Source organism: Scomber scombrus, chromosome 11, assembly GCF_963691925.1.
Source record: "Scomber scombrus chromosome 11, fScoSco1.1, whole genome shotgun sequence".
Taxonomy (NCBI): domain Eukaryota; kingdom Metazoa; phylum Chordata; class Actinopteri; order Scombriformes; family Scombridae; genus Scomber; species Scomber scombrus.
In genome coordinates, this window is record NC_084980.1 from 15572627 (window position 1) to 15716290 (window position 143664).

At 39.5% G+C, this 143664-nt stretch overlaps 9 protein-coding genes and 4 non-coding genes across 13 annotated transcripts; 7 read left to right on the forward strand and 6 right to left on the reverse strand.

Moving 5' to 3' along the window:
- Nucleotides 1–400: 400 nt before the first annotated feature.
- On the forward strand, nucleotides 401–33288 carry per2 (period circadian clock 2). The gene is made up of 25 exons (XM_062428447.1): nucleotides 401–519; nucleotides 11658–12188; nucleotides 19245–19337; nucleotides 19499–19653; nucleotides 20151–20272; nucleotides 20359–20560; nucleotides 21361–21412; nucleotides 22018–22160; nucleotides 22540–22618; nucleotides 22745–22851; nucleotides 22955–23108; nucleotides 23274–23388; nucleotides 23659–23811; nucleotides 24076–24163; nucleotides 24355–24526; nucleotides 24667–24782; nucleotides 24946–25152; nucleotides 26266–26490; nucleotides 26970–27886; nucleotides 28276–28392; nucleotides 29235–29457; nucleotides 29590–29716; nucleotides 30570–30720; nucleotides 31107–31580; nucleotides 31623–33288. The coding sequence occupies exons 2-24, from the start codon at nucleotides 11770–11772 to the stop codon at nucleotides 31284–31286; spliced, it is 4317 nt and encodes a 1438-aa protein (XP_062284431.1). The 5' UTR covers nucleotides 401–519; nucleotides 11658–11769; the 3' UTR covers nucleotides 31287–31580; nucleotides 31623–33288.
- A 1997-nt stretch (nucleotides 33289–35285) lies between these two features.
- hes6 (hes family bHLH transcription factor 6) lies at nucleotides 35286–37914 on the reverse strand. Its single transcript, XM_062428674.1, has 4 exons — nucleotides 37105–37914; nucleotides 36916–37002; nucleotides 36721–36802; nucleotides 35286–36140 (listed from the first exon to the last, which is right to left on the reverse strand). The coding sequence occupies exons 1-4, from the start codon at nucleotides 37177–37179 to the stop codon at nucleotides 35722–35724; spliced, it is 663 nt and encodes a 220-aa protein (XP_062284658.1). The 5' UTR covers nucleotides 37180–37914; the 3' UTR covers nucleotides 35286–35721.
- Nucleotides 37915–39382: 1468 nt separating this feature from the next.
- itm2cb (integral membrane protein 2Cb) lies at nucleotides 39383–44995 on the forward strand. Its single transcript, XM_062428673.1, has 6 exons — nucleotides 39383–40016; nucleotides 42199–42336; nucleotides 42439–42630; nucleotides 42747–42857; nucleotides 43027–43174; nucleotides 43834–44995. Exons 1-6 carry the CDS (start codon nucleotides 39930–39932, stop codon nucleotides 43923–43925), a joined length of 768 nt encoding a protein of 255 aa, XP_062284657.1. The 5' UTR covers nucleotides 39383–39929; the 3' UTR covers nucleotides 43926–44995.
- Nucleotides 44996–47588: 2593 nt separating this feature from the next.
- On the reverse strand, nucleotides 47589–50385 carry LOC133990024 (G-protein coupled receptor 55). Its single transcript, XM_062428203.1, has 3 exons — nucleotides 50267–50385; nucleotides 48589–49327; nucleotides 47589–47795 (listed from the first exon to the last, which is right to left on the reverse strand). Exons 1-3 carry the CDS (start codon nucleotides 50383–50385, stop codon nucleotides 47589–47591), a joined length of 1065 nt encoding a protein of 354 aa, XP_062284187.1.
- Nucleotides 50386–53877: 3492 nt separating this feature from the next.
- On the reverse strand, nucleotides 53878–58610 carry snorc (secondary ossification center associated regulator of chondrocyte maturation). Its single transcript, XM_062429762.1, has 3 exons — nucleotides 58535–58610; nucleotides 54095–54262; nucleotides 53878–53987 (listed from the first exon to the last, which is right to left on the reverse strand). Exons 1-3 carry the CDS (start codon nucleotides 58608–58610, stop codon nucleotides 53878–53880), a joined length of 354 nt encoding a protein of 117 aa, XP_062285746.1.
- Nucleotides 58611–60260: 1650 nt separating this feature from the next.
- Nucleotides 60261–78813, reverse strand: gigyf2 (GRB10 interacting GYF protein 2). The gene is made up of 29 exons (XM_062428663.1): nucleotides 78727–78813; nucleotides 76564–76615; nucleotides 76168–76351; nucleotides 75896–75991; nucleotides 75599–75707; nucleotides 71200–71305; nucleotides 70430–70470; nucleotides 70294–70332; nucleotides 70027–70128; nucleotides 69383–69594; nucleotides 69087–69234; nucleotides 68019–68258; nucleotides 67737–67909; nucleotides 67122–67278; nucleotides 66844–67010; nucleotides 65920–66008; nucleotides 65625–65753; nucleotides 65374–65504; nucleotides 65182–65282; nucleotides 64868–65008; nucleotides 64609–64767; nucleotides 64265–64516; nucleotides 64059–64181; nucleotides 63649–63912; nucleotides 62694–62896; nucleotides 62421–62572; nucleotides 62120–62313; nucleotides 60942–61083; nucleotides 60261–60847 (listed from the first exon to the last, which is right to left on the reverse strand). Exons 2-29 carry the CDS (start codon nucleotides 76599–76601, stop codon nucleotides 60780–60782), a joined length of 3960 nt encoding a protein of 1319 aa, XP_062284647.1. The 5' UTR covers nucleotides 76602–76615; nucleotides 78727–78813; the 3' UTR covers nucleotides 60261–60779.
- A 3277-nt stretch (nucleotides 78814–82090) lies between these two features.
- Nucleotides 82091–82162, forward strand: trnap-agg (transfer RNA proline (anticodon AGG)). Its single transcript has one exon. It is a non-coding gene; the product is annotated as a tRNA-Pro (tRNA).
- Nucleotides 82163–82917: 755 nt separating this feature from the next.
- trnaw-cca (transfer RNA tryptophan (anticodon CCA)) lies at nucleotides 82918–82989 on the reverse strand. The gene has a single exon. It is a non-coding gene; the product is annotated as a tRNA-Trp (tRNA).
- Nucleotides 82990–83316: 327 nt separating this feature from the next.
- On the forward strand, nucleotides 83317–83390 carry trnai-aau (transfer RNA isoleucine (anticodon AAU)). Its single transcript has one exon. It is a non-coding gene; the product is annotated as a tRNA-Ile (tRNA).
- Nucleotides 83391–84110: 720 nt separating this feature from the next.
- trnag-ucc (transfer RNA glycine (anticodon UCC)) lies at nucleotides 84111–84182 on the forward strand. The gene has a single exon. It is a non-coding gene; the product is annotated as a tRNA-Gly (tRNA).
- Nucleotides 84183–88939: 4757 nt separating this feature from the next.
- Nucleotides 88940–93599, forward strand: kncn (kinocilin). The gene is made up of 5 exons (XM_062429530.1): nucleotides 88940–89087; nucleotides 91088–91156; nucleotides 91325–91396; nucleotides 92026–92119; nucleotides 93303–93599. The coding sequence occupies exons 1-5, from the start codon at nucleotides 88940–88942 to the stop codon at nucleotides 93376–93378; spliced, it is 459 nt and encodes a 152-aa protein (XP_062285514.1). The 3' UTR covers nucleotides 93379–93599.
- A 5883-nt stretch (nucleotides 93600–99482) lies between these two features.
- Nucleotides 99483–100100, forward strand: tmem275a (transmembrane protein 275a). The gene has a single exon (XM_062429725.1). It carries the CDS (start codon nucleotides 99483–99485, stop codon nucleotides 100098–100100), a length of 618 nt encoding a protein of 205 aa, XP_062285709.1.
- A 36676-nt stretch (nucleotides 100101–136776) lies between these two features.
- Nucleotides 136777–140547, reverse strand: LOC133990422 (glutamine synthetase). Its single transcript, XM_062428736.1, has 7 exons — nucleotides 140421–140547; nucleotides 139566–139753; nucleotides 139309–139470; nucleotides 138403–138549; nucleotides 138182–138309; nucleotides 137876–138075; nucleotides 136777–137775 (listed from the first exon to the last, which is right to left on the reverse strand). Exons 2-7 carry the CDS (start codon nucleotides 139729–139731, stop codon nucleotides 137463–137465), a joined length of 1116 nt encoding a protein of 371 aa, XP_062284720.1. The 5' UTR covers nucleotides 139732–139753; nucleotides 140421–140547; the 3' UTR covers nucleotides 136777–137462.
- Nucleotides 140548–143664: the final 3117 nt, after the last annotated feature.

Sequence of the window (143664 nt, forward strand, 5' to 3'; positions counted from 1 at the left end):
GATAACACTGCACAGCCGTTCTGAGCCGCGGTGAGCCAACCACCGGCAGCGCTTCATTCACCAACAGCTGCGTCGTAGTGATTTGCTCTTGCCTTTATCACGCCGGCTGCAGGCGTGGGTTTCCACGTGAAAGCGGCGCCGTCCTTATGTAAAGGAACTGACAGCTCTACAGACCAGTCACAGCGCGGTGCGGCCGTAACAGTAGCGCCTATTGGTTCAGAGCTGCATGATGTAGAGACTGACAGCCCTCTGGACCAATGAGCGTAGAGCTAGAGGTGGAGCTTGGGGAGGAGCTCGAAATGAGCTCACTGCTTACTTTACTCTGGATATTCAGGGCAGAGTCTCTGTGTGTGGAAATCTGAACGCAAGAGAGACCTGTGTGTCAGACACAGGACCAACAGTACCTCACCACACGTTATTTAAAAAAAAGTTTTAATCTGGGATTCAGCCACAAAGAGCTTTTTAAAAACAACAAGGCTTTAAGACGTTGTCATCAGCAAAGGATCTATCTTTTGAAAGGTTAGTGGAGTTTTACTGTTTGTGTGCAAGCTGTAACATGCAAAAAAGGTGTTGCTGCGTTTTGAAGACGTTTTAAAAGGAGATAGAAGAAGGTTACTAACCAGGTAACTAAGGTTAAAGCGATGTGCTTTGTGTGAATATGTAAAATACGGTATGAGCATGGAACGTGAAAGTTGCATAACTGTGTCAGTGTGAGGGTCAGTCACGGTCAGTAGACTACAGTGTTTCGGTTTAACTGTGACTGTGTGAACTCATGACTTTGGGCAGGATGGTTGCCCGCGGTGACGGCAGCTGTTGAAAACACGAACAGAGAATATAAGTGTCCTCCTTAAAACCTTAAATTATACTTAAATCATATTTAAATTACTCATACTCATGTGTTTAATATCTACACGAACCATATACGTAACTTAAATTGAGCTCAGCAACTCATTCACCTGTCGTAGCGTTTCTTATAACGCAGGAAGCGAACGTAGTCTGTAAATTGGCAGTAGTAGGCTACAGCTATTTTATAGTCGGAAAGTGGCTCATTGTCAAACGTTAAATTCCTCATTAGACCCCAGCTACTCTGCTAGTCTATATTTTAATCCCGCATTAAGACAAAAGGGACCAGACGAATATATATATATACATACTGTATTGAACATTATTTTATTTTAGGCTTTTCAACAGCTGTCATCATCACCAGGACAACCGGGGCAGCATTGGGCTGAAAGTCTCCAGTTAACACGGTCATATTAAGTAACAGCAGCCCTACCCACATGAGAGAGGGGGCGGGACGTGCTGTAAACTGAAATAACCGGGATCTATGTTTAAAGAAACTTGCATTTACACGATGGTAGGATGGCTGATTACATGACATAGTGTATTTGATCCTGCAGTTTTGCAGTGATGCAGAGTGGTTTTACAGCGCATTTGACGGAGATGACTCTGTTGGAAAAAATGTCATATGGTAGCTACGTGGTAGACGCGCTTTATGGAGTCACTGGCTCATGAAAAACTCCGTCATGAAGCCTTATGTAAAGAGTCTACTGCAGCAGCACATGGCAGAGTTTCACATGCAGCCTAGAATTTGGATATGCGAGTTGCGGTTCTCCCGGATGACCAGTGGCGTGCACAGACATTCTGGGGGGCAGGTGCTCAGTGAAAAATAAGGGCACTTTGTGCGGCAGGTGGAACTGTCGGCTGCCTTATTATAGCAGTGTGAGATTTTTTTTTTTTTAAACAAAAAAACATTACAGTTACATGTTGAATGTAATTGCATATTTATTTATGTCAATATGTTAATAAAATTACTTGACCTTTCAATTGGAATATAGCACTGATCAGTCAATCACTGTTGTCTTATTTCTCTAGAATATACGCACATGAGGTTTTTAGCAAGTAAGGCAGCTACAATCAGTGGTGTAGTGGTCCCCGGAGAAGTGGGTATACTCTCAATTTTGCCCTTTTTTTAACGCAGACCAGAAAAACGCCCTGTTTTAGAAACAGTGACATGTAAGACTACTCTATTTAGTTTACCCAAAAATCTGTCAGTAGTATTTGCTCATTGTCACATAATTTCTGCTGCTTGATCTCAGGGAGGAAGGATTATGAAATTACTAAACCAATACTGGCCCACAGACTAGAGAGACAACTATGCATTTTGAGTGAACTTTTAGTCCATCTACACTGTGGATGGACTAAGGAATAAGGAATGACACCTATTCTCTCACTTGGCAAGTCAGTAGTTTCTTTTGTAAACTGTCTCTTTGAACAGCTGATTAGCAACAGATAGTGTGGGCCAGATGTGCCACTATTATAAAACTAACATGACTTGATCAGGAGCAGTTTGTAGGTATTAATGGTCACACAGGCAGCCTGCATGAATGTAAAATATAAATGAGGCAAACATGGTGTTTCAGTTATTTTTTGAATATTTATTTAAATAAAATACTTCAGATCTGAATTTGACAATGCATCCTTGTTCATATTTCACCTTAGATTAAAAAAAAAAACACATATCATTCTCTTCCACACATCAAAATCAATCAGATAAACTCAAAAGTGCTTTCTTCTTGAATTGATGCTTTAATAGAAACTGTCATGACAGCTTTGTGACTTAAAGAAGATGCCTCGTCAATTAGGACAGCTAATTTAAGGATAATGCACTAATGCTACTGATGATTTTGCTCTGCATCTCACTGGCAACATGTTGTATTATTTGTGTTGCACTGTTCTCTGTGTCCAATGTTTCAGAAGTTACCCAAACTAGCAATCTACCTAAACTTACCGGTTCATTGCATATCCTAAAGGCAAATCATTTAAAGTAAACTTGTAAAAGTAAATTCGTCGGTTAGCAATATTTACCTCGGCATGGCCCGCCCTTCCCTGACTCCGATTGGCTCATCAGTTTACTGATTAGATTGACAGCGTGTACAAGCCAATTAGAGGCAGAGTAGCGTGGGTCATGGCTTCGCCATCCTAGGAAAAAAATGGGCAATTTGGCTCGCGGATACTACTGAATGGTGCGCATCAGGGGGGATTTAGAAGTGGGTATACGCAATGCTGACTGAAAATTATTATTATCACACGCTTTTAATCGTCGAGCATTTATAGATTATCATGTCAACATGGGCCACATACAGTACACTGTTAAAAAAACAAAAAAACAACAAACTTTCAAAAGGGCACTTGCTTGGTCCAGAGGGCAACGGGCAGGTGCTATAGCACCACCTAGGGTCTATCTGTGCACGCCACTGCGGATGACTGTCATCATGCTGGGATGCTTGAGTCAGGCGGATTGAGCAGCTGGTTATGAGGAAATAATCGTTACATAAAGCGGGTGCAAAATTAACTTTTTTGTCCAACAGCCAAATGGCCACTGATTGTTTAAATCTTACCAGCCACTCAGTAGATAACATCTACCAGCGATATTTTACCTGCATTTGTCTGGTGGCTGGTGCTAGTTTTGTGCCCTGATAAAGGAAACGTTGCATCTTAGAAGCATTCGTTTATTCATTCATTCATTCATTCACTCATAGTGTGTTTTGAGAATGATGTGAACTTTGTTTATGGCAGAGCTGGGAAATAACTAAGTATTTTTACTCAATTACTATAGTACATTTTAGTGATACTGTAACTTAAAGGTGCAGTCTGTAGAATTTAGTGGCATCTAGAAGAACAGACTTGGCAGAAATAGAATATAATATTCATGTTTTCTGTGTATGTTTTTATCAGTTCATAATCATTTAATGCTATAAAATTGTTGTGTTTTCATTACCTTACAATGACCCCATCTACATCAAGCCCCCAGAAACAGTGCTAAATTGGAAGTTAGCCGTCTTCGCAGGCAGAAGTAACTGGTGTTCCTGCTCTATGGCCCAAATTATCCTGGAAGATCCGAGTAATTTTATACCCAGAAGTTGACCTTTTTTGTCTTCATGTGCCACTGAGTAACTTTCATTGGGATGAATGAACCCCGGCCTCCAACACTGTATCAGGTTCTCTTTATCCATCCTCTTTTATCTACATAGGAGCTGTTCTTCTTCTATGGAGGGTGATTTTCGCAGAGTTTCGTGTCCACCATAGGTTCTCCTGTTTGCTTTGAGCAGGAGGGTGAGTGTAGGGGTATTCAGGCAATCTACAACCTCTTCACTAGATGCCACCAAATCCTACACACTGGTCCTTTAAGAATGTCCTCATAGTGAAAGTGTAATTTGTACTTGTAATAAATACCATTTGTCACTGGTATTCAGTCATAGTTACAGTCCTACTGGCAAATCAGCAAGATAAGCAACTTCATGTAAAGCAATATGACATCATTCAATAAGCTGTTATCAGCTGAAAACTTTTGACATCATGTAAGGATTTTTAAAAATGGCAGTAGGTTATAAGAAAATACTCAACCTGTGCAGCAGCATAATCTGAAGTCATGAAGATCCCATCAAAACTGAAGTTACAAAGGTTTTACATGATTGTATAGAACATAAACTGGAGTTTAAAGTAACCAACATAATTTACAACATTAAACTGCTGTTTACTGGCCAATGTATCATAATTTAGCTCTCTAAGGGAGTATTTTTACTTTATATCTATGACTGAATTTTACTTCTATTATATTTTGCTTTTACTTAAAGTGAAGAAAATTAGAAAAGCTCCTGCACACAGTCTAAGTCACTGCCATATGTTTCGCAATGTTTCTGTCAATCTGACCGACCTTTTCATTTTGTGATTGCACTTTCCTCCTACACACCTGCCACTACTCAGGTGTGCAGAGATTTATTTTATAAGCCTTTACTTAAAATCAAAGATTGAATGGAAGACTTGTAATGGAGTATGGTTTCATGTTATTTTTTTGTGCAAACACTAGGGCAGTGGGTCCATTTTAATCTGGTCCAGCTGGTGCTAGCCTATAGCTGGTCTCATGTGTCGTTAGTCATATTCAGCTTTCTCCTTGAGAATCTAAAGGGCGGGGAAAGGATGGATGACGCACATTAAGCTATCAAGGGAGATTTCATTTAGGCTTGTCTATCTAACTGTTGCAATCAGAGGGAAGTTCTGGCATCTTGCCTGGTACAAATTTCCCCGCCCACAATTGTAGCACTTGAGGAGCAGCATTCAAATAGCTTCTTTCGCCTACTTATTGTGAAGCAAAGGACTGAATGGATGCTCCCGAAGCAGATCATGTTTCAGGGCCGGTTTCTCTAAAACAAACGTTTTTAACAGTTTAATTCAAGTGCCACAGTATCTGTGCAGGAGTTTGTGTATCCACTGTAGTCCTGAATATATATTTTCCTCCGTGAGGAGTTAACTAATTGAACTTGGAATTAAAGATAAGATCGCCAAACTTTATCTTTGCTCTGTAATGGGACAGTTCCCTCTTGATCTTAACACTAAGGCATTTAACTGCTCAGAAAATGGATAAAATCTTAGGTGGTCTAGGAACGTGCAGTATAGTGTGTGAAGTGCAGTGTGCATCTGATCCATTACAACTATTTAAGATGTAACTGAACATAGATGTAGGTCAGTGAAGTAAGAAACAACTTTGTGGAACAACCTCTATCATGTCTTCACATGAAGAGTTTCACAGCACTTGTTGTCTTAAGGTTTAGATATTAGCAACGAGGTAATGTTTGCATACGCACAAGGCAATAGATTACTGTGAGAAAACACAAGTAGAAAAGAGAATGACACATCAAACTGATACTTTAAAACACCAGATTACATGCAGATGGTCAGTAAATAGATGTGCACATTTCCATGCTTAAAGATCCTTTCAGAAATTTGATTAAGGGTTTAGTCATCAGTAGTTTCTCTGATAGAAGTCTACCTGTATTGCTGCAGAAAAGTAAAATGCTGTGTCAGCAACAGGTTATTTACGTTTACTTTGTTTCAATCAAAAGTAATAATGAAGCTATCATGTGAGGTGTCAGACTTAGAGCTTGATATTGTTGGAAAAGTTATATATCAGTTCTATAAACTCTCATATATCACATGAGAGTTTTGTATCAATAGCACAGTGATTCAGTACCTTACTGTCCTTTGCTAATGTAAACTTGGTTAGAAACTGAGCACAAAATTAAGCTATTATGAGTTGAATCAGGCAAAATCTGATAATACATTATTCATGTAATACTCTCAGAATATTAACTTTTAATATTTAAATTTTATACCCAGCCCTCATCAGATTTTTTACAGCCGTTGTTGCTGTTTTGGTGATCTCAACTCAAGGTTCACTCTCAAGTTTTTTCTTGCAGCTTTCAACTGATTTGAATGTCATCATGTGTTAGAGTAACAAACCCCTGTTATTCAGCTATCTAAACTATAAATATTTAGACTTGTCCATTTTCCTGCTGTTTTTTTCTATCTCAACCCACTTACTGTAACTTCCATAAGCACTCATGTAAATTGTGTCTGTTGTACAATATGTTGACTACACGCTGTAATTAAGAACATTGGTACGCGGTTACAAAACTGCAGCTACTCCTGCATGGTTGTATAATGTTTGAGATGACGCATTAGATAACATGATCATAAGATTGTGACGTGAATATTTTTACACAGGACAAAAGAGAAAGGGAACATTTCATGATTTTATACATTTTTATAAAGAAGAACGTTTTTTAAAAACTTTCTAACAAGCCAATTTTTGAAATGATTAAATTATAAAAACAGAATCCCTCCTTGTTTTAGATTAGAGATAAGGCTGGGTGATGAACATTTCAGTATTTATAAGAATATTTTCATTTTACATATCTCATATCACAATGCATAATATATATAATTTATCAGAACAATGGCACCATATCATCATATCCCAACAGAAATCTGCTATTTACACACTGAATTTGCAACATTGAAAGGTTAAAATGTCGGTTTCAGTTTATGCTCTGATGCCTGTTTCCTACATGACATGACATTTCCACACAGATTCGGGTGGGTTTTTTTTGTCATCGCTGGTAGCACTGATTGGGAAAAAGCAACAACTTGGAAAATAAGGACAAGATAGAAAAGGGTTGTACCCATATACAGACAGGGGCTGGGCATTAAAACATAATGAAACTTTAATTTCCCAACCTGATTACAGGCTTTAGCTTTAATGGGTATAATCTCTGTCTGAATAGAATGTTCCCTTTTTAAAAAAAAAAAAAAAAGGAGTTCTTTCGATTGTTTCAGAAAGACCAAGTGAGCAACATGTTCCCAAGCGGTCAAGAAGCCATTTCATCCCCTGTTAGCCCAGAACGACCCTTTAGATTGCATTTAAATGACTAAAAGGCACCAAGAAAGGTAACATGTAATTCTGTTATGTTTCTCATTTTGCCATATTAGCCATCTGTTCCTCTCTGTTCCCAAACCTGTGACCAGCCGTTATGCGCTCTGACAGGAAATCGTTACTAACCTTTATAGATCATGTTAAACTAATGAATGTCACATGTTAGAGAAGAATACGCATTTAGCTTCCCGTGACGTAGCTCACGCAAAGGACAGTTTCTTTTTTGGTAGGGACAGAGGAAATCAAATTCACAATACTCTTTTCGTCGTTTCCTTTCCTGCAGCAGTTCAACAGGATGGAATAGGTCTGGAGCACGGTCCTTCAGTTAATGACTGGAAATTAGGGAGTAATCACAGATGTTGAATTGGCCTCAGGTAACACCACTGCCTTGGATTGGGCTGCTCAGTAATACATGAATGTTACAGTATGCTCTCTATTGACTGTCATTTTTAATTAAAATTATTATTTTAAGCAGGTACACATTTTAATGAATGCACTCTTTTCAACAAGCTCTCTATTTTCTCTATTTCTGCAAACATAAAAATTAAATGGGTCTGTACAGTAATCTATCTCATACTTTTTCCATTGTTGCCAGAGCAAATATTTGATAATCCATTTTGAGTGCTGGAACAGTAAACACCTGTTGCCCTGCAGCTGCCAAAATTTTGTCCCATCATATCTTTTGTTATATTGTAAATATATTCACATCCTGATTCACTTTTTCTCTCTTAATTCAGTTCAAGTTCAATCCCATGCATTTTCACTGAGAGGAACGTTTCCTAAAATAAAGTATCTCAAAAACAGTATTTCACCAGACTAAACTTGAATATAAAATCTGTGTACAGTAGCTTTGAGTCAGTTGTGCAGAGCATCTACAGTGGTGTTGTAAGAGAAACTTCATGCAACAGTTGGAAATGTTGTTCTTTCAGCCAGGACAATTTTGGATTTTACTAATGTAGGTGCAGAAATACAGGTATTGGATGAAGGATGAAGATTTTCAAAGTGAAAAGTGTTTCCCAGAGCAGAGGAGGAAGTGTATTTCTATCTACCTACCCTGTCTAAGTTGTTAATTGAGCCTGTGTCTGACTGTCTGGTGTTAGCGAGCCAATAGATTATGGTTGCTTGAGCTAATAAAGGTGAATGCCCTGCAGGTTAGGTGGTAACTAGTGTGAACTCTTGGATTTCATAAATATTTGGCACGTTGACGGTCAGCTTTTTTTAACTTTGGACCACAGTTTTAGTAGCAGTTGCTGCTTCTGCAGCAGTGCCTGCCAAAGACCTTCTCTGTGCAACAAAAATCCCCGTCAGCGGTCTGTGCAGAATGTTCAGTATGTACAGTATGTTGGCTAAGTAAGATGCTCCGATATGTAACAAAGCTTTCTATGAAGGAGCCTTTTAATGAGAGTCCAACCACGACAGGATTGTTGGGGCCAATGCTGATGTTAGGGAGTAAAAAAAATCTTATATATACATAATCACACATTTTTTTGCAATGATCCTTCAAATGTGGTTAGCAAACACTTGTGACATAGCTAAGTAATAAAGACATGATATTTTACAGTTTAACAATAAACCTTGCTGTATAAAATGACATCAGTGCACTGAAAGAGTAAACTTCACTGGGAACTCTAAAGATTGGCGCATATGGGACAACATATAATCCAATAACCACCGCTTTATGTTATTGTGCAGAAAAAAGCTTAACCACAAATCAGATCTCAGGTGCTGCAATTTTCACAGAAGACAAGTCAAAATCATTACTCCATACAGTAGGACCCTGCTCATGTTGCTCACTTGTCTTTTCTTTATTGTCTCCGTCATTTTGCTGTATGCTGACCCAGTTTAAACTGTGGCAAAGACTTTGAGGAAACCGCCACTTTGTGAAAGGTCAATGATAAGCAGACTACTAAGTGTCAGTTCACTACTTTGAAAGGGGCACAGGGCCAGACTGGTCAATCATTAATATGTTTAATCATTTTCACTTGGCTGTAAAAGTTTGCCAAAATCATACCTATTATGTCATGTCACGTACTGTTGAGTTCAAGATAATACCAGTCTCAGATACAGCTGTGCAGGCCGTTGTCCCCTCAGCCTCCTTTCCGATAAATACATTATATATCAAAGAGACATAAACCTTTCAATTATGCCTGCATATAACTTACTCAGTATTTCTTGAATAGCCAATTTGAGTAATTTTTTTCTTCTGTAGTCTTCAATTTTTCACATTTTCAAACAAATTTTGAAATAACAAATCTGTCTATGCTTGTTCATTGCTTGCATAATTTGATACCTGTTCTTTTTTTTCTTATTTGTCTTATATGTAAATAAGAGAGACAGGGGGAAGTAGATGTATTTGATTATTTATATCAGTAATAGGAAAAGCACGGTTAACTGGATGAGTACTTTTTTTTATTATACTGTAAAATGTTTAACAAAAATGTTCCTAAGATTTAAAAAAAATAGTCCTGACAAACCAAATACTTTATTTCTGAGCAAGTACAAACACATGAATTTGGACTAATTTGGTAATACATTTGACGAAATTTTTGTGATTTTTGTTGAGGATTTTTGCATAACCACGAAGGCTCAGTGAACATTTAGTTACCTTTCTACTGTTATGCTTAAACAGTCTGACTCACAGCTTTTATGGGTCATTGGCAAACTAATAACATGTGTCAAATTCTAAAAGCCTACGTAAGAAAAATGCCTGCGCTTGCTTGGGCTTGCTCATCCCCAAAGAGCTCAGGTGAATTAAAGAGGGCAGAGCAAGGTGGAGTATAAAAGAGTATAAAAGAAGTATTTTTCCATTGCAGGGCAGAGAGGAAGGTATGCCAATGCCTTGTCAGCCAGACTAGAGGTTAGACACAGATACTGTCATGTTTGTCATGTGACTTTAACCTGCTGCCCAGAAACAGGATTATGCAAGTAATCCATGCTCCACATCTCAAATGTGACCATAATAAACAGGTAGAAGTAATGGTGCACAAAGTTAAATTGTAAACGTACAAGAAAACAACTTAGTGACTTGGAAAAACGGGTAGGCCGGAGAACAAAGTACGACATGGAGACAATAATTTCAGTCATTCATCACCACGGTATAATTAGCATAATTCTATATTATTATGGTCTTTAGCTGCGCCTACTACATTTTCATCAGCCTTTTCATCTTGCACATTTTAGAAACATCTAATCAGATATGATTGCTACAAAGATAATACTTTTAAAACATTTGTATAAGTCTTCAGTCTTCCTCTTAGGTCCTTGAACATGCAATCCGCAGTCAGTGTGGTATTTGCCTGTGATCACTTGTCAAACAGATGCTGTTACTGCTGTAATATACTTTTCCAAAGATGATTTTCTTTCTGTGATCATGGTAACCACCCACTTTTTCTTGTGTTTATGCCAAATATGACACCCAAAATTCCTGTACAAGAAATATCCCTGGAAACATCTGCGTATCATTGGGTGGTTAGAGTGGTGGTTTTCATATGCCTATGTTTTATTATTCTGGACTCTTGCATTCATTTAGCATCATTATCTGAGTTGAAATGGGTTTTGTACCATACTGGGCAGTGTTTTTAAAACCGTGCCTGCTGCTATGGTGGCCTTCAGATAAACACTTTCTAGTGTTTTATGTGTCCCAGGTTGGATTATCCTTTGAAAGGGTTGGAAGCCTCAGATGGGACAGACTCACGGCTCTAAAAGGCCACACTGTCTGTACTTGGTAGCATTTTCATTATACATCAGAGAAGCCCCTGTAGGGCTTTTCAGAGGTCAGGAGTTAAACCCTGCTATGTGCTCTGATATCACACCAGATAAAAGACAGAAGGACACCTTTTTGAAGGAGGACTGGTGAAGCATTGCCTTGATGATTTTTAACTGTGTGCTTGAATGCCTAGTGTGTGCGCGTGTGCGTGCGTGCGCAGTACATGTTTATGTGCAGGGTAATGATCGAATACATTCTTGTGTTAAGAATCATGATATTTTTTGCATGTTTTGACTCATTTAATACAATTAATCTGTACTTTTATATACTGCTGATTATTTTTAAAAGGATAATATAATGTCAAGATTGGGTTCCTCTCTTTTAGTTTGCCACTGGTATGGCATTGAAAATATTTGAAATGTACTCGACATAGAGAATACATTAATCTTTCTAAAAACCTATGGTATGCCTTCGTAAATGGCACATGCTAATACACATTTTATAGTTAATGTGCTCCAACATGAAAAAATACCAGTATGATTCATTGACTTCCAAAGGGGTCGAGAGGGTTTAGTGTTTAAGGAATGGCAACTAACCACATTTTATAATAATTTAAAACATGCATAACATTCAGAGCACAAGACTTCATTGCTGACATGCATATCCCTCTCTCAACAGATCAGACCAATTCCTCTCCCATTCCTTCTGGCATCACCTTTGTGAAAATGGGATGATGGTGTTCTGTTACTGTTAACTAACCTGGAACAAGCCCAGGATAGTACTCCTCCTGATGTCAGAAGATTCAGACTTCAAGTTCTACTGCTACCCAGTGCTGGAGGACCAGGATAGAGCCTCAGGATGCAGACCGTCCACCTCATGCAGCTCCATGGCACAGCTGCACCGGATGAGTGGCTACAGCCAAGGTAGGCCTGACCTAGGCCTGCACTCAGAGGGCAGCGACAGCAGCAGTCAGGACCCTGCCACTTCGCCGCACATCCATCGCAAGAACTCCCGCTCCCACTCGCTCCCTGAGGAGGACGTGGAGATGAAGAGCAGTGGGTCCAGCGGGAGCGGGAGTGAATCCAACGGCAATGAAAGCCACTGCAATGAGAGCCATGGCAACGAGAGCAACGGCCATGAGTCAGTTGGCAGCTCCAATGGCAACAGCAAAGACTCCGCACTGCTTGAATCTTCTGAAAGCAACAAGAGGTCAGTGGTGGTTGCGGTAGGAGCTAGGTGTTGTCTTTTAGTATATTTATTTGTTAGTGTAAGAGAGAGAGAGAACGAGAGAGACTAGACTAGAATAATTACCATTCCCTTGTTTACATAACAGCACCAATACAGTTCAGGAACATTCCTGTATCCACTGATGTTCGGTCCGTTCTGGTAGTAAATTAAACTGTCCCTTGTTCCTGTTCCTGATTCCTTTTTTTTTTAAGATGAAACAATTCCAAAATCCTGAAGAGTCAGCAGCAGGAGATATGGGGTGAAGACCAACTGTTACTCTTTCAAACAGTTTATATGGCTGACAGTACAACTGTGTTATAAGCTGGGTACTGTTCTCATTATGGTCAAACAGCTGCATGTAAAATGAGGTTTGTTGATTTAGCCACACAATCATAAATCACTGTTTAAACATTGGTGGTATAAAGCATTAAATAATCAGTTCATACATCAGTTTATTTTTTACATTTTACATCGACCAGCAGGTCAGCAGTAAAGTTAGAAATAACAAATAAATCTCAATTGTAGCAAAAAAGGGTAAGTGCTGATACATGTCAGTACAAAAAAATACTGATGATATCAGTGCTAAAACTAGACAACTAAACTGTTACAGGAACACCAGGGGTGGTAACAAACCCCAAGTTTCTGTATGTCTCAAAACTTGTATCGAAGCACATTCATTAGCAGAGGTTTACTGTCTGTCAGAATTGAAATCCTGGTCAGATATTAGTTTGTTATTCAAGGACTTTATAAAGTTGCCACTTTTTTGGACATCAGCCATGTCTTTGAACAGCGATTTTTGCCCTCACATTCACATATATACCAACATGAATTCACCCTCAGCTCAGACTAAAACCTCTGCATGCCCTTCTTTTAAAACACAGTGACTCTGTGCACACAACATAGCAGGAAACGTAAGTCTGGTAAATGATTACTGGTGAATCGTAGTATCGGAGCTCCATTAATGAAAGCTTTTTTCATTCACACACACGCTTAATATAGAGTGAACATACCCAGAGTTGATTGAACAAACTCTGATCAGCAGTTCTGGAGGAAAATTACTTTTCCATGTCAGGGTTAATCAACTCAGAGCTCAGGGTTTGTTGAACCTGCTTTCAGGAATAGACCCCAGGTCTTACTGGAAAAAATAATGCAGAATTTCCTTTGGCCCTGAAGTCAACCTTATTATTATATTCATGCGGAGCGACATCGGTTAGGCATAAAAGATGAAAATTCATGTCCGCTTTGCCATCTGGCGTCACAGTCTGGTTATAATGAATGCAGCTACCAGCATCAGATATGTGTGTCAACGCTGACTTGTGTCTATACTGGTCATGAATCAACCAAAGCTCCAGTGAAGGCCATCTGGCTCTTGACCAAACTGAGCCCGTTCTGTTGGTTTTTTCTCTGACCATGAGAGCTTTCCTGCAATACACAAATAGAGTGGATCTTGATTTGAATAATAGCTTTCAAATTATATTGCTCTTATTGATGCTGTTCCTGCCAGCTGAACAACTCCTTACCAGTGAGAATGATCTAAACTTGCACAACCACATACAGATATGCAATCTGTCAAAACATTTAGTTTCGGACTTACGTAGATCAAACATGAATTCAACATCGTTCCATCTCACCGCAACTATGTTATCACTCCCTAAATCTGAACGCATGACAGCTCACATTACGTACAAGTGGCTCTGGTCTTCATGAAAACCACATAATCTGATTTGTTTGTATGACAGAAAACATAGATTGATCTGACCCATATTATCTATCTATATAAATTCACATCACACCATAACTTGATGTCGAGATTAAAGCAGCCTCAACCTGCAGTCAGCCTCACAACTGAACATTTTGTTTTCCGGGCAGAGTTTGAACTTTTATCTATCAAAAAGTTTTTACTCTTTAGATAATGTTTTGTTTTCTTTGATTGCACAGATATTGGATATCACTTTGTTAAACTACTCTTACTTTAATTCTCAGTGTGACTATCTACATCAGTGTTTCCCAACCATTGTCAACTGGGGACCCTTTAAAATGTATCACTATCTACTATCTATATATACAGTATATAGTAGAGTATTTCTGTTTCTAGTCGTGGCCCCTCATTACAGATTACAGACATCAATTGTTAGCAAGTCAACTAAACAGTGGTTTCTCTTAATTGAAGGCTTTTACACATACATATAATATACAGTATTTCACAACAGAAAATAGAAACGAGAGAAAATTGAGATAAAAAATCACCAATTTTCTGTAAGAGATCTGGTGACATTTTAGATGTATCTTAGAGCACCCATGAAAGTCCAGGTGAAATATTCAGGAGTCACATATATTGATATCTGTGATTGGAAAGCCTTCAGGCCAGTAGTAGATAAATGTGACAGAGTTGTTTGTTTGGGGATTTTTTGGTTAAGATCTAAATTACAGTACAGAAGAAGGATATATTTGAGGTAAATTAAAATGAGCCATCATTACATTGTTTGCCCACGCGAGACTCCTGACTTTTTAAATGACAAAATTAAACGATTCCTATACAAATGTTTGTGTCTCACACAGAAAATCTGAAAAGTCAAAATTGGTAGCTGCTTCAAAAATCCAGTATTCCTTAGGTTCAACTTTTTTTTAGATAACTGACTACTGATATCACTGAATCTGGCACCAGTATAGTGCTACAGCACACCTGGAATCACCACTAGAAAAAGGTTATGTCATGTCTGTTATCATTGGCAAAATGATCAGAGACATATTATAGTGTTCAATTTCTCACCTCTCCTTTGAGTTTCTGTGACTGTAATGGTTGAGTGAGGATATAAGGTGCGCTTGAGTTATTGTTTGGATTTAGAGTTAACCAGGAAGACTGTTGCCAGATGTTAAAAGCTATGTTTTATTTTACTGAGCTGGGAATAAACCTCTGTCGCTATAACAGATGATGTTTTTTTGTTGAATCATCAGAATACTACATTTCCACAAGTCCTGAAAACTGCCCAGATGTGACCACAGTTTGCCCCAAAATAGCTTCAGACACAATGTAGTCTGACGCACGAAACAATCAGAGCCAATCTAGAGTTGTGGAAAAATTCAAGTCAATGGCTCCCTCAGTAGGAAGACTGGATTGATGTCATCCTAAGGGCTGAAAGCTGTAGGTTAAAGACTGGCCCGCTCCTAATGCCAGATGGGTTGGCTCATTCTCTCCAACTCCTTGCTAATGCTATGGTAACGCAGTGTTTGTCCCTGTTTATCATTGGGTGGAGCAACCAGTGTTGCGTGCTCTTACGTTCGTACTCTGTCACTTTTAGCCATGCCTCTCTTACCTCACTTGACCTATTGAATCCAGATCTTTTCCTTTTTTTTTTAAACACACCCTCTTCCTGTCACAGGAGGCTACTCCCTCGCTCACTTTTTTTCTCTATTTCCCTATTTCTCTTTCTCTCTCTCTCTCTCTCTCTCTCTCTCTCTCTCTCTCTCTCTCTCTCTCTCTCTCTCTCTCTCTCTCTCTCTCTCTCTCTCTCTCTCTCTCTCTCTCTCTCTCTCTCTCTCTCTCTTTCTTTCTCCTCCCTTTCCACTCCCAGTTAAACTTGTAACCTTTTGTACCCATTTTTTTTCAACTGCTCCTTTAACTCTAAATAGACTCATTATCTCCCTAATACTACTTGTCCAATTTCCATTTCCATCTTAACTTTTTCCTCCTCTTCTCTTCCTCCATTTCTTTACCTGAGATTGTAGCAGCTGTTTGTTTAAAAGGCAAATGACAATGATAACTAAATGAGAAACATGATACCTGACAGCCAAGCCATTTCCATACAAACATGTTGACTTTAAGATTTTTGATGGACCATGTGAAAATAAACACATAGCATACTCCACAAACGTTATTTCCTCCTGTCACAACAATCCTGCTTCACATGTCTGTGATCCTCAGCTGTGCATTTGTATAAGCGGGACAGAGAACGTGGTCATAGCAGTGTTACAACATTAAAAGCTGACATAACAGAAACTGTCACACATTGTGGACAATGCAGTTGATTGCCATTATATCCACACTCACATGAAAAGATGTGATTACAGTCCTTGTGACATGTTTACATTAGATTATCTCACAAGAAGAGAGATAAGTTAAAAACTGCTTAATGTTTTATTCTTTTTCAACGTTGAGTTGTACTGAGTGCTTGTAATAAAGGCTTTTGTGACAAAGAAGTGAGACAGTAGGGTCAAAATGAAAATCTCTACAAATAGCCTTTCTAAATTTAGCACACATTTAAAATGCAGTCAGATTTAACCTGTGCTTTTCCTACTCTGACTTGTTAAAATGCCTGCCATTAAAAAGTGTGTTTTTCAGGGCACATGCTGTAAGTTGAGTGGAGATCACAAAATATACCTGCATTTTCTAGCAAAAAGTACATTAAGAAGATATAAAGGAACATTCCAAATAAAAATGATGGCAAGGATCAGATGCCGTCCGTAAAACTGCTGCTTGGGTGCTTCACCAACAACTGCTTCATGGCAACCGTTGAGTGATAAAGTGGTAAAACCTTGGCTAGTGTGTGGAAGAGAGGGTTTTGTGCTCTGATAAGAGCTTTTCAGTCAATATACTAAATGTTATATGTGGCATCAGTAAACAGAAACAGCATCTTGAACCTTGGCTGTGGCACTTTAATGCTTTTAATGGGGAAACTTCTACAGGTCCTGAACAGCTTGTGAGGGCAGTGAACACGAATGCAGCATAACTGGGAGGAATACTGTTGTAAAAAAAGACCTGATACCTCAGTGTATCTGATAGAGTGTCCACACACACACACACACACACACACACACACACACACACACACACACACACACACACACACACACACACACACACACACACACACACACACACACACACACACACACACACACACACACACCTGATGAGGTCATATATTCACACAGCCTGTCAGTTGAAAGTTTCTGATCATTAAACAAAGCCACCTTGCCCTGATCTTCACCCTGGACAGAAAAAGACCACTCTCTCTTTTGGTAACATCTTTCCACGACACACAGACTTACTACCAGCTTGCCAATTAGCCTAGTGTCCAAGACACTAATACATGTTCAATCTGTCTAATCTAAAACCAGCTGTTGCATTCCTGAGTACTGAGGGCTATATTTGGTAGAATTAAAACTCTTTCTTGGGCTTGGAGAGGCTATTTGTAAAGGTGTTTTCTATTCTTAGCCAGATAAGCAGGTTATTCATAGAGTCCTGAGTTGAAGCTCAGGTGAGTCAGTATCTCAGATAGCTGTTAATAGTCTTTAAACCTGTAGCCTAATACAGCAGACTAAATACACACAGTGCAGTGGAGTGCCTATGTAGTATGACTACTATGTTGTGCCCAAAACATGACAATAATTTATACTAAAACATGTCCGTTCTTTCAGTTAGCGTACAAGAAATCAATGTAGCTTATTGTTACACTAACAAGAAATGAGAAATATGTGAACTGACAATCAAACTGCAATTTTGGGACGTCAGTGATAATTAAACTTTTTTTCCAAAGTAAATATTTAAAACTTTTTTATATTTATAATATACTATAGTAGTAGTGCTATATACGGTAGTGCACACTGAGTATACTTGTTTTTCTCATACATACTTAGAATTACAGTAGAGTTGGGTCTGCCTTTGTTTTGGCAACACATGTCCACAGAGATCGGCACACAGACTTACTAACACACTCAATTAGCCTACTGTGATAAACTCTTTCTAAGTCTTACTTAGGGCTATATTTGGTAGAATTAAAACTCTTTCTTGGGCTTGGAGAGGCTATTTGTAAAGGTGTCTTCCATTCTTAGTCAGGTAAGCCTATTATACACAGTAACCTATGTTGTGATGAGTCAGAGTCTCTGAGAGCTGTCGATTTTGTGTATTAGTTCATGTTGAGCTCGTAGGTTAATACAGTGGATCACACACATACACACTTGAGCAGACTGCCTGCCCTCTGCAGGAACTTTGTTGTGTTTCCAAGAAATACACAAAATTCCTTCTTTAAATACAAGAAGTAATTGTTACAGACCTGTAGATATAAACAGGCATGGAAAAGATAGGACATGTTAAAACCATACATGTTAAAAAAAGTCTTAATTCAAATCCGCTTTCCAGCTTTTTCACAAACTTTCAAATGCATTTCCTCGTGTTTCTCAGGAAATTAGAATTTGCTCAGTTTTAGTAGACTAAGTACAGCACTTCAGTTCTGTGACAACACGTAGTTATAATGACTACTGATGAAAATCCATCCAATGACGAAGGCCATGAGATGCTGTTAAAAGCCTTGGAAAAGGCTATTATGTGGACCGTGTCTACTGTTTTCGAGGTGTACAATGAACATTTGCTGTCCACATGTAAAATATTCACTTAAAGTTTTTATAGCAGTCATTATGTTGAAATTTACAGTTTCAGGCCTTGTATTTCTAGCAGTGCTCCTGCTGCCAGCTGTATTTAAGCCCTTTAATCTTGCTGTATTGGTGCCATCCTGCTGTGCACCCTTTGAGCTACAGAAGCGCTGAAAGTCCTCCAGAAGATGAGACTAACCTCAGACTTGGAGTGAGGTTTCTTTTGTAGCTTTACCCCCAAATGATAGGTGAAGCTGCATGCACACTGTTTCCTATTGTGTTCCACAAAGGCAAAAAATAGCTGATCCTTTTTTAGGCTCCTCTTAACCACACTCTACATTGTGAGACCGAGTATTAGGTAATTTTATAAGGTAATTTGAGCACCAAAGGCTGGGTGAGAAGGACAAGTTTGTATGAAAGGTGTGAAATTTGTACTTTTGAAATATCAGAATATTACGACCACCTTTCTGTGCCATTAGTACTCAGCCACTCTTAGATTAGGTTAGGGAACACTTTGCCAATGGCTGACATTATGAAAGGCAATGTTAAAAACTGTGTTTCTAAATGACAATCACTCCTCTCTCCTTGTCTCTCTCTTCAAAGTAGTTTAAGTTACAGTTTATTCTACTTTGTTGCAAAATGTTCAATTCTTCTCCCTCTCCCTCGCAGCTCCAACTCCCACAGTCCATCTCCTCCCAGCAGCTCAAACGCCTTCAGTCTTCTGAGCTCGGAGCAGGACAATCCTTCAACCAGTGGCTGCAGGTTAGTGCACTTACCACCACGGTATCACAGTGTCACAATGATATCCTAGAATATGGAAAGAATTTTAAATGACTTCATTTTATTTATTATGGCTTTGAGAGACTTTTCCATATCTGACTTGCCACTGTGCACGTGTTTGTGTGATTGTGTGCAAATTGCAGTAGTCAAGAATCCGCCAAAGCCAAAACCCAGAAGGAGGTGATTAAAACCCTGAAAGAGCTGAAACTCCATCTACCTCCCGAGAAGAAACACAATAACAAATCCTCTACATTGAACACCCTCAAGTATGCCCTGCGCTGTGTCAAACAGGTGGCAGGTAAAGTGCATTCACATCAACCTTTTCTATGCTTCTGTCTCTCCTGTGTTTTGGGGTCTGTTCCTCTGTCTTTTCTTTGGCTCTCAGGAAGAGTAGCAGCTAAGATTTTAAAAAATAAAATAAAAAATGAAATGACGACACAACTTGTGTGCAGAAGGGAACATTTTTGTGGGCGTAATGGTTTGTAAAGTCTACTCTGCCTAAGCATTTACAGATGGAAATGGGCGGGGGGCAGGGATTCAGAAATTAAAGTACACATATTTGTTCTAAATGACGCAATTGAGTGCAGCACAAAGACATTACTCATTATTAAACAATGCCTTCAGTCTGATGAGATCACCCTGTAATTGGATTAATTCAAACTAGTAGTCATGTAGAGAATATTACTAATAATTGTGAGAAATTGTCATTTTCCACCTTTTGTCTATTTAGTGTTGTTATTCATGCGTTATGTTTTGACCAGTGATTGACAGAATCACACTTCTCTTTTCTCGCAGCCAATGAGGAGTATTACCAGCTGCTGATGATCAATGACAGTCAACCTTCGGGCCTGGATGTGTCATCTTACACCATAGAGGAGATAGACAGCATTACTTCTGAATACACTCTCAAAAACAATGTAAGTCATTGAATTATGTCTAAACTAAACTATAATACTTCAACAACGAATTTGTCATTTTAACCTTCCGCTTGCCTCTTCAACAGGACATTTTCGCAGTCGCAGTGTCTCTCATCACGGGGAGGATAGTCTACATTTCTGATCAGGCTGCCTCCATCCTCAACTGCAAAAGGGAGGTGTTCAAGAACAGCAAGTTTGTGGAGTTCCTGACGCCGCAGGATGTTAGCGTGTTCTACAGTTTCACAACGCCCTATCGCCTGCCCTCCTGGAGCATGTGCACAGGAGCAGGTACATATTTACTACATGGCTCTTTTTAGTCACTTTTAATTGTAATAACTGAGAGGAGACCCTTCATCATGATTGTGGTTAGGAAAGATGACGGCGATATCGAGAGATGAGGAGGTGTAGATGAGGATAAAGAAGTCTAGTTACATAATTCAGATTGTCTTTTAAGTGTCGTACATAAGAAAATGTAAAGAAAAAAAGAAAAATGACTGTGAATGAGATCCTTTGACAAATGTCAGCACAGGCTGCCATGAACATAGTGCATTAAGATGACGTTGACCTGATCTTAGGTAAACATAAAACTGTTCATGTTTGCCACTTTTAGCTGGAGAGACTTTGCTGCCTCTGATGCAAAAGCAAAAGTTGGAGAAAGTGAGGAAAAGTGGGCCATTGAATAGGAATACCTTTCAGTCCACCTAGTAGCTCACAGAAGCTACTAGATGAATAGATTAGAATAGATTAGAAGAATAGATTAAAAACATTATGCACACAGAGACAGTTAGTCAAGAATATTGACATTTTCATATTTTCTGTGTGTAACTCATTATATCCTTTCCATATTAACTGATAATGACCAGGTTGCCCTTTAGGTCAGCAGTCCACCTTATTAATTTTATTCCGTTACCTTAAAGCTTCTCTACACCAGCCCACTAAATAAAGAACTCTCTGTTTAAATGCATTGCAAATTATGTTTTTTTGATGGAAATTAATCAAAGCTAGAGCACTTGAAGGAACCAAGTCTAGCATTTGGTGGGATCGTGTTGCTTTTGAATTGAAACACATCTTTTTTCTTCCTGTTTCAGAGTCATCCCCGCCTGACTGCATGCAGGAGAAGTCCTTCTTCTGTCGTATCAGGTGGGTGGGTGTTGGTTGAGCCACAGTGTCGGGCCATCTGCTGCTCGTACCTGTTTGTAGTTTTTATTCATGCATTCATTCCACACTACATGCTTTTCAATTAGTTTGTGACATCACATGCATGTAAACTGTAATCAGATGCTTTTTCCAAGGTAAGTCATACATATGAGCAGGAAGACACATACACATATACAACACACAAAGACCTTACTGTACTTGTTGGAACTTTCCATTGATTTCTTTTTTCACAAGTCCTGACAAATGTCGGACCTTGAACAACAGTTTAAGACTTTATTTAAACTTAGTTCTCGTTTTGATTTTAGTTGTCACCTTTTGTAGAAATAAATTTGCTTTGCAAAAAAAATCAGGATAATTGAAGTCTCAAACTCACAAGAGCAAAAACCAAAAAATAATGCACAGGAACATTTACATGTAGTCAGGAAAATAGCTAAACACTGCCCCCTTGTGTTCAGCATCTTGAAATCCTAAATTCATGAATGGAAGTGTGAATAGGTGATAATATTTATGGGTATTTGAATATAATCAACCCTTTGGCTCTTGTCTTGATTTGGCTTTATTTGACTCTTCTTTTAACTCATTTCCAGTGGTGGAAAGGAGTGTGAGGGCGACCTGCAGTACTATCCTTTCCGCATGACACCCTACCGGATGAAGGTCCAAGACACAGTGCATGCTGAGGACCAGTTCTGCTGCCTCCTCCTGGCTGAGAAGGTTCACTCTGGTTATGAAGGTGAGGCTCCACATACAGGTTTGGGAAGCCAGTTTTGATAGACTAAAAGACTAAAAGTACTGAAAAGCTTTCAGGAAAAATATTATTCCATATATATAATAATAATATTATTCCTTATACTGTAGCTGTATGTTTAATGTTTAATGTAAGTTCCCAGCCACTGTCACAGCCTGTAAATCGAAATAGTCAGCTGAGTAATTAAAGTGCAAGTAATATATTGAGATTTTAAAGTACAAATTATGTAGAGAAATTAGCACTAACATCTTTTTCCAGTTTTTGAGTCCTGCTTCAGAAAGATAGCATTTTAAACTAGTCCCAGTTCTGTTTGAGATGACATGGACTTCAATAATTCCATTTATTTGTTTTCTTTTCCTTAAAGCACCCAGAATTCCAACAGACAAACGCGTCTTCACCACCACACACACTCCAAGTTGTGTGTTTCAGGACGTAGATGAGCGGTAGGCCATAGTTATTTTATTACTGTGCAAAACATCATTAAACTGTGAGATTATTGGTGCTACAGCTTACTAGCTAACAAAGGAGAATTGAACATTTTGCAACAAAATATGTTTTATGTGTATTAGGGCGGTCCCTCTCCTTGGGTACCTCCCCCAGGACCTGATTGGCACCCCGATCCTCCTTCACATGCATCCAAATGATCGACCGATCATGCTGGCCATCCACAGTAAGAGTGAGTTTATGGATTCAAACAGATAAAGAAAGAATTTCCTGTGTCTGCACAGAAAATCTGTCCTCACCGTGATCTGACTGTTTTTGTTGGGCTTTCCCTGCAGTTCTCCAATACGCAGGGCAACCGTTTGACCACTCATCCATCCGGTTCTGTGCACGAAACGGAGAATACATCATTCTCGACACCAGCTGGTCCAGTTTCGTCAATCCCTGGAGCCGCAAGGTGTCCTTCATTATCGGGAGACACAAAGTGCGAATGTGAGTATTTACTAACTTGTAATATGTTTGTTGATTCACAGTTTGTCATAGATCTAATATATTCCAGTACTTGAATACACAGTAATGATGTTTATTGTGTATGTTATAGAAAGTTTATCTAGTTATAGTTTTTGACCTGCTGAAGTGTTTTTTCTTGTTCTCCAGGGGACCTGTGAATGAAGACGTTTTCGTGGCCCCGACTTCTGCTGTGGCCGAGACGAAGACCATGGACTCTGGTATCCAGGAGATAACTGAGCAGATCCATCGGCTCCTGCTGCAGGTGAGAGGGTATAAGGAATTAAAGGAATGGATTACAGAAGAAGTTTTTGTGTGATGACATTTATGAAAGAATAGATGCAAATGCCAGTATTTATAGGTGAGAACTTTGATAAATGTTTCACTTTTGGAGAAATTAACAAGCACAACAGATGCAGAAACACTACATGATGGAAATTGGAAGAATAAACTAAATAAATATTTAACAAGAAAAATAAGAGCATCACTTGGATTATTTTAGGCAGTTCCTCATTTCTTCCCTTTCTTTGACCAGCCGGTTCATAACAGAGGGTCCAGTGGCCATGGTAGTCTGAACAGCAATGACCACCTTCTGGCCTTGACATCTTCTAGTGAGAGCCTAAACAATAGCAGCGGGAGCAAGGTGCAACGAGAGAAGGAGGAGGAAGTGAGCAGAATAGCTAGACCGGTGAGTAAACCCAAAAACTTAGTTGGTCAAGCGTGTTCCAGCTCAGGTGGTCCGGCTTGTGACAACAGGGAATATTGGGAGGTTTGGCTTGATTCCCAGTGTTTTAATTGATTGAGCCATGCTAAATTTAGTGTTGCATAGTACTGAATTTATTAGAATAAATCTCCATATAATGTGCTACCAACATATTTGGAATCAGAGAATGAGTGTGTTTAGCAGAAGTGCTTGTGTTCTGACTCTTAAAGTCTTGTCTCTGTTTCACAGCGAACTTTTCAGGAAATCTGCAAGGGAATACAACTTCAGAAGAGCCAGGAGCAGCAAACAAGCAAACCAGACAAGAAAGGCAGTGGAAGTAAGTCTGATAACTACCTGCACGTCTGTGTGTTTGTGTGTGTGTAGTTGAGATTGTGTTTATGTGTGATAGAGGTAGTGAGGAAGGAAATGTGTCTGTCTGAGACTTGATCTGTTGTTGGGAAGATGTCATATTTGTTGTTACACTGACCCGATCTTGCACTCATCCCCTAACTCCTGGCCTCTCTTCAGTAGAGTCTCTACAGAAGAGCACAGCGGTGGTGCGACCCAAAGACTCGGCCACTCATCTCAACCTGAAGGAGACCACAGAGGAGAATAGGGCTTCTTTTCAGGAGGAGATGACATTAAATGATCAAACTGTGTGCTCCTACCAGCAGATCAGTTGTCTGGACAGTGTTATCAGGTACGAACATAAGGATTCACATGATGACTGATAGCCACATGCCATACTGTGGTATCAGCATTGGCATGGTGGAGTTAGTGTTTTCCTTGGTATCCCTGCAGATAACTGAATGACTATAATTGATGTTATGATCCTTGTAGGTACTTGGAGAACTGTAACGTTCCCATCACCATGAAGAGGAAGTGCCAATCTTCCTGTAACACTACATCCTCCAACTCGGATGAGAATGTATCTGACAGCATGCAGGTGCCTGGAGGTATGTTTCATTGCTTCATTTCCTCAGGAAAGGATAACTTAATATCATCTCATCATACAAAGCTATGGCCCATTAAGGGCTTCAAAGTCCATTTAAACTTCTCTCTCAGACTCAAAAGTACTGGTTCCAGTCAGTATCTCTTGTTCTCTGATCTCTTTGGCAGAACCAGCTTTGTTGAAGGATCAGTCTGCTCTCTCCGCTTTGGATGCACAAGACAAAAAGTCCAGTGACGCGGCCACAGCAGTAGTGGGCAATTCACTGCCCCTACCTGTTCCTAACAAACCAGAAAGTGTGGTGTCCATAACCAGCCAGTGTAGCTACAGTAGCACCATAGTGCATGTTGGGGACAAGAAACCTCAACCAGACTCAGGTACAGTGCCGTGAAAAAGTATTGCCCTCCCACCTGATTTTCTCTATTGTTGCATATTTGTCACACAAAGGTTTCAGGTCCTAAGACAAAGTGTAGTATTAGACAAGAGGAACCTGAGTAACATATTGTTTGGGGTTATTTTTTCACTAACTTATGGACTACTTTATGACATTTGTTCTTATATGCAATGAAGAACAATAATCCAATGTTGCATTTTGATGATCTGAAACTACTCTGTGAGAAATATGCAGTAACAGAGGATATCAGGGAAGTGGAAAATGTTTTTTCACAGCATTGTAAATGAAACTTTTATGTGTGTAAGCTTCGCTCTCGGTGTCTTTTTGTGTTCGTGCGTTTGCATGTGTGCTGTTTATCAGTGGATGCTTGGCAACCTCTAGCTCAAAAACAGAAATAATTAACTCTTCCTATTATGTAAAATAACTGCAGTGGTGGTAATAAGAGTTTTTTTTCTATATATTCTAAACGTCCAATACATTGCAATACATTAGCGGCAGCTCGAGTTTGTAGAGTTTCTCCATTGCAACAATTATTTGTTAGAGTTGTAATCTGCAGCATTCGGCCTGTTCAAACAGTGATGATCTTGTTAAAAAGAAGCCAGTGTTACCAACTGATCAGTTTAACATCAATGCAAAAATACAATATGAATTGCAGTTATAATTAATAAATTGGCATTGTCAAACATGTCACACAAACAGGCCCAACATAAATACTTCCCATAGGTGCTATAGTACTCATTGTAGCCAGTGAGTCAGCACAACTCCAGCACAAAAAAAAAACCCGGAAATGGAGTGATTTGTGTTTGGGACATATTAAGTTTACAGTAAGTAATGTTATACTACAATGTTTAACTCTGCAGTTGTTTCACAGTCCTGTCATTTGGCCATCAGCTCTGAAAGAGGGCCAAATGGTCAAAGGTTTCTTCTACTTTTATCGTTTTTTTAAAGTCAATTATTCTGTATGTGCCAACGCAAGCCAGTGCAATGTTTGATTAACACTACTTTTGTCGTCGTCACTGCAAATGCCTAACAGTTATACATTAACTCTTATTTCTTTGTGGTATGTTAAACCAGTTTCCACACTGTCTCCGTACAGCAGAATCCAGCAAGAACTCTGGCGTTCCTTCTGCTGTTTCACCTCCCAGTCAGGAGAGGGAGTCCTACAAGAAACTGGGGTTGACCAAGCAGGTTTTGGCAGCCCATACCCAGAAGGAGGAGCAGGCTTTTCTGTACCGCTTCAAGGAGCTTCGTGGACTCACAGCCCTCAAAGCAAACTGCTCTCAGTACCTGGAGCGCCAGAGAGAACAGATCGTCAGCGATGGTACCACTGCACACCACACTGACACACATGATATCAGAATCCTTTTAAAGGATAAGTCCGGTTTATTACAGTTTTGGTCTTGTTTTCATAGTTCGGCCATCATTTCTACGGGTAACTGTAACATTGTATTCACTAAGTCTCATGGGGCAGGAAATCATTGTCAGCCAAACTTATTTGAAAGAGAAAACACAAGTCTAATTATATGTCAGTTGTAAACACAGTCTGACTGCCCATGTTTTGGCCTCATTGGACTGTATTGTAGTGATGTCACTTCTCTGATCTTTGTTGGACTGTGTTATCATGACCAATAGAAAAGATGCCCAGAAATAAGACAAAAGTTTAAATAAACTAAAATTATCTTCATACGTATAACTCATACTCAACTTTGACTGACAAACTAAAATGTTTCTAACAATAATTGCTTTTATCAAATTCACAAACCGCTAAACTAATTCTGTTTTATATTCTTGGCCCCATAGCTGTACCCGCTGCTCAGTCCTGCAAGCCAAGAGGGCCGAGTGCAGGGCCCACCACACGCCAGAGTGTACGGAATAAGAAGACCAAGTCAAAGCGAGCAAAGCAGATCGAGTCTTCAGACAGCGCAGCGTCACATCACAGACAACAGCAGCTGCGGCCTCCTCTTAGAAACCATGGCCTTAACCCGACCTCTTGGTCTGCCTCTGACACCTCACAGTCCACTTTTCCCATGGCTTACCCTGCCATGATGCCAGGCTACCCCCTCCAGGTTTACCCCAGAACCAATTCAATAGATCCCCTCACAGACATGACTCTACAAGGCTTTGTGAACAACCAGGGCACCCAGGCCCCTCCCTGCCCACCACCCATCCATCCTGCTCCCTACACCGCCCCCATGGTCACCCCCATGGTCAACCCCATTGTGGCTCTAGTGCTGCCCAACTACGTGTTCCCTCCAATGGCCCCCGGCCCTCCACAACCACAGCCGGTGTACCAAGCAGAGACTGGTGGCTTCCCCACCCAAATGCAGCCTTTTTGTCAGGCTGCCTTTCCAGGCCAGGGTGCCTTCACATCTCCTGCTTTCAGTGTACAGAACCCATTTAACTCCCAGAACCCCTTCGCTCCCCAAGCAGGTTACCTGACCCAGTCACTCTACATCCCTCCATCCTCGGAAACCCCAAAGGCCCCCATGGAAGGCCAGTCTCGTTCCTCTACACCACAGTCTGGAGGAGGCGATGGCCACGCGTCCCCTCCAATGTTCCAGTCCCGCTGCAGCTCGCCTCTGAACCTGCTGGAACTGGAGCTTTCTGTGGACAGGCAGGACAGCACTGTGCTCTCCTCTGGAGGACCAGGGAACAGTACAGCTGAAAGAGAGAAAGGAGGAAGTGGCAGCCAGGCCAAAGAGAGGGAGCTGAAGCAGGTAAACAAGAAAAAAACCTCCTCTTCCTCTCCCTTTTCTTTCTCTTTCCTTTTTCCACCCAAAGTCTCCCAATGACTGATAGCCATATTCTTCACTCTGTAACCTTCTTACAGTAAATTGTCAGGATTTTATATCAGTGCCTCGCTGAACTCCTGTAGGTAGGCTGTGGCATGTTCCCCAGAGGCATTCATTCATATGTCGCTCAGCCTTTTGGGATTTAATGCCATTGTCACAGTGATTCCTCAAGATTATTCACAGTCGTAAAGTGCAGCGGTTCTTACTTTTGTAATGCTATGCCATGTGTAAAGTCAAGTCAGTCTAGAGACTCCTCAGATGAAATGTGGCCCAGGGTGTTAACACATGATGTTATTATCCCTTACACCCTTTAGCCATCTCTCAGTCTCCTTTGTCCACCTGGACCCTTGTATTACGAGGGCTCGCCCTGTGTCTGTCAGCGTTTGTCTTGGGATAAAGTGTTCTCTAGGCTGAGGGCTTGCAGCAAAGAGGTAGGCGAATCATCTGAAAACCTCCACACTACTCCAATCCCATTCCTCCCCCGATGCCATATGTCAATTACAACTATAACAGTTTCCTTTCGTGACTTATGATTTGTATATTTGATCTTGCACCGTTCTTGTCTATCCAGTAAAACATTTTCCCAGGAGTGACATTGATGTTTATGAACGCATGACACTGAGAAACTTTCAAAAAGATCTGACCAGCAAAACAAATGATGTATTGAGTTACTGAAAGCTGTTATTAAACACAGTTGTTTGTAAGCACCTCAGAACATACATACACTCTTGGATTTTGCATGTAAGACCTTTAAGCCTTGAACCACAATATTAGCAGCAGAACTGAACTGTAGCAGCAAAATCAAAATGTGGGAACATGTTACTGTTTTATCTTTGTTGTATTATGATATATATGATATACAGTACCAATCAAAAGTTTGGACACATTTTCTCATTTAAGTGAATAAGAAAGTGTGTCCAAACTTTTGACTGGTACTGTACGTGAATGTTGTTTCCCAAACTGTTAACTTTACTGCACAAGATTATAAATGTATCAGTGTATGCAAGAGAAAAACTCTCTGGTAAATTATGCTCAGCCTCACTGTGTAACTATGGTAATGGTAACACATTTTGTACCAAATAATTGTTGAGATGGTCCCTTCCATGCTCAAAATACTCCCACTTTAGTCTAAAAATGCAGAGGCAATGTGCAGCATGGCTGGTAATATTTGCACTGGCCTCTATTACAAAGACACAGAAGTAGTACAGTAGGTTGACCACAGGTATGATGTCACACTTCATATTTAATGGTATCGCTGATGTCTCTCTTGCAGGCAAGCTCTTGTGGTGACGGGAACAACAGCGACACAAACTCCTTGTCCAGCGACATGTTGGACATTATCCTGCATGAGGACTCCTGTTCCGGCACTGGCTCAGCCACCTCGGAGTCCATGGGATCTGGGTCCAACGGCTGTGGAACCTCGGCCAGCGGGACGTCCAACAGCGGGACATCGAAGAGCAGGACATCAGCCAGTGGGACCTCAGGTAGTGGAACAGGTGCGTACTATTCTCAAGAGTAAATGAGCGACAAAAACTGAATAGAAGTTCAAACACAGATACGTTATTTGTATTAACATGTATATTTGCATTTGTATACGATTAATATGAAGGTTCTGCATTTTCTTACAGGAAGCAACAACAGTAGTAAATACTTTGGCAGCGTGGACTCATCCCAGAACAGCCAGAAGGTCAAAGGTCACTTGAGCAGCAGTGACAGGAACCCCATGAAGATGGAGCAGAACGACCATTTCATCAAGTACGTATGCAGGACCTGATGTGGAAACACAAATGATAAAGTCATGACGACCTATCAGGAGGACACAGATGTAGGCAGTGAGGAGTAGGAGGAGTACCCTGACCACAGTATTGATTGATTAGATTAATATTTTATAAATATATAATCAGCCACAACAACTCATCCTCAACATAACTCCTCAGCTCTCTGCAGTACTGTTGTCAGTTTTTTGTCCCCTGGCTGCCCACATATATCTCAAAGTGACGTCACTCAGATATTTGATCTCAGTACTAATGTGACTCGTAGGTCTTACTGTTTTGCATTCTCTCTCTTCAGGCAGAACCACTAAAAATAAGTGATAAGCCCCATTTACTCTAAACATCTTAACAACTCATCTGTAAAACCACTTTTTACTGTCTTTCCTGTGTCTCTGTGAGCCAAAAAAAGTTCAACAGTTTGTTTGGTTCAGCTGCATTTCTTTGCAGCTATATTACTTCACTTGTGCACGAGAGACTGCACACATGATTTTGCTGTTGTGGTTAACTTCTGTAAATGGAAACAAGCGTCAGTGAACATTTTACACAGGAATTTAAAGCTTGATGAAGCAGTGACAGATTTTAACCACTAGATGGCAGATATATATCATCAGATAGGAGGGACTGACACTGAATGAGACAATCATCAGATGACAGTAGATCTTTATCAGTGCTTTAGATTTGTAGATTTGTAGATTAGTTTTGTGTTGTTGTTGTTTGTTTGTTTTTTAAAAGTACTATAAGATTTGCAAACACTCCAAATGACTACAAAAATCAACCTGATATGACTGTTGGGAAGTTGCAGTGGTGTGTTAATAAGCTTGTCTGTTTGTGTGCAGTGACATCCAGAGAGTGCTCAGAGAGGACAGAGAGAAGCTGCGGCTGCTGCAGAAGAGCCAGCCACGCTTCTCAGAGGAGCAGAAGAAGGAACTGAATGAAGTCCATCCCTGGATGAAGAAAGGAGGTCTACCCAAGGCGATAGACGTCAAGGTAGAGAGAAAAATCAATTAATTTATCAAACAGTGGCTTTGACTGAACATGTGACTTTTAGTTGTTTTATGGCTCTGTTAAGTTTTCAGGAAAAAGGGTTGTTATGTTACATTTGTCAGTTTATGGTAAGTAATATCAAACTTGTAAAGATATTTGAAGATGTTGTCATCCAAAGAAAATAATAGATTTTTTGTTTATATGGGTTGAGTCAAGTCTGCTACGTGAATCATATTTGAGGTTTTTTTGTCTTGAAACATATCTCACAAGAACATCAAAAGTTATGAAAGTTGTGCACCCACCGTGTCTGCGTCTGTGTTTCTTTGACACACTTACCACCCAACGCCCCCACCCCCCTCTCACTTTAATGCCTTATTTGTGGTTTGCAGGTGTGTTCCTGCTGTGACGGCACATCAGAGGCAGCAGCGGTAGCAGCAGAGGACCAGCATGACCTGGACATCGGTGACACAGACACAGACGAGATGAGCTGCGAGACGAGGCCCCGAGAGGAGCCCTCAAACAGTGTTGTCATCTCCTGCCGCGGCCCTTCACCAAGCTCCAGCTCTTAGACTCAACCAGAGAGACAATAAAGTGCTTCAGTGTGAGATTCACCACTCAGCAGCTGCTTGTTCTGCTCGACCACGACGATGAAGAGAGGCCTACTTCACGCAAAGCGTCAGACAGGCCCTTCTTTTAAAAATATCTGTTTGTGTCTTGCTGTTTTAAGAGTTTTATCTGTTTAGAAAAACGGTGGCTCAAACAGACTATTGTAGAATGTGAATATATATGTTGGTGGACATCAAAATACACTTTATTTTAATATATTTCTTTAAAGCTACACCGAAAGGCAGTTTTGTTTTTTTGTTGTTTTTTTTTTGTTAGGTTTTTTTGTTCTTACTGGTGAGTGCTGACTTTCTGTGTCCATTCATTAGTTTCTTTGTAGCATATATAAATGTGCAGCATTTAGGGGAAGTGTGGTATGCACTGATTAGGAGATGCAGAACCCCAGTAAGACAGGTACAATGTGCTCGTACGAGAGGCAGTTGGGTCGAGGTCAAACAAGCATGAACCAGACGGAGCAGTAATGCGCCAGGAAGTGGCTCAGTGGTGTTCTAACTGTTGCGGTTACTGATTAAATTCAGTGTTTTGTGACGCGATTTCCTCAGTTACAACAACACTGTGCTACGTCAGCTTGTGGGTTTCACAGTTTCACAAGCTCCAGTCGTGCATACCCATCATGCATTACATGAACGCACAAGTGCCCTTTTTGGACTGTACTGGAAGACGAGGGAAAACAAGAACAAGGTTGCTGCACTGTTCATCTATTTGGCTAAAACGTTTCACTACCTCCATCCACACCAGCTGTGGAAGAAGTATTCGCATCTTTTACTTGAGTAAAAATATTTAGTTACAAGTAAAGATCCTGCATTCAAGATGTGTCTTAATTAAAGTACTTATTATACATAAGGGCACCTTTCAGAGTGTTTAATATATATTATTTATTGGATTATTATCAAAGAATCCGCTATTTTTTTTAATATTTAATACTTTGAGCTGTTTAACCTGTAACATTGAGTCATATTTTATAAACTATTATGTTTACAATTATGTTGTTAGACATGACTGCTAACTGCAGCTGTCAGATAAATATAGTAGAATAGAAATATTTATTAAGTAGCATAAAATGTGACATACAAGTACTCAAGTATGTAGATGTCCCTTCCACCTCTGATGCTATGGAGACAGTGAAAACATGTGAGTCTGCAGACAATCAGGTGCTACACATACTGTAAGCTACATGTACTCACCTGCCCATCATCCTATGATTTCTGCAAAAATGGTACAATTTAAATTTCAACCCTCCTCCTCCTCTGGCCATTTCTCTCATCATCTTCATCACTTTCTTGCATTTTTTTCCTCCAGTATCAGCTGTGAAGCTTTTGTTCATCGGATGCCTTTCACTTGAAGAAACACTTAATTTAACTCATTTCAGCACTTGTGTGAATATTTGTAACAGTCATTGACTCTGAGTATATATATATATATATTTTTTTACATACAATGACTGTTTCTGTAGAAAGTAAATTACGTGTTTTTAAAATCCAGCTCAAAAAAGGCTGGCAGGACCAAGGTCATTATTATTTACTGTAAATAAAATGTGACAGCAGTTCCTCTAAAATGATATGTTGCTGTGGAAAAAGTTGATGTTTCCCCAGTTTAAATGTGTGTCACATGACACTTGAAGATGTCTGATGTTGCCCCTCATAAATATGGAGGAGGGCATCCTGTGGGAGCGGCTGAAGCTCATTACCGTTCACAACAAACGTGGTCGCTTCAGAAGTTACAGTTTAGGGTTATTGCACGGGTATAAAGCAGCTCAGACAGATGCCAAGTGACTGTGTGGAGACCATCTCTTCACTTTGAAGCTGTAACTTCAGCTCGATTTGAACATTTCCTGAATTTTGTCATTCGTCTTTCTGTTATCTGAACAGACACTGACAACCATGCACCTTTTTTATTATTATTTATTTTCTTATTTTTGATGGGGATCAGTTTGTTTAATAAAAAATGTTGCCTAATTTACAGTGAAGTTGTCTGAAATGTTTCTTGCGCCGTTTACACTGCGGCAGATGCGCATATTAAGTTAAATTGGACAAATACTCGAAACCGTTTGAGATCCGATGACCAATTAATGAGTGTAAACGACTTACTGTGCTTAAAGCCTGTTTACAGCTGATCCAGGTTTGACGACTGATAAGGACTGGTAGAATAATGTAGGCATGATATTGACTGTATGTGCCTTTTAAAATGGTTCAATTAGGGGAAAACGCAGGAGTCAAATTTGCTGCAAGTTTGCTGATGTCAAATAGAGCTGGTGGGGGGGTTAAGTTATCCTTTCCTCTTTTTAGGGTTTGTAAAATGAATTAAACTAAACCAGAATATAATAGCAGCTACTATAAATAGATTTGTATACGATACATTTAGATATAACGTTAAAAAGAAAACGAGATATTTGTGCCTCTCCGTCCCGAAGTCATGACATTCACATTCACCTTAATGCAAATGTCTGTCTGCCCCACAGTCCAGACAGATCCTGCAGTGGCCTGATCAAAGAGACCCCCCTTCAATACTCCCCCTCCTCCTCACTCTCTTCCTCCTCCTACTCGCTGTTCACACCTTCATACTTCTTCCAAGTTGAGGACGAGGTGCGAAATTTTACAAACTACCCTCCTGCTGCGGCCGTTTGCACCTCTCTCTGAGGAGCCGCAAATCCGGTCTGGTCGGTGACCACAGAGACACTGTTTTCAAGTTCATCATTATGGATTAAACCTTTTATTTCTCTCTTATTTGTTATTCTGTTTGGGGCTGAAAGCGTTAAAAGGGAGACTACACAGGGAGAGCAGTTGCCTGGTTGATTTAACAAAGTGAAAGTACGAGAATGTAAAAGTAGTTGTAGTAATGTGCTCTAAATTTGACTTAGGTATAAAAGAATGATCAGTAGTAAAGGTAAAAGCACTCATTTGCCTGGTTTCAGATATCATTGTAATTTTCCTGTAATATGATGGAAAAACTCAAGTACCCCAAAACTACTTAAGCATGGTGTATTTCAGTAAGGAGATGCACTGAAAACGTGCCAAACACGATAAATACTTGATCCATTAAATAATCCCAGACTCACTGTATTAATATTTTTTGTGTGTGTCATTTCAACACTAATCCCTCTAAGTAGGGGCTGTTTTGAGGCTGTGGACAGCGTTAGAAACGACACTTTGAGAGTGGACGTCACAGGATCACCGGAGGAGGCATCTGATTAGATTAGATCAAGACTGCCGTCTTTTATTATGCATTTGTAGTAGCGGGAGCTGATGGTGAAGGGACATAACAATGTCTGTGGCTCTCAACAGGACCACAGAGGTCGTGTCTGAGGGGACGCAGACTTTGTTTGAAAGGCGTCTCGAGTGAATCAGCAGGACTCTTGACCCCCTACTGCTGGTATAAGATGGTGTGTACAGATTTTACAGGTAGACAGTTGGTAAATATACATATTAATAATCATATGCACTGAACTATTTGGGGAAAAAGACCAGAGATTTTTCATGAAAGCCCCACATACAGTGTAATACACAATATAATGAAAATCTGATAGACCAGTGGCTTAAGAGCCGTTTCATGACTGAGCAAGTTATTTGCTCACACGTTATTTTAAAACTGTGACATCAAAAAAGCAAACTCAATTGAAGTTATAAAACCCATTTGTCGAGTCTTCAACTAGGCCTATATAAGGACTGTGTGGATTACTCATTTCACACCTCACAAATGCCTACGATGTGCTGAGGGATCTTGGAGAGACAGAGAGAGAGAGTGCACACAAATGGCCCACAATTGTAGAGTAATAACTAATATCTTTCAACAGCCGTGGGTGGGTGGGTGGGTGGTTAGTAGGATCCTCGTGTGTGAAATGTAGCTTATTTTAAAAGAGCTGTTGCACAAAATAGACTTTTAACACAAGTGATTTGTCCAAAAAAAAAGATTTATTGAAAAAGTATGTGAAGAGTTTTAAGCTCGGGCAAATCAGATGAGGTAGCCTAACTGTCATTTGACATTAAAGACATCCTAAATAAGAAATAATTTACACACAGCTATCAATGCATTTCTAACGTGACATCTATCTTCTATACAGCTCAGTCATATTCAACAGGTAAATATTTACATATGCATTTCCCCTTCATTGAAGGCAGGCCACCTCCACATGAACACCCTATAGGTCACTGACCTCTGTAAAACAGATTTAATTACATATTTTATTTATTAAATACATTTCAGTTTAATTGTTGATCCCCAATAATTACACAAAGAGCTTCTCATATGCCTTTCAACAAGTTGTCATTCCAGTAGTGTTTTTGTCTTGTACTGAGTGAGGCCTATGGCGCAAAACATCCTACCACAAAGCTTTAAATCATCTACTGTAGTTTATTAAAACATGCTTTTTCTTCTTAAAATGATCTACCACGGTCTCCACACTGACTTGGGGTATATTAAAGAAGGCAGGCTCGACACATCATGCTGCTCGGCCTCCTCTGAAGAAGAAACATGGCTTTGCTCTGAGTCGGTTTCATCCAGGTCAGAGCAGAGATCGTCGGTGGAGACGCTGGATGGGGCCGGGGACACCGGGGACACCGAGGCCGGGGACATGCTCTCAGGCAGGGACCAAGTGCTGTTGTTGCCGGGGCTATCCGGCAGCATCACCCGGAGGCGGTCCTCGTCGTTCAGGGGCATGCTCTCCAGGAGGTGGTTCAGCAGCTCCGCGGCGATGGTTGGGTCAATTCCCGGGCAGCTGGACACAAAAGTGTGGACGTCGTGCATACACTGGATGTAACCTGCCGCGAAACGCTCGCAGGCCTCCCGGTTCACAGCGCCCATCTCTGTGGAGACATCAACCGTTAACAAACCGTTAGGACAGACAGTTTAAGTCTAGTACTCGTCTCTGATTGGCTGGGCCGCGGCGGTCGAAGACGCACATACGCACCTGCGGCCGGTGTTTCGCTTTAACTGGTGACCGTGTTAACTTTTGACTTTCACGTAGGTGTTCTCCTAAAAGCCTTTTATTGTAGTTTAATCCTTTTTAAAATACATACTCAATTGTGCTTAATATCTAAGTTACGCTGACCATTTATGTAAGCTTAATTGTGATCAGAAGACTCATTCACCTCTCATAACGTACCTTATACTGTGAGAGAGTCACCAGTTAACACGGTCACCAGTTAAACCGAAACACCGGCCACAGTACAGTTGATTCAGAATATTAATGCGCTGACCGTTATGCATCGATTTATAGGTTAAGGTTTAAGTACTATATTACTTGGCGGAAGCTTGACATGTAGGTAAGAGGCATAATACACTAGATAACGTTTTCAATTTTACGCCAACATTTTAATATTAACTGAACTTTTATGCATACAGGCTATACTATGAAGTAAGTACATGTTGTTTATATTTGTTTACCTTGAGCCCGGTTATGCAGGATGCTCTCCACCCGTTTCACTGTCATCTCCAGTACTTCGGCATTCTCCATCTTTGATTGTAACTGCATTGGGTGACAAAAACAATCAGTGTTCCCGTCGGTAATAGTAGCTAACTATTTCAAAGATAAAAAAGTTTAATTCATTAAGGGGACAACAGTACAAACAACAATCTTACGTCTGCGTCTGCGATGAGTACTCTGAGTTCTTGTAAACTTTCATTGATGCGTGCTCTTCTTTTCTTCTCGACCAGAGGTTTCCTCATCTGCCAGAACAGTCAGGAAAAAAACGGGAGTTACTACGGGAGTCAGTTTTCAGCTGGTTAAAACAACTATAATGAACAATACATATCCACACAGGCCCTTACCTTTCTGTCAGGTTTGACTCCACTGCAGTTATCACCTCTATCCACTCCGTTTGTGTTGTTTCGGATGGGGGCCATGTTGTGAAAGTTTAACCCAGGCGCTGCCAGAAGCCCTCCGGATCCAAAGAGCCGTTACAGCCTCTCAGTGGGACAGATGGCCGAGCCCAGCGGCCAACAAAGCGTACAGACAGACTGGGCTCGATAATGCCGCTTCAAGAGGGCATGTGCTAAGTATATGTGTCGGTTCATTTACATATGAATAGGTGAACTGGCTACGAGAGCAAGACGCATCGGGGGCGTGCAAAGCTCGTACCCGTCGATCAACAGTGGTTTTGTTAGCTGTTAACTGAACCTACGTATGAATAAAAACCTGGATTATTGAGATAAATTATACCTAAGAGGGGCCAAAATAATGCCCAACAACATCTAGTGCTACAGCTGGAACAAATTAAACATTAATCAGTGGATATAAACCATTTATTTGGGATAGAAATGCATTACAGTCAACACTAGACTGCCCATAAAAATATAATATAGTTTAGGCTTCATGTGTACGTTATATTAGTATATCAACCAAACTACTCTTGAAACAAACTTCATTTACACTTCACTTCTTTGCACTATATGTATCTTGTTTACAGTTCACAGAAATGGTTTCACCATATTTCTTGATATTGTTGTGTTAATGTATGTAAATATATCAATAACCACTAAACAAGAGTCAAATTCCTTGTATTGGTAAACATACTTGGCCAATAAAGATTATTCTGATTTTATCATACTTCACCATTTTATTTTTAATAGTTATTAGTGGTTATTCTTAAGTATGACCTCTTAAAGAGTACTACTCACCAATATAGGCCATATATCTGCCAATTCTCACATTGCATCATTAGTCAGTTTGGCCTATTTCATGCTTGATTGTGAGCCATCAATGTACTCATGAGGACTAGGCTAGTGGTTCTCTAGTTCTATATAAAACTAATGTGAATTGGGAGCTATGAGCCATTTGTCAAGTACAGCACTCTCATGTGTAAAGAGTGCGAAAAGCCTGTAGTCGCTAGAGATGAACAAGCAGCTTGAAAACTGAAAAAGGCACGATCCCTGTATTTGGAGTGTGTATTCTAGTATAAATTATCAGAGGAGCTTTTGAGAAAATTTGACTGAATGAGCAACTCAAATTTCATGAAATGTCCAAATTCAACTGGAGAGCTGTGTGTAAGCCTGTGCCAATGTGTATTTCTATGAGAGATATGTACTGGTGAACTGACACTGATACTTTGCTGTGTGTTAAAGAAGGTTGTTAGGTTCTGTTTAAGTAAAAAAAAAAAAAAAAAAAAGTAATAAAATTAGACTATTTTTGCAAAAAAAATAAAAATCTTAAATCTGTAAATTATTTACACCATTACAACCTCACTCTATAGTTCTGTGACCAATTTAAGAAATAAAACATTTACTTTAATGTCTAATAACATTTTTACACCTTAACATTTTTTCAAATTGCATCACATGAAATGAGATATTCATACCAATGCACTTTACACAGTACGGCTGGGCGATATTAGACTCACAGGTCAGTCTCTAAACACTTTCCTCATAGAGACTGAGGACAATCCCTTTTATTGTTAAAAATGGTTGGAAACAATTAGAGAGTTTAAATAATAAAACTTACATTGCAGAGCCAATCTAAAGTCTTTAGGGAGGCCCTTCATATTGGGGCAGTGACATCCAGTTCACTACAGAAAAACGGGGGGAGAGTATCATCTCCAGTTAGGCAAAGTGTAAGGGGCATACATTTGTTAGTGGCCTTTCAAGCGCCTACTGTGCATTTAAACTTTGTTAAGCAGAAATCTTCGATGATATCGCAGGACTAAAATCAAATATCACAATTTTTTTTTATCAAATACCTCGATATCGATACTGTGACAATATTGTAGGGATAAATACTGGTGCTTTCACAAAACATGAACACAATGAGGCACTAAAGTGGATGTAATGACTTAATAGGACAGCTACAACAGTCTGATAAGTTAAGAAAATCACACAGCCTTTAGAACTTAAAAAATACGTATGCCATATCATTTTATTAAGATATCCGAAATATGAGATGATATTTAGTCTCTTATCATGAAATCACCATATTCAGAAACTGGTAATATATAATCTATGTTACCCAGCTCTAGTACACAGTGTTCTGTGTGCAACATGTCTTGAGGAGTCCATAAATAAGTTTTAAAAAATGACTATAAAAGTAAATTACGATTAGGCTCCTATCAGTAGTTGTAGTAGTGGTGGGGACCTTGTGCTAACTTTATTCCAGTGTAGTGGCTGGCTGAGAGTTTGAAGCATCCCTACATTTCCGGATGATAGTGTTGAGAAGCAGCTTGAAATAAAACACGGAAAGCACTACCATATCTGGCACTTGCCTTCAAAATAAAAGGACGCGGTAGTTTAATATTTAAAAAATGAGTCATACAATTTGATTCCTCCACCCAAAAACAGCTTTAAGTATTCAAGCATTGTTATTTATATGCCGCGACCACATTATAACCCTATATTGTTTCACAAAATGTCTTTTTTTAAGGTGTTACCCCGGCTCGGACTCTTATTTTGACAGCGGCGAGGCGGCTTTTCCTGCAGACCCACACAGTGCTCGTTCGTCAGAGAAGACGCTCTTGTGAGGTCACTGAGTCCCGGGGGCGACTCTCTGCCGCCGCTATATAATCTCCCCGGCTCCTTGGAAGAAACCAGCACCACAATCAGCTACGAGATAAAGCAAACACACACTGAGAGAAAAACAACAACAAACAAACAACAACCAAACAAACATGGTGAAGATCACTTTCCAGCCAGTTTCGGCGCAGAAGCCTGAAAAAGAGAGCGATGAAGACAAGATCATTATACCTCTGGCTCACGTGAGTTTGCACACTTTCTCCTCCTTTGTTTCGTGTTGTGGTATTTTGTCTCATGTAAACGTCTAAGTATGGCAGGAGCAGCCTATAATCCCTTTTGCACAGGCTATTCTGGATTAAATGCTCACTTTTAGCTGTGATATTTACTTGTATCTATTCATGCATCTTCATGTAAATTTAACTTTTTACACGGATAATCCATTATATGTTTAATTATGCAAATATAATGTCTGTAATCTACTTGTCTGTAACCTTATAGTGACACTGAATGATTTAAAACGAAATCATATGTTCTTCCTTTTGCCGGTGCATTTATAATAAGTAAGTATATCTGAATTATTAAAATGGTCGCAGTGTTGTAATAACAGGGGTATAGACCCTGACAGTGCAGGCCACCCCAGCCTGGGGATGTTGACATTACGTCACCTTGTTTGGCCAGCTCGAGGACACACTGCAGATGGTTGCCTCGTTCGCGCCTCCAGCCTTTACTCTCTATTTTATAACATGTTAATATCTTATTTTAAAGAAGCAACTCTAATTTTATCACTATAGGCACGATGGGTTTGAACATAGCCTCATTTTTTTGTCTTTTTCTTTTTTTTGTCGGGCTGAGAAAACAAACCTGTCAGATGCGTCACTGCACCAGTCAGTGACGTCACCAGGTGTTATACCTGGTGGTCCCTGCAGGCAGCGCCGATGAGCTCATGAGCCTGAGAGTGAGGGTGATGTGTACAAACACCAGGTTTATTCTTCTTTTTCATAATTAGCAGTAAAGGGAAAAAGGACAGGAGCTGGAAAGAGCAAAACAAATATGAACACAAACTCTAAACTAGTCTTATTAAAGTTTTAGGCGTTCCTGTATCCAGCTGATTAGATTTGGAGAGACTTCTCCTTTAGATTTAAGTTAATTTGAAGATACAAAAGGTTTCCGAAAGGATCTGAACACCTCTTTGTGTTAAAAATAGCAACTGATGCTATCCAACTCTGACATACAATAATCAGTCTACAATCCTCATAACCAGGGTGCAAAATTAACTTTTTTTGTCCACTTACCAGATGACTACTGAGGGTTCAGATTTTACCAGCCTCTCAGTAGATTATTATCATTGTGTGGTTTTTGGCCACTGACTGAAGCAGATCTATCAGCCACTTGTATATTTTACCAGCTTTCAGTCAGAGGCTGGTGATAAATTTGTGCCCTGCTCAACAGAGTGAAACAGTTTTTTAAAGTTCATATATGAGTAGATTGATTACCATATTGTGCTCATGTTGTTTTCTTGATAGTTTAAATAATTAGGTTTCAGCCCTGAGTTGGGCTGAAACCTGAATCATCAGCTGTTTAGGGAGTCAGGCTCGTTACAGTGAGTCCAGCTTTCCTGAGCCTCCTTTCTGAAGAACACGCTGCACGCAACTAATCCCACTTCATGACGCATCCATCACTTGTGCAAACACTTATTTTTTCACCTGACTGTTACGTATAACACATGATCTCAAAGGCTGTTCAGTTTCTGATTGGCTGACGTCGTCGGCAAGGCGTCAGAGCCAATGTGTGTAGATCTATTAATAAGTACGCCTCTGCCGAGGGACTCCGGCTCCATGCAATTGTTCTCGATTTGACTCCCACTGAGGGCGCGAGGGAACTAACTGCAAATATGGAGCGTGGAAGTAGGACCTCTAAGAATAGACCCAGACGGCCATGTGCCAGCATCTTCGTCAGAGACTGGCACAGTCTATTCTCCTTGCTTCCGCTCTCCATAGCAACAGTAGTAGAGAGAGGCAGCAGATTGCTTGAGAGACTGTGGGTGGGCATCTGGCGTGCCTCATCCCAGTCCGTCCTACGTCTACCAGATCTCCTCGTCTGACTAACGACTTGGCAGCCACATCCTGTCAAAATTAACTCTGTTACAATTTAGATTTTGTACGAGGAAGCACAGTGATGTGAGAGGACATGATGTCCGCTTGTATTTCATCATAGTACAATATAATAATATCAAAGACATTTCCACAATATCTGTAGCTTCAGAATCAGATAATGTCCACACTGTTATCTATCAGCTACAGTGCTTCATTAAAGCTACATCACACGTGAAATATTTTAAATCTAGTGCATATTTTCCTCAATCTGTGAGCTAAATGATTGTGGACTGTCACCTCTCCTCACACCAAACTCTTCTTCTCTTTACAGGAGAAGCTGGTTCTTCCTGTCAAGTCCAAGAAGCCTTTCCCAGCTGGCCTGTGCTGCCTCACCTTTGGTCTGGTGGTCTTCATGTCAGGGCTGGTGCTGGCCTCTATCTACGTCTATCGTTACTACTTCATACCTCAGGTCAGTTGTCTCTGCTTTCCTCGGATCCGATGGCACTGAATGTAGAACGCTGTTAAAAGATGATGTGCCACATGCTAACTCAGCTCTGTTGCGTCATTGTAGCAGATCCCAGAGGACAGCTTGTTCCACTGTCGGGTTATCTACGAGGACTCGGTGTATGCTCCTCTAAGGGGCCGACAAGAACTCGAGGAGAATGTCGGTATCTACCTTGACGACAACTATGAACAGATCAGCGTACCTGTGCCACACTTTGGAGGCAGCGACCCCGCAGATATCATCCATGATTTTCAGAGGGTAAGTCGTTCTTAACTCCAATAAAGTTGATAATGTTCATTAGTTTCCTGCCAGTGACTTTTCTTTTTAAGTGTTTCATGATGGCTGATGTTTGAACATGTATTCATTTATTTCAGGGCCTCACAGCTTATCATGACATCGCCTTGGACAAATGCTACATCACCGAGCTGAACACGACCTTGGTGATGCCTCCACGCAACCTGTGGGAGCTGCTTGTTAATGTCAAGGTGAGACACTCGCCCCTGGTCTCTTTCGATGTCACAGATAAAGCCGCTGTAAAAGCGTTGTTAGAGTTAAATGGAAGAGTGAAGGACGGAGCGTTCCCATCTTCCTGTCTGCATTGCTCCTCCTACAGATCGACTGATTGAATGATTCATCCTTGTCTCTTTGTCACAGAGAGGGACATACCTTCCTCAGACTTACATCATCCAGGAGGAAATGGTGGTGACAGGGAGGGTGAGGAACATGAGGCAGCTGGGCCCGTTCATCCACAGGCTGTGCTACGGAAAAGAAACCTACCGCCTCAGACGCAACCAGCGCAGACGTAAGTGCAGACGTACACTTCCTTTTTCAATCTCCCTGCCAACAAGAGATGCTAAATAATCAGTGACGAGTGGGTTACTTCCACCGATTTATTACCCGCTGTCACACCAACATTTGTGAGATGCTGAGTCATGTGACATGTGCTGGGTCACCGTGGAAGGAAAGTACTCACAAGGAGTCCGGTGTTTGGTTTAGTGTGTAGGAGCAAAATCAGAGGGAGGAGCCATGCAGGAGACAAATACAACCAGAACCAAATAGGGACTTCCTTGTGAAGATTTCAGACTGTGTATGTGTGTAAAAAAAATCCACTTCTAACAATCTGGCAGCGTGATTTTCATTTCAGTGTGTGTGTGTGGGCGCAGGCTGGGAACTTCCTGCTATGTGAGTCACTCATAGTGCAGTGGACACATCCACACACTGTGGAGGAGTTAGTGATGCACATGACGATATCATTGTCGTTGCAGCCTTTGATTGGCGTCAGGTCTTTAGAAATGATGCAACAAACTTCCCCTGGGGTACATATATGGATGTGATTATTCGAGTATAACCACTGCTGATTCAATAAGTGTCCTGTAGGCATGATGGCAGTAATACAAATCTGCATCCTCCGTTTTCAGTATCGAACTGATTTTCTGAATGTGTCTTCTGTTCTTTTTCCAGGTATTGACAGGCGTGAAACAAAGAAATGCCACAGCATTCGTCACTTCGAAAACACTTTTGTGGTGGAGACCGTGATCTGCAGCAGTGTCTAAATCGGAGGCGGAAATCTCAGCCACTGAAGCCAATTTCAAACCATACCTCTTGAATTCTTTAGGCTTTTAACTGCACTTTAAGAGCAACTATTTGTCAGTTTCGGTTTCTTTTTTTTGTCTCAAGTTGGAAATGCTCTTTTATTGTCCATGTACTATGTTAATGTCTTTTCTTCTCTTTTTAAAAAAAATTCTGATGGTCTGTATATTTGAATGACGTTATATGTGTTTGAATATATACGTAGCTTGTCCTGTGCAAAAGATGTTACTGTGTGTCAGTTTGTGACATTTTCATCAGAGGATTTAATTTTATTTCAGACTTGTCTTTGTGTTTTTTATTTAGAGACTCAGTGCACTGTGGGTGATGTAAAGGATACTTGGAGGCTGCTTGCGCAGTGCACTCGTGTGAATATTTGTTTCTTGGCTGTTATTTTATTTCATTTTGAATGTCAGGAAATGGCAAAACATACCTCATGTAGTTTAGACATTACTTTGCTGATTTTTATCATTAATGAATGGTGTACATAACTTTGATTGTTCCTAAGCAATATATACTGTAAATTGTTTTCATATTGTTACATGCATAGATTTTTATCTGAACTCAACCTTGTTTTGTGAACGATCATTTCTTTATGGTTTGTCTCTTATTTCCTTTTGTATCACACTTTCCTACTCCTTGGATATAAATGGCTTTAGACTGTAATCAGTAGCAGTGCTTTAGAGTGACAGAAGGAACCAAAGTCTTCAGTCAGTGATGCTATGCTTAGTGTTAAGGACATATGAGTTATTTAGAAAGAACGCTCGATAGTTAAGATCACTTACTGTTGATTATATCAAAGGCTAAAACTCATTATGTCTGCTCTTCCTTCCTTCCTACTCACTTGGTCCTTCATATCTTGGCATTATTATCTCTATGATTTGTGGCATCTCTACATTCAAACTGGAGCAAATCAGTCTCTGTCGAGGGAGACCTGTGAAATGTACTCATATTTCATAGTGTCCGATACCTTATTTAGCTGTACAGTCGATTCTCGTAATATCTTGCTGCTTTAAGAATAAATAATCAAACTCTATTTTGTCTTTGGATTGTTTATCATCCCAAATGATGGGTTGGAGATTCTGCCAACATGTAAACACTTTTTAAAAAGCAGTGAATCTTTAGAAAGGGAAATAAAGAGTATATTTTTGCTCTTTGTGAACTTCCTCTCTGCCTTCACAGACTGACAAACAGCCACAACTGACCAGTTCAGTTTCTGGGACGTGCTCAACATATATTAAGTTGTCGCTCAGGATATAGAAAACTGCTGCTTCATTGTGGTAAACTAGTCACAAGATGAATCCAATGTGGGTAGTTATATTTCACCTTGAAGCAGATTAAAGGAAATTTAGTTTCAGAATTGCTGCCATGCAAAAAGCTGAGAAAACTGGACCAAAGTTACTGTTTCTGTACTTTCTGTGAAGGCAAACCTGATCTATGAGTCAACATATTGTGTCATAATGTATGTTTTGACTTCATGTTTCAGAACAGACGTCAGCCGCAGACGTAAAGATTTTGTTTCATTATATTATTATTATGATAAGCATTCATGGGTTTACATAATCCACAGTATCGTCTTCTAAATGGCTTTGCTCTGATACATTTTTACATTGTTGTGTTTTACATTGTGGCTCGGCTTATTTTATTGCTACATACAAAATATCAGAAAAGATCAGACCTGACAAAAAAAAAATCTCTATATGTCCAATAACAATGAAAAAAATCATATCATATCAAAAGAAAGAAACAGAATCAAAATGGAATTGGGGCACAAATGAATAACATTAAAATTCAACAAAGAAGAGGCTGCACTGCAAAATGAGAATATCGAGACACAATTAATGCAAGTTCATTCAACCAGAACAAGATTCTTGTTTCTGGATTAAGAAGGGAGGTTTTCAAGAGATATATTATTATATACAAAATAAACAGCATTCATTTACAGTCATACACCCAATTAAGAGCCATTCAGACTTACAGACGATGGCACTGTTCAACTTGGACCAAAAAAAGGTAGAAAGTGGTTCAATATGCTGCATGTACAACCTTAAGTTTTAGCTTTCACATAAATCAAAACAGTCCTGTACAGGCCGACTACAGGATCAGATTATTACTATTATTATTATTATTATTATTGCACATTATTATTGCAAGTTACATAATAAAAATCTAATAAAAATAAGTAGAAAAATGATATAAACATATCATAATCAATGGCATGTTATATTTACTGTACACAAACTGTAAATACTGTGGTGAGTGCATCAGTATAAATCTATAATAAATTCAGACTTCTTTTCAGGACTTTGCTTTTCATTCATATGAATTATTATACATGTGTAATCTAACTGAATGCTATATGAGTTTTCTTTAATTATACCAAAGACACATTTTGGCATTTCTAGTGGAAAATTCTCAGTGAAATACTTTTGGCACTTTTTTACATAGTGATTTACACTATATATACATATATATACATATATATATATATATATATATATATATATATATATATATATATATATATATATATATATATATATATATATATATATATATATATATATATATATATATATATATATATATATATATATATATATATATATATATAATCTCCACAACCAATTCTTACATAAACAACATGTCAAAAAGCCTGCAGCTCAGGGGTTAAATATATTTTTGAGAAAATATTTATAGTTTATTCTTATATAATGATAGTTCCTGATAAGCAAGTAATTTCTTGCTTAAAAACCAAACTATAAAATATCAACAATCAAGATATTAATTAAACATCAATTAAAACTTAAAAAAAAAAAGATTGATAATTGATATGACTTAATTAAATGTATGTGTTTTGGAAATTAATATTTGAATAGATAAACAGATTTAATTCACTTCCTTTAGTTTTATTCACTTAATTGTTTGAGTGCTGCTACATGAATAAAATATATAATTATTATTATTATTATCTTTATTATCATTATATATCTTTTTACGACTTACTGCTGGTATCTGTCTGAAATGTATCTGCTCTGACCTTGAATGTTTGATGTCGTCTTTTTTGACGGCTGCGCCGTAGCAGTAAAAGCACCTTTTACGCTCTGTGTCTCTGACATCACTTCTTAAACATGACAAAATGGCAAAACTTTGCACTGAGCTGCTGTTTCACTGACAGTTTCTCAGTCAATGTCAGTGTGTACAGTATGACTGGACAACCTGAGTGAGCCTTCAATACCCCAGAAGCTCGACAACTGAATAATTCTAGAAATAAGTCAAATTTTACCTTGTTAGATTTGTTGTTAGCAACCTGCATTTTGGGTGTCAGAGCTCTTGGAAAGTGTCTGAGGTTAAAGAGGTGTTAACTGGTTTCCTGTTATTTGACCAAATAATACTTCAGTGCGAGCGACTCTTTTCCTATTGCACTTTTTGGGCCTTCTCTCACTTCAGTGATTAATTAAGATCTCCTGCTGCCTGTCCAACCATTAATACTCTCACACATGCTACATCAGCTACTGAAACTAACCACTGGCTCTTCTTCAGTGTCCAACTAAAACTCAAGAAGCCAGATCTAGTTGTCCTCTGAGGACAAATTACATCATAACCCAAAATGTCCGTGTCCCCTTTCTTCAGACCTCTGAAGTGCTAAAGGTGGCTCTTCTCTGGCTGATCATTGACAACCTGAAGGTGTGTTTGGTGCTCCTCACCTCGTGGGCGATGAAGTAGTAACACGCAGCGTCCAGACAGCAGCTGATGTTAGACAGACACATAGCGATCTGTATGAACAGGCTGATGTTGGTCTTGGCACCGCAGTCCTGAATCACACCCTGGTGCACCTGTGTGATATTGTGAGGGAAAGAAAATTGTTACACATGCCATATTTTAAATACTAAATTAAAAAATCTAATTAGGAAAGCATACTTCACAATCTACTTGTGTCACAATGGCTGCTTTCTTTGCTTCCATGGACATAGTTTTTTGTAAGATGTGAATTTAAATTGTAAAACCCTGAGTCACTTAAGAAATGTGTCTGAAACAATCAACCTACAGTGTAACCCCATTGCTGTATCCAAAACAAGCAAAGACACCATATTATACACAAAAAGACGTCAGTATTTCTAAAACCATGGTAACAGCCTTGACCTACATAATGATTGCTGTTGTGCATAAATGAAGCACAATTTAATCTAAGTCTAAAAAAAAAAAACAAGTGTGGGGGTGCTGCTCAGACCTGATAGCAATGTACCACAAAGCAGGTGCTCTTGATGTGAGTTTGATTTTGCACTTTGATGAAGTAGTGCACCTTCCCTCTTTTGGTATATAGATTTGAAGTCATTTTTTAAAATTATTTGCAATTTGTGGACAAAGCGTGTAGCATTTCACATTAGGTTTAATGGATATGTTGCATTTTGGAATGAAACTGTTTACTTTTTGAGGCAAAATGGATGATAAATCCTCAAAGTAGTCATAAAAAAATGGAAATTTAAACATGGGCAAACGTGGACAAACTGTATCTGTTAATGAAGATTGTGTGATATAAAATAAGATTATTTTGTCACTTTCACTTGTTTATTTTAGTCTGTTTAACTATTTCCACTCAAGAATTCATGAACCTGCTGTTTATCTCACCAGGAACTGCAGAAGGATGCCCAGGTGGCTCGGGGTGAAAGGCACCAGGAAAGCACACAGACTACTGTAGATGATCTTCACGCAGGCACGGCTTTTGGGGCTGCGCTGGCCTGACTGCTTAAGCACCCAGATGGTCTTGAAGGAGCAGTAAACCACCACCAGCGCAGGAAGCAGGAATCCAAACACCTGCAGACAGCTGATGACCTGCGGGCTCCAGCCTTTCTTTGAAAAACTGTGGAAGCAGTGGAAGGCCGTGTGCCCGGCCTCCCTGAAGCGAAAGATGGTTGAGGACATTGCAGCCAGCACCAGCATCCAGACCCCTACACAGGTCCAAAAAGCTGCTTTGGGTGAACGCAGCTGCTTGGCTCTGAATGGGTGACAGATAGCCACCCATCTGTCCACAGCTATACACATGATGGTGTAAATGCTGCCATAGATCCCAACAAAATACAGGCTTTCCAACACTGAGCAGAGAGGTTGAAGGTGGGCAGGCCAGAGGTGATTAGTGGCGTGCATTTTGAAGGGAAGAGGGAAGATGAGAAGCAGGTCCATCAGGGCCAAGCTTGTCATGTAGATAGTTGACTCAGTCCATTTGCGCAGAAACAGGCAGAACACTACCAGCGCTGCAACATTGAGAAGCAGACCAAAGAGGAAGATGGGCATGTAGATGACCAACTCCAAATATCTCATCACCTGGTCCACCGCTTCAAATGAGCAGTTGCTGTTCATGGTTGTGTTCCTACAGCAGGGGGAAACACATAGATTTTGTTTGATTTAAACAGCTTTTCACTTCAAGTTTTCTGTGAAATTAATCTCTTTCCTGTCATTACTCTTTGTTCCCACAGAGAAACAGTCTATATAAGAAACACCACTTTACCAAGCTGAAACCTCTCAGTACTTTGGGTTCAGTAGCTGTGAATGTGGTTTTTGTTTTTGCTAAAGACACAAAGAGAGCATATTTTGTACATGTAAGTCTGAACATCATCCTCTGTATGCTCAGTGTCAGTGGCTTAGTAAGAAGTCATAGGAAAGTATATTTGAATTGAAAATTAGTGATATTAAAAAGATGAATCAAACACCTGCTGCAGGAAATCTAGCAATGTGTTTTCATCATCTAAAAGATTTACAGAAACATGGCTTTTGGGGTTTTAGTGCACCTGTCTCCAATGAAACATTAATAAAGAATCAGAGTGCATACTGATTTATGCACAACTACATTCAAAGGTCTTGGTGGAGCATGGAGTTACTGCACAGCCACTACACTTGCAAATGTCAGCTTGTGATAATGAAACACAAAGTTTCTAAAAAGATATCTCTGAGTTATGTGGCTTACAAAAACAGCGTTATCAATAAGATCAAAAATAGTCCGCCTTACACACTGCATATTAGAAATCATGCAGACAGCTGGCAGACTAATATACTGTCTGTTGTGGGCTTATTAGAGTGATCAAAGTAGAGATCCCTCCAATTACATCAAGGTTATTTACAATATTCCAATTAAAAGATATTTTGTATTTCCCTTAAACTTGGCTCACGCTCAAACGATTTAAGCAAAATTGCTACATCTTCATACTATATTAGCATTTCACTATAATACACTCTGAAAATCTAACTTGCACTGTTTTAATATTAGGTATCTTGTACGGTAGAAAAGAGTTCAGTGTAGTTAAGTCCTTACCTCACGGATGCCATTCTCTCAGTCGAAAGTTCAGGGTGCCTGTCTGACTGTCTGAGCTGTGCCAGACACACTTCTGCTTTCTCTACCTTTGTTGTTTCATCACCCACTTCCTGAGTCATGCCACATTTAATGCATGTGTTTTCCAGCGTGCATTACAACCGTTAAAATTTAAGCAAAGGTAAACACGACTAACAGGTTTTACTCTTTAAACACATTTGCATGCATGACCACGGCAAACTGCTGGAACAGTAGATTTGATTTGTTTTTGATATGTAATGAACAGCATGTATAATATGGATTGTGCTTTGTTTTATAAATGTTGAGAAACATTGTATAACATAAAATATCTTCTTAGTCTCTCAGAAATTGTGTAATATATTCTTATTTCACAATATATTTTCACATTGTGAATACTAAATGGTTATTCTGTTTATCAACAAAGCAATCTGCCACAGTCATGCAAGCAGCTCTGTGAGGCACAGCAGTGCTCTTAGCTAACATGCTCAAAAGGACAGTACGAACATGCTGATGATCAGCAGATATATTATATTGACCATATTAACATTAAGTTGTTATGACTAAACACAAAGTGCAGCTGAGGCCGATGGGTAAAGTCATTCATTTTGCTGGTATTTGGTCATAAACCAAGTGTTAAAACTTTGATCTAATGCTAGTGCCAGATGAAAAGATGCTGAGACATTTCACTCAAAACAACTGGCAGCCTCATGGTGGTGCAAGAAGGAAAAGACAGTAGGTCACTAAAGTCAGTCTTAATCCTCTGGGAACCATGAAAGTTTGTTTAAAATTTCATCAGAATCCAACATACAGTTGTAGATATATTTCAATCTACAGTAACTGACGTCATGCCATCTTTACAGCCATGCTGCTAGAGGATATGCTGCTAGCATGGCTGCAAATTTGCTGAAAAAAAGATACAAACCAAATATCAAAAACATAGATAAACATGACAAAATTAAATGAAATTGAGGAAGCAACAGTATTGGCTTATACCACAGGTGTCTCCTGTGAGTGTTTCTGTACGACTGTGGTACATGTTTCCTCGGATAGGAATTTACGTCAGTGTATAAAAATTAAAGGACCAGTGTGAAGCATTTAGTGGCATTCATTGGCAGCTAGTGATGAAGCTGCAGATTGCGTCGAACTGAATATCCCTCACCCTCCCAACCCAAGCATGTAGGAGAACATACCGTGGCTGTGAAACTCACAAAAAATGTCAAAGACCCTCTCTAGAACCCGTATTTGATTTCTCTGTTCTGGGCTACTTTAGAAACATGGTGGTACAACATGGCTGACTTCCTGGGAGAGGACACGCTCTCTCTGTAGATATAAAGGACTCATTCAAAGGCAACAAAAACACAACAATTCCTACTTTCAGGTGATTATACACTTATTAAAACATACTTATGAATATCATATTCCAAGACTGTTCTTTTAGATGCCACTAAATTCTTCACGCTGCACCTTTAAGTCTTCACTTAACTTAGAGTTGAGATGATGGGAGGATGTTGATGGTGGCATTTGACACCACAGTCAAGACAGATGCAAATATTCAACATGTCTCTTGATGTTAAATCATAATGACAAAAGGCCTGAACCGGGTGACTTATTTGTCAACTTTTTAGGTCAAGTCCTAGTTTGTTTATAGTTAGTTTCGGTATGTTTTGTTCTATATATCAAAGTATAAATGTAGCACTGATCATTCAAACCCAACCACTCCATACTGTGATTTCTGGACCGGTATTGTTATTAGTTTGTCTTTCTATCTAATGGGGATGGAAGCAGGATAACTCAAAGCATACAGTGGTTGAAGCCTGTGAGAACCTGCAGAGACAGATTTAAACTGTGATTGTGTCTGAGACTACTGGTTTCGGGTACAGAGATGACTCAACTGTATTCAAAGTGTGAAACTAAAGATGTTTTTTGCTGGTTTATCAGAATTAAAATCTGCAACAACTTGTTAATGGATAGCTTTTTAAACAATAGTGTGATCTTACCCTCAACAGTCAGCAGTGATATTTAATTATTTAAAGTAAATGAGAAAGGTTACTTTTAGTTTTGGGAAAACCTGTTTTTTCTCTGTAAATGGATGTGGAGCTGCTAGCAGCCACACTGCCACCTACTGTTGTGAATCAGTGGGACACATTTTGGCTTGTGATCATCACCAATCTCTCCCCTGTGTTTTTGGACCATAAGGACTTGGATGTGCGTTTGTAAAGGATCACTCTTTTATAATTATTTGAGACAATTTCAATTAACATACCCTGCAGCATTTTCTACATGAATTAATTTATTAAAAAGTACATTTTAACAAAAAACAAACTGCAAAAGTGACAAGGGAATACAGTTCTATGGTAATAATGTGTTATGATTTGTTATAATTAGAGCAAAGATTTTGCACGCTTAGAAAAAATATATAAATATTAATTCCTGGGTGATTAACAGACCCCCCAAAATAGTTACATTCTTCTCCACAAACATTGTGCTGTTCACGGTGAGGACTCAGTAACAATGTGTTTGAAAAAATAGTCAAGAGTCACAGACCTTTGGCAACTCTTTTATTTTTAACTGTAAATCTCAAACAAAATAATTGGGCAGTGTCATTACCATGGCAACTTCCAGCTGTATGACTGAGTACTGTGGACTCTGGGGCATATAAAAAAAGACAAAATAATTTTACCAAGTCCCCTCGCCACCACCCTCGTACCTTTTCCAGCTGCAAGTTAAACAAAAACTACAAACACTCACTTGAGTGCAAACTCACATTCATCCACACTCTCACTTCATATTTGCTCTGCAGGTAAAACAAATACACCAAGTACCCTTTTTACATTTATTGAAGCTTTTAAAAAATGTTTTCTTCTTATTTTGAGTCTACAAATGTTTGTAAATGGTGCAATACAAACTTTAAAGCTTGTACACAGGTAACACCAGTGTAATATTTTTGAAATTATTTTGGCACAATGTAAAATCACTGTGAAAGACTGGTAGCAATACATGCGTAGGCAAATGAAACTAAAAATATCTTTCATGTTGGGTGTAGAAATGTGAGAAAAAATCTAACAAAACGGATATGTAGGGCAACACTTTCACAAAGAGAAACACTCTCTCAAGCACACACACACACTTCATGTAGAAATAAAGGCAAACACATGCAGGATACTTCACAATAAACTCTCAAGACAAGAAAATCAAACTACAAGAAAACAAACAGCCCACAAACATGAAAAACACTTTTGAACACATGTGTAAGATCTTGAAAGGACAAAGTACAAAAGCGGAACAAAATTAAAATGACACTGGAAGAGCCAGCCAGTTTCTAACGTTACACCTTTAGTAATAAGTGGACATGTGAGTGTCTTGTAAATATCGTGCGGAGCAGCGTATCGTTTCTCAGTCAAGGGACCTGCCACATTTTCCAGCATCTACAGCAAAAGCTAAAGAAACACCCAAGTTGTCTTTGTATGAAAGACAAAGAGTGAGAGTTAAGAGTCGAGAGAAAAAAGCGAAAGACAGACACACTAACTAGCAGCCACACACTCACGCCGTGCAAACACATTCAGGACACACACACGAGGTGGGATGTTTTCACTCTAGGAAGCGGTGAACTTTCTGAGTGTGATGACGATGAGGGCGAGCAGGACAGATGCTCCCAGGAAGACTGCTATAACGATGGCTGTGATGGCCCCAGGTCCCAGGACCCCTGCACACACACACACACACACACAAACATAGATATCATTTTAATCATGTGGGAATACATAAATAAAATAGGGGCTGTGAAAACTAGATCAAATATTTCAGTTTTACCTTCCTCCTCATCAATGCCTTGGGAGTGTGTGGTGTCCTCGTAGTCGTACGTAAAGGACTGCTCCGTCATATCCTGGAAAGGGTCTTTGGTGGTAACGTCGCTGGGTGGCTCCCCGGACATGGTGTCCTGGTTGTCCCTGGTGGTTGAGGCAGGGTCTGCGACCGTCTCTGTAAAGGAAGAAAATAATTTTACTCACCATTTCAGCTTCTTTGAACACGACTGATCCAGAACCAGACATCTAATCACTTGATCCCTGTATTGACAATGACTGCCTGCTGTGCAGCCAGTATTGAATCACTGTGTGTTTTTATAAGGCGGTAATTTCACTGACGAGGCACACGGCTTTGCTAATGGCTCTGTTTGTCTTTTCTCTGGACACGGAGGCCTTGGGGATTCAGAGCGGCAAACATGGCTCCATCTGTAATGACTCCAACAGCCTCTCTCTGTCTCACTGGGTTAACGGCTCAGGCAAGAGTATAAGGATGTCTTTGTAGAGGATGGACATGTTGTCCATTTGAGCTACAGGTAGCCTCGATATGTTTCTGTTTTCCAAGGCATCACGTCTACTGTCTGAAAAGCTCCTTTAATCAGAGCTTGGGTGGTTATTTCAGTGGAGTGCAGGTAGATATTTCATGTTTTAGTGTACTATGTAGTACAAAGGGGACTGCTGACTGGATGAAGTCTTCTGCCCATTGTTTGTCTGTTCCTCTTTCATCCCAAATTGTCCTCCTTTGACATTCCTCCCATCTGAGCATGAAGTTCCCCTGAGACTTTTCACACCTCTACAGTAGCCAGAGGAACAAAGTCTCTTTCTAGGCCACATAATTCTGTTTCCTAACACGACTCTCTGAGCCCGGCTTCAACTGAAGAGCGTAAACTGCCAGAAAGACTCCACGATTGTGGTTGCTGCCGTCTCTCCAGTAGTTGAACAGCTGTACAGCTTTTCTTTTGAAATGCAGAGGAACAGAGGAAAATCTGATCTTCATCTCGCCTGAGAAAATAAACTCTTCACACACAAGCCCACCCATTCAAACACTCACTGATTCACTTATCCTACCCTCAGCTCTACGCATACCAACAAAACCATACACCAAATATGTTTACGCTCAGCTTATTTAACGCTACATATTTACTTTGTAGGCTCTGACACCCTCAGTAAACTCCTTCACCGTGTTTGACATGTTTTCGCTATTCAACAGTTTCATTTTATTGGTGCTAATGCCGTGTTGAACCTCAAAAATGGTTATGGACGATTAGGAAATTAAAAAATTTGGATATAATTTAATCGGTGTGTTATCTGATTCTGATATGCACTTCTGATGTGAGTATTTTGATGTTGCTGTGTTGACTCAGAGTCATATGCAGCTTCCTGTCCCGTAGCTGGCTGGAGGTTTGGAGGTCCGGGCCACTGGCCAGCTCAGCCATCAATGAGGCCTTCAGCCGAGGGCACAAAAGCCAGCTTGTGCAGTCACAGAGAGCGGCGGGCTGCAACCAGTAACAACCGGCCAGGCCCAAACCAGGCACCGGCTGGGCACTGCATGTCAAACAAACTTGTTTATTAAATAGTCCCTGTGTGTAAAAGGCTGTGCCTTCTGGACAGCTTGATTTAATGAGAAGGCACAAAAATAATAACATGATGTTTTCCGTTGGTATTTGTTTCCATTAGGAGGGGTTTACTTGCACTTTTAATTTCTGTTTGATGGAATTAACATAACTTGAAGCCTGTAAAAAAAAAAAAAAAAAAAAAAAAAAAAACATAATTCTGTGACCCGCTAGGTCAGTGGTTTCCAACCTTTACTGTCTCATGTACAGCACAGTCCTATCCTATCCATCCATACTGCAAATATGTTCAAATATATAATATACCAGATGTTATTTAACATAAATCATTTAAGAGGCTAGTTGCTTTGGTCAAGTTATTTGTGCTAATTATCCATTACTTTTAGCAAATTATTTAAACTGTTCTACTATTCTTTTTAGCTAACTGTTTGTTTATTAGTTTTATTTAACCATTTCAAATATTTACCCATTACTTTAAGTTAGCTATTTCAACTGTTTATCTATTATTTTTAGCTAACTTTTTTGACTGTTTGTCCATTATTTTTTAGCTGTTTGTTCATTAGTTTAAGTTCACAAGTTAAGATATTTATTAATTACTGTAAGCTAGTTATTTCAACTGTTTATTGCTTTTAGCTATTTCCATTATTTTTTAGCTGTTTGTTCATTAGTTTTAGTAAACTATTTCAAATAGTTACTCATTACCTTTAGCTGCTATTTCAACTGTTGATCCATTATGTTTCATATTCCCCCGGGTGTACTAGTACACCTTGTTGGAAATCACTGTACAACACGCTTCAGATGTCAATCAAGAACCCTCCTTCTTTTATACAATAAAAAGCCCATAAGCCAGAAAAGTCTGTCACAGACTTTAAGGAAGGATGATTTCAGACACTAAAAATACAGAAGGCCATTTGTTGGTACCTCAGGATTTCACACCACCAAGAGAGATGACAAAGCATGCAAACAGCCGAGTGTGAAAATTAACCTAGCCAAGTATTGAAACCGTGAGCGTCGCAGCTCAAACATGACATCAATGATGTCCTTGCTTCACCTTCTTTCACTTTCGTGGATGGAGGTCAGATTTTCTATGTACAATATTTGACCAGTGTGGTTTGGATTGTATTCTTAAATATAGAAAGTAGGAAAAGGGTTTGGTTGCTACAACTGGTCTCCATGTCCAGGAACAAAACTAGTGATGGATCCCTTTCTGTGTTTGAGGGCAGTCTCTCAAAATATCAGATCAGCCATTTTGTGGAAGATCAAGGAAAGAGAGAATGTTTAATAGTCACACTGTTTAATCGTCTTATTAACACAGCTCTGCTTGTTTCCCATGCTAAGTCACAGGCTGCCTGTGGTGCTTGTTCAGTCACTGGGTTGGTGTTGTGGTCAAGATTGGTGGCACTTAAAAACATCACGTACACCACATTTCCAACAGCAATACGCACAACAGATGTGTCTGTGATAGGAAGTGGCTGCAGAGTACAGTTTCACATTAGAGTACAGAAAGTAAGGAACTCACTCATAAAAACTTATCTTAAGTATGTTTAAGTTATCTGTAATCGTGAAGTGATTTTTTTCCCCCTTTTCTCTAGAAAAACACTAAGGTGGAATATACACAACTCAATAACTTCTAATCTCTATCTAGTTTGGATATGTCAAATCTGGGTTTCCCTGAGTGTTCAAAGTAATTTAACTCATGTTTCAACCTTAAAATTGTACAGTCAAAAGATTAAAAGACACGAATTGTAGACATCAGTGTTAGAAACCCTGACATGGTCAAAACCTGATTCTATCACAGAAGGTTTTGTCCCACATGTAAAAGGAGACAGTGAGTCTTCTTTTCCACAGGACAAGGAGGATATCTATAGACTTGTTATATTCCCGTCGTCCAACAACCTTTTTGACCTCACGTCTGACCTTTGGGCCTGAGATCTGGTTGACTGTGTGTTGTTGGGGAATTCTTTACCACAGCTTTTCTTGAGCTCATTATAGAGGCATCAGAGAAAAAGGGACAGAGAAGTAAAGAACAGGAATTGACGAAAGTGAAAGAAAGACCATGAGTATGCTGATCTGACGAATTTAAAATAGTTCAGATGCTGAGAAGCTGCTGATGTTAGTTAACACTTCCTGCGTCACACGAGAATGTTCACAGAATAACTTCATTTGTGCTCACTTCCCCAAGCTTTTCACACGTATGAAAAGAAATCAATACCCACGTCTGTTTCAGTACCTCAAAGCCAAACCAATACTACAAGCATGATCACTTAAACTTTATAGCTAGAGTGAAGAGGGCACCAAGTATTCAGTTTCAAACACACTTCTAACATCGGACATCACTGAAGCAACTGAGTCTTCCTGTTTGTCAAAGAGCAGCTTTCACAGCTCTGAGAGCTTCAACAACTGAATCATTTACATCAGGCTTCACACTCGCACATCAACGCCCGAGTGTGTGTGGGAAGGGGGGGAAAGGGGAAAATGACACATAAACACACCTTTGATACCTAGAGAGGACCAAACATCAACCTATTAGTGACTTATAGCATATAAGCAGGCAACTATAAGCATTTTTGGATATAAAACCTCACACCTACCATTTGAATATTAAGTCATTGCACTGTTTTAAGGACAACAATTTAAATTTTTTTTCTTATTTTTGTCTGACAAGAAGCCACCGATTTCAGACCCTAATTTTAACCTATAACAGCATGCCTACATTTCAATTCAAGTCAGCTATACTGTTTAACTTAGACTGTGTTCTTGTATGCTCTTTCATTTTATGAGGATTACTAGCAGAACAAACAAGTGAAATTGCATACTTATTGTCACCCAAACACAATATTTAAATGTAAATATGAAATCAGACTCAACAGGAGGTTTACCTGTGTGTACAAATGCTACCAAGAGGCCTAGGAACACCAGGAGGAGGAATCTGCAGATACTGCTGCTGTGAACCATGGTGGCTGCGAGGGATGAGCAACAAGAAAGAGCGAAGCGTCTCCAAAACTCCGCGAGCAGTGATTTCAAACCGGTAAGTGACCCTGGGAGATGAAGCAGGAGAAGAGTTCAGGGGAGCGCAGGAGGCAGAAAGGTAGGCAGCCGAGGGGTGAGAGAAGGGGTGGGACTAGGTGTGCCAAGACTGTCTGGACAGTGTGGACTTTGTGAGCACATCATCGCAGGGCCCACCCACTCCAAACTCCTCTGGCCACATAGTTGGGCGTCTGTGTGTGTGTGTGTAACATTTGGTAGCCGCTGACCTTGCCAGGTTACATCACGAAGGTCTCGGCTGGATGTTTTACTCCTTTTTTCTTCAACGGAATATCTGACAACGTAGTACCAGTAAACTCACAGTAAAAATACTTAATTGAAAGTAAAAGTCGTGAGTCAACATACTGGCTCCTTTCAGAGTTAAATCATCATTGGATTAATGCATTAATATATGCATCTTAATGGAGCACTGCAGGGAACTGCACTTCAAAACACTGGAGGCCTTCTGTATCCTACATTTCCCATAATGCAACCAGCATCTTTTGAATTAGAAATGCATAGCTGGCAAGCCCAACACCATCTGGGATATCATCTTTCTTTACAAGGCCATCAAATAAAGGTGAAAATGCCCTTTAAAAACCCCCCAAAATAATACATACAGTGGAGTAAAAAGTGCAATGTTGTGGAGTTTAAGAAGCCACAATTAAAAATACATAAAAAAAGTGCAATGATCTTAATATTGTACAAAAGTACAGTGCTTGTGTAAAGTTACATTAAGTAGGCCTCAGAATCAGGTCAGTGTTTAGGTTTATGTGTATCTGAATGTGGTAGGGTTTGGTGTACTGCTAAAGAGCACCTATTTTTTTTCTTTGCAAAGGTTTTTGGTTCAGTCTGATGACGATCTGCATACGTACTTTCAAATTTGGCATGTTTTCAATAGGAACAAATTGTTGGGTTTCATTTCCTCCTTGCAGATTTGAAACCACAACTGCTTCATTGTCAAATATGCACTACAACTGAGCAGCAACAGGATAACCTTTTACTTCCTGAAAGGATTCATAGTTCCCATTCGAACATACTGAAGACAGTGATTATTCACTTTCAATTTCATAATTTGTCACGCTTTAAAGGATTGCACATCTATTAAAATATTTTATGAATCCTGATAACTTGCAACACTTTCAGCTGGCAATTTCTACTTTTCACTTTTACACTCTCAGCTCTTAACAGGATAAATGTGATTTAATTTAAGTGTGACCATGTGAATGCATGTGGATTAAATGAATGCTATCTGAATTGTTCAGACACAGGTGTCAACAGCCCACACATCAGACTGTTTTATTTCATACTGCAATAAAAAAGTATGACTCCAGCAGATCATTTTCATATATTATAATACAGATGCAGAATTGAAAGTTTATTCTTTAAACAGCCTAGTATTTTACAAGAAATAGATAACTACTTGGAACTTTTGAATATGTCCTTAAAACAGGACATAAGTGGGCACGAATCCTTGGGCTCTACTTTGCCATCATTATCCATGAACACCCAGCAGAAAACAGGGAGGGGAAAGAGAAAAGGAGGGGGGATTAAAGTGTGGGGGTTAAATTTCAATAAATAAAACAAAATCAATGGATATAATCTCTATAACCTTTCCCATAATACCCCAACCACCCCACCCATTTATCCACACTCGGAAAAAAATCCCATAGGATGTAGGCCAAATTTGAATTTGGTCATAACTGTGAATTTCTACAACAGGACATGATTCAGGACTGAGCAGCTGATGCCAAACAGACATCAATGCCTCTGCAGGCTTTCTCCAGAAACTTAAGTTCATTTGGCGATTGCTTGTACGGTTGGATGTTTCAATGACCCGTTTCCATTTCTCTCTCTCAAAGAATTTAATAGGATTATCGCTCTGTTAGCAAAGGGGTAACAAACCCTGCCTCAGAGATGACTGTTTGTTTACAATTTAGAATTCATGAGAGATTACCAGGGAATGCCTGATAAGTGGGAAACCGAAAAAATAAAGATGAAAAGACGTGGAAGCAGTCAGGGGGCCGGGCAGGGGTTTGGGTAAAACAGCTGCTGTTCAAATTGGATACAGTCAGTTGGGGTTTGCTTGGCTGCAGTCCCTTAAAAGTCCTCCAAAGTCTCAATCTCTCCCATATTCAATCTCTCAGATGCCGCGTTCACAGAAAAACCTGAAAAAAAGAAAAGAAAATGAATTTAATGGATGAGATATGAGTGTTGGGTGGATACGTTTTTTAGATTTGGCAGATGGATGTTTGCTCTCACCAAGAAGGCTCGGGTCTGCGCGGACCATCTTCTGCTTCTTTTTCTTCTTCCCTGAGGTGACAGTTTCAAAGCGCTGCTGCTGGCCACCTGTATGGTTGGACTGGTAGAGCGATGAAGATCCTGTTCCACCCCATACAGAATCCTTGGAAAGAGAAAAATGTGAATTTAAAAGACTGATTCAACTTTGAAGCTTTGATCTCTGACACCAAAAAAATTCAGATACTTGATATAACGTGGCCCCACTATACTTGGATTTTGACTTAAACCAGATTGGTTTTGTCAAAGGACATAAAAGTCTTTTAAGTTGTCTCATATTGGCCGATTGTGTTTTTTCTAATGGGGGTCCCTTTCTATTCAGTTAATCAGCACTCTGTATGTTAAATAAATCACATGCATTTGTATATAAACTACTCTCAAAACCCACAACACCGGCTGCATTTTTGGGTCAAAATCTAAAGATGGCTGATTTGTCATACTAAATTACATCTAAAATCTTTAAAATAATACAAATTAAAATTAATGTATTGCTGCCTCAATTTTTAAAACAGTAGCTTGGACAATTAAATCCATAGCAAGTAAGCTATAATTTATAATTTAAGATTTTATAGATTTAAGTGTTGTAATTGAACACCCTGCACTGTTGTACATTGTGAAAAACGTTCAAACTTCCCTTTATTGGAAGGGAAATTCTGGTTTGATGTTTAACAATATGTTCTGACAATATTTGAGGGAAGAAAATGTCCTCAATTCTTTAAAATTCAGTATATCAAAGTACAGCTTGGGTCAAGCTTAACGGCTGCAGTGTTGATGGTTTAAGAGACAAAGCAGCTGACTCAGTCCAGACAGTCATAATATCTCAAAAAGTTAAATTTTTGGTATGTTTAATAGAAAGTGTTGAGATATATTGACACAAGCATTAAGAAGGAAAGTCAGCAGTCCACAGACAGTTTTAGGGGCTGAGCCAGATGGTGACGAGGAAGATTCAACAAGCCAGAAATGTAAACAACGACAGCACCCGCAGAGCGTGACAGCACTGGCTTCGTCAGAGGACGTGTTCTTATTGGTTTAAACATGTCAGGCAATAAACTATTTCTGGTGAGAAGAAGAGCAACATGTTGTGTCAAATAAGACCTGACACACAGGACCACGGCTGACTGGTACCACGTCATTTCGCTCACCTGCGGCTGTTTGAGGGCTTGCTGTTGGTTCTGCGGGGCCGGTTTCTGTTGGTTAGCGTTCTGTTTGGCACGACGTTCCAGGAACTGCTTGGCAAAGTCCTTGGCCTCGGGAGTGTCCCCCAGATAGGCCCTGACATAATCGTGCACCTCGTATGGAGAGTCCACTTCTTTCAGGAAGGATGCAAACGTCGGAACTGGCAGGGAAGCAGATGAAGAATATTTGTGAGTAGTTTGGCTTGCGGAGATGGTCAACTGATAGTGGTGGGTGGGTGCATCTGCAGCACATTTTTTAAAGACCTACCATCCAGGTTGTTGGCTGTGTTGAGCGTGTGCAGAGTTTGCTCACACCACTGCATGAAGGTGTCCTGCTGGCTCTTATTGACCCCTTGGAACAACTTCAGCAGCTTCTCCTCCTCTTCTACCTTCTTGTTGGCTCGCCCACTCAAAGAGTTACTTCATGTGCACAAACAAATGCAGAAAGCAGGTTAAAAAAAAAAAGTTAGTGGGATCCATGTATTACTAATATTGTCTGTGTGGTAAATTACAGTAGGATAATTTGATATTTTGGCAGTACCTGAGGTTGGCATTGCCCTTGTTGTTTTTCTGAGCGTTGCTTTTCTTCGGTTGGGGAGGCTGCTGGACGGCCTCCTTCACAGCCTCATCCCAGAAACCCATATTAGAGTTGTGGGTGTCACCCCAGATGCTGCTGGGGTCCGAGCCCCAATTAGAGCAGGTGCTGGTGTTAACAGACCCCCACACGGAGCTGCTCAGAGTTGTCTGTGAAGAGAGAGAGATGTTAATTACATGACACATGATTCTAGGGCTGCAAGTGACAATATTTTGATACTTGTTTAAATTTCATTTAATCTATTACTTCCATTGTTGTTTGGTCTATAACATGTTGGAGAAAAATCAGTTTCCAATAGCCCAAGGTGATGTCTTTAAATATCTCTTGCTTTGTCCCACTAACAGTTCGAAAGATATTCAAATTACCATCACATGACAATAAGAAAAGCAGCAAATCTGTACAAGTGGTAAGCTACAAGTTGTAACTAGGGGATGTTTTGCTTGTGATTGAAAAATGACTTAAATGACTAATCGATTATCTAAATTGTTGGTAATCCATTTCCTGTCAGTCCCCTCATTCAGTCATTAATTCATACTTTCAGCACTGTTCCTTGTCTCACAAAGTATCATTTGAAGTTTTTACCTTTTAAAAAAGGATAAAAATGGACATTATGGATTAGCTGACATTTTTTATGACTGTTTAAATTAGATAGATTTAGGAGACAAAAAAAAAAAACCCAACAAAAACAGGCCCATTAACTGTCTCTTCTCATAATTAACTGACAAGGACTGTAAAGTTTTCACATCCCAAGTATGAAAGAAAGCTCCATTAAATATTTTTTCTGAACTATTAACACAGTTTTACAAGTCGTGTTGGACACACTGAATGTTCACACTCAGCTCTGTAGATTTTATCCTGTTTAGTCTACTGAGACACTTCCAGCATCATACTGGTCACGTACAGTTCTGTTCTGCGTGCGGGTCTGCTGGGGAGTGATGGGGTGTGGCTGTTGCGGTGGCTGATGCACTGGCTGAGGCTGCTGCGGCTGCTCCTTCCTCTGTTTCATCTGCTGGGCTTCCTCCCTCTGAATCTCCAGCAATGACTTGGTAATAACTGGCTGTTTGGCCACATTGCCCCAACCAGACAGCTTGGCCTGGGGCTGCTGAGACTGTTGCAGAGCCTGTTGTTGCTGCAGCTTCAGGAGCTCCTGCTGCTGACGTCGCTGCTGCGGGGGCGAAAAGGACAAAGGGGGATCAGACCGACAACTACGTACTGTGCATGAAAATGACATTGACATGTATGTTTATAATACACAACACGAACAAGGCTACTGACAGAACAAACACACACTACGACGACTTCCTGTCATACCTCTTCCCGCGTCTGTCGTTCTCGCTCCTCCTCCAGTTTCTGGATCTCAGCCAATGACAGGGCGTTCTGAGCCTGGCTGAGTGCATTGCTTGACTGCTGGCCCCACTTTGATGACGATGGAAGCTATGAACAGCAATGTGTTTTGTCTTTTTAACTTTAAATCCATTTCCTGTCATATTTTGCCTACTAATTCTTTGTTTTTTTACCTTCATTTGTGCAAGCTGCTGCTGCTGCTGCTGCTGCTGCTGAAGTCGCCTGAGAGCCTCTTGTTGCTGCTGCCTCTGTCTCTGCAGCTCCTGCTGTCTTTGGGCCTCTTGCTCTCTCCTCTTTTGCTCCTCTTGTTGTTGCTGGGCCTGAAGAGCTGCCACTGCAGCAGCTGCTGCCTCTTCCTCTGCTCGCTTCTCCTCCTCACGCCTCCTTAATGCTTCAAGTTCCTCTTGCTTTCTGCGCTCCTCTTCCTGGTGAGGTAACAACATTGCACAGGGAAATTTAGGGAGATGTTTCACAAGTCCAGAAAGGGGCACAGTATCACATGTTTACACTGGTTTACCTGTTTGCGAAGGAACTCTTCCCGTCTCTTTCTCTCCTCCTCTTCTCTCCGCCTCTCCTCTAATCTGCGGAGAGCCTCCTCCTGTGCCAGTCGCTCCTCTTCTTCTTTTTGCCGGCGCTGCGCCTCTTCTTGCTCTCTCTGTCGCCTCAATGCCTCCTCCTACACATGTAAGTGGTCAGTCTCATTGTCATCAGAGAAAAGTGACTCACAAAGCTTGCACCAACAGTTAAATGTGAATGCTATTGTTCTAACACTCAACCTGTTTTTGTCGTGCCAGCTCCTCTTCCTCCAAGCGTTTACGTTCCTCCTCCTGTCGAGCCCTCAGGACCTCTTCCAGCCGTTTCCTCTCCTCTTCCTCCCTTTTGGCTCTCATTTCTGCTTCACGCCTCTCCAGCTCCAACTGATGGATGAGATAATGTGAATGTACCTACAGTATTATCTACATGTATGATGACATATTTATGATTTCTACCCAGTTTCTGACTCTTACTAATGTCTCAAAAAGGTTCCATACAAGTACGATACTCATGAGTTACACAAATTAAAGAAAATGGAAAAGTAATTTCTGGTTACCTTTGCAGACTTTGACTTTTCAAACTGTTGCATCTGCTCAATGGTTGGAGCCTGTGCCATGGAGTCTATTGGTAAATCCCATACACTGCTGCCATCCCACGCTGTTGAGAGGGTGAGAGTATGATGCATTACACTGCTGTAACATCATTTTGCTTTCATGTGATTGACAAACAAACTAAGCTTGAAACTCACTGCTTGGAACAGCTTGTTGGAGGTTTGGTGTGCAGGAAGCCTGAGAGGTCGGGTTCTGCATTTCCCACACAGAACCAGAGTCTGGTACAGAAAGGGAACGTGTAACAGGAGGTATAAGGCTCTCAGATGCTCTACAAAAAGGAAGCAAACACACAAATTAACATATGTGATGCTGTTAATGTCAAGACTTCCAAACGCTGATGTACTGAGTCAGCACTGGTACAGATCAAGGTACATAGAGCGTTATCAACCTTAGCTTCAGAGCCTGGTATTGCTGTAGAAGCAGGTTGATCTGCTGTTGATGTTGCTGTTGCTGCTGAAGAGGAGCTGAGCTGAGGGCTGCAGCTTTCTGCTGGGCCAAGGCCTGAGCATACTGCTGCCTGAGGATGGGTAGACAAGAGGAGGAGAGGGAAGTTAAAATGTGAATAAATATAAATGGGTCAATCACTTACACATATTACATGTTTAAAAAGGTATATATTTACTGCAGCGGGTCTAGGATGTTACTATAAAATCAGATTTCTAAGGTATCAGATATGACTCTACCTGAGGAGGTATTGATACTGGAGCTGCTGTAACTGGTAAAGGTTGAGAGCAGTGAGCTCCTGCTGCCTCTTCAACCTTTCTTGATTACCCTGCATCACAAGAGGAGAAAAAAACTCAGAATGACCAGTCCAAAAAAAAGGCTACAAGCACATGATGTTGAGTAACTTAAGTAAATTTGAGCAGCTTTGAAAAGAAAATTTAGGGAAGAAAAAAGTGCAATGTCCAGTTTTGAAAAGCTAACTGACCTTTCAAAATAAACTTACGGCTGACGTCTCTAATAAAGGTGACTCTACTAAATATAAAACTCAAAGTGAAATATTGAATCAACGTTTTTCTTTTCTTTATTCATAGCAATAAAGAACAGTTTGTTTTTAATTTGATACTGAAGTCTGCTGGTCACTGCCAAATAACTGATACCCACTTATTAAAAAAACAACAACAAATATTTGGTTTAGGACACGAAATGGTTAAAATGGAAAATAAACCATGTTTTTTAAAAAATCCAGAAAGACAACTTCTATCGTTAATCACAATGGGATTACTCCATTTGTTGGTATTCTCTCTGGTTGTTTGCTGCTAGACATTCAAACTGTCACTTAATTCAAATGTATATTCAGTGTTTGCTTCAGGTCAAAGTTCATCAACCAAGATTGAAAACATCATGAATTCTAGTCTAATTTCTGCCAGCATTTGCAGGAAAAGAGAAAAAAACCCTACACAAAACCTAAATCAGAAGGAAGAGGACTAATTCAGCACTGATGAGCTGACTCATGAAGGATTTTTATACCAGTTGCAGATGAAATTCATTGACTATCACACCATCTAGCGGCCATAGTTAGTATTTAACATTAGCACTGATTTATAAAGCAAACTCTTGGATGTGATAAGGGGAATTTAACAGGCCACAATTAATAAAACAGGTACCTGTAGAGGTGGAGGTGCAGGGCCTGGAGTGAACGGTACCCTCCCCCATATCTTCATGATATCTCCCAAGGGTTGAAAAACTTCATCACACCCTCTTTTGACTAAGAGAGACATGGTAAAGTAACCTGCCTGGAACCACTCAGCCATCTCCTGGTTACTGAATGGACCTGAGCACAAAAAAGGAGCAGAAGAGATTCAGACGGGGGAGGTGGAGCCATTACAGAAAATGAACCATAGTTTGAGCATATAAAATCTGTCACTTCTTCTCCCAGTCTCACCTTGTATCTCCCCTTGGGGGTCTTTGTAGAACCACTTGAGAGCAGCATCGTGGGTGAGCGGCAGACCTGAGGGTTTGGGCTTCTCTGAAGTCTTTACTGCAAGTCTGTCATCATCCGCCACACCGTCCTGTAGGTATGCTACCATCTTCTCTGCCTCCTGGACAAAGACGCGGGCCAAGACACAGAAAGGTTTGAGTAATTTAATCTTCTTCTAATACTGTTTAAACCAATACGACCTAAAATAACAGGGCTGCCTCCTTTAAGCTGATGACTCATCTTAGTTGATAAGAGTGCACACAACTCTTTGACAGCTTGTTTTATCGTCTTTTATGGGGAATTGACAGTTTGTCATTACTGGGAAATGATATATAACTGGTATCAAAATAGTATTTATAATAAAAGCTTTCCTCTTTTGTGAGCATTGGATTTTAAAAAGTAAAAAAAAACAGCATTCATTTGTAATACAGGAGCAACATCTGAGCTTTTTCAATGTTAATAAAATAATGACCTAATAATTCAACTGAGGAAATCTGCTCCAAATCTAAGTGGATTTTCAGCTGAGAAGAGCCCCACGCCCTACTGAGACATTCAAACATTAAAAGTCTGCTAACGTACCTGCTCAAAGTGTTTCAGCCCCTCATCTTCATCCGTGTCATGTGGCACAGTGGTGGGTCTGCCGATAGGTGCCATCATGTTTGAAGGGAAGGGCAGCGGGTTGTTCATTGCCACAGGAACCTCCACAGGCTTCTGCTGCGGTAGCTGGACGGTGGATGATGCAGCAGACACTTCTGCATCAAACAGGAAATAGAAAAGTGGGATATTGAGAGGTCTTCCAGGTAGGTTGCAAAAAATAAAATAAAATCAGTTTTACGGTAAAATTAATGAACCAAGCCTGACCTGCAAGGGTGGTAGAGATGTGGGTCATGGGTAGGGACTCAAGCATGCTGTTAGACATGGGGACGTGCAGGGGGACTTTGCAGGGCTCTGGTGGTAGCTCCAGGGGTGGCTGCCGTTCAGCTGGCCTCTCAGACTCTTCTGTTCTGCGGGGCTGGCTCGGGGACAGAGTCTTGGTAGGAGCCTGAGGCTCTGAGACTGGGGGAGCAACAGGTGCAGCCTCCTCTGACACTCTGGCAAACTCTGAAATAATAATAGTAATAGAGATGAGATGGGCTCATACTACAGTGACTGTTTGTAGCTACCACAAAGTATTTATTTGCTGTTATTGGCGATACTGCAGTAATTGACCATGAACACAGGAGAGAAGCTTTCCCACATCTCACACTGTGAACTGGACTTATCCTTTATGGGATGTTAAACAAAGTGGGGCCCTTGTCTGTGATTTGCACTGATATGCACTTTTTCCTTCATCAGGCTTTAATTGACTTGAAATTGCTGTGGGTAATTTTCCATTTTATTATTGTGGTCAGTCAACTGCTGGGAAAGGTTCTGTGTGTGTGCTTGATGGCAAAGACACAAAAAAGTTAAGTGAGTAAAATTACAAGCAATAAAACTTTTCCCCAAATAAGATTTGTAACAAACGTTTATTTAAATGTTGTGTGGTCTTTTTATGTTGAATTTAGGTAATGAGATTATACTGCATAGAAACATTTTAAATGGCACAATCTACATGAATGAGATCACCATTTAACTGGAAGACCCACATTTAAAAAAAAAAACAGTGTCAGTAAGTCTATATATTTCTCAGCATGACAATGACACAGCAGCTGTGGTGTTTCTCTGGAGCTGAACTGACCATAATGTAGACTGAAGGCTACATTGAAACAGATTTTCTACTGAGGTCAGCAGTGGTGTTGCACAGTATGTACAATTAAATGCAATCATTTTAAGACAAAATCCTAATTCTTTTCTATGTTCCCTTTGATTTCATATCCAGATGTGTCTTTAAAGCTATTAAAAATGAATCACAGTAATAAATTCAGCACTCGGATTATCAAAAAGACCAACCTTTTCTGTCTGCCTCTCTCTTGGCTTCTGTTTCTGTCTCTTTGGTCTCCTTAGGCTGACTGTCTTCTTCCTCCAGACCCTCTTCACACTCTTCCAAGGGTCTGAAGTCAAGCTCTGCCTCCTCAAGGATGGGCTCCTTGGAGGCTTTCTGATAACACAAACAAACAACACAATTACACTCTCTTTTCCAGTAGGCTGGTTACTAATCAAATGATCTGCTCTGTAATATCTAGTGATGATGAGACATTTATTTGTCTAATGGTTTTTTTGTGAAATCCTTCATTATCTCTTCTTGCCTTGAGTGAGAGAAAGGCCCCTGAAGAGTCGAAGGTGCCCGCCTCCTCGTCTGCGTCCTCCAGACACCACTCTGGCAGGCTGTCCCTCTCGTCCTCCAGGCTGCCACTGCCTGACCGTGGCCTCCTGTATCCACGCTCGTCTTCTCTTGCATCAAATGGGAAACGGCGACGCTGATCTGGGTGTTCCCGCCACCCTGCTGACCGAGGTGCATCTGGGGGAAAAAGGAAAATAGTTACACACACAACTAATCACAATCCCTTGATATAGCTTGGCTTCTTCAAGATTGACAGATTATATGTTATAATATTGTGATATTCAAGCTAAGAAACCAGCCACAATACAGACTGAGAAGTGGAACTGGAGATTACCCCTGAATTGAAGTTGGACGTAGGGGATTGTTTAAATTTTCCTGTGAACAGACCACACAACATTTTGTAGGCTGTGAAACAGAAGTACCCTATTCCGAAACAGGAATACAGCACACACAGCAGTGCATCACAAATACATTTATCAGAAGATAATTTATCAAAGATAAATGTATTGATGATGCAGTCAGTGCAGTGCCCACCTGGGCTTGGGGGGCACCACCGGTCACTGTCCCGACGAGAACCAGCCAGGCGCCAGCCCCCCTCATCATCCTCACCGTTCTGATCATCACGAGATGTACGCCAGTTCTCACTCTCTGAACGCGTGAAGTCGTGCTTCCTCGGTAGGCCGGTCACACCGTCCTCGTAGTTGCTTCGAACTGCAAAGAGTGCAAAGGTGATTACTATCGGTCATATAACTCACATTAACAAGCGCATTTTATGCAGTCAATCATCATCAGAATATCATTTGCATAATTAACACCTACGAACAAATCATGACTGTCTATATGTCAATGATTAAACCTGGTCAAAGGTAAACTTACTGTGATTCATCGGAAAATGTCCTGGAACGCCATCTAGGCCTGCAAAGGTGACACAGAGCAACAAGTAGATAAGGCAGTGCATTAGCCAACAGTATGTCATGTATTGATTATTTGAGCAACAGATTTTAACACTAACCTGGGTCTTTTCGACCTGGCTTTTCAAACCTTCTATCTCCCCTGGTGAGAAAAAAAAGCATCTATTATGTGAGGTCATGACAAAAAGCTTTGATATCAAAAGCTCATACTGAACATTTGTAAATAGTCTGTCTCTCAAGGGTTGTTTCTTTAGGTGACAATGTGTCACAAAAGTAGTGACAAAACTAACAGAGGTCTGGATGGGTCACTGAGGGAAGGAAAACCCGAACTCATGATTTAATAATTCATGTTCTTGAGTTACTACTTCACGCTCTCAATTTAATACCTTATTATTTATATTACACTTCCTCCGCTCTTAGGGAGGGCAGCTGACAACTTTGGTGCTGCTTATTCAGTCAACTGAAAGTTTGAAGAGGGCGACAATGACGATGAAGACATTTAGGAGGCACCCTAGAAACCTGAAGATAAGTTTTTTATGAAGTAGTCAATTTTCCTGTGAAATACATTTAAGGGCTCTCATTAATCTAAAAAACGGCCATAACCTGACGTATATCCACATATATCAAATAAAGATAAAAAATAAGATCCAAGCGATCAACAGTAAGTTAGTGACAGCCAAAGACAATACTAACTGTAGGAAGATGATGAGTTATGCTAAATCAATAGCACCAGCATAGCTGAGTAGTAGCATTAATTCAAGGGCCCAATTTACTAAATCACATGCACAAATTGTTAATTGTTTTTTTTTACTCTGCATGACACGTCCTGGACTTCATACTAACTTGAAACCACAAAAGGATATGGTATTACCTTTCTTCCCAGCTCTGGGAGCGATGCATCTCCCTCACTCCACGGCCAAACCCTTCCACATCATCAAAACTTCTTTGGTAAAACCCTCCATCTCCTCTTCCCCGGCCTGAAAACAATCATAGTTGGACATGAGATCTGTGTGCAACTTTGCAGCATAAAGCAGCCTTTAGGAAGGACGTTAAAAGTGATTAAAAGGACAAACATGTCTGACCCCTGGCTGAGTGTTGCTCAGACCATTATCAGAAAATGTAGACCCAACTTCTACAGCTTATTGTTACAGGTGCTTAGATGAGTAAACTTGTGTTACTAGTGCTCTACACATTCTTAATCTTTAGTCTTTGACAAACACACAAGTATAAATGAGCTGCCAACATCCATTGAACACATCTGCTGAATCATTGTACTATCCTTCTCTTTGTTCAAAAGGTGCAAAATAAACCAGTTTTTGTATTTTCTGGCCTCTCCACGATGCTATCCTGCAATACAGGGTGTCCACGAAGTCTCTTTACAATTTAAAAAATTCATTACAAAAGCAACTGATGAGATATGTTAATCAGATTTGTTCTATGTAATCAAAGCTTTTAATGACATTGCATTTCTGTATCGAACAAAGATACGGGACATCAACGACCTGAAGCAAAAGATCACTGATGCCATTGCCACCAATGATGAGGCTATGCTACAGCGAACATGGCAAGAAATCGAGTACCTTCTTGATGTGCTTTGTGCAATTAATGGTGCCCATATAGAGGTGTATTAAATGATTACATTTCCCCATATTTGTCTATTTATTTGCTTTTGTAATAAATTTGTTAAATTGTAAAGACACTTTATGGACACCATGTAGTGACAGTGCAGTTTGACTGAACTTTTATTTCAGCACATTTTACACATAAATCTGGAATATTACTATCATATTTATTTAAGTTAACTGGCGTAGTATATGTCCTCATTAACCATTTGTACTGTAGCAATGTCAATCTGGAGTTAATTGTTTGGGTGTGGTCCTTAATACAGATTGATTCCCACTCTTTTGGTGAAATATCCAATTCTAGGTCTTCCCTCCATGCATTTCTTTTGTAATCAAAGTTCTCGGATGAATTGGATAATAACAAATAGTACAATTCCGATATAGCACCTTTACTTAGGCTGTCTTTAGATATCAATTTTTCCAAGTTTGATGTAAAGGGGTAGTTAGGAGACCATCTTGACTCCTTCTAATGAAGCTTCTGAGTTGAAAGAACTCAGGGTTTCCCACAGCGCTTTCCTGCTAAGGCGGCCGCCTTAACAACACAGGGCTGCCGCCTTAACTAACGTCACGTCTCCAAAAATAATAATAATAAAATAAATAAATAAATATACTAGCGATATTCGCTGTGTTACTCTGTCATGTTTTCTCCCTTTCATTCCAAACCGTGACTGACAGTCTATCTTCTCTGCGCCGCGAGCTTTACAGCGCCCTCCGCCCGGACCTCGCCGCTTCCCGGGGCCGTGGACAAAGTGCTCGCTGCGCCCTCTCTCCCCGCGGGGAGGGACGGGGCCCCCTGCTCCCGGCGCGACTGTCGACCGGGGCGGACTGTCCTCAGTGCGCCCAAACCGCGTCGCCAGGGCGGGGATCGGCCCACGTCAAAGGCGCAAGGGGTCTGCGGCGATGTCGGCAACCCACCCGACCCGTCTTGAAACACGGACCAAGGAGTCTAACGCACGCGCGAGTCAGAGGGTGAAGAAAACCCCGTGGCGCAATGAAAGTGAGTATTTATTATGAGAGATTTTATTATTGTATTATTTTGTTATTTAATTTTTTAATAAATAATTGTTAAATTGTTCCTCTCAGCTCTGCCAAAAATACTGTAAGTACTGACCTTGTTGAACAATTTATGTTTTGCAGTTAAAGTGGCACAATCATCATGTTTAACCCCTTATTTATTTGAAAAGTTAAAGATTTTTTATTTATTGTAAGAGATTGTATTATTTTGTTGTTGTTAATGTTTAATAAATAATTGTGTTCAATGTTGTAATCAGAGTCTGCGGTCTAATCCCCCCGGTGATGTGGTTGCGACGCGATGCGACGCGACGCAATGGTCACCCCACCCCCGGTTGCCGGCGATGCACCCCCCCGGCACCACCTTGACTAACACATTTTCTGGGGGAAACCCTGGAACTGTAGTATGTTTTTACTCTTGTAACTAAGTCTACTTCCTGTTTATAATAAAATCCCCCACTGACAAGCCTTTGCATTTCATCATCCATTTGGGTATTTCAGAAAAGTTTCTGTAACTGACATTACTGTCCCACATGGTCAGGTAACCGTTTATTTGAGTATACTGTAAATCTTGTTTAAATTGGAAGTCTATCTAGAGCTGGGCAATATGAGCAAAATCAAATACCATGATATTGTTGACCAAATACCTCAAAATCAATGTTGCAACAATATTGTGGGATGACTATTCACGCATTCACAAAATATTTATACAATGAGATTTTTGATAATCATCAGTAATGTGGACATAATGACTAAGTGGGTAAAGGAAAATAATGAAAAGGCTGGAAGAGTCTGCTGAGTTCAGAAACTTACATAATTTTACTGTAACATAGTTTTAAAACCAGGGAAAGACAACACTTATGTAATATCATGATATTGTTGCAATATCTATATAATATCGATATACTACCAAGTGCTAACTCTATCCATAGCTTGGACAGAAAGCTGAGCATGTGAGCCTATGCTCTGGGAATCAAACAGTTGACACTAAGTTGCCAGTAGAGTTGGATTACGGGTTAGATAATATTTCTTTGACTTTAACTGTTTCATTACAATAAATAAATTCAAAGTCTTGGACTTTCTGTCTCATCTTCACATCATTGACATAATGTGCTGTCACTGTGAAGGCCAACTCATGGACTGCTGACACAAACAAGTCGTGTGTGTGCAATAGTAAACAGAGCTGCAGCGTGATAGCTTTCCGGAGTTGTAAATTCCAGTCTGTGAAAGTTACAAACCGCTGTGCGGCATTTTTCTGATCAGCCTTTGAACAGTCCCTTGTATTGTTTTTCAGTCTGAATGCAGCTGAGGAGTTCCTGTATGTTTTCTGAACAACAAGAAAAAGCAACAGCTTAATGACAACAGGAATATAGTAACTTGCATACATAGACTGTGTGACACGACTTGGTATCCCTGGCTCTACAGGAGGTGCTAGCGCTGGCTGATGACACACTTGTGGTGGGAGACTGATGCCGTGCGGCCATTAATGTTTGGTCAAATCTAATGTGCAACCTTACTTACAGGTAATTAGCTTCCTACATGCATTACATGTTGCCTCGCCTTTTTACTATAGTCCAAGCAATCTTTCACTCACTACTGTTGTGATGTTACCCATCCATGCTCGTATATAGACAAACCATTACGCTATTGTGTTGAAACATGACACAGATAGGTCCTGGCAGATGTGTAGTGCATTTAGGAACCGATAAGCGGAATCAAAATTTTAATTTCTTAATGATTTCTTTGGAATCTGAATTTTGGAAGTGGTTCTCGTTGCCTAACCCCAGTAGTCACCAGTAAAAAGAGAACAGAACCTTTAACAGTGAAGAAAACTGTGAAAAATGAGTAGCTTTAACAATTACATTTTCCTCCCAGTAGCCTCTTGGCTAAGACGCATATTATTAAACCTGCCATGGATGTCTGTTGCATGCCATTCTCCTCTCCCTCTCCACTTTCATAAATCAAATAGGTTTTTATTTTAAATGCAGAAAAAAATATTTTGTCAAAGATTTGTTAAGTAAAATGTTTGATATCAAAGAGTAACATCCAGTGTTTCTGCGTGGTCCACAAATAAGGATTATTTTTTCTTCTGTGGCAGTTAACACAACACACGTACCCACAGATAACAGTGTTGCTATATGCTGAGCTTCTATAAACAATGTAGGACAGCGTAACCGCAACCTAACCACCATCAACAACACCTATGTTACAGCAAAATCAACATGGTATCCAACTATAATTAATATATGGATGTATGCGAGTGTGTAGCTGAGTGTGTACATGCAAAAAGTACTCAAGTTTCAAACAGGGTTTTCCATATTTGAGGCACAACAATATGAGTTCAAGCAGCTGGGGAAGGGTATGCTGAGTAAGCACAAAACCTACACTGTGCTAATGTTACACCCTTTGTCTCAAGCTATGGCCAAATTGGTGGGATTCTTCAAAGGCATCTTAACTATCTGCAGTTGTTGTGACTCTTCGAAAGTTACACAGAGAGAACAGTCAACTAACTAAAAGAAGAAGGCTAATTTCAAAATGAAATCTGCTCTAATGCAACTGCGTCAACTCCATCTGCAGCTTCTTATCCTTAAAATCAGATAGGAAAACATTGGTGTATTATTCCCGATGAGCTCTTACCTCTACCCCTTGAGGTACTTCGGCCTCGTGGTGCCCCTACTATTGGACCACCTCCTCGCCCTGTCAGCCGAAGTACAGCTGCACTGTTTACAGACATGGAAAAATTTCTCTGCAAATACAAACGGGGGAGAGGACGAAGGGGGAGATACAAGTGTTTAGCTTTCTTTTAGGCACCTGCAACGTATTTTCCTAAATTACAGAAGTAATACGCATTGGGCTTGTTGATAAGTCAGAAATGGTTTCTGGTCTTATGATTTCTCACCCAGATAGTGACATTATCATGAAAAGTATTCTTACCTGTTCCTCCTCTGTAAAAGACACAAGTGCCAAAGGCATCAAGGGCTCCTCTTGCAATATGGGCAGGAACTCCTTATCATGTAAGTCTATAGGGATCTATCACAGATAATCACAGGCTTCACTATAAAAGACGCATGAAGCTTTGAAACAATGTGTTATAACAAATCAAATAATGAATATTTAAATCTAATCTCAGCTGTTACATAATTTGTATGCAAATCATGTTGACTACAAAGCTGCATCAACAGCTAAGATGCAGATGTTTTACCCACCTTGTTATCCTTTACATAAAGTGCTAACATTTCTTCTCTCCCGTAACGATAGTCTGCGAGTTTATACTTTGGCAATGCAGGTGATAGGGGCGGAGAGGCAACTATGCCGCTGCTTCCACCGCCGCCGCCACCGCCACCGCCGCCGCTACCACCACTGCCTCCACCTCCAGACAGGGCACGGAGCCTGCGGAGAAAGAAAGGTTAGTAGAAGCAGAGGGGACAGAGGAAGGGGAGACAATATGAAAGCTGAGGTTGCAATTGGCCTGTCTGAGCATGTCTGGAGACGCTGAACTGCCCCCCCCCCCCCAAAAAAAGAAAAAAAAAGAAAACCGGTTTCACAACCTACAAATCACTTCCCACAGACTTATCATAAATTCATGCAATTCATTAAGTTACCATTCTGGTCCAAAGTTAAGTGTCTGGGTTTCGGCCATTCTTCCTTGAAGTTCTACAAATATGACAAGGGAGAGAAATAAAGCATTAGTATCAGTGTATATCAGTAAATCTGTATGTCAGTAATGTTATAGTACATCAGTTCTTCTGTAGAAAAAACAAATTAAGTGAAAGAAAATACATGTATTATCATTGCAGATTTTTTTCCAAAGGAAAAATACTATACACTGACTTTTAAAGCCTGCTGTTCTTATCAAACATTTACCAAGTTTAGAGGTCTGTATATTTAGTTTTATTCATTTACTGATGGTGCAAGGGTTAGCTAGAGTATGTTTTGACTGGGAAGGTTAGATTGCAATTTGCATGAATAAACAATTTAACTGGAGCGCTGTCCTGCTGCTGATTTTGGATTTTAAGGATTAAGCACTAGTCTATACATGTCAAGGTTGAAATATGTTGAAATGAGGATGACCAAAATGCAATATTTTTTTTAAATTCCCTAACACATTTAAATAAACTTACATCTACACCATCATCTTACCTATGTCAAATTATTACTGTGGTTAATGGAAGTGTTTAATTTCACCTACCACATCTGCTAAAAGAATTTGGAAAAATCCTACAGATTTTGTCACTTGCTTTAATCCTCAGCATATACACCCCACCCCACTAGCACACAACCAGTGTACAATTTCCATCTGCTAAAGCTATTTTAGGAAGTCTCCCAGACTGTGAGTAGAGTATGTCAGACACCTGTAATTGACTACGGAGATGGTTTTAACTTCAGCAAATTAAATAACTACGGAAACATGATTATGTTATGCCAACAACATTAGCTGTTTGTTGATGTTTGTCTCTCCACTGTCGAGACTTTACATGTCATTAGGGCTTGAAAGCAAGGATTTCATGTCACAAGCCTTCCTAAAATATCGGGTACAAAAGGCAACAGTGGGTCCACAATAACCACCGACCATATGGAAACCCGGATAAGCCACGTGTAAGTTGGTGCTTAAAGCAATAAATGCAGCAGCTCAGCCCAAATTAACCACATTGTGGCACATCTGCAAGCATCGCACATAAGTCAATGTTAAAGCAAAGTGAAACACTAACAACTGCTGGCTAAATTTACATAACTTTAAGACTTAATGGGTACGATTAAACGTGCCAAACCTCGTCTTATCAAATGGTGTCTCACAACAACACAACTTTTTATCATCTTAGTTAAATCAAGCTTACATTTGAGATATAAAAAACCTGCTCAAGTCTGCGGAAAAACGTCTTTAAGTTGTTTGAAAGTTTGACTGTTACGTTGTTTAAACCGATGAGTTCACCGTGTAGTGTTTCAGCTTTAATCCATCAGGAAAAGCAGGGAAATGCATAGCCAAATAACATTAATGAACACTCATCTTGCTGTTATTAAATCACACCGAAGCTGAAGAGCGTCACTCCACTGATAATAATGTTTTAAATGCTCACTAGGAGCCGTGCTGGTCGCTCGGGGAGGTGAAGTGGAAACCATCCTGTTAGCTCACGAAACGTTAGCAAGCCAACAAGTAACACTGTTAATACAGCTATACACAGCTTATTACCGACTGACATTAGCCAACATATTTCCACACAGTTAAAGGGTGATAATAGAGTTTTAGTGTTGTTGAAAGACGGCAATAGAGTTGTAGTTAAAGGGCCACTTTGCTACATGCTGGTATTTTCGCTAGCAAGCTAACTGCAGTTGGACTAACAAGCTAGTCAGCAGCAGCGTTTCAACCCAGTGTCACTAAAATATACCTGACACACATTTATGTCGATGAGTATAGCTCCTCAGAAGTGTTGTCACATATTTGCTACGCTCATGTAATGTAACACGTCTCTGGTAGAAGTTAATCCCTAACCCTTTAACACTTGTAGCTAGCGCGCTAACAGGATAAGCTAACTAGCTACACGCGGCCTTCCACAACAAGATTTCCTCGTCCAGCCACCCCGCACGTCACTCGGCCCGGGTACGCAGAGCCACTAGAGCCCGGTGCTGCAAGGCCTAAACATACATGGTGGTTCAACCTGCTGTCCTGAAGCTCCACTCAGCTAATCACAATATGACTCTTTGAAATGGCACCGTACGTAAATGTCGGATTTTTTCATTGCTAGTGTATTAAACTTTGGCTGTCTTACCTCTGCTTGTTCTGACAGCACAAGGTTTGTATGCGAGTTGTGTGGCTCTCTCTCTCTCTCTCTCTCTCTCTCTCTCTCTCTCTCTCAATCTCTCTCAATCTCTCTCTAGCTCTCTCTCTCTTCGTTTTTCCACAAGATGGCTGAGTGTCAGTCACATGACAGAAGATAAAAACCCGTATGGCCGTGGAGAGATTTGCTGACTGGTACGTATTGTACAGGAATTCATATATAGCAAAGGTGAATATAACCACTTTGTTTATTTATTGTTTAATTATTATGGTGTGCACACTAAAACCTATCGAAGCCATTTTCCGCGAATGTAATGGAAAAAAAGATCCTGTAAGTTAAAATAATGAGAAACTTTCTCAAAATAAGGATTTAGTATCTCAAAATAATAATATACTATCTCAAAAATAATGACGTAGTTTGAGATAGTATGTCATTATTTTAAGTTATTTATTTTGAGATAGTGTCATTATTTTTGAGAAATAAGTCATTTTGAGATACTAAGTCATTTTTGAGTTGCTAAGTCATTATTTTTAAGATACAAAGTCATTGTATGAGATACTAAGTCATTATTTTGAGATACTAAGTTATTGTTTGAGATCCTAAGTTATTATTTTGAGATACTAAGTTATTATTTTGCGATACTAAGTTATTATTTTGAATTACTAAGTTATTATTTTGAGTTACTAAGTTATTATTTGAGATACTAAGTTATTATTTTGAGTTACTAAGTCATTATTTTGAGATACTAAGTTATTATTTGAGATACTAAGTTATTATTTTGAGTTACTAAGTTATTATTTGAGATACTAAGTTATTATTTTGAGTTACTAAGTCATTATTTTGAGATACTAAGTTATTATTTGAGATACTAAGTTATTATTTTGAGATACTAAGTAATTATTTTGAGTTAATAAGTAATTATTTTGAGATACTAAGTCATTATTTGGAGTTGCTAAAATAGATTCACCAGTTCACAACTCATGGCCAGTTCAATCATGTCAGATTACTGCAGCTGGTAACTACCAGAGCAGTGCTCTGGTAGTTACCAGCTATGTACAATGAAAAATCCTCCAAGTGGTTGCTTTTTAATGTACCATGGGATTGAAAGATCTGGGGGAAACTGTATTTTCCTGTTGTGCACATTGGGCATGGAATAATCTCCAAAAAGATAAGAATCATCATCAATCATCATAAAGACTGTGGTGATGGAGGCATGTAGTTGTTTGTCTTAAGAGGCCACAGTGTTTGAATATCTGTTTGTCTGTTTTATTGTGATCTTTTGTGTATCGTATATGTTGCATGTTGGGATTTTGTACAGCTGCTACTTTGGTCCAGTCTCTGTTGTAAAAGAGATTTTTAATCTCAATTGGACTTTCTAGTGAAATAAAGGTAAAATAAAATGAATAAAAATAAAATAATGTTACTAACTACTGACTAAGCCTTGGTAATAATAATATCCACACATTTCTCCCAACACATATACTGGCTTGGCAAGCCTCAGTTTGACTCGGTGCATCAGCCCAGCGCAGCAGGGATTTGCATCACTAACCAGACCAAGCAGGCAACTGCGCCAAAGCGCCTAAGGCCATAGAGGCTCTAAGACTTCTCTGATTTAATTTGTTTGATTTTCATGCACATGTATATTTTAAAGTGCCCAGTCAATATATACAACAGGCAGTGTGCCAAGAAGGCCCGTAGGATTATTTAAAACCTGAGCAACACCAAAAACAGACTGTTCCAGTTGCTACTGTCTGGCAAGCTGCACTGCAGCTTTTTCCAACAGACTACCATGCTAATGAACGGACACTGATGGCCTGAAGCCTGCCTGATGTCACACACACATACTACATACATAAGCACACACATATGTACATACACATATAATCTACAGTTTACATATAGATATTTACACATATATTATAAGTATGACACATGCACACCACACTTTACTTACATACATAAATACATGCACTCAAATGTTTTATACCCTTCTTGTTGTTTATACTCTTTTAGCTATTACTATTGCTTTTGCTTTTATTTCTTTTTTTCCTTGCTGCATTGTCGAGGAGCTGAAACTAAAGAATTTAACTCTCTTATACATGTGTAATGACATGCAACAATAAAGACACTTGAAACTTGAAAAGTAGGACATCTGAGTTTCCCAATGCAACTTGGAGGTTGAAGTGAAGGCTATTTACAAGTTGTACTTCAAGGTGAGAGTATACATACACTGTGCACAGAGGATGGGGTTCAGAGGGGGACAAAAAATAAGTTTTGCCCTGAGGCCCTCTAAGAAGTTGTGATGTCAGCCATAGCAGCAGTTACAAAACACAATGACGTCATAATCACAATACCCAACACTGACATTGTAGCTAGAGTACTGTGGTTGACTAGCCTCTGCCAGTTAGCTTAGCATTAGTCACAATGCCACAACATAGACAACTATATAAGACTACAATCACTGCTCAAATGTAAACCAGTCAGACTCAACCCAAAGTTAGTGGCAGATTAGCTATCTATGCTACCGCATTACTATCTGGTCACTTCAGGATCTTTACACTCTAACACTACATTAAAAATGACCCAGTCATTACAACAAGCCCTCATGTTTGGTATGGTTATCCTGAGACAGTGAAATGATATGGTTTTCTTGCTTATAAACTGAATAAATTAAGTATAGGCTACACTGTCCATGTCCAATACCCACCATGCATTTCTTTAAATCGGGACCCTGTATTGAACGTCTATTTGTTTGGGGGGGGGGGGGGGGGGGGGGGGGTATATTTGAGTATATTTTTAGACCAGTACTTTTACTTGTACTCAAGTAAAATTTCATCAAAGCAGTGGTACTTTTACTTGAGTAGAATATTTCATCAAAGCAGTGGTACTTTTATATATATATATATATATATATATATATATATATATATATATATATATATATATATATATATATATATATATGTCTATGGAGTTAGGTATAGACATACATATACATATATATTATATGTCTATGGAGTTAGGTATAGACATCTACATATATATAGATGTCTATAGAGTTAGGTTCATACTGTTAATGACGATGTAAGCGCTCATTTTCAAGACAGTTAACTAACAAAATGATTACATTATCTTTAACACCTGCAAGTCAATTGGTTTCTTGATAGGTTTTTCACAGCTGACATTTCACTTATTGTTAATTAAATCTCAACCAAGCATTTAAATTATTAAAAGTAATACTGAGTATTGAGTGGCAACTACTGTTCGATAATTAGGAAACTTCGTGATTTCTTAAACCAATTAGTCATGTCGATTACAATGTATTGGGAATTTTCTGTGGTACCAGGCTCCAGTAGGCTCGTTGGTCTAGGGGTATGATTCTCGCTTAGGGTGCGAGAGGTCCCGGGTTCAAATCCCGGACGAGCCCAATTTTTCCCCCCCCTCATGATTGTTGCTTTGCTCTTGGTTTCGTTCATTGACAGATCTAAGAACCACGCAGGTCGATGTAAAAACCAAGCAGGTCAATGTCCACACGTGATAAGTTTCAAGAGTTACCTCAGAGCTCAGACTCTACCCCCTTTAGGTTACCTGTACTAGTAGATCGTTATGTCTGTTTATTTTTAGGATGGTAAAGTAAAAGCAACGTGAATATGACATTAGTGCAAAAATACAAGAGATTAACATCCTGAGCAAACGATGGAAAAGTAATAAAAACATTAAAATGGTTTGCACAGAAAGCGTAGTATATGTTTATTTGTTATGTCTTTCATTAAGTGTCTTCCTCAAGTACATTTGAAATTAATTTGATTAGAAAATTAGATAAGCTTAAATTCTATCAAACATTTTGTTTTAGTCTTGAAGTTGTGCTCTTGCATAATATTTCATATAAACTAACGAAAATGGTTTACTGCTTATATATATAAGCAAATAAACAGTAGGCTTACAATCCATTTTAAGATAGTGACATTATAAGATCATACCATACCTTATCATACCATTTTTATTTTATTATTTATCTTGGCTTACAAAGTTGAGCAAATTAAAATGGAAAAAGCTTTAATAGCACCAGAGAACAATAAACTTATTTTAAAAAGTTTAAATATTTTTAGCATTAAAGCGAAGGACGGGATAAATTAGAGTTGGTAAAGCCTTAAAATAATGAATATAATTCTTGAAAAGGTATGACCCCGACGTGATTTGAACACGCAACCTTCTGATCTGGAGTCAGACGCGCTACCGTTGCGCCACGAGGTCCATGCTGAATTTGTCGTGGAGAGGCTATATAAACATAACCATCTATAGCCGTCTATGTTTATATTACATATAAAGACTGAGGAAAGAGACCAGAACACCATTAATGTTAGTAAAGATTGATGGTGTTTTTAAACAATGCATTGTATTATTTCAAACGTATAAATGTCAAAATAAGTAAATACTGATACGCCAAAAAGATCATTTCTAATCACTCTTAGGAGGAAGGCAATATAAGTAAACTACTGTCCACACCTTTACCTCCACAGCTAACCGGGAAAATGTCAGGCAGTGCGGTCTTTCCTAAAAGTCAGTGACAATAACAAACGTGGCCGGTTAGCTCAGTTGGTTAGAGCGTGGTGCTAATAACGCCAAGGTCGCGGGTTCGATCCCCGTACTGGCCAACTTATTTTGTGTGTTATTATACGGAGTCATAATAATATTTATATCGCCAATTCATTGTGTCGGCTATTTTGTTTACTTACCATGTGCGGCAAGCTAGATGGCAGCTATTGGTATTTTCTCCAACACGTGTAACCTTAACATACATTGTAGGTTTTATTATTATTACTGAACTCTGATATCTCATCAGCCTGAGATAACTTCTTACTGAACATATACAGTGACAATATGCAATACGCTGTTGCTTTTTGTCTGCTGTTTAGCTTGATTCTTTACTTATACTGTAGTATTTAATTTAAATATGAAGTGTTGTTCAATGTGGACTGGATGATGTGCTGATGTTATATAAATGCTTTCACAGCAGGAGAAAACATTTTTCCACGTTCTCTGATATTATGGTTAAACTGTTTCCTGCGATTACCGTAAAGTTCAAAATAACAATAAACTACAATTTCAGGGGCTAGTTGGATTGTCAGCCAGAGATGAGGATGTGGCGATGACATCATTGTTTTCCCCTATCTTGCCTTTTGTTAATCAGCTAGAAAAACACCCTTTTCTGAGCTTCTTGCAGAAAGAAAAGAAAGAAAGAAAGATTTGGATGGATGGGAAATCTATAGAAAATAAAGTAAAACGAAGCTCGAAACCCAGATTTCCCCTACCAAAACGGTAACAGACTGACCGGCCTGAAAACAAGGTAGGTAGGGGTCTCCGTTGTGTACATGGCGTTGGTGGTATAGTGGTTAGCATAGCTGCCTTCCAAGCAGTTGACCCGGGTTCGATTCCCGGCCAACGCATATGATTTTCTGTTTTATCTTTCTGATTTACACGTATTGTGTTTCAGCTATTCTGTTCCCCGTAATATTCTTCCTTTATAGATGCTAATAATGTATTGAAAATACTTCTTTAAAAACTGTGTTTACTCAGCATGTTTGCACATAGTGCAGAGAGAGAACATAGATATACATATGATTTAGATTAGATGAATTAGGAGTCAGCAGTAAAGTAAATAGTTTCAAGCACACACACAAATGATTGTATGTTATTATTTATGTGGGAATAATTAGCAAGTCATACCTGATCATTAACATATTGGGATACATTTCTGCAGCATTATTGAGATCTGAATTGTTTTTTTTCAGGATATATGTTAAATATGAAACTATTTCTTAATTTATGTTTCAAGTTATCTGGGTATCTTAATCACTATTCCTTTAGCAATTAAATCCCTCCTGACTCCCACATCCCATAAAAGGGCAAAGTGCGACTGACCTCAGGGAGTGATATGTACTTGACAAATATTTGTGGTTATTGCCTTATATGTAATGAGCCTGCGCTCAGCCTCCCACACTGTTAGCTCAAGGTTTGGTGGATGAGGGGAAACCAACCATTTAGCCAAGTCTGTTTCAATAGAAACATTTACAAAACTTGGCAACAATGCATCATTTGAACTCATTCAGAAAAGATATATAAGTATGTCTCTGGCCAAAACATTCATCTCAATAAGCATCCTGATGTCTGCATGATTTCCATCCCATATCACCTGCAGAAATCGGCTTGGGGGTTTACCAGGGGTCGCAAGATACATATAGGATGGGTGGCAAGATGGAAAGGAAGTCAGGAAAGGCTCAAACAACATACTGTCTCTGTAAAAGGGACATATTTGGTATTCTCCTTCGAAATACTGGATAGTTTACCTGATCGAGCCTGAAAACATTCAAATAACAATCTGAGAAGGTAGAAATTATTCTTTAAGGGCTCATGTAAATATAGCAGTATATTCTATAGTATATATACTATATACAGTAGTGTACATGTATTATAGTATATATCTTCTAATGTTTGTGGAAATCATCTAAACTCACAAATCACCCAGAACAGAGGTTAAAAAGATCTGCTTACTTTACTGCTTTAATTGAAAACTATCAGTCCAACCCAAGAGCGTTGTTCAGTATTGTGAGCCATGTCGTGGATCCTCCTCCAGGCCAGATATTTGATGAGAAATGTGATACATGTCTTTCATGCTTTATCCAGAAAGTCTCAATTAGTAGAAATTTCATTTCTCCCTCAGAATCTCCAAACACTGTTGAAAGCCCTGTGCAGTTTCCCTATGCTTATTAAATTCAATTTCTCCATCTTCACTGACTGATATGATAATCAAAATGAAACCTTCAACCTGTCCTTTAGGTATTCTTCCTGTAATATTTCTAAAGGACATTCTTATTATTGTTTTACTCTCTACTCTGCACATTTTAAACTGCTCTCTGTTGAAAGTTTCTGTGCCTCAATGTTTGAAAACTGTTGTTCAGCCACTTTTTAAAAAAAAAGATGTTTCTTGATTCTTCTGATCTTGATAATTTTAGGTCTATTTCTAAGCTTCCATTTTAAGCTCAGGTTTTATAAAAAGGTTGTAGCAGATTACCTGCTTGCATTTATTTGTGAAAATAATATTTTTGAGAATTTCCAATCAGAAAAAAACAGTAATTAAAGTGCTCTTCTTAAAGTCTTCAATGACTTATTGTTGGTGGCTGATCCTCCATTCTTGTTTTCCTGGACCTAAGCATAGCGACCGATACCGTTCACCGTGATATTCTCCTGGATTGTCCTGAGAACTTGGTTGGTATCAGTGACACTAATGGTTCAAGTCTTATCTAAAAGACAGACGTTTCTGTATTGATGTCACTGATTCTAGGGTGCCCAAAGGCTCAGTGGTAGGTCCAGTCCTCTTTTCCACTGATAAGCTCCCACTAGGCTACTGTGACCCTAAAATCAACTTTCAGAACAATGTCAACCAGCTAAACTGTCTGCATGACATCTAAAAGTGGATGTCACAAAATTTCCTGCAGCTAAACTCTGCTAAGACGGAGATATTAATTAGGTAATTAGGTCTAGATAGTGCAAACAGCCACATTTCAAACAGTCTTGGTTCACTATCTCATTCAATAACTCAGCATGGCAGACATTATGGTGTCATTTTTTATCAAAACCTTGGTCTAGATAAACATGTAAGGTGAAAGGTCACTGATGCTGGCTTCCCTTCACTGGATACCTGTTGCTTTTCGAGGCGATTTTAAGATTTTATTGATTCCTTACAAAGTCCAGAGAGGTGTTGCCCTAAGCTATCTATCAGATCTCTTATTGCCATGTTATCTCCCCGAGATCATTGTTTGTTCTTTTCTTATTGTTCAAGGTCCAGATTGACACAAAGATGATTAAGTCTTTATAGTCAGACCTCTTAGACTTTGGAACGATTTGCCTGATGATTTTTAAATGACTGTTAAAACCTTGTTTAAAATAGCTTTTGGTAATTTCACTGTATTTTATGGTACTAGTGCAGTACCCGTGCAAAATCTGTTTTGGTTTTTTTTTGTACTATATTGTTGGTTTGATATGTTTGAATGTTCATTGTTACAATTACACAACAAAAGTTCAGTTACATTTTTATTTGTGCATGGTAGAAAGCAAATACTGATACTGACAAAATTACATACAATAAATAGGCTAAATTAAACTACATGGTTTTATAACAATTTACAGTATATGACATATAGTGCAGTGTAGACAGTAGTATACGGTTAATCAAGTGGTATGGTTTACAGTAAGGATATGTGCAGTGTATTAACAGTAACATTATAAGAGCAGAATAAATATAGAGTATAAACAGTATAGACAGATATGTACAGATAAGTGCAGTGTAGTAACAGTAACAATTTAAGCAATTTTTGAGCAGTAGAATATGGGTATACATAAATGTAGTTACGGTATGAACATTTTGTAAATATAAATAGAATATTATGGGTGGTATGGGGTAATGCAAATGTGGGGGGGGCGGGGGGGACTCACAAACAGTCTCTGGTAGCCTATAAGCGACATCATGTTCTGTCTGCCACTTGTTGTCTGTAGCTGGTTGTACTTTGCAGGTGTGGGATTCTGAAACGTCCTTAAATTTGGGGACCATTAGGCTGATCGCTTGTTTCAATTTGAGACCTTGCAGTCGGAATTGTTGTTTGTTTATTCAAAGTCTAAAGACAGTCCAAAGTAGCCTGGGCTATTTCAAGTGTTTTCAGTTTCATCCATTTTTTTGAGGGTTTGAAGTGTATTTCCCATATTAGCTGCCTAAGCCTTATAGCCTCTCTAACTCTGGTCCTGCGCTGTGCTCAGTGTGCTGTGTGAGAGGGGGAGTGGCCAGCGGATAGAGCGGCAACAGCAAATGTTTGCTTATTTTAACGATATATTTATCTATAACTTCTACATTTCTTATCCAAACAACGTCAAACTTGGCACTGCACTTACTCGTGCCCGTAGCAAGACACCTGTCGCGTTTGAAATCAATCAGATGAACGGTTCGAGAGATATGCGAATAACAGACCGACAGACAGACAGACAGACGTTCCTGTCATTTATAGATAGATTTTGCTAATTTTACTCATAGACTGTATATGTGAAATTTTACTCTATTCTTGTTTTTATAATGTGATTAGTTTTTATGGCTTTTAGGTTTTTTTAAAATTCTATTTGTATTTTAAATGTGTTCTGTTTTCATTGCAAAACAGTGTTTTGTAAAGTGCTATATAAAAAAAAAATGTTTTAAAAATGATATAGCCTTTGACTAAAGTATACATTGATTTGTTTTAAAGGGTCACAAGCCACAAAAGTTTGTAACTACATCCTTAATACCTTTGCACACACACACACACACACACACACGCACACACTACCTGCACTGGTTAAAAATTGATCCAAACTAGCGTCTCTTGCGAAAGATGGAGGGAGTTTACTTGTTGAACAGGAAACATGTCACTGTCTCTCTTCTACCCAGTAACTTCATTTGTTATCCTATTCACTGGTGTTAATCCTGCTTACCCTCTTTTCCCCTCTGTTGCCATGGATATGCTATTCCTATGGCAACTGCAGGCCTTTGTGGATGGCCTTGGGCCCCCACCGCAGAGGACTCTCTGAACCTTTCGTTACACATTCCCTTCAAGATCACAGACAAATCACACAAGTAGCACGTACTCTAAATCTGTCTCTTAACTGTCGCCCTTTCTTCCTTGCTCTGCCCCCCCTCTTCTAGTCGCACGACTTACTTTTCAATCCTTGATGCACTGCACGTGACTAAGACTGGCACATAGCTGTTTGGTGTTTTAGCGTTCATTTTTGGTCAATGACACTCCAGGCATTCACTGGGTACGTGATACTGAACGCCAGTGGCAGTAGAAAGAGGACTGTGATCAGATTTGTAGCACATGTATCACTGTCATAAGAGTCAGCGCACACAAGCTTTCTAATGTTCTGCGGCAATGGAAACCAGATCTTCATCTTTAAAGATGCATGAGACTTCTTGAGCCATAGAGAATAGAGATGTAGGCCCCGCCAGAGAAAGTGTTTCACTGTTAGAGAGTTAAAAAAAAAGGAGGGGTGAGGTGAGGTGAGGCAGATACAGATGAGAATAAAGTTGCTTGTAGCAGCGAGGGCCCAAGTTGAAGCAGAGTACAGTGTCGGGACTGTTCACTGTGAGTGTGTGTAGGGCAGGTGGGGGGCCTCCACCTGCTGAATGAACACCATCAGCGTTGGGGAGTACCATGGGCTACGGGTGGGCTCGGCCCTGCTCGGCATTGTGGCGGGCTGCATCATCATTGGGGTGTCCAGGGAGTGTGATGCTGATGCTGTAGGAGGCATCTTCCTGGGAGCGGGGGGCCTCGGTGAGTGTGTGACTCTTTTTAGGAACACTGACCCACTAGTGGGAAAGTTATTTAACTGCTAAAAGTTATTCAAAATTAGCTTTTTGCTTTGAACCTCTAATCTCTAATTTTTGTAGTGATTCACATTGAGTATTGATGGAAGATTTGTTACTGTGATAAGGGATTAACTCTAATGTGGCTGGAGTCCTGATAGTTTTTTTGTTTTTTTCACATTGATACTATATGACTTTTCTTGATTTTATAAGAATTGCCTTTTAACATATTTTTTAACTGATGAAATGTTTTAGGAGGTCACTACAGAAAATGCCAAATTACTTCTGTTTCAGGTCTCATTATACACTCGTCGGACACTTCATTAGGTACACCTGTCCAATACAGAGCTGTTGTATTGGATTGCATTAGATTGCACAGGTGAACCTAATGAAGTGGGCAAGGAATGTTTAACATAATAATACTATCAACTAACATGGAGATGCACCTATAATTATAGTATATTTACTTAAAAAAGGAATATATATCTACACAGTGTCAGTTAAAGTTTGGACAAACCATCCCATTCACTTGAATTAGAAAGTGTGTTCGATTATATGACTCTGTGTTCATTCACACAGCACATATCATTTATAGGCAATGCTGAACTTTCATCAAATGTGCAAGTCAGTACAGTATGTGGCAAAAGGAAGAGTTGCTGCACCAATACTTCAATATTTGACATCAAAGAGAACTTCTTCGACAAAAAAAACCCACATACAGCAGTGTGGTCTGTGAGACAGCAAAAGTTTAAAAAAAAAAAAAAAAAAAAGAAACATCTCAGAGTTTTGTCTGGTACATGGAGGACATCCTCATGTATGACAGGCCAACTGACAAATATATGTTAAAAACTGAGATGAAAGATCTGCAGCTTGTGGCATTTTCCATCCACCCAACTTGTAAAACACACCATGTGATCATTTGAGACAACAGTGTAACTGGAACCAACTGATATCCAGAGGAGTTGCACCGCCGAGATAAAGGAGCATCTTAACCGCTTTCCTGGAGAGTTAAGAGTAAAGGCCAGGGCTTTTGATCTGACATCAGCGTGCATAGTTAATGTGAAACACATTCTCTCTGATGATTTGATAAGCTTTTAATAATTAATTTGCCTTTCTGTCTACATCTAAATGCACCTAAATCAAAACTGAGCACAGCAGCTTGATAAAACGTTCACCCCAGCAGCACTGGTGCAGCTAAGCAGCATCTAATTATGTGTTTGGGGCTTATGTGCCATGATGCCTCCTCCGACACATAGGCTGACTAATGAGTATGAACAGAGTGTTCTCGGCTGAATCTTGTCACTCCTTCTGCAGTTTCATGACATTTTAAGCACGGACATGCATCACAGCCACCCTCAGGACCAGCCGGGGTTTAATGCCAGCTCTTCTGGCTTATAAGGGAAATCAATAACTGTTGAATTGGAGCGGGGTGCCACTGAGAGGCGCACAAGCCCTGTGGTTCAGATATTACTTTATATTTCAAGTTGAACAGGAAGAAACATCACAAGCTGCATCTGGTACACTAAAAATAATCTGAAGGCTGCGTCAGGATGATTACAGCAAGATTAGGAAAGAAATACATCAAATAATGAAGGTTATTGTAGTTTGTAATGTCTGTATGGGAGCCTCAGGGGAAACGGAAAGATAGTTTCATACCTGCTGGTGTGGCATATGTGGCACTTTAACAATGAACAAATGAAATTAGCAGATTGTGTTTAGATGTATGCATTTATAACAGAAACATTTGATATCCCATTAATGAGATTTAAAGCCCACTGTATGCAGAGTTTTCCTGTTTTTAAAGAATAAATGCAATTATTTTATCCTTTACAAGCCAAGATTGTGACTACAATTTACACTCTAGCTCTAGAAGCTCCTTGTTAATTCAGCCAATAGTGATAAGGGCACTATAGTAAAAATAGTGTTACTTAATCATTCAACAAATTAATTATGCTTTCTGCTTCCCAGGCCTGCTCATATCGATCTACCCCTTCATTAAAGCCTGGCTTAACATCAACAACATTCTTCCATCCGTTGGTAAGTTGTGTAATATTTCTATATTAATTATTCAACCTCAAAAATTTGAAGAGTTGTAAATTCACTTTAAAATCTCCTTGCTTCATCGCTTGTGCAGCACTTACTGAAAGACAATAATATCGAAGATTTTAGCTCTGAACATTTTTATAACAGTATTTACTGTCAAAGGAAACGTCAGAGTGCACCCAACACCTGCCAATACAGCTCCTGAACAACCAATAGAGTCACTAAAAAGAGAAGGTGAGTGTTCCAACCGAAAAGAAACTAATCACATGTAACTGTCACACAACCAATATTAAATATTGCAGATCCAATAATAAATTTACTACTTGATACTGAGCCTTCAGATCCATGCCATGTTGTTGATAACTAATATGACACCAGTCTGTGCACTGGAGAGCTAATGGTTAACGGCAGTGAGTTAGATGTTGATTCTAGGTGGTGTTTGGGGAGCGTCAGCCATCTCTCTAATATCTCATGTGCTGTGATAAAAAAAAAAAGAAGAAGCCTGCTCTCTCCTTTCATAAACACTTTTTCCTTACTCAGATGGAAAACATAATGAGATCAAGCAAAGATGTAAGAGAAAGAAGAACCGCTTTGCAGAGAGAATCAGACTGAAATTTTACAAGGCGACATAAGCATGCAACATTTTATATGAACTGCAATTCATCAAAGTAAAATATAAATGTTAAAATCATACATCAGAAGTAACTATTTAACTCTACCATAATGTCAGATTGCCCATTTTGCCCATTTTGCAGGTATTGTTTTCTCTCTCGCCAGCCTTCTTAGTAAGATAAAGTTTGCAAATTTTCACAGACTAGCGATACATGTCATGTTATACGGTGTGTTTCCTGTGGTCTCTGCAGGGACTCAGAGTCAACTAAATCTGGAGCGCTCTAAAAGTCGAATGGGAACCTGTGTGGAGGGGGGACCGATGGCTGAGACCAACCCAGATGAGGGGTACGGGACAAACCCTTTTGTCTGCTAATTATGACGTGAAATTACAAGAGCCGATCATGGTGTGACATTCATTACAATACATGTCCCATCTGTAGTCAGACTTTACTTTTTCCAGTATATAAACAGCAGCATGATGATGAAAGTATGTTTGTGCCTAAATCCAGCTAAAATTCTTGTGAGTGGTCAAAGATGAACTCTAACCCATACACTTGTTCTATGCTCTGTGTGGACAAAATTATTTATCCCCTAATATAAATGGCATTATGTTTATTAAGTCATGCTATAATGACAGGAAAATTGTCTTGACTTTGCAACTCTGCATCTGCTACACTTTGTTAGTTTGTAGTTGATGATATCAAGTAAATCATAAACGTATTATTTTTGCAATGGATATTCTTTTATCATAACAACGTTGTCAATAGAACAGTCACCCAGATACCTTACATAAGAGCTTTTTGTTGCTTGTCCAAGTCATTTTCAAGAGAAAGAGGCGACTTTGACAAATACACATTACAAAGTACGGTATGACCATATATTCATAGTCAAACAATCACTTTAGATGTTGTTGCTATGGTAAACCAGATTTCATATATGCTTCAATTATGTCCGGTTATATCATTCATCAAACACGTGTTGACCAATGTGACACCAAACATCCACATAAAGTACAAACAGTATATCTCGAGCCCCTAACGAAGCATTTTCACAAACCCTTAAGTGTCTTTTTTAGATGCGCAATACTGATAAACAATTAAGGTCACGTTTATCATTATTTTTATGCCAAGCTTAATTTTCATAGTGATTTCATCAGCCTGAATAGTGACCCAGAGCAGAGCATAAAATGTGCGAGACAACTGTGATAAATTGTCAAAAAAGTATTTACTAGTGATTTGCAGATTTTGAAAAAGCTCAACCTGACAGTCTAAGCCAGGCAGTGATTTCTCATCTTTTTGGGTTGCAAACCCCTTGAAATGTATCAATGTCTTCTTGTAACCCTTTGTCACCAATTGCATGTATCAATGAGTTCTGTTTTCTTGTTGTTTTGTTCAAATAATTTTTAGACTGCTATAGGTTAGATGGTCTAGTAATACAAAGTAAAGACTGGAGGAAAGTAAACAGAACTTTTGTGTTGCAGAAAAAAAGGCTGATATGCTCACTTGAGTAATGCTTTGGTTGTTTGCAGGACTTCTTCAGACATGCCAGATGTCTTATCAAGACAAAAACTTAAGCAGTCGCCCTCTGATGAAGACCTGCCATGAAGTCATCAGAGCCCCAAACCTACCTTGTGTGTTCTTCATTTTGCTTATTTCAACTGAGGGATAGAATATGTAGATTTTGGCCTAATGTGATTGTTTCTTATTCATTATTTGATGTTGTAGAGATGTTGTTTAGGCAGAGTCTGGCCTGTTTAAATTATATTAGATTAGATCAACTTTATTGTCCCAAGGACATTTGTCTTGGGCTAAAAGTGCCAGGTGTAACTGCACATATACAACAATACATAATAAGCACAGCAAAACAAAACATACATGACAACACAAAATCCCAAAAAGTGCTTCAAAGTGCTTCAAAGTGTAGCATATTGCACTGAATAATATTGCACAAGATCATGTGATGTACTGCACAAGAAAGGAACAGAGTAAAAACAATAAAATGGATAAAACTATGACAATCTAAGAGCAGGGGGTAATAAGTACTAGTTAAAATGGGTCAAAAAACCAAGGTAAAAAGATAAAAAAGATACGAAGATAAAAAAGAAAAGATGAGGATAGGGAAATAAAATAAATCTGCTACACAGGGGATGCTAGGACTGAGGCAGTTTGTTTAGGAGTGTTATGGATGAGGGGACAAATGAGAGTTTGAAACGATTACTTTTATATCTGCTGGCTCTAAAATGTTTCCTGATGGTAGGAGTTCATATTCTGAGTGGAGGATGTGTGTTGGGTCACTGAGGATCATTTTTGTTTTATTACTTTCTTATTGTAGATGGATTTGTTGAGGTCACCTTATGATATTGTATTTATGTGGTCTAATACTGTATATCTCCAAAGATCAAACTACACTCTGGTGTCACATTATAATAGTGAAGTATTTTCATACTTCCTGACACTGAGTGAAGTAAATTAAGCCCAGTAGTACCACTTCTGCGCATCTCATCATCGTACAATCTTCTCAGCCGACAATTAAGAAATGATTATGATCGTTATGTGATGATACTCTTACATGATTTAGCTCAAGTTCCCTGGCTTGTATTTTGCCATTAGCAAAACAAATGGGAATACATGCACTTACACAGACAGATACACACATCTGATGCATGGACACACTGAACTGCCCCCCTGCAGTGAAACATAATACATTGATATTCAGGACAGAATGGCTGCTGCATGGGAAGTGGTGTGGGGGAAGAACGCTGTGCTCTGACAGAAAGTGTGACGTGCTGTGAGACTGGATAATAATAACGGGCCGTGTTGATGGGTCTCAGCAACAGGAGCCTGAGGAGTCTGCAGTGCCTTGATGACAACCAGCAGTTTGATTGTCAGGCCTCAAATCACAGTGCAATCACTCACCGCCTGTGTCTGCATGAAGTTAAACACTGAAAGGACACATAATGGACGCCTGAATTGCACACCTCCAAAACTGGTTTAAGTGACTGGCAATTAAAACAGGTGGATATACATTCTTTATTACAAAAATCACTTAGATAAAAGCCAGAAAGTTTCAGGTATAACATTTTTACTGCCTTTAAACCATCTATCCATCTCTACCCAGTGATTTAAGAGCTCATCCCAGCAAAAACGAAAGCTTGGACCTTGACTTAAAACCAGACCTGTGAACATTTACAGGGTCAGTTGTGCCAAATCATATAAAACTCATGTTTACACTTGCCATGAATGGTCTAAACACAGATATTTTTGGTTTTATTGGAGATTTTGAATTATCAATCCATGAGAATTCTACAACTATTTAGAAAGACATAAAAGCAACATGCCTTACTAAAAATGTCTTCAGTATTCTTGGTAATCTAGGAAATATACTTTTTTTGTGATTTGGGTGAACTGACCCTTTAATATGCTCAAGATTAGAGTTTGGATACAAACTGCAGGTGTTACAATCTCTCTGATAATGAACAATTTAACAGAAGTTTGACAGTTCACTGCCAGAGCTTCATGCTAGTCTGTCTTCGTCATGCATGTTCAAATTTTACATTGATCTTTGCACTTTAAGGATTTCACTTCCAAGATTTCTCATCCATGTTGGCTGATGAAGACCCAGAGCAAGAGAGCAAGGGACCTTTATTGGGATCCATTTATAAACATATAACTAAAAAAACACATTTGAATCACACAGAGAGAGCAAAAAAAGATAGTAAGTAAGTAAGTAAGTAAGTAAGTAAGTAAGTAAGTAAGTAAGTAAGTAAGTAAGTAAGTGGACCTTTAGTTGAAGTTATTTTATCAACATCACTACATCCAAGGTCAAGAATGAACCCTTTAAAGTTTTACAGTATTATTTGTGTCACTTTCTAATAAGGCAACCTTCATTAAGAAATTATAAGTTGCCACTCATTTCTATCTGTTAATAGTTAATGATAATAATTTCTTAACCTTCATTAAGAAATTATAAGTTGCAATTCATTTCTATCTGTTAATAGTTAATGAATCGTTTACTAATGCTTCATAAATCAGTTATAAGTTTTTAATAAGAACCACTTTGGGGTGGCTGGTGACTTCTGACCTTTGACCTTTTAAAATATATACATATAATTACAGATGACCTGCTGTTGGCTTATTAGAGAGTGACTTTTGACCTTTTAATGATTTTCTGATGAAACATTTACTGCAAACTTGTTGGCTTGTTAGAAAGAAGCTCATTACCATACACTAAAAACTCAATAAATTATGGTAATTTCCACAACCTGGCAACCTAAAGGTAGTTCTTTTAGTCATTAGCCATGATTTATTAACTACTAGTAACTAACTAGTCCTATAAAGAGAGAGGCAAAGCATTACACCTGTACTAGCATCCTGTCACTGTCTGCCTGTCAAATACACACACACACACACACACACACATACACACACACACACACACACACACACACACACACACACACACACACACACACACACACACACACACACACACACACACACACATTTGTCTTTATATCGTTGTGAGCAGTGGCGTGCACAGATAGACACCAGGTGGTGCTATAGCACCAGCCCTTTGCCCTCTGGACCAAGCAATTGCCCTTTTGAAAGTTTTTTAGTTTTTTTTTTAACAGTGTACTGTAAGTGGCCCATGTTGACATGATCATCTATAAATACTCGACGATTAAAAACGTGTGATAAATAATAATGCCCCAATATACGCCCTCCCTCCTCCTTCTCCTTCCTCCTCCGCACACCCCTTTCTTCCTTTGTCAACGTGAACGCGCAGAGCGGACACAAACGGAGGTGCGTTGAAGCAGCAGTGCACAGCTGCAGCCCACACACACCTCCTCCCCTGCCCACCAGCCAGGTAACACATAAATGAATCGAGTCGAGTGTATTGTTTGCCCCCTAAGCCTCAGTTACCAAGCTATTGCGACGCTATCCCAAATTCATAATAGATATGACGAGATGACCACCACACAACTAATGTCGGTAGAGTTTGCCGTTGGTACAGCAAGTGAATCTATCAGTATACTTAAGCTGAATATTTAGTCTTGTGTAGGTTTACATTAGGCTAGATCATTAACACTTGCAGTAGCCTAATTTATTTGCTAAATTACAAACAGGCAATTCCCAATTTCCTGCAGAAAAAGTAGCCTTCTGCCTTGTTGTAATGTCACCAAACAGTCTTATTCATACTTTTGGTCTCTTTTTATTTACTAATTGCAGCATATTGCCTAGAAAGGAGAGGGTAAGAAAGGAAAAAGAAAGGGAGCTACAGCAGGCTGCCCAGGGAAGCAGCTCTCTGCTCTCCTGGATAAAATCATCCACCAGCAGCAAGGAGGAAGAGGAAGATGAAGATGAAAGGTCAGAGTCAAGACCAGAGTCATGTTAACTGTTTAGGGCCTTTTAAAGCTCAGATGTTAAAGTTGAACAGTTCCTCTAATTCTATTGAAATATCTTAAAAGCTGTCCACATTTTATTTTAACTACACAAAGTGGTGTGGTGGTACTAAATCAGGCATGAAGCTATATTAGCTAATTATATTATTAAGTTATTTCTATGTTACAAGACTTGCAATAATCTTGTATTTACCTTAATAGGCTATTATTAAAACTTTAAAAATAGGGTATTATTAAAACTATTATTATTCTATTCTAGGCAGCTACAGCAGGGAAGCAGCTCTACTAGCATGGAAGATGAGGTAGATAAATCTCACACTGCTATAATAAGGCAGCCGGCAGTTCCACATGCCGCACAAAGTGCCCTTATTTTTCACTGAGCACCTGCCCCCCAAATTGTCTGTGCACGCCACTGGTTGTGAGTATATTCAAAGACATAATGCATTCCCTGGACCCTTACCATAACTGTAGATATCACAACTTAATGCCTATAGGCTCAACCCTCACTCTAAACTGAACCTAAACCTAAACCTAATCCTAACCTTATTACCAATACTTGACCCTCAAATTGCCCCTTTGAAGCTGTGAGGATTGTCCTCACACACACACACACACACACACACACACACGCACGCACACACACACACACACACACACACACACACACACACACACACACACACACACACACACACACACACACACACATCCACCGGTTCTGAGAGGAGGAAAGATGCTCTGACTGCTCGGCAGATTAAAAATATGAAATATGTCTACTTCGTACTGACAAGAGATGCCTTGCACACATTAGCTGCCCCCCCCCCTGCCCTCCTCCTCCTCATTTCCGTTGCAGGATGACCTGTCAGGTGATACGTGCGTCTCTGTCCACATCAGGAGCAGCGCGCCGTATTGCGTCTGTATGTCAACTCAGAAGAAATGCCACCTCACATAAGTGATCCTTTCCTTCCCGTTGGATTTTATGTTCCTCGGCAGATGGGATCGCCTGGCCACTGATTGAATGGCTGTCATGACATCTGATGCCCTTAAAACCGTGAAGCTACAGGATGAAAATGCGCCGGTTGGCGTTCACGCGTCCTCTCAACCTCTCAGTAATTACGCTCCATAATTAGACTGGGGATGGCGTTGAAAATCCGCGTTGATTAAACAATGGAAAGACCTTCAGTACATCGACATAAAGGGTAAGATGGGGTTTTCAAATGTTATTATTATTACGGATTAATGTTGCAGGAATGCCACACGAGTGCAGTACCCATTTACATGTTTCCTCACCAGTTTAATCGTACTGTTATAGTTAGGGTCTTATATTTTACAGATATTCACATATGGTTGTTCTCCCTTTTCTCCTTCACTCGCTCTTCATTTTCACTGAATGCTCTTGAATGGGTGCATGCAGGAATGAAAGGGCTGATTTGATTGCAACTAAATACTAGTGGCCTATATGGCATGAATGAAGCAGCTGCAATGCGATATTTCAAACATTTTACTTGACAAATTAACAGCGCACATCAACGATTCTGATCAATCATATTTTTAAAGCAGCATTTTCTTAAATGGGGATGCGGGAGTCACATGTGCATGCATCGTATTTGTAATATACTTAGTTATCATGTAATTATGCTTTATTATGCTAGAAAAATCACCAGCTGGCTCCTGTGAATGCTGCCATCAGTAGCTCTCACCTGTTGTTCTGTTATTCTACATTTAAATGTTGTGTGGTGCTCTCTACTTTCCCATGTGTTGTTTTACATATGGCCTATTTTCAAGATTTCAATTGAATTGTAAGCCTTCCTTCCATGTTGATTGGTATAAACTCACTAAGATAGACTACAGCCGCACTGCAAGTGCCATCTAGATGCCAACTCTAACTCACAGAGTGTCCAGTGTTTTCTATGTGGAGATCATCACATATTTATCATATTATGTCAATCAACTTACTTTAATTTAGAGCATCAGCAGGGCAGAATGACGAATGTTGAGACTCACGGAGGACACTTCACTATGCCCACAATGATTATTAGATAGCCATCCATTGACAGAGCAAAGAATAAGAGCAGTTTAATGAGTGCACTTATCAGAAACAGAGTTTCTTTCCTTTCATTGTATGTGTATCTAAAAAAAAAACTCTTTTAGCTGTCATGTGTTGTCATTTACAGACAAAGATGTTTCCTCGCTGTGAATTGGACACAGTTTATTTAAACATTGCCATGGGGAAGAGTTTGGACTGAAGCACAGGACAATTTCATAACACAAGTGGAAAAAAGAGAGAGAGAGCCCGGAAGTTAAGACATGGTCATCAATGAAAGAAACACCGGCACTCCCGTACCTAAAAAGGAGCCACAAAAGAAGAACAAGAGGACGTCTCGCCCTCATGGCCTGCCCTCTCCGGCACTCTGCTGTGCCTGTGGCCTATGCATCATGCTGGCTGGACTCAACATCACCCTGGTGGGAGCGTTTGCGTTCAGCACACCGTTGCCTTCTGCCAACCCCTCGATCATTATTGGACCTATCCTACTGCTGGTGGCCTTCTCCTTTTTCGGGGCCTGTTGCGTGTGCAGCCGCCTCCCCCCTCCCCACAGCTCGAGGTCTAAGGTGGGTGGCAGGGGCACGGGCTTGATGGGACATGGTGGGCTGGCTGGAGGAGCAGCGTTTGAAATAGAGACCAGCGAGCACACGCTGCAGGATACTACAGCTGTGCAGCTGAGTCCCACATCTTCCCCTGGATCATCCCGGGTGTCCAGCCCAGACAGAGAGGCCCCTGATGCAGCCCCACCAGGAGCCTGCAAGCTCTTCACCATGGAGGCCAATGGCCCTTCTTCTGTTTCAGCCACTGTAGTTTACTCAGCCTCCACAGCAGCAGGAGGTGAGGTGAGGCTCAACCTGCCACGTGAAGAAGTGGTGACCTAGCAGGGCAGAAACTCTGCCCAGGCCGGAGTGCTAGCAGTGTAAATAACCTTCTGGGTCGAGGGCTTGCCGAGTGTGATTGTGTCCTCTAGTTTATGTTGTGCCATATTTCTGGTTGTGACAAGTCGTCCACAGTATGCTTTTGATTTCTCTTGCTGGTAATTAGCATGCAAAATAAAATGAAACATCCCAGTATTTGTGGATAATAGGTTTTGGAATTCAAATTCCTACCTCTCTTGTGCTGTTTTTCCTACAGCTATTTGTTTTTAACGTGGGGCATTATGAACAGTTTTCATGTGGAAATCAAACTAAGTGTCTGAAACCACGAACATTTATGTTCACTGTTACTGTGGTTAGTGGAAACCTCGCCTGTCAACAGTGATTTAAGAGGGCTCGCCTGAAAAATGTCATTAATTTGTTCTGAAACTCTAAAGATTCAATGTGAAAGGTCAGTAGTGAAAACTAGAGTTGAATTGTACAGGTATGTTTGTGGTGACATTTGGCATTTTGTGTGCCGTTCTCAGTGTTGAACTTGTTTTGGGGGCATGAAACATTATAGGTCATAGGGGTCCCAAAGCAATATTCTCTCACCTGAGACGAAGTTCTTGGCATTTACAGTTCTTTTCACAAGTAATCAGTTAAACACTACACTACTACAGTCAGTACATTTATGATGTTATGAACAGTGGTGTGTTACAGTATATTTACATGTGACTCTGTACAATGTTAGATCATGGAAACATTCCTCTAGTCTGATAAGCTATTGTCATTACTCCAATGTTAACACTGTGAGTATTACATTTCTCTCTACAATCACTGTCAGTCTCTGATTTCTCATGTACATGTTCAACGTCACTTCCTTCATGTTTTCTTCAATAATTCACAGACAGTGTAATACAGTTTAGGTCATGATCCAGGTGGAATAGGAACTTACCACACTGCAAGGTATAAAACTGTGAAATGGTGATAAATTTGTGAATGTGGAACATGTGAATGTCACAGTATTGAATTCTCATTTTTCAGGTCTGATGTGGCAAACTTCAACTTCATATTCAGCACAGGTTAACCTCCACTGGACATAGTATACATAATACAGGCAAGCCAAGAAGTTTACAAACAGAGTTTAGATATTCAGATTGCATAAAAAATGTTCCCCATCACTGTGATGTCTTCTCGTCAGTTATGAAATTTGACTGGTCAAACAAGACATTCAAAGCCTGATTTCCTTTGAAAGGAAAATTGCCTTAGACTGAGATATCAGGATCAAACTAATGAGGGCTATATACAGTAAAAGTGCACAATAGCATTTTCTTCAGAGAGCCTTTGTTTGGCTCTGGATTTCTATTCCATATATTGTTAGAGAAGCCTCAACAAGTTTCAGTTGTTTGTGGATAAAAACATGCATGCAAATGGCTTCAATGTTTGAAATGTACTTGGAGTAGCAGCTGATCATCAGTGAATATCACCTACCAGAGCGTTCCTTTACACAGTATTATCCTTCATTATTTGTGACAAAGCTCCTCAAAAGGACCAGTTTCTCTGCCAAAGCTCGCACTCGTGCCAAATTAGATTGCCGAGCTTAATTTTGCATGTTCAGATAACTGAATTATGGAAATTCAAACTGAACTATTGTTGTTATATGTGTGTTTTATTTTCAGTAGCACTTATACACAAAATCTGAAAACTGTAAAGTAAAGAGTATTTTTGTGAAGATTATAATTTGTTTATTTTAAAAGTGACCAATCGGAAATGTGAATCCTTCAGAATATATAAATAAAAAGGCTCTTTCAGTACAACGTGTGGTCACTCATTATGTATGCCTGGCATGACACCGTGTTCTTGCTACATTGCATGTTGTGTCATCATGAAGTAACATGAATAAAAATGACCCGCTGGATTCGTTATGTTGAAGGTTCAAACAAGTTCAGCAGGACTCTTGAAGGATAAAAGTAGTTTCTTGGTGCGTGATGATCATAACAAACACTATTTTTTCCAGGAACTTTATTAAGATTATTTCACAGTTTGTTGGCCTCTTGTACACCTGAAGGCTATAACTAACTGTTTATTTTTCATTATCCATCTATCTGCATGTTGCTTTCTTAATTAATTAATTGATTATTCGGTCTATAAAATGTCAAGAATAACTATCACAATATAGAATTAAATTTGCTTATGTAGTCTAACCGAGTCTAGAAGCCAAAGATAATCAATATACAATGATATACAGAAGAAAGAACTAAATCTTCACACATGCGAAGCCAGCACACTTGCATTTCTGCTTCAGAAATTATTCCAACAGTTAAAAGATTATCAGAGTTGCTGCTGTTTAATTTTTTGTCAGTCGAAAAATCATTTAACCAGTTCAGCTCAAAACTACATCAGCTCTACATTTAAAAAACGGTATCAAGAAGTTAATAAGAGATTAAACCCCTTAAAACATAGTGTCAAGATGCCTTGATTAAAGGACTTAATCAATGAGCTCTGTCTGTCGGTTATGTTCATGTGTGAGGTCAAGGTTTTGCCACTGGAGGGCGCCAGAGCCTAATCTATGACTTTCAGTGAAGTTATATAAAATGTGGCTGTTATTTTAGATGAAACCAGCAGATGTCAGTAGATCATAGCAAGCTTTTGGTGGATATTGTTGAGCCTGTCAGGGAATTAATGGTGTAGTAGATTATATTAAAGGGAGTTTGATGACTTGCACACTGCATATAGATTATTGGCAAATAAAATGATAAGAGTTTGTTTATTTTGTCTCAAAGCATTTTAAAAATCTGCAAGATAAACCTGCCTTATGAGAATCCATTAGACAAGTGTGAAACATGTTTTCTGTAAGATTTCTCATCACTGTGTCAAAATGCGACACTCAGTTTTGTTTGGCAATCTCAGCTATTGTTACAGCATTATGAGAGTATCATTCTGAATAACCAGGATGCTGATAAAGCTCTTTTGTGCTCTTGAGATGATGAAGGCACAGGTCTGCGGTGTCCTACTTTCCAAGGCAGCTCAGCTGACAAAATGGACTGATCTTTTTTCAATCAGAGTGGCTTCAAAACCAACTGACATTCAATTTTTCTGCAGAATTTTTGATTAAAGATTACATTTAAAGTTGCAGTATCAGATCTACATCTACTAAGTTTTGGTTCGGACAAGGAAAATGAAAAAGGGTATAGGGATTTAGGTACAAAATCAAATCAATCCAATCAATAAAAAAGGGTTCTTTGGTTTTAAAATATATATAGTAAAATAATAAGACTGCTTCTGACCCATTTCTCTATACTGGTCCTATTAATTCCTGATGAAGTTTACAGTAACCATGAATTTAAAAAAGTGTAAGAGTTTGAAGCAGATGGTGGGTTGAGGCTGGTCACTGTTACTGGACGTGCCAAGCAGGGAACTCAGCCAAGACACTGAGGCTGTCATATATTGGCAGCATATAATGGGATTTTCTGTGATTAAGCCTGCACTGGAACACTTAATATTTTGGGAAAACATGAAAACTACTGATCCGCTATTCCACTCAACCCTCTCCCTCCCCACCTTTCAACTGCTTCCAGGTTTATGTTGCGTTACACAAAACATTTCTAAAGGGGCATCGTCGTCGAAAATGCATGCTTCCTGCATCTTCTGCCTGTTGGCCTTGACTAAAGAGGCTCATAAAACATATGAAATACTTAGCCAGCTGGAGGCTCAAGACACAAAGATTTACTACCCTTAGGAGGTGAACAGGTTTGTGGGTAAATTGCAGCTTGAGGAGAATAGTCATATGTTTATGCTCCTGGTGAGCAAAGGTCAGGGAGAGGAGTCATGGTTTACCACTGCAGTTCAGCTTACTTGACATAAGGGACCAAATGGAAGTCATTCTCTGCCCTTTGAACCTTCCTGTATCCTCACCTTGCTTTTAAAATACGTTTGCATAATCACTTTAAGTGGGAAAAGTCCTTACATGCCATCCAGACGCTGGAAGACTGTCAAAAGTCCACTTTCTTTTGGCCTCCATACCTTTTAACACTGAACATAAGGCTGTTTACAATCCCACAGAGCATGACTGCAGACTTCCTTATTGCTAAAATTAGGTAATTAAGATATTGGATAGCTGATATGACGTGACTGTTTCATGCCAAAGGATGGGTAATGATAAACGCTTTGAGCAGACATACTGTCTGAGCCTTTGGCCTGGATTAGTTTTTTTTATCACAGCAGATATCAAATGTACCCAGTGACTTCAAAATGTTGGATAGATGGTTTTAAACACAAAGCAATATGTTTAATTTCTGCCTAAGATTTGCAGAGAAAAACAACCTTTAACCCTTACATACTGTCCATATTCATAGTATGGAGTTGGTCATTTTTGATCCGGTTTAAGTATCCTTTTATAATTTGACCCAAATTATGAACCACAAATGTATATTGCATACAAGGATATCTTATCAATCATTAATTAAAGGGTCATTAATCATTCTTTCAGCGATCAGAGATAATGTTTTATTAAGGTTGACACTATTTGTTTATAGAGAAAAAACATTCATAATCACACTATATTATGATCTCATGTTATCTAAAACAGGAGAACAAACCAGCCATAATTATTTATATAAATTTTATTTAAAGTGAAGGATGCAACAACATTTTTGGATGGTACGTTTCATTATATCCATTAAAACCATCCATCAACACTGCGTGTAAACCACACGCCGTCCTTTTCTGTCAGTTGCACACAATCAACTCTGCATTGAGTGTATTAGTCAGAAAACAAACAAATCAAGCTAGTTTGCAAATTTCAAACAAACAAAACTGTAAAAATATTACTCTCGCAGTCCTATTTTTTTGCTGTGCAATAGTTGCATCTCCCTCACTTTTATCCCCTTGAGACAACTGACTGTGGGACCGGAGACTGATCAGGGCCAGATTTGGACTACTGTGCTGCTGTTGCTGGCATGTGGAGAAGGTAACAATATCTTTGCCTAAGAGAAATCACAATGTCCCTTCCTCCATTTGGTTAATGTTGTCCTCTTCTAATACTTTCTCTTCAACTCACTTTCATCCCTGAATAAAATATCCACCAAATCTCTCCTTCCACTCCACCAAATCAGTGAAACAGGGGCTTGAGTACTTTTTATTGTCCTATATAAGTTGCCTTCCACTATAGGGAGGACTATGTTGGACAACCATTATGTTGGTTGCTTTGGAATTGATGGTTTGATCTGTGTCTTTCTATAGACTTGTTTGCGGATACAGATGCCCACCTGGGTGTGAACCCTGGTAAGTCTAGCAAGAGACACACTGGCAAGGGAACACAGTCAGTTCTCATGACAGTGTTAAGGCCTCCCCTTGAGCTTTATCCCAACTGTCCTAATGACAGAAATACACAGACATGGCAATCTATAGTTTCACTACTTCAAGATTCCACATAACCATCGGTTAACTTGATTTGACTGCCTCTAGTGACTTTAAAATTCAGTTGAATAAATAATGCTAAAATATGCCCCACTTTTTGACACTCTCTATGCACAAATATTGATAAAAAGTTTTGAAATAAAAAAATAAAAAGTTTTGAAATATTCCCATTTCCGTGTATTCTGGGACATTTTAGGAAAAGTCATTACATTACAGTTTTAATGGATGCTGTTATCGAGATTTCCTTAATTAAGGGTGAGAGAGAAAATCATGAGTCCAGTAAACAAATTTAAATCACAAACTAGTATTTTAATATATATCTTGTACAAGATGAGTTCAGCACACAGTATACATAAGGTATTGTACAGAGAACAGAACTGCCTGTATAAAGAAACAGAACCAAAGTTATAATCTCTTTTGGGCTCATCCCACACTTCTCTGAGAATCAGCCCATTCTCCTAAAACATAACAAGGCCTCACAGGTGGTGTCTTATCAGTGCCTTAGTGGGAGCCCAGTCCACAGCACTTTCACACAATGAGAGAGATACACAAGGACATGCTAACAAGGCCTAACACAGGTTAACAGAATACTGAAATGCATATGTATATAATGAATATTATTTCTCCACTACAATGCCCTTTATGGTGTGTTTAATTCTTTCAAATGTCAAAATGGGTCAGATTTGACCCAAAGGAATCCAGGCATGCTTTAAATAAGTGGTAGTAAATGTTGACACTACCACTGTTTGTCTCTTTCATAATCCTGTATTTGCATGTTGCATCCACATTGATGAATTGCAGGAACACCTCCCCCATCAGCAGTCTTCTTTTGGCACCACTGAGTGTTACAAAATCTCTGACAAGGCTGCTGGTACATCAAATATTATCAGTGTACAGCCTTTGTTTGTTGACATCTTAAAGCAGATTGTACATTGCTCTTGTTCACATAGATACCAATAAGCAATAATGACTGAGACTGATTGTTTGTGATGCTAAGATACAGTGGAAACAAACGAAAAGGTCAGGAAAATAGGTTGGTGAACATGCATTGCACAGCTAACCTCAGATGCAGCCATCGCATGTCTTCTTATTTGTCATGATGAGACGCTGTCAAAGCCACACATACACTCACACCTGCAATCACAAGCACCCCATCCGCTCTAAACCGGAGTGTGGCGGATCTTGACATGGTTCATGTGGTCCTGTGTGGATGTGCTTGTGTGTGAGAACACTCTCAGTTGAATGAGTCGGCAGAGGAGGGGGATGGCGAGTGTAATCAAGCTGAAAAGATTAGGGGAAGACGAGCTGCTGAGGATCTATGAGAGCAGACACTGGTTATATAACCCTAACCCAGTTCACTCCGCTTACAAAGACGGACTAGGAGGGAGGGAGAAGAAGGATTTACTGAAAACGGGGGAATCTTTGTGTTTAGACTGAAATTTACCAGGCCATCGTTTATCAGCATGCACTGTTGATTTAAATGACAATAGGTGTCAAATTCTCCACTTTTTATTCTATCAAACTGTTTCTCCGGGTCAACAAAGAGGTTATAGATTGCTTTGTCACAAAAAAGGCATTGACTTATTTAGTGCAGGATAAAATGCTTATGGTTTTGTTATTATTGAGTGTCCAGCTCAGGTAAATTGCTTCATTTCATTGGTTGAGCATAACAACATGTTTCAGGCCCTTCTCTGCAACCCTGCAATTGAAGTGTTTACTCAAGATTGGTCATCACGTACATTTGAACACCAGAAACATCACCAGAAAACATATCAGACAAAGCTGGTGTTGATAGGGGTATTGCTCTTGAGGTACCATGCATGGGTGGGCCTCGTGACTGCTGGGCTGTTTCTGCTGGTGTCTGTGACCTGTGGCAGAAGCAGTATGAGGGCAACATGGAGAAGAAAGCCTCTCACAGATTTTGGGTGGAGGGGTGGGGTAAAGATACATCAGATTTTGATCAAAACCAATGAGGGTCCTAATAGTAATGCTGCAGTACTGTGCATACCAATGACCACTGACAATGAGTCCCTCGCCATTCTCAACTCCGCCATTCACCCACAGTAAATGGCAGTTTATTCAAGTTGCATAACCTTGCTTTTCTCAAGCCTATATGTGGGCCCTGGGAGAAGGAAACATACACAGTAGTGTATAAGAGAGAGCAATAGGATCCGAGTGCAGTTCCGGGAAAGTATAAAAAGCACAAGAAAACGTTGCAAACAGTGTGACCACCAGGACTTGGCTTGATGGTCATGTGAATAGCTTTAATGCACAGAGCCGAAGAGACCAATCACTCTCTCCTATAACAGCCATTAACAAAGTCAATCAATGTTGCTTTCAGTTGCTTCAGTGGTTACTAGTTGAAACTGTTGAAACGTTCCGAACACTGGCTTGGCATCTCTGGTTCAGTTTTAAATTATTCAGTTTAATTCTTACTATCCATTAATAAATCCTCTGCGAAGGTAACCTGCATTGTACCCCAGGGGTCTGTCCTTTGATTCCCTCATTGTTCCTTCTCTAGATGTTATCCATTCTTTCAAAAGATATTCCCTCATTTGGTGTTTTGATGATGGTGGTGGATGATTGGAGTGAGTGCCGTCTGGGTTGAGATCTGGTGACTGTGAAGGTCACAGTATATGAATCACATAATTTTTATACTCATCAAACCATTCATTGACCCCTCAGGCCCTACGGAACAGTGGCATTGTCATCCTGGAAGAGACCACTTCCATCAAGATAGAAAAGTTTAATCATAGGATAAAGATGATCACTCAGAACAACTTTGTATTGATTAGCAGTTACCCTCACCTCTTAAGAGACAAATGGACCCAAACCATGCCAGCAAAATGCCCCCCACACCATAACATAGCCACCGGATCCACTCACTTTAGTGGTCAAGCATTGAGATCTGATCTATCTAACTTTTAAACTGTTTCTAATTTGTTTTTGTTTACCAATTTTTGTTTTGTCTTGTAAAGCACCTTATAACTTTGCCATGAAAAGTGCTATATAATAAAGTTATATTATTAGTATTATTAGTATTATTTTTCAATAATGTTTTGCCGCCATGTACACAGTATGGATAGTTATGTCTGTTTCTCTTCACGTCCATTGGGTATCTTTGACTTGTTCTCCGAATGTTATCCTTTTGCATGTGGCCCACTGTTTATCCAAGCAAATCAATAGACAGACCGAAAATAGAACAGTTCGTGTGTCAATATTTAAAGCTGACTACTGGTCAAATATTCAACTTATAAGGTGCAAAATCATATTTTGGAGTCGGTGAACTTGTGTAGTAAACCTTGCACCTTGCATGATTTCCTGCACATGATTTCTGGTGCAGTATGAATGCTACACCCCCGGTGTCGTGTTTGGATGCTGTGTAAAGCGAGTGTTTCTTTTTGGATTATGCTTGATGATATGACAGCTGCATGCTAGGTTACAGAACAAAATGAACCAACTGAATACTGTATTGGATGTCCTGGGGTGAATGAGGGTTGGTAAACAACATGTTGTACCGCTTGTTTCCAGCAGAGGCCCCCGTTTTTCAAAGAACTGCAGGGACAATGAATGAAAAACACTTCTCCACAGCAGACTGCCTCAGACCGGTTTGTGGAGCGAGGCTGTCATTCTCTGAAATTCAACATTAGACTGATATCAGCTGTGTTTGCTATTGTCTTCCTGCTCCAAGGAGATACTATTTACTATTTATTTACTATTTGTAATTTATGAATTGTAAAGTGACTCACATCTGATTGTTTTATGTGCAACGGTTGAACTTGCATAAAGGGAACTCCTATGATGTGTTTAAGGCAATCCCCTGTCATTATAATGAGGTGCAAGTAGCTACCTATTGTACCTTTGCTCCTGTATTCTGTTGCGTCTGCACTTATACTATGATAACAGACTGCCATGTGGGTCATTTTACTGGAGAAAGGGTGATTGGTAGTTTTGCACTTACTTACCTGTGCATTGTCCAGTATACCACTTAAACACATATTGTTTTGAATAACAATGATTTGATCAGTAACAGGTCAGTTTGAGGAGTGATCCTTGATTAAATGAAAGGCCTCATTTCAACATCCCTAAGAACCATGTGTGGTGTATCAGGTATTCACTACATCTCCTTTAAGTAAACAGTGACAGGCTGATCTTTGGAGCACCAGCACACACCAAACAACAAATGGCCATCAAAGTGAGTGAAAGTCCTTTTCCTGCTGGAAGAAAACTTAGGATTTAGGAATTTGCTGGCCACCTGTGGAAGAGAGGAAGCCCCTCTTGCTGTGCATCCGACAGGCCAGTTTTTAAACAGAGAACTGGTTTGCCATGGCAGCGGCTATCAGCATACACGGCACTGTGGAGGTGGCCGTTCTGTGTCAGCACTCATTACCATCCACCGCCTTAGTGGATGCCTCTTCCAGGAGTCCTTTAGAAAGAAATAAAAGAGAGATGCTTTACACTTTAATGACTTTCCCACAGTGGCTCTCCAAAACAACAGCTCCCCTTAAATTGCTGTGCCCTGGCTGAGACTGGAGGAGAGTCCCCACTGCTCAACAGAGGAAGGGAAATACTGAGACCACTGTCTGTCCACTCTGCAAGGCCAGCCAACAGGGGTGGGGTGGGGGGGATAATCAGGTCTTTATGTGGCATGGGGCCTACAGGGGACAGCCTCAGTATTGTCCCCACAGCCCCCTCCCTCATCCTGGTTTGATTGTTCCTCTGGATCCAACAAATGGTCACGTTGCGACACCCCCACAACCTAAACTAGGGTTTGTGCATCTACTTCCCCCTGACAGATCCTCACCCATCAACCAGTGGACGTCCAGTTTAAAGCAAACAGATGAGGCAATGTGTTCTCTCAAATGTAATTTAATAACAGTCTTTTTCCAGGTACGTGTTCTTGTTTACATCTTTTGCTGGCAGGTTTATAAAAGTAAACATGCAGAGCTGTGATTCAAGTGCCTGACTAAGATCACATGGCGCCTGTCTCCATCCAAAATATCTTTTGTAAAGAAGGATTCTGTTTTGTTGGATGGATTAACGAGTGTGACACTGTCAGTTTAATGGTGCGTATGGACTAATATACAGTACACATTTTTACTTAATGGAAACGAGAGAGTAATGTCAACAATAGTTGATCCAAACTTAACATTAAACACACAGTCCACATTTGAGCTCCACAACACTGAAGATAAATGTTGATTTCAAAAGCAGTTACATAACCACTGAGATGTATGAAGTGGAGAGCTACACAGGTGGTGCCTGTCTCCAACTTTAATCTCCAACGACTTTATGAAAATAGATTACCATGTTGTTCCTATAAATAGTTTTTAAAAATGTATATTATTAAGATGTGATGTGTCTGTGGACAGTATTTAGTGTGACCTGTATTAAAATGTTTCCTTGAAATTATGCAAAGCACTACGTAAAATCTGTCTAACAAGAGCCAGAAACATTTCCATATTTTATTTAGTAATATCAGACATTAATGAATTGATTCAGAAACACAAATGCATTCTCAAAAAGCTACTAATCAACAACTGAACAGTAAATAAAGATTAAAAAGTTCTACTAAACTTTAGATGAAAAAAAAGAGATAAGGAAACAATGAGATAAGAGCAGGAGGTCAGTAGAAAAACAGAGGCTTTGTGGGTTTAATTTAACTGTTAAACTCTTATAGTTTAACAGTTTAAAAGATAGTTCCCTGAACTGCATGGCTGGTGAGTCAGCATTAAAACCCACGTTATTGTGATTTTGGAGTTGTCATAACTGACACAGGGGCCAAGGTTTCACAAGTTAACAATGCTAATTATAGCAATGACTTTGAGTGAATAATTCTCTCATTACACTGTGTGTTCTATCTGCATGTCAGCAAGCAAGGTCCTGTTGAAGTGGATTACAGCTAGTGATGGCATGTGTAATAAAATATAATCCCCACTGTAGCTGTACTATATGTGCTCTGTAAAAAGATGATGTGCAATTCACTGTCACCTTGTGTCTGCTGCTAACGTCATTTAATCTTGTGATGTTCTTTTACATGAGTTAGACTGTTATGTAAAAACCTGTGATGTACAGGTGATCTGTTTAAGACATTGACCTCATCCCTGCTTTGACACAGTACGATAAACTAATGGTCTATATTCTTGTTTTATCTAATGTTATTACAATTTTTTAACTCTTAGTTTTTGTTATTTTAATTTTTTGTATCTCTGTATTTGTTTTGTTTTCTGTGTACTTATGTGGTAGAAATCCTATGTGGAAGAATTGGAAGTCAGTAAAGTTTTTCAATTAGAGAATGAACAGATGAACTTGTTATATATGTTTCTGAATTTTCACCAAAATGTTTCCACAAGTATTGGATGGATTGCCATGAATAAGGAGCAAAAAAGAAAGAATGTAAGAAACAAAAAGTGCAATAAAAGTTATAAAAAATACATGAATACAAACATTTCCTAAATGAATACTAACTCTTGTTATCACACTTACCTTTCACTGCAAATAAATATATCTTTAAAGCACATACCATTTGCATTTCAGTAACTGGACAGTAATGTTTGCTGTGACAGAGCCAGTAATCTTGTTCTCACCAGCTGTAAAACACTAACAATATCAGACTAAAAAAAGAAATGACCTCAGCAAACCTGCAAGGAGGGTTGATAAGTTCATCTATGAACAAGGTCAAACCAGTAATTATGCTGTTCCTGTTCAGCTTTATTTTGAATAGGCAGTGGGCCATTATCCACCTGAAACTGCACAAAACTCAACTCTCTTCCAGATCTGATTACACGTATTCACCTGTGGGTGTAGAACTGAGAGAAAGAAGGAAATAAAAGGATCGCATGAAACTGGAAACTGGAAACCAGAAATTAGTATGTGTAACTGAGACGGTGAAAGTAAAATAAGTCAAAGTCCAGATAGACAATCTAAATAGAGCACCTGGATATTCAGAGGTCAAACTGAGTTATTCCGTTTTTCTTTTCTCTAAATAAAACCTTGTATGATCATAGTATGTATTATGTATGTATTATGGTCCACATGAATGAGTTTGCACTATATGTTGGCAGACAATGAGACCAAATCATGTGTATCGCACTTTAACAGCTGACACTAAAAGACAGTCAGTTCACAGTGGAAATAAAAAGCGACATAAGGAAGCAGCTGTTTCATGAGTTCCCTGACTCATGGCATTGACACAGCTGACTCATGAAGAACAAAGTCACCTACCTTGCATCATACTCTTGTACTGCTTACTAAGAAGTCTGAACAGTGAGGACACTAAAGGCTATGTTTTTTCCCCTTTACGTACATTATTACTGTAAAAATACTTAAAACAGGAAGGGAGGACTGGTGAAACTTTAAGTTGGCACACAAATTTTGAATTTGGTAACAAGAGAGAAAACATAGAGAGAAAAAGGAAGCCTAAAAGCTGCTGTTGCATGCTGCATGCATTGCAGTTTTATTATTTTAAACATCACCTGTGGTTGGAGGCTGGAGAATGTGAACATTAAAAAGTAGTTTGATTCAGACAATCAAGATAAAATGTTCAGTTGAAAAAAAAAGTTTGTCAAGAAATATTTACAGCATGTGCAAGTATCCTTAAAAAACAATTTGCAGGTCAGATTAAACAAGCAGGATACAATTAATTCATGAGTTTTACAGGCGCTTGTAGACAGGCTATTCCCACTCCTGACTCCAGAACTATACCTTTAAAATCTAAATTCACTTTATCACTATGGCAGATTTGCTTTCTTTTCTCCAACATTGTAGATATTACTCTTTTTCTCTTTGGTAAATGCAGAAAATGGGTCATAACAATAGTATACTTATGTAATGGTAACAGGTGCTCTCATTAGCCAGCATCATTTTCATGTTGGCAAGATAAGATAAAAACATAATCTCAATTTATGTGGCATGTGTCCCTATGTGGGGCAAAAGATATCAAAACTAGCTGACAGAAACACTGACCTATAAAGTTATTATTAGGAGCAATTTACGAATTGATGACTATTCATTCAGAAAATGTGCATCAACATTAGCATTCATTTGGAGTTACATTTTTAACAGATAAATGTCCAAAATGTATTTTCCTTTTTTTCTTTTTTAATCTCCACCAACTCTATAGAACAATATCCTCCTTTTTTCACTTGCTGAATGTTTGATATTCTTCATTAACTTTGTCTTGCATCTCTGCTGGCTTACAATAAAGTTGGGTAGTAACTACTACATTTTCAGTAATGAGTAGCGTAGTCATAGTTAGTAATCCCGATCACTGACCTATATTTTGCATTGCCAGATCTACAGCAGGAAGTGAGCAAATGCGGCTAGCCCCTGACAAAGCAGAGAAATACACCTTTGGTAACTCCAAAGTTCTCTTATTTGTATGTTGTGTGTTAGCTGGTTAGCTGGTTAGCTTTCCACTGTTAAACTTATTCCCAGGAATCACCTCAGGAATCACCAGAACTGTTTCAGAGTTGAGAATGTGTGACTTCTGGCATGCTGCATACATTCATCAGGGCTAATTGATAGCTGTTGATGGTCAATAAATACCTCCAAATGAAAGGATGGCTGCTTGTTAAATCACAGTGTTTCCTCTTTTGTAAAGACCTTTGACTTACTTGATAGTACACTAAATGTGGGTTTGGTTGTAAAACCAGAACAAGAGGCTACAAATCTGTGCTGAGCTAAGTAGGGTAAAAAGTCTCTGTGATAACGCCACTACGAACAAACCTTTTTATATTACATCTAGTCATTTATAAATGTAGTAAAAAAAAAAAAAAGAACTTGCGAAAAGGAAAATGGAGCTTATATGAAATGGAAACTTTAAAATTCAACTATCAATAAATCATTTGATGAAACCTTTTACAAATTGAACATTTTATTAATCATTAAATGAATGAATAGATGTGTGTATGATATAATTCACAAAATACTTCCATCTGTTGTAACACAAGTTGGAATCATTGAGAATAATGTTAGTTTTACGCACACAAAACAACGTTTTTCGGCACACTTTTGCACAATTTAGCGCCAGCTGCTTTCCCTCTCAGCAGAGCTCAAAGAGTGTGTGTGAGATGCCAGGATAACAGTGCCCAGTGTCAATGTCGCTTACCCTGTGATTGGCATATGGCGGGCCATGTGACTCAGTCAGCATGATGGTGAGATCAGCGTAATGAAGAAGCCATGAAGAGACACTCCATTCACACAACCAGGCAATGAATTGCTACTGCCTTTTCATCTTCAGACCCTGCGGTTATTCTAGTAACTAATGCAATGTTAGAAGGCCAACAGCTTTTCAATATTATAAAATATGATTTGACATAATGGATGTAAAGATGAGAAAGGGAGTCACACATCTGCCATATCAGAGCTTTATCCTCTTGTTCTGTGCAAAGAAATAGAACAAAGAGATTGTTGAGCAGATCAATGTAGGAGGATTATGTTTATTTTCTGCCTTCAGTTGACTTTACTGGTAATCTGTGAGCTCTTTGCAGGATGGATGATAGGAGTGTGCACAAGGAGTTGTGGTAGAAGAAGAGCAAATTTCCTCACATGGCTAATTATCCACTAGCTTTCACTACATCAAATAGGGGAACAGTATTGACCTTGCCATACTCAGTCTAACAATAAAGCTTCTGTATTGATCCGGTTTTGGAATGCTTAGTGCAGCAGATTTCAGTCATATCTGAACAGGGCTGTTTCTTAGACTGTAAACCAGGATTTGAACACGTAATTTTCTGGTTCTACTATGCTGCCTGTGCTCTACCTGGTTCAGTGTCTGCCGGTGCAGAGAGTACAGTCAAAGAGGCTTATAGCCATCCGCTCTAATGAGGCTTTGCACACTCCAGGTCCCCCTGTCAAGAACAATGACCCAGCTGTGTGTTGCCATTTTTCTCCATTCTAACATCTGAGTGAACTTTGTTGTCGTCAAATGTACAGAAATCTCTGATAACAGCTGAGTGCATATGTAATGAGGCCTCAACTGTTTTCATAGATTACTGTCACAGATTAAATGTGGCTGCATGTTATGTATTGCACAGGCTGCACCAGGAACATATGGTACTCATATGGTGTTTCCCAGGATGTTCATCAAAGGTAAAGGAGAACAAAACTTGCATAACGTTTTGGGACACAAAAATAGAAATCAGGCCTCACATATTCAGATGTTTTCTTTCTGCTGCATGTCGCAGCATATTACAGAGTGATTACAGTACATTTCAGTTTTTGCAGATCACCAGGCCTGTTTGCCCGAGTGGGAGGCTTCTTATGTTTGAAGTTTCAAAGAGGCTTTAACCACTCATCTAATAATGGAGCCATTGAGATCCGATGGGGCTTTCGCACAAACTGAACTCACTATGAATAAACAAGACCCTCTTACATAAACAGCTAGCAAGGCCAGCTCTAATTATCATACAGCCACAAACAATCGGCTTCCGACTTGAATTTCATGGTGTCAGAATTGGTTTGGACTTTGCCTAAGATGGGTTTGGACATTTAGTATCATCACTCTTTCACTGCAGGCTGATTAAGTCATAAAACCAAAAGTTGTAAACTATAAAGCTCTTCAAGAAGTACACTACTTCACTGCATGCTTTTGTTCCGGTGTTAAAAAGCAGTAATAGGATTAAGTAGTATTTGCATTTCCGAATTCATGGGGTTGCAAGGCACATACATGTACCTCTTTGCACGGCTGTACAGTACAACAACCATAAGGTCATCATTCATCAGGTCATTTGGTCATTCTTTCTGCATGTAATTCTCGGTAAAGTCCAGAAGCAAGGTTTCCTAATCTATCACAGCCACGTTTTCATGCTGTTAACCCCCGACCTCTCCTTGACCCACTTACAATTCAACCAGGATACACACAGTTAGTTGAGGACAAAGGTGCACCTTCACAACAAGCTGCCTTATTTTACTCAGAAACGTTAAAGAAAGTGAGAAAGTTAAAGAATAAAGGCTGATTTATGCTTCTACATAACCTGCACGCCGTAACTACGCCAGTGCCCCGACGCCGCCATGCACCTTTCGAAGTTCTGCGTCTCTCCATCGCGTCGTGTTTTGTCGCGGTGCAATTCACCGCCAGAGGGGGATATGATCAAATGATGATATTTCCCTCCACGAATTGTTTGCCATCTGGCAGTCCTTGTAATGGGGCAATAACAAATTGTACAAGTGCTCATACTTCCTAACTTCTTCGATTAGACGCTCTTCGACTTGGTCCATTGTGTTTGTGTTTACCTCAATGATCCATGGCGAGGCAGAGGCAGGCGACCGGAATTAATTTCACGATACCGGAAATCACAGCCCTTGCGGTCTGCATTGCCTCGACGCATAGTTACATTTCTGGGGAAGTGCACGTCGGGACGGCGTAGGGGTTCACGGCGTAGGTAAGCCGTCGGCTTGACATCGACCCAACGTAGAAGCATAAATCAGCCTTAATTTTGTTGTTAAAAACAAACTGACATAGTTTTTTAGTTTTAAAGATGTTTAAATGCAATATTTGTGTTCATGTGTGATAAGAATAATTGGCAGATATTACTGTCATTATCGATTAATCTATTTTTAAAATTGATTGTTTAGTCTATGAAAAGTTTAAAAAACACTGGAAATGACCCTCACAAGTTCTGCAAACCCAGTGAGACATCTTCAAACATATTTTTGTCCAACCAAATCTAATCTAATCTAATCAGATCGAGATTTACTTTCCGTAGAAGTAGGCCACAACCCAAGTTCAAAGTCATTGTCTATAAAGCTTATCATCATCGTGATGTACTCAGAATAGGTAGCTGATAATGGTTAATAAACTGAAAACAAGACCGGTTTTATATACATAAATTAAGCCTACTCCCATGATAAAATGCTTAATTCAGCGGTAACTCTTGTTAAATGTTGAGTAAAAGCAAGGTTAAAGGGCTAAGTCATGCCACAGAAAACAGGTGTCATAGAGTAACTGTAAACTTTAACCTGATCTTGGCTTCTGTTCAGGAAATTTTTCACTCACATCTCTGGAGCATGAAGAGGCCATTTGTTGGCTTTGTGTTCAAGTTTTAATTAAGATGGCTCAGCCAAATGTCTCGGTCAATGTGTACATGCGTTGCACTGTAGCCTGGACTGGTTGAATAATAGTGCCTTTAGTCTGTACTCAGTGTTGCACCCCAGGGAGGAACAATCAGATGCTTCTAGCTTGACTCAATTTGGGTCGAGTCGGGTGATGTTACACGAACTGGCTGCTGTCTGCCAACTTAATGAATTGGGTCCATGCTTAAGGACAATTCCTGTTTCATCCCGTTGTCCCTCTCAACAGCTCCTGTGCCACAATGGTCCGCTCTCCAAGGATACAGTTCCCACGGTATGGTGTGCAAACCTGGGACACACTGTGTGGTTAGTGGTGTAAGGTAGCACCAGTGTGTGCTTACTGTGTACTTACCAGTGTGTGCCTAAAATGCAAGTAAAGGACTCCGAAAGATCAATAACACTCATTCAAAGCACTGGTGAGGCTTTTGTGGTGTGAAATAATTGAACCTCCCAGAGTGTAACTTTTAAAACTGTCTTTGGGGAAATGAAAAAGAACATGTGAAAATGCCTCAGTGGCTTTGTGTATTTGTTCTACAAAACTAAGATGGACAGAGAAATAGGCCTCACAGTTGTATGTCTCTGCCAAGCAATCAAGTTTCAGTTTACATCCATGTCTTTCCGGCCCCCATATAATATTTGTAGTTGAGAATTTGAAGGAATTTAATAAAAGGTATTTAATAAAGTGTATTTCAAGTGCATTGTGGTGAAATGGAAGTATTTACCCTGTTGATGTGAATGAATGAGTGCCAATGAATAATTCAACCGTAGTTGTCTCAGTTCTGTGTTAAGTAAACTTCCCTAGTCAAGTGTATTTGGAAAACTATTCCTTTTGTTGTCTAGCTTGTTATTCTTTGTTTTTCACCTCTTACCTCAGCTTTGTTGCTCTTGTTCTGCACTTCTGTCTATTTGTGTGTAAGTTCATTGAGAAAAAAAAGAGTCAAATTTCTTCTATGTGTTCACATACTTGGTGAATAAAGCTGATTTTAATGGAGCACAAAGTTGTAGCCATGACAGCAGACAATGCTTCAGATAAGGATGTTGCCTCAAAGAAACTACAAATTCTAAAACGTGGACGCTTCACACACATCTTCAACTCGACAGCACAGAAGATCTAAACAATCACCACAGTTTCAAGGTGGGCACCAATATTAGTGTCACCACTGGATCCAACCAAATATGAAATATGGCCAAAATCTCCCATTCCGTTCCTGAGTTACAGTGTTGAATAACAGCCTGAAAACTATTTTTGGTGAAGAACATTATGATGTCACAGTGAAGTTGACCTTTGACCTTTTGGATATAAAATGGCATCACTTCACCATTTTATCCTATTAGACATTTGTTTGAAACTTTGTCATAATAAGCATATGAATTATTGTGTTATGGCCAAAAAGGTAAAAGGTCACCTCGACCTTTGACCTTTACCACCAAATTCTAATCAGTTCAGGTTGATGTTTTTGCCAAATTTGAAGAAATTCCTTCAAGGCAATCCTGGGATATTGCCTTCACAAGAATGGGACTGACAAGCCAAAAACATAATGACTATGGCCACAGCTGGTGCTGCTGTGAAGGCATAAAAACTGGGATAAATCAACTAACATGTGCATGAAATTCTGATTAAATGTTCACTTCCCATCTTATTTACATGACAGTCGACAGGACATTTTGTTCTATATATACCAGAGAAAACCTCCACAGAAAAGATCCAGTTGTATAACCTGCAACATGCTGCTAGTGTTTACAATTACTGCAGACAAAGGCTGAGATGTTTGCCAGCAAATTTAAATTTTTTATCTCCTGCAGTCTTTAGTATTGCACTATACTGTATGTGGATTTATTTTACTATTCAGAACAGCTGCTGTACATATCTGATGTTTTGATGACAATACTAAACACAACTGCAATTTTCAGAAGTAAATAAAGAAAACAAATGAAATAGATTATGTAAAAAAATGTAAATGTGTCCATCATTTGAACAGATTTTGATTTGCTATGTTGTTGCTAAACCTTATGTATTTTTTATTATGTATTTATATTTGCTGTGTTACTGCATGAAACACTTCAAGGCCCATTATGTAGTGCTATACCAGTCATGATTAATATTCCTGACTGGTGATACCTTGAGGTCATCTATCTGCAAAGACCCCTCTTCTCTGGCCACTGGAGGGCAATCCCTAACTTCAGAGTTCACAATGGTTTTACTGGGTTTTGAGTCCTGACACCTCATGCTGTGCACCTCTGAAGACAGATTTGAACAGGACATATTTTATAAGTACTGGATTGAGAGCTGTTTTGTTTGGCACTTTGATGTTCCTGTTATTAGAAAATATGCCAGGTATGCTGTGCATGTTTTGTGTCTAACAGCTCACTTCACTAAACCAGATCACACAGGTAGAGTGAATAATATGGTCAGTGTAACGCTGTTGTCTTTTGTATGAGTTTCATGTGTTATATTTTAACTAAAGGTTTATAATGTCTTCCCTGCACCATTGCTAACTCGCCCACCCACATTGTGGGGAATAAGCACATTATCATGCCTAAGCTGAAAATGGGTCAAGACCAATTCAACAGCTTTAAGCCAGACAGCACTTCATTTGTTGAGAAGAACTCTACCTAGTTCTGGAGAAATTGGTTGGGCATTTATATCTAAAATGGAAAGTAACCCTCAGATGCCTCCATAATGGTAAATTGTACCAATAATGGAGGGTTTCATTCTTCTGCTCACTGACACACATAGTTGACAGATAGTGTCATGAATGATGCCACTTTCTTGCTTGGCCAGTTGGTTTGACAAATAAACTCCCACCAGCAAACATTCATGCAAATCCATTCCCAACTTTTTCTTAGACATTTACTTCTGGAGGTCATAAGCCTGTCGTTTACTATAGTGGGTATGTTAAAGTGTCACACTAGCTGTGCAAGGTTTGACATGTTCACCATCACAAAGAACAGAGGCTGTGGTCAGCTCAAATACATGACATGTTATGTTGTATGAAAATGGTGACACACTTTTATATAAGGCACGTTGTGTAGGTGCCTGTCAGAGGGTCCATCTCTGACTTTGAATGTTTAACTAGAATAGGCATTAGAGAATCCTGTTTTTTCATTTTTCAGCTTCATTTGGTATATATATGTTTTTGAGAGGGATCCTTGATTGACTTTTATCTTTAACTTTTGTGTCAATCAGATCTACATAAACACTTCTGAAGGGCACGCAAACCTCAACATAAACCTCAAGTGTTAAATTATATCAATTTATTTACCCTTAAAATATATCTTCAATATTTTCGGCCATTCCCATTTACTTCACAACATCTGGGAAAAAATAAAAATATAAAAGGATGTGGAAAATGCTTAATACTTAAATGTTAGCCAATACAAGGCATGTCTGTCCAGCAAACGTTATGGAAAGTTTTTGAGATGTCCTACCGACTGATCAATAAACAAACAGGTGCAAAAACACAATGGCCTCTGGGGGAGATAATAAAGGATTCAACAAGCCCTCAGTCTTTCCGTTAAACCCAGAGTGAAGAAAGTTTTTGGTCCTATGATATCATAAGCAAATTTGGTAGCTATTACGGCACCACTAGACTGTTGTACTCCCATTATAATCCTATTGTATTACCAGCCTTTAACTACAAATGATATAAGAAAAAATACAAAAATACTTAATGATTGCATTATAAAACTGATAAAATGGATAAGATTTCTTTATCTTAAGGGTAGAGTTGGATGTCCCTGTCTCTGTAACTTGCTGTGCAAGCTGGTAAAAGCTAAACATCTGTGGGAAGGATTATGGTCCGTCTACCCACCCTGTAATCTCAGTTGTTTCACCTTGCTACTGACGTAGGTTTTCTAGCTGAGACAGCTGCTCTGCCCGGCTTTTCACAAGAGTAATTATCAATGTGATATGTACTTTCTTTATTTACTTTGTAAAGAGTAGCCCTGAATCTGTACAGCACGTCCAGAGGAGTCCTCAAGGTTAGTGTACACTTGAAGGCAGAGACTGTGGTGGCCAAGAGAGAGACATTTGTGGCACTGAAAGGAATAGTTCAACATTTTGTGAAATACATGAATTCGTTTTCATGCAGAATTAGTAGAGAATATCGTCACCACTTTCATGTTAATTAGCTTAGCTTAGCATTAACAATTGAAGCAGCAGGGAGGAACAGCTAACGTGACTAAGTTCAAAGTTACAAAAAACAAAAAAATACATCTACTAACACCTCTAACACCTCCTGGATTCATGGTGACATTGCCATATTAACTGTGGTGATCATATTATTTGGGCCCAAATAATATGATCCTGACAACTCCTCATTTTCCTACACCTGTTTATGTAAAAATACACTTTCACACTCTGGCAGGTAGCATTAGTCTTTCTTAGCCCCTCAGCATCTGTGACAGCAGTTATTAGACAGGTGGAGGCAGTTTGACAGCTGGTTGGTCAGGTGTCGCCAGTTGAACAAAAGCAACATCTGTGATTGAAGAACACTGTTGATCCTGTGATCCCTGAAGCTGTGGACCAGTGTACTACATGCCATCAGAGCAAGGGGTTGCAAGAATCCAGGGTGCCTGACTGCTGCCAAAGCAAGGGCCAAGTGTTCACAATGACAGACAATGAGAAGAAAAAGTTGGTTTGGACTATAAAGAAAGGATTGTTCCACCTTTCTGCTAGTGAGTCGCTCCAGCTTGCGGACACCCGACCAAGACCCAGCTAAGTTGAAAAAACATGACAAAGGGCAAAGATGAAGTGTTCATTATGTATATGGATAACAACCAATTAACTTATGTGGCTCAATGCTGTCGGCCACTGATGGGTTGGCGAGCTTGCCGGCTTCACCATTCTGGCAAAATGGGACGTTGCTTATGTCGCTGTCCTGAACCTGTTGCAAAATAGATCCACTTTACAGTCATCAGAGCTGCTCCCGACCATAAGCCATGAGCCAAGAGTGCATCCCTGCATCAAGCACAAAGACCTGTCTCACACAACAGGGCACCCATGAGGAGCATTACCACCAGCTCATCCCTAGAGCTGGTGTCCACTGACTACCTTCACCTAGAATCTAACAAAGTAGGCTTTGAGTACATTCTGGTTGTTGTAGACCATCTGACCAAGTTTGCACAAACATATGCTACCAGAAAAAGGCCAGAAAGACAGTTGCAGAGAAGTGGGTGTCCAGAATGAAGGAAGCTTACAGTCTTTGTTGACTGAGAATAGTCAACAATCAGGTTCTCAGGGAAAGAGATACTATGACCACCACATGAAGGGTGTTGTCCTTTAACCAGGTGACCATGTCTTGGTGCATTCCTGAATGAAAGAGGGGACCCAGGTTAACTAAAATCATATTTAGAAGACACAGTTCATGTTGTGAAGGAGAGGATTGTTGAAAGGTCTGTTTACAAAGTGACCCTGGAAACAGGTGGATACAGAATATGAACACTACGTCACAGCCCTTTCATGATCAGGCTAGTCAGCCATAAACTCAGAAGTCCACTTGTGAAAGAAAGACTACCCAGATGCTCAAAAAAGAGTTATTAGGCCAAACCTCTTACCAACCACAGACAAGTTGCAACACTGTGGGGGGATGGACCACCATCAGTGCCAATCTGGGAAATGCAGACATACTCTATGACCTAGGACACACCTTTTAAGTAGCTTCCATGCTCCACACCAGTATTTCTAATACATGCACACACCCATATACATACTTACTTTGAACTTACCTTTGGGTATTGATGGTATCCAAGAATTGTAAAAGGTTTGAGGTTTAGCTGTTATGTTTGGAGCCATTTAAACATTTTCAGGGAGTGTATTATGCACAAAAATGGATGATCACATTTTATGTAATTTTGATTTGTGTTATTATTTTGGGAATATTATTTCCATGAGAAGAATATTCTAATATACGTCACGATTGTCAATAATTGCCTCTTGGTAAAACTACAAGGCTTCTTTATGATACAGTTTGATCCTTTCAGTGATGCCAGCAGGAGGCAGTCTGCCAATTTGCTTCTCTCAGGGACTCTCTTGGTGAGCAGACTCTCATAAGGTGGAGTGTGCTGAGCGAAGCACCTGTTGCCTGTCTCGTTCTTTCTCCTGTTTTTACAGGGAAACTTATCTGTTTATGGGTTCTCAGCCTGAGACCTGTTATGCCGACACACTATAAATAGACTTGGAGACACTCACTAGAATAGGGCTTCTAACAAACCACAATGCAACACTTTCTGTAGGACCCTGTGTTATTATCCATTCAAGAAGAATATCTGATGTTGTGAACACAGAAAATGATTGTCCTATATTAAGGTCAATACAGTAGTTTCCACACAAAACTCCCTGTAAAGCCTAGTTGTTTTTACATTTCTGTTTGTGTATGGATTTATCAAACAAGATACAACTAATGAGCTTTAAAAGCATTGGTAGGTATACTGTATTTTTTTTCAACTTTGGAGCCAGGCCAGTTGTCCCCATGCCTTCAGACTTTATCAAAGACTGTAAAAAAAGAAAGAATAATAAACAGTCCCTCATTGGTTTTAGGACCAGAAGTGTCCATATTTGGATGAGAGGGTGGAACTAACCCTAACACCATCTGCTACCTGCTAGCGTTGGTTAGCATTTACAGTCTATGGTTGTGATAATACTAATGCTAATTTTTGTTAGCAAAAAAACAAAACAGGCTTAAAACCATTAAAACAAAATGTACTTAGTGGAAAAACTGAAAATCCGATTCCTTAGAGTGCCTTGTGGTTGTAGCGACAACATGGTCTCAATGTAGTCATGCCCGAAAGCATACCCTACTTTAGTGTCTATTTTACTCTAAATGGGACCAAAATTTACTAAATGAATATCATGCTGTATTGAAGAAGACTTGATACTAGCAACTGAGACCATAAACTCATTAGGCAAATGTTTACTACGGTAATCAATCAAGTAAGAAGAAGGGACATTTTATCATAGACTTCCATACAATTGGACTCCTTTTTGGAGTCTGAACTTCTCATCAAATTCCCAACAAGAAGTGTACTTCCCAAAATATCAAATAATTTCATGAAAACACACAAGCAAATCAAGAGATGCATTCATCACTGTGACAAAATAAATGTTGTAAAAATAGTGCTGCAAATACAGAAAATACGAGTAAACAAAGAAACATATCAAGTTGTGCAAAACAACCAAACTAAAGCTAAAGTTACATTTTAAGTCCAGCATCAGGTATCACCCTTTGATAGCATTCCCATAACACAAGACAGGTGTATAATGCATGATCAGCTGGGTCCTGCTTTAATTATATTTATTAAAGTTACTTTTACATCACTTTGTGATATGAAGACATTACTAATATTGCAATCACATTCTCCACACACAGCGCTCACTCTCTAAACACGCATGTTTTCCAGCTTCAAAGAGCACTAGACATGCATCTGTCACAATCACTGGTCTCTCAGCGGCCTGTTGCACCCCCACTGCCTTATGACCTCCCTAAAACCTCTGCCCTCCACCACAGTGATCCTATTACTCTGAACAGGTTGCAGACGGACGCCAAGAACACAGTCTTATGGGAAAATACGTCATTCCCGTCTGGTGTACATCATTCTATTTTGATTACTGGCCATGGATTAGAGGAAAACTGATTTGACATGATGACAATCCTTTGAGTTTAACGACACAGCAGTTTTTATTCTTTGCTCCTACTTCAATCGTTTAACCCACTTGTTGTTTTGCCTCAGTCAAGCTGGCAGTAGTGTGTGTGTTGGATGTACTGAGGAAAATAAAAGATTTGCTGGGATTAGGCCCGTGCAACAGACTAATGGCAGAAGGAAACTTGTTGTGGCACCATCAGATACATGATCAGCCCTTAATCTTGCAGGAGCTCAAAGGGTGTGGGGGTTTGGAGAGGGCACTGCTTTCGTGTAATCATTTTTTAAATCTCTGGGTTAGAAAGAGGCCTCAAGTGTTTAGACGAGTGATTTATCTGCTGTTGTTGTCGTCATTACATTCTCCGGGAATAATGACATTCGAGTCATTTAAGTAAACAATGAGAAAAATACAGTGCAGGCAGTTTGCAAGAATCCAACAAAAGACGCAGAAACTTGCGTGAGTGCATCGGCATGCCAACGTGCGTGAGAGTGTGTGTGCGTGTATGTTTTTGTGTGGATTCAGCTTTTGTCTGTCTGACCCGCTGTTGGAAATTATGCAACAACAGCAACCAGTCTGTTTCTGTGATTTGAATCACACTTGATGGGAACAAAGATTAGAGACAGAGGGTGGTTTATTTTCATGACGACACAAGTTGTGTCAGTGTCAGAGTAAGAATAAGCATGAGAAATGTTCAAAAATGAATAAAATAATCTCAGATTAATGAAAATAATGGTGAATGTAAAATAAATGCAATTTTTTTGAACTTTTTGCGCACACACAGCCACATATATACACACACATACATTGTATATCAGTTAAATAAAAAATATGAAAATAAGTACATTTCTTATTTATGGTTGCACAATTATTACAATGAAGATGGTACAATTTTGGTACAAATATCCTGTAATAGACTGGGCAAGATGAAGTCATGGTTTAAACAGAAATATGGACCATTGCATCTGCAAAAAGATGAGGAACTGACCAGACAGATCTAAACAAGATGTCCATCTGCAGCCATGCTAGTGGCTCTGTGCGGCTTTTTTTTTTGCTAATGTCAGCGTGCTAAAATCCCCACAATGACGATTTACCATTTAAATTGAGCTTATCAGCATGTTAACATTTGCTTATAAGCTTTAAACATAGGTAAAGCTTAGGATGATGGGGATGTCATTGGTTTTACAGAATTTGCTCATAAATTAGGAAAATTATTATTCTGACTTGATGATAGTGCTTGATTTAAGGCCAAGAGATCACCAACATTATTCACACCAGGAGAGACAAGAGAATGAAGCAAAATGAATAATTATACAAATGACATTGATGATTAAATGTTGACAATAGTCTTTGGTGCTTAGACTCTACAGGGAGATTTTGAATGGAGGGATATTAGTCAGGTGGTGGCAGTGCTGATGACTGTTGAGACTGATAGGCTTATGAGGTTGATGAACGATGCGCTGATGAATCTGCAAAGAAAAAGGTGGTGATGGAGAGGCGGTGGGAGAGGCGTATAAGGGCACCATGAAAGCACAGAGACGGAGAAGGAGAAAACACATTTAAAATGACAGCTGCAATATGATAGGCTGACAATGAAGGTGTGTCACCATGCTATTGGATAGATGTGACCAGCAGATGTCTTAATTGACGCCAAGGGAAAATGACAGTTAGGAAATAATGAGTGAGCATGTGTGAGGGACGGGAATGAAAGATGGTTTGAGATAAAAGACTACAGACTTGAACATGCAAAAGATAAGTCTTCCTGACTGAACTCTCTCAAAGCTCCATTACAATTAATCCTGTGGGAAACACAGGAACACTTATTCTGACAATTTACTCCAAAACACGTCAGACTCATGGTGCTGCTAAAAGAAAATGAAGGTGGTCATCAAAGTCATAAAGATTCATCCTCTGGGAACCATGAATGTCTATATAAAGTTCCATGGCATGGTACCCAATACATGCCACTACTGAGTAAATGTGGTGGAGTGCCCCTTTAAAGTTAAGGACGTAAACTGTACCACATGGAAATTTCGGGTTTAGACAAAACACAGAAAAGATACAACAAATACACTGAGAAATTAATTACTAGAAAATGTTGCTTTCACAACATGATCATTATGTAATCATCAAATTATAACTCAAAATTGAGCTTCAGTTTCATGCTGTCCCACACTAGCAATTACAGGACGGTTGAGGTTTTTTGCGTTATGTAAACATAATGAATGGCAGAAGACATGACAATTATGTGAGTAGGTACACAATCCTTTACACAGAGGTTCAGTGTGTTGTATATGCCTAATCATGTGTGTAAAATCTGCTCATGTGTTGTAGTACACACACACACACACACACACACACACACACACACACACACACACACACACACACACACACACACATACACGCTATACATCCTGGAGATTATGTAACGTCAGTGTAGGTCACGATCACTCACTGAACATAGGTGCAGAACATGATTTGAAACATCTCCGTTTATTTCTGTAATCATTACTTCAGATTTAATTTTTATCACATGTTTACATGTTTTACATGTTTTATCTAAGATTTGGGCCCTCAGCCGTCACACTGTAGGCTGCCCTCAGATCACTTGTGTTTGTAAGTCCTTGTTGAGCTGGTAGGCATGAATCAGGGCTGGTATCATTTCCTAAAACATCCACCTCAGCATGACTAACTGGGGATAAACTCTGTACCAACCCATCCTCCATCATGGTTTTCATCGCTCTGCTTGCTCAACTGCTCCAGTCTATTTAAACAACACAGGAATTTGAGTTTGTATGTGTATGTATGACACATTATGTTACGTGGAACAAGATTTACTCTAATCTCAGGGGTGTGTCCCTGAGTAACCAAAGTTAGAACATAACCGAGTACATTTAAGCACAGTTTGAAGTACTTGTACTTCAACATATATAAGTTTATACTTCTACTTTAGTAAAGTTCAGAGGTAAACATTGTTTGTTTTACACCAATGCATCAAAGAGATCTTAAAAAGATATCACTGACGGGTTGTTGTGGATTAAAAATACCCAGAAGTATAAAAAGTAGTTCAAACTGAATCGTCTCTACTGCAAAAAAAATTATTTACTTTTATGAAAGTAAATGCAAATGAGAATTCACTTGTAATGGAGTATTTTTACATTTTGGTACTTTGTTTTTAATTTCACTTAAAATGATCTGAATACTTCTTCCATCACTGTGAATAAAAATAGTTTTTACATCATACTGTACCTAACAATAAGGACGTAAAATCAATGCAGAAATAAAATGTTTTAAATGGTGAAGGGAGGGAACGGTAGGAAAATGAAAAAAACAACAACTCAATTATTAGCCAGCCTTAACAATATGTTTTAATATTTTCCTCAAAAGCCTGAAGCTGTATCATCAGTCTTAAAAACACAGATATTTGTAGGTTCCTTTTTCTTTTTTGCAAGCGACAACTTTGGTGAACAATTAAAAGTACAAAGTCACATAATCAACCTCTGTGCCTCACCCACTCACCTGGGCATCTTATGTAACGCTACCTGCCATATCTGCCGCTTAAATCCAAAGCAAATAAAGTCAAGATTAAATTAACGTGAAGTGTAATCTGTCCAGCTTTCCATCTAATTGTTCTGTGGCTTATCAGATACAAGTCAGGGAATGTAACAATGCTGAATGATGAAGAAACACTTTGACATTGCAGCATCTTAACAAGTGTACAGCAGTTTATTATTACAACCCAGTGTGATAAGGTTTCACGCAGCCAGAGACACGCGTGTCCATCAGTGCATGCATGTTTCATGTGTGCTTGAGGGGAGAAAAACAGGTCAACATGAATCCTGGAAGAATAAGCATTCCCTTTGTTATGCCTATAAACAATAGTGAGAGGTGCTCAATGGAGAATTGACAAACAGGCTTCTCCTGTCTTAGCTGGTCAGGACTAGAAGCACATGGATGGATGAACAAAGAAAGACAAAGCATTTGTGTTTTTTAGTCTCGGTCCCGCTGCCATTCTCTGGACCTTATGAAGTGCCTGTTTACCATAACCAACATCGGACTTTACTTATGTTGCTTGCCTTATGCAGAGTTCAGGCCTGTCTTAATATACTGAGGACATGCAGTATACTGTTTGTTTAGTGCAGCATAAGTGGAAGACAGGGCAGTGGGTGGCAGAGTTGGAGTTGTAATCAGTGACCTTGATCGTCTGCATACAAGAAAACATTTTCAAACTATTGTGATCTCAAAATATGTGCCTTTTCAGAGTGTCATTTACTAAATAAGAGCCACATTCTTTGTTTTTGTTGGTTTATTGGTTTTCTTGTTGCTACAGTAACATTATTGCTTTTATTTCCTCATAAAACATGGACAAGCGCCAGTAGATGTACAATAGAAATCAAGGAAGTATGATATGAGTTACACAAGTATGAGACAACGCTGTGTTCTTCAACAGTAGATTCAGATATCAGGAAGTATACAGTTGATTAGTATTTTTCTCATGGTAGTTACGTCTACCCTCTGCTGCAGCACAGAGTGAAGACATTGAACTTTTGATGAGATCACGAACTCTAAAGCTGTGTCTGTTATCGCTGCCTATTTACTATTTAGTGTACAGTCACTGACCACAGTTTTATTTGTTTTTCCGTACTGTAATTTTGCTATCCTGGTCTAATCTGTACACACAATATGTATTCCATGTCTGCCCGAGTTTTTCCGTATCAGAACTGAAGGTCTAAGAATAGAAGAAGTACAAGTTTTAAAGCCCTCTGAGGCAAATTTGTGGTGTGATTTATAAAGATTGACTAAACTTGACCATTTGAGAGTTCAATTTCTGAGTGAAAAATTTATCCAACATATATTGCCCCTAAACCAAGAAAAGAACGGAATGGTAATTGATGACATTTACAATACTTTCTGCTAGTCCCACAATACAATGACTTTAGTCCAACAAAATAAAGGATGATTCATTAGTGTACCAGAGATTCATTTTTGAGTCATTAGTACAGCATGTGTTAAGTTGTTAATGAGGGAGTGACTTTGGACACATTTTTAACATATTTTGAGGTTTTAAGTAATATACTCAACAAGTAGACTTACAAGTATTGAACATTATAAATTCATCAGAATGCAGCAAGTCTTAACTTGTCCTTTCCCACCCCATTCCCTCTTCTACTAGAAAGCACTTCCATATGCTACAACCACATGTATAGAATTGTATAGAATTATATATAATTTGTTACATATATAGTGTTATTGAGTGTATGGTCAGTTTTATGATATTTGATACTGATATCACAGGATCAGACTCTTGTGTTTTGTTTTTATGTTTTTTATATCATGTTCCTGACTGCTACAGTGACCCACATTCTCTACAAGCTTTGGTTTTAAAAACCACGTGGAGCAAATTAGCCTTGACAAGTTGAAAGCAACTGTCACTGCTAGTGAGAGAGTACATCAAATGTGTTAACTAACACTGATACTTTTGATGGAAGCTGTTGATGACTCAGTGTACTGGCCTCCTTTTAAACATGAACAGATGCGGACACAAGTTTGGTGGGCCTGTGCAGGTTTGGGTTTAGGAAATACTTTACACTGTACTGTGCGAAACAACTTGCTGTTCCATCAAAGAAACAGTGAACAGTTGAAGTGGAAAGTGAGGGTGCTCCCTGTAAGTTGTCAGTTGTCATGGATTTCTTTTTTTTAATCTACATACATAACCAGTTTACTGGAACATTTCTTGCTCGTCTGAAAATATAAACCCTGATATTTTTAATATGGGCAGTATTTCCCCACATTTTTTATCATACCAAGTAACTTGGCCCAAAATCTTGTCAACTATTTCACTTGAGCCACATTACCTTTTGCTTACATGGGTGTACAGTCTTCTTTAGCATATAGTCATGACCTGATTCATTTTCTTATTTGCACAGTAGCGCACACAGACGGCCAGGATCAGCCAGGCAGAAAAGAGTAAACAGGTAAGTGCAAAAGCAAACGTCAGGGTCACGTAAAAAGCACAAGCAGAAAAATTATCATTTGAAGATAATTTTCATTTGCTCACGTGTCTCTAAACCAAACTGCTAAACCAGATTCAGGTCAGTTTAGGTTAAAGACCGTATGACGTCTAAGGAAGCTGAAATGAGAAGTCAAATGTGTCTTTAAGCCACAGGCTGCTTGCTATGGTCCAAAGTGGGGAAATTTGTGTTATAATGAATATAGTATTAATGCTTATGCATCAAATGAGTTGTTATTTGTTCCCTTTGACATGTGATGGAATAATATAATGCCTCATTGACTCAACGGCCAGGTCAACAGAGTAACCAGATCAGCATATTACTCTAGGAGCAGCAACATCCTTTTCCTCAGTTATTGTTGTTTTTCTGCTGAGTAGGCTTTTTTCCCCCAGTGGAGTCAGTCTCTGATTGTTGGTATAAAGTAATTTAGGAGTGTTTAGCAAGTGACTATATAACACACAAGGTGCAGTGTAAGTTACCTGACAGTTGGTGTGACATCATCCAAATTTTAATTTACAAAAGGTGTGTACAACTGTGACTAATCCTGGAGATTTTATGGGTGTCAGGGAGTGTTCTGTGAAGGAATTTATGCATGACTCATCTCAAGGTGGTGTTGTTCATTAAGCTTCTGTTTGCCTATGTGTCCATTCTGCTCTGGTGCTGACCTGAAACCTCCTGACCTCTTCATGGGTCAGTGTTTAAAACAAACAGGCGTAGGATAACAGCTGCCATGTGAGAGGCCTCATGCAGTGCAAACATGACTTCTCTATACTGCTGAAAAAAATGCTGTTTATATTATAATCAAAGATGAATGGAATAGGATTGTATTTGAATTTATTAGTGTGTTATTCATTGTTTTTAGGCCTACTAAATTAATTGAAGAAAGCCTATTTTTTACAAAATCTTTTCAAATTGTTTTTTTTAAAGCTACACCTAAACTTTTGATTGATGTGATCAGATTTCAGTCATAACCTCTTTGAATCTTTAAATAAGCAACCATATTGAAAATATGCCAGAATCACTGTAAAGGCAGTTACATTAGTAACATTTAGTAATCTCAGCGTGCCTATTTCACTCCTGCCATATCCGCATGTCCTGTTCTTAACTGGATTGACCGAGTGTACCCACATCAAGCAATAAAGTTCACATTATATGAAAAAGTTGACTTTCCCTGGATAAACATGGGGACAGAGTGTACAAGCCAAAAGCTCTTGTCATCTTTAAATTTCTCTCAGGCCATTGTATGCCTTATTATGATAGAAAAAATTATATTGAAAGTGGACTTACGAGGTTATGCAGGTCAGCCATTGTTTTGAGTGTTAAAGAAAGGACAACCCCTGCAGATAAATCAGCAAGAGGCTTTCGGGGGGAAGGGAGAGCTGCAAAGAGTACTGGCATCTGGCCATTCCCTCTGCCAACTATTCAAGCCATGGAAGTATGGACTGTTTGAACTTTGATGAAACTGAGCAGAACTGTTGGTGAGCAAAAGTTGTCAACGCTACACTTAGTTCATTATAAATACAACACTAATGTTCCTCCTGGAAGTTGCTCACAAGAGTGGATGGTCAAGCCTTGGAGCAACAGTTCAGAGCAAACACAATGAGGAGCATATTCAGTGTTACAGGATGCATATGTAAAAGAAATGTTTTCTCAAGTGCAAATAATTCAAATGTAATTCTGCACAGCAGTCCAAATAGGTCAAGTGTGGCTGTAGAAGAACATGCATGGCATCGCCTTTTGCTGCCAGCAGTTTGTAAGCCTTCAATCAGGCCATTGGTTTATGAATAACTGAACAGATGTCTGCACTAATTCCACAATAATGGCATTCTTATTTCTAAAAGCTGCTATTTCAGAAAATGCATCAAACCATGCTTCCTTTTTTGCTCATTTCACCCTTATAAGCAAAGAACAACACACATTTAGCTGCAAAAGATCTGCTAAGACTCTATCTGCTGTGTGCAAGAGACAAAGGCAGACTGTGCTGCGGCAGTACACTCAAAACTGTGTCACTGTGTCATACATAATGGTGTGGCCAATCACAGCACAGGTAAGCATGAAGGGGATCCAGCATCTGCCCAATCAACACTGGAGTGCTCAGCCAATCAGGATGATTCTTGTCGGGACAGAGCATCTGTCTGTGTGAAAATACCAAACCGTCTGAATGTATGGTGGATGTAAACATGCAGCAGCTTGTTATTCTCCATAGCCTCTGCAGACAAGGGTTGTGTCAGCACATGTGTCCAAGTTAATGTGAGCACGTGTGATCGGCTTCCCCCTGTGTGTAAATGCATGTGAGAGTGAGTTGTATGTATGTGTATGTGTGTGTGGGAGAGGGCTCTGCAAGAAAGGTCAGAGTGATTCTCAGAAAGCAAGATAAAGTCACAGATGAAAACACGCTTTCACACTATTTTTTTGTTACTTTTGTTATATAAGGATATTCAAAACTCCTTCAGATACACACAGAATTCCTCCAGTTGTTTTTGTGTTTTTGCCTTTAGTAGGATTATACGTTCATCTTGCCAAAACAGTCATGAGTCATGAGACAACTTTTGTTCTTCACTGACATTTCCTCTCCTTCTCATGCTGTTCCTTCTGCCAAATTTTGCAGAAATCAACATGGTACCATTTTTCCTTTTTTTTCATCCCTTCATCCACCCTGCCTCGAATGCACTGTTCCCTTTTCTGTTGCTCATTGTAGAATGATGAGCCAGTACTGGTTTGAACTAGTATGATGTGTTACACAACAACACAGTCCAAGTGAGGGGAATCACACTGTACATGCATTGGAAGAAAAGCGTTAAAAATAATGTATGTTTACTACACTTGCTGTTTTCCCTGCAATTCCACATGCTATTTTATATTACATTGCAGAAATTTAAGTCACTAATTGTAAAGGATATTTAAAAACACAGAAAGTTGAACTGCGTGCTGCCGCAGTGTGATTGCATGCGAACTGACAAGCATCTTAAACTGTGTTTGGCCAGGGGGGCAATTGTGCAGTTTCATTTATGAGACCCCATTTCATATCTTTTTTTCCTCTACTTACATAACATGGATGTTGTCCCCCCACCCATGACTGTTTGCCTGCTCTGCGCAAGAACCGCCACGATCCAGCCTGTACATTCCGGTAGTTGTCATAGCAACAGGGCAGCATCCCTCTCTCCATCCTTTGTCCAGTGTCTCCACATCGATCGAGCTTCCCAGACGGAGGGCGGTGTGGATTCTGGACGCAATTCGAACCCTTAATTACACCTGGAAGCAATGTGGTAAACCACAGACATCCTGTGGTGGCGTTAAAACACTCAGGTGTTAAATAAGATAGAGAGGAACACAGTCGAATACAAGAGATCCAGACAGGTTTGTGCAAAATACCAGTAACAGAAACACAATTAGAGGGAGTGATTGGGGTTAATGACATGTTCTTCCCTGAAAATGCTGCCTTTTGGTAATGTTTTGACTATCCACGTGTCCAAAGAGATATAACAAAACAAAAACAGGTGGGATCAGTTAGTGGGTTGAGGGAAAGAACATGGTGTCCCTGTTTGCCTCTGGGAATGTTTGAGGTTTACTGGGAATGCAGGAACAGGGAGCTGTGTTTGAGCCATTTGTTTTCCCTCTGTAATTGTTGTGGCAGTTACCGATCAGGGTTTCTGGGTTTAGATTTACGTCATTTTTGTTAGGGTCCCGGTTTGGTTCTCTTTTTTGGTTGCATGGCAGAGATGAGCGCACGTGTGTAGGAGGAAGTTTAACTATGCATTTCCTCTCATGCTGATTTCAAGCTGCAGTGAGTAATAGCCTCGGTGTGGATTTAGGCTGACACTGTTGCAGGAAAAAACTGGATTATTCCAGAATAGCCTCATCGTGATTATTAACCACAGTATGTTCCAATTATATTTAATCTTTAAAAGGAAAGTTAATTCATGACATTTTCAAGTTGTTTTTCCAAACTTTGCATCCTGTCCCACATCCAATGCAAAGTGTCAGGAACGTGCAAAGGCTGGCGCAAAACAAAGTTTCAGGGGCGGAGAGGTTTCAGATTTAAGGGGAAAAAAACACCAAAACAAAGTAAAAGTACATGTGTTGGCTTCAGGCCAGCCGACATCCTCTGAAACAGGACTGAACCTGCCTTCGACTTTATGATTGGTTAACTTGTTCCAGGCAAAGCCAATCAGTGCACTGACTAACGCTCTGTTGTGAGGGCAGTTAGGATGTAGGGGAAAGGTCTCAAAGCAAACTTTTTTGTTGCCCTTCCCCCCGAAGTAAGGGAGACGTCACCAGCAGTAAATGTTTGTCCCATGAAATGAGAATGAGGTGCGCTTCTTGTTAAATGTGGTTCAAATGTCTTCTTGTTGTCTTTGGAGGAGAACAAAGAAATCCTACAGTGTTTATATCTGTGAAGCTGTGAATGCAGACTCAGCTTTGAGTAAAATAATGCTGAATTGGCACATATGTTTTGCAAAAGGCTGCAAAGCTTGGTGACAATCATTCATGCAAATATAAGGTATTAGGAATTCTTTACAGTCATTTTAGTTAGTCTTTGTCTGTATTTTGATGATAGGATCGGAATAGTTGCATCTAAAACTATTTTGAAGAAGTTCACTACTGATCTAGAGCTGTCATACAGCTGTTTCCAAGCAGTGTTGATACCTTGAATGTACTTAAACCAACCAAATCTAGCCATTTCTGCCATGTAGTTTGCTGGTAAACAATAGGATCCAGTTAAAGTCACTACTTCTCAGTCAAAACAATCCTGGGTTCAATGAAGTTGTTTATGACACAGCACTTCTGGGAATGTTGGCTTTGGGCTGTTGCAGCGAAGGAGTATAATAACTTTCTCGAAAGTACACTCGTTTCCAGTTACTTCCCACAGAGTGCTGATAAAAAAACAGCCAGAACAAAGCTGTTGTTGAGCTCCTGCCAAGATATCAGCCAGTCTGAAACATCAAGGTTTGGCCAAAGAAGGTGCAGTCAGGGAGCCTTTAGTAGGGTTACCTTTAGGAGCATTTTGTTTTACAGGGAGTTCTTTAAAAAGTTTATTCATTACAATAAAAAGCTGCCAACAGCTGTTTCAGCAGCTTTTACAAGGCAAAGCTGTCTGGAAACCATGCTCAACTGTTCCTGCAGCCAGCTGGAGACAGATGTATTCTATTTATAAGTTCATTATGGTGTTGACTAAGTTGTGAGTAGTTAGTGCCAGTGTTGAATTTTATGGGATGCTTCACCTTACGATGACCAATAAATTTGTCGAAACAAGTTTTGAGCTCCAGACTCCTGTGTAGATCTGTGAATCATCTGCTCAACACTATACTAACAAGTTAAGCCTTTCCCTTTGCAGCTGAAGATGAAGTGCCGTGCCATCCTATTACCTTGACAATGCATTCATTCGACCTTATGGTAAAAAGCTTTTTTTGGCTGAGAGGTAAAGGAGAAGATAAATACCGCTCATCTAGCCGTGTGTGGCAGCAATCTTCTCATCTAATGCTCAAAATGAATATGTGCAGTTTCCCCAAATGTCAAACTGTTCCTTCAAAGCCCTGAAGTCAAAAGTCCGACAGCAGTGTTGTGATAAAAATAAAAGTTTTAAGTGTATCAATAAAAAACACCAGGTTCAGTAAACTTGATGATTTACCAAATCAGGTGCATTACAATATCGCAGTTAACAAAAGGATAAAACTCCTTGAGGAAATCTACAAATGGCATTATGGACAGATCAACCACATTTGAACAACATACATCTGGGCACAGACATCTACAAAGCGTACCATACAAGTTGACCCAGTGACATCAAACGTTGCCATTTAAAAATAGACACTTCATAAAATCAGAGAATTAGTAACATAGACTGAATAGTTGAAAAGGCAGGTCAAAATATTAGCAGTACATGAACTAAGATTTATTAAGTTACACATGCTGTCCAGCCTTAGCAGCTCTACGCTTCAGTGTCCATGTGCTTTAGTTCATTTTAGTCACCAGACAAAAAGGGAAAGATATGACATGGGCTATAAACAGTGTTACAAAAGCCAATCCCTTCTAAAGACGAGGGGAAGACATACCCTGCCATTACCAGCTCATACTCAACTACCAAGGATATGATTATACCTTGTCATGTTTTAAGTTGACCAGCCAACTTTAATCCATTAAAAATGCAGGTTAAATCATCTCAGTGGGAGAGAAATAAAAATACAGTACTAGTTAAAAGAAAAGAAAGTCAGGAGGGCAGTGGGAGTCAGTCCATGAGTTGTGGATTTAGTAATCCGCAGGTTCGTCTCCCTCCTCGTTAAGCAAACAGGTGCGGATCAGGGCCTCGGTCACACCGTACGGGTCGCAGTTGGCTGATGGACGGCGGTCTTCGAAGTAGCCTCTCTTCTCCTGGCCGACATTGCGAGGAATGCGGATGCTAGCACCGCGGTTGGCCACACCTGCAGAGAATTCATTGATGTTTGAGGTTTCATGGTGGCCGGTGAGACGGCGAGCGTTGTCCAGGCCCCCTTTGGGGTCATAGGCACGGATGTGATAGCTGTGCCTCTTTCCAAGCTTCTCGATGGAATCCTCAATGGCCCTGAAAGAAGAAAGGACAAGTTTCCATTAGAAATTCCTGCAACAAAAAAAAGACACTGACAGAGCTGTCAAATCATCCCCAAGACGGTTTTGAAACTCACTTTAATCCACCATCTTCCCTCATCTCCTTTGTGCTAAAGTTTGTATGGCAGCCAGCACCGTTCCAGTTACCAGGGATTGGCTTGGGGTCAAATGAGGCGACCACGCCAAAGTCTTCACAGACGCGGTGCAGGATGAAACGTGCCACCCAGAGATGATCACCCATGTTGATTCCTTCAGACGGTCCAATCTGGAACTCCCACTGAACATAGGAAGTATCAAGTTTATTTTTATGTTCATGGAGTTTCAAGTGGTTGTTAAACCATGATTACATGTGCAAAGTTCAAACATGATTAGTTCTTTTTTACCTGAGCAGGCATCACTTCTGCATTTGTGCCACAAATCTCGACTCCAGCATACAGGCAAGCTCTGTAATGAGCCTCCACTATATCTCTGCCATAGGCTTTGTCTGCTCCCACACCACAGTAGTATGGACCTGTAAAGATGCAAATTGTTAGACAAATCCATCCACGTATTAATGACCAGAAACACATTTATATTAAACCAAAACTCTTGAGAAGCTGCTTACCTTGTGGTCCAGGGAAACCGTTAGATGGCCAGCCGAATGGGTGTCCGTCAGTGCCCAGGATGGTGTACTCCTGCTCCATGCCAAACCAGGGATGCTGCTCCTCCACCATTTTCATCACTGCACTGCACGTGATACGAAGGTTGGTTTCTGTAGAGAGAAACTTTCAGATTAGAAGACCAAGTGACACCAGTACATATAAGTCTGTTAACGTCGGCCAGTTTTGCAAATCTGCTAAAGCATATTCATAGTAGAAATGCAAATTATAACTTCTAAATAGATTTTCCCAGTAGTTTGAGATCCATCATTTTGGGCAATGAAAGTGACTTTCCCTCCAACACATAATCCTCAATAAAATGGGCCAGTGAAACTGTACAGTTACATCTTTCAGTTTCTCCTGCATATTTTGCAATATTTAAAATGTAAAATGCCTACATCAGTGTGCATGCAAGAGAGAAAGAGTGGGTGTATGGGTCAATTTAAGTGCACACTCATTCATAACTGTATGGATGAAACTGTGTGTACTATGTTGGTACAAAACAAATGTAACATACAGAGTGAAATTCATCATAATCAATCAATATCCGAGTTTGGAAAGTGTCCCATTTCAGGTCAGACTTCAAGTCTTCTACTAGATTCAGGTTTTGGGTTTCATCCCGTTCTTTTATATAAAAGTACTGCCCACATTACACTGTCTGACCAATCAAATAGTTCCCTTCTCTTTAAGGCTGATCAACTGGAAACTCAGTTACAGAGTTTTAATATTTGTACATTTTGTTGGTGTATTTTGTAATTACCAGTGATCAACGTATGATTCTTATTATAAATAAGATGCCATCATTACTGATTATTAAATACTATTTCATTCATTATAGCCCAGACTTTACAGATTCTTAGCTGCTTTGTTACCTGCAGGCTTGCGGTTGTACTTCAGCACTTCACACAGGACCAGCTTGTTGGGGTCTTTACGAAACGGGTCACGGAACATGGCAGCAGGGACCAGATACATGTCGCTGTTAGATCCTTCAGACTGGTAGGTACTGGAGCCATCGAAGTTCCACTCAGGCAGATCTACACGAGCAGGAGAACAGTTATATTAAACTACATGATTGCACATAGAGACATTTTTAGAAGTCAAACATTTTCGGGAGATTCGGGAGTCCTACCTTCGATGCTCTTGGGCTCAGAATCCAGTGTCCTTGTTTTACATCGCAGTCCCTCTCCGGTTCCATCAATCCAAATATACATAGCTTGGACTTTTTCCCCCTGAGGAAGCTCCATATACTGCTGTTTGACAGCTTTACTCAAGCTGGCGCTGGCGGACATGGCCATCTTATTTCCTACTATAACACACCTGAGAATAAGAGAGAAGAGAGCAGGTATGAGATCGCGGTGGGCTATGTACCATGTGTTGCGTAACCAGGGGGTTTGGGGCGGGGGGAGCGCAGAAAAACACAAAAACAGCACCATTGTTCTTCTTCCAGAAAGGAGAAGGGGTGAAAACAACCCGAAAATGTAAAAAGATGGCACATTTCCAGGTTTTTCTCCCCACTCCAGGCTGGAAGGAAAATAAAAAGCCACTTTCAACATCCTGTGCATGACCAAAGAAAAACTTTAAAGCTGCAGGCTCACAAAGGATGGCTCATGAAAAAAACAAATTACAAAGAAACAAGACACTTCAGCGGAAAAAAACGTATTTCTACGGTACATCCTGTTGTTGTAGTCATGGTGACAATAGTTGAATGCGAGAGTGAAGCAATATTACATCATAGGTTTCCTCGTTGAGACCCATCACTTACTACCTACACCTAAACGCCTGGAGACGCACATAACCAGACATCTAAACAGATTCAACCACAAACTGAAGGCAGCGAGGCGACTTAAATACACACATTAAGTAACAGTGTGAAACAATGAAGAGTCTGGTACAATGAGTAGAAGCTGCAGAGCTCCTCCCAAACAGGATATACAAATGAAAGAGGAAACAAAAGCAAAGAAATTTAAAAAAAGAGAGAAATTACCTGGAAAGACGAGAAAATTGAAATAAAAACTAAAGGACTGACAGGTCCAGTGTCTTGTGATGTGATGTCTCGCTAGTATCTCTCTCATTCTCCGGTACCGAAGCTACGGGTCCGGCAACATTTATAAGAGCAGGAACTGGGACGTCGCGTCTATGATTGGTCAGAGAAACAGCAGTATGTTTACTCCAAGGTGATTGAAGGCACATGCAGCCCGATCATTGGACAGGCTGCAGACTGCACCGTACCGCCCTCAATGAGCTCAGCTGCGTGTTACTGTGCGTGAGTGACCCTCAGCCGTGCGCTCTCATCCTCACATGGATACACAATCCGAGGATTTACACACAATTAATAGAAAGACAATAAATTGGATGGAGGCTGACTTGATCATTTTAAAAAAGAAAAAGAAAAACGTGCCCCATTGGAGGAGACGGACTCAATTATGTGGGACAAAATGTACAACATCCTCAGACTCAGCTCAAACCCATCAGGGAGTCTCAGGCTGAGACGCCACCGTGTGGTACAAAGCAGTAATAGTGTCACAGTGTACTGGTTTTAATGGGAGAGATTATGTAATTCCACCAAGAAAAAGTGCTTGGAGTTGGAACATTCCGGCTTTGCACAGGAATAACACGTGAGAAAAGGATGCTTAAAAGCACACATATGGATCATTGTTAAACACTCTGTTAACCCTTTATTTTACAGGTCCTTCTATTTTAATTTCCTGTATTTTTTAAAAATTAATTTGCAGGTATATACCAATTAATTTTGAAGGAAATTTTATATAAAGGGTGACAATAAATAATCTGTTTAAAAAGAGTTGTGCCCACTCATATCACATAAATATTAAAATAATTAAAATACTTATACTTACTAAAACTATGTTTATATTTCTAGTATATTACCAAATGACATATACCCTTTGAAAGAAATGTCCTAAAAATGAAGTTACACAGCGGCTACTTCGGGGAAATGATTGAAGGAATGTTCTGGACATTAGTAGGAAAGAAAGTGACCCTTAAAATATTTTACTACTAGTCACTCAAGTGTGAATCATTTAGTCTATAAAATGTCAGCTTCTGAGAGTCCATGGTTATGGTTTCAGGTATCTTACTGTGTCAGAAAACAGTCCATTCAGTATAGAAAGCATCCAAATCCTGGAACCAGAGAGTGTTGGTACCACTGCAGACACTTAATGTACCACTGGAGACACTAAATGTTGTTGTACATTGTGCAATAACAGTAAAGGCATATTCTGCTTGATAAATAATTTAACAATTAATTCATTATCAGAATTGTTGCTGACTAGTCTTCTGTCTTCTTGAGTAATCAAAACATTTTAGAGTTAATCAGATGCTGGATAGACTGACGTAGATTAAATCTAAACCTCTTAGAAAGCACCTCTCTTTTTGGATACCTCCTGTGGCTGCCTGAAAAGACTGTTTCTTCAGTGCCAAAGAGAACCATGATGTTGCCTTGGGATTTATTCTTCAAGAGACCTGCAGATCTTTTGGCATTAACCCTTGAAAGGCACACAGTTGCAAAATTGTTTTTTAAAAGACAACATTTACATAATCAATGTATCTAATTGTTTATATGGTTGTAATCCAATAGCACAGTAAATGTCTTTTGAGATGCTTGTATTGTTCAGGGACAGGTGAAAATGGTCATGAATGTGAGGATGTAGGTGTTGTGGGGGGTTGCAGGCTTCCCTTTTAGCATGGTAAGTAGATAAGTAGTGGCATAGTTGGTATGTGTAAATAGGATTGGGATTAATTATGCATTGAATTAATTTTGCTCGGGAAATACTTGGTTCTCAAACCTGAACACTTGATCCACTGTCCTATCTATTCCCTCAGATTATCTACAACAATATAGGTATTTTTTACTTTTTACATGCTGCAACCAGCAAAGGTCGTCTATACAATTACATCCTGTTTTTATTAATGAAAGACTATTCATAAAAATATGAAGGTTTTATTATTGTTATTAGCTTATTATTATTCATGACGTATACTTTTAAGGGGCTAAATAAGCAATCAAGCAGGTAGTTCTGGGTCTGGCCTGAAAATGTGCATGGATATATTACATCCATGTAAAAGTGAAGCCAATGCGGAAGTCCTTTACACCGACTGCCTGGCTCCAAAAAAAAGTCAGATTATGTAGAAGTCCATGGGAGAATGACCCTTATTTTCACTTGATTTATTATCTCAGTAAACAGTATCATAAGGAGTTTTTGGTCTCAATCGCTATGATGAATATTTTGTAAATTATGGTCCCATTTAATTTAAATTTGACGATAAAGCAGGTTATGCTTTAGCCTACGTGGTTAAGATTTATGTGGCTACCACAATGACAACCAGAGTCACAGAGTATAGTCGTAGCCTCACTATTTCCATGTGTTTGCAGTTCATCGGAGTTAATACTAACCTTTGGCCCACTAAAATGTCTTGTTCCACGTTTGGTCGCATTGAGGACCCCTAAGGAGCCAGATGTTCAGTTCTTATGGTAAGTACGTTTTGTTTGAATGGTTTGAAGCCCGTTTATCCACTAGCGAAAATTAGCATTAGCATTAGCACAGTTAACCATTGACTTTAAATGCAACGTGCTAACCAAGCTAGCATTAGGGTCAGGTAATCTCTTTCGTCTCAATATGGTCACTTTCCCAAATAACTTACCTCACTTCTTTACAAAATTCAAGACGGGGACGATCAAACTGCCAGACTTGAGGCTCCAAAACAGAGTCGACTAATCAATGGGCTACGTTGATTATTTGTATAGCCTGTGTAAGTAATTAACCCTGCAGACCAACCCCCAACTACGGCCAAGGTTGCAATGTGACATTGTTTTCCTTAAAACGTAAGAATATTAAAAAAACAACAACAATAAAAAAAAAACTTTAATTTCTGCATCAGAGGCCTCGCACAACAACAAATGAAAAGTTGAAAAGTTTGCATTTGGGCTTTCTTTAAGCATTGCTGTAAGTCATGAATGAACAGAGGTGTGGAGAAAGTGTAGAAACTAAATAACAGTAGAAGCAGATTGGTGGAGGAAAACAGAAATGGTGACAACATCCCAGCATGAAGTGAACTAAGTGATGGTCATGATGGAAACTGTTCCCTTACAAAAGTATCCAAAATCCTGCCTTTCCCATGTTTGCATGCAGACACTTGTGTCATCCATTTTTGCCAATCCCATCTCCCTTTTCCCTAGACCACACTTGGGCATGAATACTTCTCCTCAGGCT

Bases quoted from the DNA above. Each gene is read 5' to 3' on its own strand.
- per2 (XM_062428447.1), top strand. From the start codon at position 11,770: ATGTCAGAAGATTCAGACTTCAAGTTCTACTGCTACCCAGTGCTGGAG. The intron at 22,852-22,954 runs GTGAGTTTATGG...CTTTCCCTGCAG, and splicing joins GCTGGCCATCCACAGTAAGA to TTCTCCAATACGCAGGGCAA. The intron at 24,783-24,945 runs GTATGTTTCATT...TCTCTTTGGCAG, and splicing joins CAGCATGCAGGTGCCTGGAG to AACCAGCTTTGTTGAAGGAT.
- hes6 (XM_062428674.1), bottom strand. From the start codon at position 37,179: ATGGCCCCCATCCGAAACAACACAAACGGAGTGGATAGAGGTGATAAC. The intron at 37,003-37,104 runs GTAAGGGCCTGT...CTGTTCTGGCAG, and splicing joins GAGTCAAACCTGACAGAAAG to ATGAGGAAACCTCTGGTCGA. The intron at 36,803-36,915 runs GTAAGATTGTTG...CACCCAATGCAG, and splicing joins TACTCATCGCAGACGCAGAC to TTACAATCAAAGATGGAGAA.
- itm2cb (XM_062428673.1), top strand. From the start codon at position 39,930: ATGGTGAAGATCACTTTCCAGCCAGTTTCGGCGCAGAAGCCTGAAAAA. The intron at 42,337-42,438 runs GTCAGTTGTCTC...GCGTCATTGTAG, and splicing joins GTTACTACTTCATACCTCAG to CAGATCCCAGAGGACAGCTT. The intron at 43,175-43,833 runs GTAAGTGCAGAC...TTCTTTTTCCAG, and splicing joins CAGACGCAACCAGCGCAGAC to GTATTGACAGGCGTGAAACA.
- LOC133990024 (XM_062428203.1), bottom strand. From the start codon at position 50,385: ATGACTCAGGAAGTGGGTGATGAAACAACAAAGGTAGAGAAAGCAGAA. The intron at 49,328-50,266 runs GTAAGGACTTAA...CCCCTGCTGTAG, and splicing joins GAGAGAATGGCATCCGTGAG to GAACACAACCATGAACAGCA. The intron at 47,796-48,588 runs GTGAGATAAACA...AATATCACACAG, and splicing joins GCATCCTTCTGCAGTTCCTG to GTGCACCAGGGTGTGATTCA.
- snorc (XM_062429762.1), bottom strand. From the start codon at position 58,610: ATGGTTCACAGCAGCAGTATCTGCAGATTCCTCCTCCTGGTGTTCCTA. The intron at 54,263-58,534 runs GTAAACCTCCTG...CTTCCTTTACAG, and splicing joins GGTAGCATTTGTACACACAG to AGACGGTCGCAGACCCTGCC. The intron at 53,988-54,094 runs GTAAAACTGAAA...GTGTGTGTGCAG, and splicing joins AGGCATTGATGAGGAGGAAG to GGGTCCTGGGACCTGGGGCC.
- gigyf2 (XM_062428663.1), bottom strand. From the start codon at position 76,601: ATGGCCGAAACCCAGACACTTAACTTTGGACCAGAATG. The intron at 69,595-70,026 runs GTGAGGATGATG...TTTTTCCCCCAG, and splicing joins ATCTCGTGATGATCAGAACG to ATGCACCTCGGTCAGCAGGG. The intron at 67,279-67,736 runs GTACGTTAGCAG...GTCTTTGTCCAG, and splicing joins GGCTGAAACACTTTGAGCAG to GAGGCAGAGAAGATGGTAGC.
- kncn (XM_062429530.1), top strand. From the start codon at position 88,940: ATGAACACCATCAGCGTTGGGGAGTACCATGGGCTACGGGTGGGCTCG. The intron at 89,088-91,087 runs GTGAGTGTGTGA...TCTGCTTCCCAG, and splicing joins CCTGGGAGCGGGGGGCCTCG to GCCTGCTCATATCGATCTAC. The intron at 92,120-93,302 runs GTACGGGACAAA...GGTTGTTTGCAG, and splicing joins GAGACCAACCCAGATGAGGG to GACTTCTTCAGACATGCCAG.
- tmem275a (XM_062429725.1), top strand. From the start codon at position 99,483: ATGGTCATCAATGAAAGAAACACCGGCACTCCCGTACCTAAAAAGGAG.
- LOC133990422 (XM_062428736.1), bottom strand. From the start codon at position 139,731: ATGGCCATGTCCGCCAGCGCCAGCTTGAGTAAAGCTGTCAAACAGCAG. The intron at 138,310-138,402 runs GTAAGCAGCTTC...GCATCTTTACAG, and splicing joins CGGTTTCCCTGGACCACAAG to GTCCATACTACTGTGGTGTG. The intron at 138,076-138,181 runs GTAAAAAAGAAC...TCCTATGTTCAG, and splicing joins CAGAAGTGATGCCTGCTCAG to TGGGAGTTCCAGATTGGACC.